General features: G+C 46.9%; 1 protein-coding gene across 2 annotated transcripts; it reads left to right on the top strand.

Moving 5' to 3' along the window:
* The first annotated feature begins 64,572 nt into the window (after positions 1-64,572).
* On the top strand, positions 64,573-136,012 carry ZBTB40 (zinc finger and BTB domain containing 40). 2 transcript variants are annotated; one of them, XM_080802655.1, is made up of 19 exons: positions 64,573-64,712; positions 87,649-87,732; positions 101,248-102,004; positions 102,816-102,949; positions 111,071-111,263; positions 111,895-112,037; positions 115,871-116,063; positions 117,811-117,947; positions 118,569-118,770; positions 119,110-119,243; positions 120,829-120,997; positions 121,312-121,779; positions 122,528-122,734; positions 126,489-126,653; positions 129,223-129,437; positions 130,599-130,761; positions 131,473-131,559; positions 132,933-133,159; positions 134,864-136,012. In XM_080802655.1, exons 3-19 carry the CDS (start codon positions 101,308-101,310, stop codon positions 135,056-135,058), a joined length of 3,729 nt encoding a protein of 1,242 aa, XP_080658781.1. In that variant the 5' UTR covers positions 64,573-64,712; positions 87,649-87,732; positions 101,248-101,307; the 3' UTR covers positions 135,059-136,012. The 2 variants fall into 2 exon arrangements, with proteins under 2 accessions (XP_080658781.1, XP_080658782.1); XM_080802656.1 differs by having other exon boundaries at positions 132,933-133,114; positions 134,864-136,011.
* Positions 136,013-143,581: the final 7,569 nt, after the last annotated feature.

Genomic DNA, 143,581 nt, shown 5'->3' with positions numbered 1-143,581 from the left:
ACTTTTTTTTTTTTTTTAAGTAGGCTCCACGCCCAGCGTGGAGCCCATGTTGACTTTTAATTGAGAATTTCCGTGTGTTTTTCTCCTCCCTCCCGCCTCCCCTCCCTCTTGTCCTTCTTTCGACAAATGCTCAAGGCATTCCGAATACCCACCAGGACCATCCCGCGTGTTGGGGATACAGCAGTGAACGGAACAAACCCAGGCTCCTGTCCCCGTGGGGTTGACAATCCAGAAGGAGGAGGCAGACAATAAATGCAACAAGGAAAACATAGAGTTTGCCAGATGGGGGCAACTGCAGAGGAGGACAAGAAAGGGGTCCAGGATGGGAGTGCTGGAGTAGTGGGGTGGTTTGCAATTTTAAGTGTGGGAGTGAGGGAACCCTCACTGAGTCATTGAGAAGGGGACATTTGATCTGAGACCTGTGGGGGGAGAGGAAGTCCATCATGCAGAGAGCGTTTCAGGCAGACGGAACAGCACATGCTAAGACCCTGAGGCCCAAGCATGCCCAGTAGGATCCAGGAGCAGCAGGGAGACCATCAACCCCTGCCCGCCCCCACCACAGGACACATTTTCACATCTGCCAAAACAGTTTGAGAAACTGGTGTATTCAGGTAAGAACAAGGGTCTAGTCAGAAAGTCCTAGGTTTTTATCCCAGCTTCACCTCTCCCACAAGTCTCTGCAAATTTAGCTGAGGGATGTCACCTCTCAGAGCCTCCAGGTTCCTGTCAGACAGGGATCTGGTTGGTCCTCATGTCCTCACTGATTTTTTTTTTAATTAATTAATTAATTTATTTATTTAAGATAGAGGGAGATGGAGCAAGAAAGAGAGACCAAAAGCAGGGGGAGCAGCAGAGGGAGAGGGAGAAGCAGACTTCCCACGGGGCAGGGAACCCGACGCGGGACTCGATCCCAGGACTCTGGGATCATGACCTGAGCCAAAGGCAGACACTTCACCAACTGAGCGCCCCGGGCACCCTGCCATATTCTTATAGCTGTTTGAGGAATCCGCTCACTCCTGATGGAACCATCCCGGCTGGATCCTCCGTAAAGCCCGTAAAGCAGGGCACATACCTCACCGTAATCCTGCCACCTGCTGCTCCCGCAGCAAATAACCCCTCAAGGACAGGGAGAAATGGATCAGAGAGAACTCCAGTAGAAGTCCCAGATGGATGGCCAAGACCGAAGGCCGTCTAGGTCAAAGCCAAAGGGCCCGTGAACTTGCAGTGGCTCCTGAAGCCCCGTTCGGCACCTCTATCCCGCTCCTGGCAGTGAGGACTCCTAAAACAGCAGGGCCATTTGGAATTTAAAGTACTCTCTCTCACTCCTCCCCAAACCCAGAAATTTCACTCTTTCCCCACCAGATGCCTTTTCATTGTAAACCCCCAGGAGTGGTCTCTTCACTGCTGAGATTTAAAAACGGTTTCTTCAACGGACATTTATAAGAGCCCACTAACGTGCAGCCAGTGTTACAGGCACTAAGGACACAAGACAGACAATCTCCCCACCCCTTACGGAACTCTCGGACCACTGGTTCTCAAAGTGCTGCTCCCACCTGGGAGCTTGTGAGAAATGGAAATTCTCAGTCACACCCAGGCCTAATGAATCAGGAACCCTGGAGTAGGACCCCGTAATCTGTGCAGAATCTGGGTGATTCTGGTGTGTGCTTAAGTGTGAGACTAATTGTCTAGAATAGTGGTTCTCAATCAGGCATTCGCGTACACACACACACACACACACACACACACACACCCCTGCCCCAGGACACTTGACAATGTCTAAAGTTATTTTGATGATCACAGTGTGCAGGAGATGCTGTTGGCCTCTGGCACATAGAAACCAGGGATGCTCCTAAACATTCCATAATGCCCAGGATTCACCTCTCTCCAAAAACAACAAAGAATTATCCAGCCCCAGGTGTCAGTAGTGCCAAGGCTGAGAAACCCCGGTCTAGAGGGAGGGAGACAGGAAAACAGATAACGAACACTTACATAATGAAATGAAGAAGACCATCCTAGATGGTGAGAAGTACTCAGAAGCAAATAATTCAAGGTAATAAGAGAATGGCGAGTGTTGGTGATGACGTTGGGTGACCAGAGGGCACCTCTCCGGGCTTTTTGAACTGACCTGGACAAGATAGACTCAGCCATTAACAAGTTTGGGGAGAAGAAGATTCCAGACGCAGGCAACAGCCAGTGCAAAGGCCTAAAGTAGGAAAGAGTTTGATGGGTTGGAGGGGGAGAAAGCTAGGTGATGGGTTCTACACACTCCCTGTCGTCCTCCCTTCTCTCCTCCCTCTCCCACCATCCTTCTGCAAATATTTAGTAAGCCCCTACTAGAAGCCAGGCACAGTACTAGACATTAGTGCCCTGCAAAACACCTGGAAGAGCTGGACGGAATCTCTGGTCCACAGAACACAAAGTGAGGAGCAGAGAGTCCTTGAAGCTAGGATTGGAGAGTCTGGTGGGGTGTCTGGAGCAAGAGCGCAGCAGGTGGTCTCCAGAAACAAACTGCCTCTCCCAGGGTTCGCACCCTGCGCAGTCCCCTCCCCAACAGGCTGGGTTGACCTGTGACTCGTTTTTGCCCCACAGAGGGCTACAGAAGTCACGCCTGCCACACCCAAGGCCACTTTTCCGCGGACGCCAACTGGGTGTCGATTCTGACACTAACTTCCCAGCGTTAGCTCAGACCCCACGGGTGAAGGGCTCAGCCCCTAGAGACTGCCCCCACTTCCAAAGCGGGCTGCGAGTCACAGGGGCTCACTTTGCTTCTGACCAGCCGGCTACAGAGCAGAGCTCCCCACAACCGCCTCCCAGCTTCAATCATTTGCTCTAACAGCTCCCAAAACTCAGGGAAACATCGACTTGGGTTTATCGGCTTATTGTAAAGGATGTTACGAAGGCTGCAGAAGACCAGCCAGATGAGGGGGTACAAGGTCTGAGGAAGGGGCACCGAGCTCGCAGGGCCCCTCCTTGTATGCCAGCCTCCCAGCACCTCACTGCTCGTCAACCTGGAAACTCCCCGAAGCTTCCCTTAGGGTTTTTAGGGAGGCTTCATTACGTAGACTTGATTGGTTAAACCATTGGCCATTCGTGATTGACACAACCCCCAGCCTGTTTCCTTCTGAGGGGGGCGGGGCCAAAAGGTCCAACCCTCTAATCGTGAAGGTTGGTTTCCCTGACAATCAGCTGCGGACCCCCCCCCTCCCACAAGCCTTAGGGACTTCCCCAAACTTACCTTATTAACATAAACTCAGACCTGGTTGAAAAGGGATTGTTCCAAATAACGAAAGATATTTCAGGAGCTAGGGACAAAAACCAAATACAACAAAAGATGCTCCTACACTCTTACCATTTAGGAAATTATATGGGTTTCAGGAGCCCTGGCAAAGGGCCAGGAACAAAGACAAAATATGTATTTGTTATTATTTGAAATATCACAGAACCCAACAGCCATGCTGTTTTCTCACATGGGGGGGATGTCGGGAGGGGGGCACAGGTCTGCTCCGGGTTCCACAGTTTCAGCTAAGCCCCGGCCTACCACCAACACCAACCATCAGCTGTGCTAGGGTGCCATCTTGGCTATTTCAGCCCAGCTGAGCCCCCAGAAGACTGCAGCCCCAGCTAGCACCATGTGGAGCAGAAGCCCAGTCAACCCTCAAGCCAAGGAAACCCATAAAACTGTTGTTTCAAGCCACTGAGTTTGGGGAGGGTTTGTCAAGAAGCAATAGAGAGGAGAGACAAGCAGGATTCCCACACCTGTGGGTCCTGCCTTGGGAAAGTACCATAAATGAAAATTCAAACACAACAGGGCCCTGTGTGAGAAAAGCTTGGGGCAGCAGGAAAAGAAGTCAGGAGATGAGATACTTGGGTCCTGACCCTGCTTTTCCCACCAAGGTGCTGTGTGGCTTTGGGCCTAGATCTCTCTGGGTGTCAGAGTTCTCCTGACATAGAAGGACTTGGGTCCCTTGGCCTCAGAGTGCTGCTCGAGCTGTGTCATCCTCGGCTGGTTGGCCTCCTTGATGATCTTGAATCAACCTGCATATTCCTGCCTCCAAACATTTGCTCATGTTGACCCACCACTGGGATGATCCAATGGGATATTCCAGCTTCTTCTGTCTGTGCCTCCTCCTTGATGGTGCCAACCAATGTCCCACTTCTAGTAATCCTTGTGGAGCAGGGGCTCTCTGGGTCCAGAACAATTGGGTACAAATTCCAGCTCTATTACCAACTAGGTACGAGCTTGGATGAATCTCTTTGCCTCTCCGTGCCTTAGTTTCCTCATCAGTAAAATAAGAATACCTCTCTCATGGGACGTATTTGTGCAAACCTCCTGGGTGAATCAGGTGAAACGTTGACCCTTGGGCCTGACCTAAGGCAGTTACTGCTCTTACTCCCCTCCTTGTTCTGTCTCATACACTTGGGCTCCACTGAGCGTACTTAATTTGAGTCTTGTCTCCTGACCCTATCCTCTTTCTCCCGATAGGCTTTAGGCTTCTGGAAAGCGTCACTCAGGCTGAAACCCAAACCACAAGACTTAGCACCAACCTGCACAGCAGACAAGGTCCTGGGAGCCAGATGCCTGCTGTCTTTTCCCTGGCCAGGATGCTGGGCTCTTCTGGGCCTCTGCTTCCTCGTGGGCAAAGCAGAGGTGACGGTCCCCTTTCTCTCTCCTCCTGGGGCAAGAGAAAGACTATCTGAGACACTGAGTGCTAACGTGATGTGTACACTGCCCTATGTTTGACATATATATGTAAGGGACACAGTGGCCCATGGTCAGACCCCGGGCCTTGAAGGCGGGAGAGCTGGTTCTCATTCTGGCTGTTTGACATTGGGCACATTACCTGCCCTCTCTGGGCCTCAGTACCCCCAACGGTAAAGCCAGGCAGAGTCACAAAACCTGCATTTGGGTTTAGCCTACGTAGTGTCCTTTACAAAGCCAAGCTTATTTTTTTCAAGACTGGAGGCATGACCACAAACATTGATTTCTAGGTTCTCTCTAAAAATATCAGAAGTTGTAGGAGCATGGGGTCTATACTTCCATATGGCCGTTGCTGCGTGGTGGCCATCCCTCTTAGAGAAGGGTCTGTGTCCCCAGGATGCCCTACCCATACCGGGCCTCATGCCCCTCCAGTTATACTCATGAAAGTCCCTTGCCCAGCCCTGACAGCCCCCTGAGTTTGCCAGGCCTGAAGGCGGTAGCCTCTGGGGGCCCCATGCTGTGCTAACATCCCAAGAATCTCTGCCCACAGCGCGTCCGACAGTTACACTTCCTGGTATCCCGCTCAGCCCAGCACAGTTCCGGGAACACCGTGGATGTTCTGCAAACATGCGGCTCCCACCCCTCCCCGGCTGCCCGGTGACCTCAGTTACCCCACAACCCGGGAGGCTTGAGACGCGTCCTGCAGGGTGGGCCCTGCCTGAGCCCTGTCCCCGTGTGGCCTGCATCGGCATGGCCAAGAGCAACAGACATCGGGACCTTGTTCAGTCGGGGTGGGTCTCGGAAAACCTCAGGAACTGTGGATACTTCTTTCTCCCGGGTTCTGAATGGGCCACTCTGCCTGCTCCCCATTCTCTCACCCCAAACAGAACCAAACGTCACCTGTGGGCAGGAGTTCACCTTCACTACAGAGAGGCAGACAGCCTGGACTCACATCACACACACATCACACACACTGGGACTGGAACCCAAGCTCCACAATTCAGTAGCTGTTGCTGGAGCTGCACTAGTCAGGGTTCTCCGAAGAAGCAGGACCAGCTGGTTATACAGAGATCGGTAAGAGGAGATTTATTATAGGAACTGGCTCACAGCATTATGGCAGCAGAGAAGTCCTGCCATCTGCCCTCTGCAGGTTGGAGACCCGGGGAAGGCAGAGGTGGTGATATGATTCAGTCCGAGTCTGCAGGCCTGAAATCAGCGAAGCCAGAGGTGTAGACGCAGCTCTGAGTCCGAAAGACCAAGGAGCAGGAGCACTGATGTTCAAGGGCAGGAGAAGACGGAGGTTCCAGCTCAGGAGGAGAGAGCCAATTCGCCCTACCTCCCACTTTTTGTCCTGTTCAGTCCGTCAGAGGCTTTGATGGAGCCCACCCACGTTGGCAAGGGGCGGGGGGGGGGGGTCTTCTTTATCCAGCCTACTGATTCAAATGTTAATCTCTTTCAGAAACCCCCTCACAGACACACTGGGAAATAATGTTTTACCAGGGGTGCCTGGGTGGCTCAGTTGCTTAAGTGTCTGCCTTCGGCTCAGGTCATGAGCCCAAGATCCTGGGATCAAGTTCCATATCGGGCTCTCTGCTCAGTGGGGTGCCTGCTTCTCCCTCTCCCTCTGCCTGCTGCTCTGCCTACTTGTGGTCTCTCTTGATCTCTCTGTAAAATAAATAAATAAAATCTTAAATATATACATATATATACACACACATAATATATATATGTATATATATACAATGTGTATATATATAATGTATATATATAATATATATAAAATATATTATATATTAAAACATTTATATATATAATATATATTAATGTTTTAATATATAATATATTTTAATGTTTATATTTTAATGTTTTACCAGCCATCTGGACATCCCTTAGCCCAGTCAAATTGATGAATAAAATTAGCTATCCCAATAGATAAAGTCCCTCATTGTTCTGACCTTCAGGTTTCCCAAGTGTGAAAGGAGCACCCCCCCCCCACTTCAGCCACCTTGGAGGGATTGGAGGGAGGGCTGCTGATGGGATGGGGCCAGCCAGGTAGTGATTAAAAGGTAACATCGAGGTCCGTGTCATCATCTCAGCCACAGAAGGACATCTGTGGCATTTCCAAACCAGAAGGAGCTGTTTCCCCCAACTCCATCATGAAACCAAGAAGAAATTGGTGGATGTGCCTAGTGTCAAATTGGAACTGGATGGGAGAAGCCCTGTACAATGCGACCCTTTCACCCCTAAGTAGAGGACACCTCCTGATTTTTGCCCACCCAGCATCCACTTCCTCTTCTGGCAATAGCATCCCAAGTTCCCTTGGGGAAACCAGCCCTCCTCTGTGCTCAGTCTATGCAATTTGTTGAAGTTGACGCCATCAGCCACCTGGCCAATCAGAACCCTAACTTCTCCAAGCACAGTGATTGGTTCATGGTGGGCATGTGACCCAGGTTGGGCCAATAAGAGACCTCTCTGTGATTTTTGCTGAGCTCTTGGGAAAGAGGCATCTTCTTTCATCTGGAGTGATTTAGGAGGACAGGACATAAGCCTGCAGCTGCTGATGGGCAACTTCACAGGCGGAGAAATAAACAAACAAACAACCTGTCTTGAGAGTGAAGCTGACAGCCAACACAGAGGAGAGCAGAACCAAAGCGGGTAGGGAGAATTCCTGACAATGATGTCCAAGCACCTGGACCCACGCATGACTGAAGCTGTAGATATCTTTGCCTTTGGACATTCCAGGTATAGGTATTAATAAGTTTCTTCTTGTACTTGAGTCAGTTTGAGTTGTATTTCTGCCACGTGTAATGAGAGTCCTAACACAGTCCAGAAATAGTCTGCTACAAAGAGCAAGAGTGATTAAACAAATGAATTAGTAAGTATGAGGATTAATTAATAAAGAAGCAAGAAAACAAATGAAAGAGTGAATGAGGGACTGAATGAATGCGTGCATGAATGAAGCCGTTTGGGGAGCACTCCACTCTTGCTCTCTGAGCCTCAGATGCCTACCCCTTCTGCTCCTGAGAGATCTCCTCTGTAATATGTGCTTGCGGGAGGATCCAGCCTGGGATACTTTGTTAGGGAGGATTTTACAGTCTGTCTCACAGGGGTCCAAGCATCTTGGGGGGGAGGGGGCAAGTCACTTAACCTTTGGATGAACCTGAGTTTCCTCACCATGAGATGGTGATAAGAGGTCTTATGTCGTAGGGCTGTCCCTACGACATAATGTTAAATAATGTAACGTACATGAAAACACTTAGCACAGGGCCTGGTAAAGTCATTTGCTAGGCAATGTCAATGACGATCTTACTATTATCATGTTTTCAGGCGCAGCTTATATCTACCTCCATGATGTCAACCCTGATTGCCTGTGGCCCCATCAGCCTATCCTTTAGAGCAGAATCCGAGTTGGCAAACTTGCTCAAACGCCAGGATAACAGAGTCCCCGGGGGGAGTGTGTTCCAAATGCAGAGTCCCAGGTCCACCTTCTGAGATCCATTGCTGGGGGGGGTCCTATGACGGGGCCCAGGAATCTGCATTTTTACCAAGCCCCCAACCCAAGATGATTCTGAAGCAAGTGGTCCGCAGACTACACTTGCAGAAACATTCACCTACCCACCATCCCATTTTACAGATGGGGAAACTGAGGTCCACAGGGGAACACAGATCAGCCCAAAGTCACATCGTGATTCACCGGCAGAGCCAGTCTTGACCCAGAACTTGCACCTTGTGGACCTGGGCTAGCTCCCCCCTGCCGCAGAGGGCACCTTCTCTGCGGACTGAAGCCTTCCGGGAGCCTCTGGCGTGTGTTTTCCACCACCGGGTCCTCTAATCATCGTCCTTCCTCCTGTCTCCAGAAAATATATCCACTCGGGGTCCTGAATCTAGTTGGTACAATAAGTACCTGCCAGAGGATGGACACGACTACAGTGGGACCAAAATATTTAACAGATGCTTCCGCAAAACAGCCAGAGGATCTGGTGAGGGGAGGGAGAGACTCTCCCAGATAGCACAAGGGAAGAGCCGTTATCCCTTGAGGGACCCCCCCCCCAAATGTAGACCGTTTTCCTTGTATCTCTTTTTCTCTCTTGAGATAGCTGTCATGTTGAAGCCCTGCTGAGTGAGCCTGCTAACCCATCGACGCCAGCAGGATGGGCCTGCCTTTGCCTTGGCCCCCTCTGCTTCCCGGGCTGGCATACAGCAGGTGCTCAGCAAACGAGGAGATGAGGGAAACGAACTGTGGCCCACGCTTCCCATTCTGAGTGGTTCTTGTCCTGTAGATGGTCCATTGGTGAGAATGTTACCAGCCCCTGTCCTCTTCCCCTCTCCCCATCCCCACCTTCCAGCTGTGGGGCAGGGGGGACCTGGAGGCTCAGGAGAGGGTCCCGGTCCCTGCTCGAGGACCACCCTCTTTAGCGTCATGTGTCTGTGCGATGGAGGGTGGGGTGGGGAGGAGAGTTCTGCCGAAATCGCTTCTGCACAGCCGGGGCGTGCCGTCACCCCCAGCTGCCTACCCTTCCTCCATCAGCTCTTTGGCGCCGAGGCCCTGGCTCAGCCAGGACTGGATTTGATTGATTCTTTATGGCCTGCGGATCCGATGCCGGAGCTGTGCACATGTGGAAGACAAGCCAGGGTGGAGGTGGGGGAGAGGAGAAACCAGGGGGAGCAGCATGGGCCGGACCCCAACTCTCACAATACATGGGGCTTCCCCAGGTCTGGCCCGGATCACGACCCACATGCCCGCCACACCCACATGCCGATGACTCTGGTTTCTAGAATTGTCCTGGACCTCATTTCCCAGCAATGTCCGATCGAATGGGAATGTCCAAGGCCAGGCCCTTCAGATGGGACAAGCCTGGGCCAAACGTCCTCCCGAAAAAATGTGATGTGAGCAGTGTTCATCTGTTATTGATTGGGAGGCTGTGAGCTTGGCTTCCAAAATCTCCAATAAAACTGGCTTGGAGGAGAATTTCCTGGATCCCCGGTAAGTGGATAAAGATGTTCCAGAAGTCCAGAGTGGTGCTGGTGGGGAAGCTCGCACACCATGTCCAGTTGGTTTTCCCCTTTGTTACTTAATGAAGAACAGAAAACAATCAGCCCAAACTCTCTGCGTGCAGAGACGGCTCTCTTCTCCCTTTGAGTTAATTTCCGGTTGGAGGTAGGAGCCCGCTCAGCCTGAGGGCCCCAGGGAATCTGCCCTCTTCTTCACTTTTGGGTTGGGGGCTGGGGTGGGCTTATTCCTCTGCACATCCCATGGGCGGGCTCTCGCACCTACAGGTGGTGCTAGGAGGACAGGGGTCCTCTAGGGAGTACGGCAGAGCATTTGGGGGAGCTGGTTCCATTGGAGCAACCTGGGTTACAGAAAGACGGATCCAACTCTGAATGTCCCCCCTCTCGTGGGCCCTACCATTTACCCACTCTGTGACCTTGAGCAAGAGTGTTCACTTTTCAGAGTCTCAGTCTCTTCACCTGTGAAATGGGTGTCATCTCAGCCTCTGTCTCTTGGGGAAGTCAACAAGGGTACATAGGCATTGTACTTTACACGGTGCCTGGTTCAAGGCAAATATTCCATCAGCATGGCTCGTTATTACTATTATCCCCTGACATCAGCAGCTGGGATTCTGCTGACTTCATGGTGAGTCCCAGAGATGCCCAGAGAGATGGAATCACCCCTTTTTGTACTTCTCCTTCCCTTCCTCCACCCCACCCCCCTACATTCTCTGGGGCCGTTGGATGGAAGGATGAGGACAGGCAATCTGAGTCAGAGTGCTTGTCATCTGGGTGGGGGGGTTGGGGGGTGGGCCAGGAGCTGGAAGACCTCAGCTAGAGCCAGGGTGTGGCTGGGGAGGTCAGCCCTTGGCCTCACGTATCCACTGTATGGTGCAAAAATGCTGGGGCAGCCTCCCACCTCCAGCATCGCTGATCTAGGCCTCCCTTGGCCCTCACAGTTGGCGAGGAAGGAGCACCCGACTTTGGCCTTTGCCCCTGTGCACTTACATGACTCTGGGCCCCGAATGCCTCATCTCCCAGACGAGGTTAATTTCTGCCTCGTGCACCTCAAAGGGATGTTATGTAGCTCAGAACAGTCTAGGGCCCGGAGGACTGAGTGGAGATCTGAACAGTGTAGACGATCCAACCAGGAGTTGCAGGAACGCTGGTCAGATCCAAACCCCACTGTGGTCAAGGCTCGGAGAACTCAAGCGAGACCTGAACCACTGTCCGCGGGAGCCAAGCAGAACTTTCAGTCTGAACCCAGCCAGGTTATCTGGGTGTTCAAAGAAAAACCTCAGTGCTCTCTGAAGACAGCAGCAATCGCAATCCAGAATCTATATGGCATAACGTCATGGTGCCCAGAGCGCAATCCAAAATTAGCAACATACTAAGAGCCATGAACATATGAAGGTTCTGAACCTGATAAAGGACATCTCTGAACAATTTGGAGCTAACGGTGTGCTTCATGGTGAAAGACTGAATGCTTTCTCCTGTGAGCTGTATCTTGCACCAAATAAAAATGAAATAAAAATGGACCATACACCTAAATATAACACATAAAAACATGAAAGTTCTAGAAGAAAAGATAGGAGGAAACTTTCGTGATCTTGGAGTAGGGGAGGATTTCTTGGATCCAGCACCAAAAACGCTATCTTTAAAAGAGGAGATGGACGAATTGAACTGTATCAAAATTAAGAACTTATGCTTTTGGAAAGACTCTGTTAAGGCGCAAACTGAGAAAAGCCACTTGCAAATCACGTATCTGTTCAGAGACTTGCATCTGGAAAATATAAAGAATTTTCAAAAATAATAAGAGAACAAGCAACCAATAAAAAGAAAATGGGCAAACGATTTGAACAGACACCTCACCTCCCCTTTTTGCCATAGGGATGGCAAAAAAGCACGTGAATAATGTTCAAAATAATTAATGACCTGAGAACAGGTCATTGAAACTACAGTGAGATACCATTCACATTGGTTAGAATGGCTAAAATTAGGAAGACTGGCCATACCTAGTGTTGGTGAAGACAAACTTCTCATGATCTACCGGCAGGAATGGGAAATAGTATAACCACTTTGGAAAAGAGCATGGCAGTTTTCATTTAATTAAGCATATACCTATCATTTGACCCAGGCTTTCCCTCCCTAGGTACTTGCCCCAGAGAAGGGGAAGTACATGTGTTCACAAAAACCTGGATGTGAATGTTCATAGCAGCTTTATTTGGAATAGCTAAAAACCAAGACCAGCCCAAATTGTCTATCGACAGATGAATGGACAAACAATGGTATGAGGGACAGCAGCTCACAATGGAATGGAAGACATTAGTGATACACACAACGAGGGAGAGAAAGAAGTTGGTCAAGAAAGGACACCTGCCATGTGACTCCATATAAAACTCTAGGACGTGCAAACAATTTCTAGTGACCAAAGCAGATCCGTGGTGTCGGGATAAGAAGGAAATGTGTCTTATCCCCATTACAGTGATGGTTTCATGATGCTCTGCATATGTCGAAACAGACCAAAATAGGACACTTGAGATAAGTGTAGGTTACAGCACTTCAAACTTAATGAAGTTGGGGAATAAAATTCCTAGAGTACCCGAGTGGTCTCCTGAGCCACCCAGGCCTCTCATGCCTCTCATTCTGGGATGTACTTCTTTAAGTCGCATGTTCAACGCGTGTGCCCTGCGGCCTCCCACAGTTGGCGAGTCGGAGGAAGGGGATGTAAAGCGCTGGCGGTAATGCTACTGTGAATTTAATTTGGACTGTAGGAGAAGTAAAAGCCAAGAGTTATGGGAGCACTGAGGAGGAAAAAATCCTCTCCTCACCCAGCCCCATTCCCACACCCGAAAGCAGAGCCTGAAGTAGAGAGCTCACGTGTTATCACTTTGTTGGGGGATAGAATCCCAGCGAGATGGCTCACTTTATACGCCAATTTAACTGGGTCATGGGATGCCCAGACAGCTAGCTGGTTAAATGCTTCTGGGGGTGTCTGTGAGGATGTTTCCAGAAGATATGAACGTTTGGGTTGGCGGACTAAGTAAAGGAGACGGCCTTCCCCAGTGTGAGCAGGCATCATCCAATCCACCGAGGTCCTCAACAGAACAAAAAGGCAAAGGGAGTTGAATTTTCTCCCTCTCTGCCAGCCTGCCTGAGCTAACAGGTTGGCCTTCTGCTCTCAGTCTCGGGCTCGCATCATCAGCCTTCCTGGTTCTCAGACCTTCGGACCCGGGCTGAAATGATACCACCAATGGAGGGACTTCTCAGCCTCCGTGATCGTGGAGGTTTCTGTATCCAAATCCTTATACTAAATCTCATCCCAGAGGGGCACCTGGGCGGCTCAGTCGGTTAAGCATCTGACTCTTGATTTTTGCTCTGGTCATCATCTCAGGGTTGTGAGACCAAGCCCACGCTGGGCATGGAGCCTACTTAAGATTCTCTCTCCCTCTCCTTCTGCCCCCCCTACCACTTGCACACATGCACTGACTCTCAAAAATAATAATAATAATAATGATAATCAAAATAAATAAGGAAGTCTCATCCTAGATGTGTAAATGTCTATGAATACCAGTTGCGATGTAGATATCCTCTCTTCCTGATTCTGTTTCCCTGGAGAACGAATGCTGACTCAGATCCCTGGGGTTAGAAGCAGGGGACAAGAGGAGGAAGGGAACAAACAGGGAGGGAAGGGTCACAGATTTCAGGCTCTGCAACCTATACTTGGAGAAGCTGTAGAAACCCCATCTTGGGACACCCCTCGGGGTTGAGTGGCTGGGGGGGGAAACAGAAAATGAATCCACTGGCTCTTCTCTACCCCTGGTCAAAGGTACACCCACGGAGCAAGGGATCGGCACCCTCCCCAACGCCCGCCCCAACGCCCGCACTCTGGGGTTGTGTGCACCTGGGGACAGGCACACATGTGCCCGGTGAAAGGCAGAGTTACAGGAAGTTGCAGGGTGGGCAGGAAGCTGTACCTGGGAGAAGCCTGTTGGGCCCAGGGAAAGCTGGAAGGACATACTGTCTGCAGGTGGTGGGGACAAGAGGAACCAAAGTGGCATACAAGAGGGAGCCATCTGATTAAAAAAAAAAAAACAAAAAACTCTGGGGTCACCAGGAAAAGCAGTGGAAGGGGCAGGTGTGCTGAATAAAGCCAGGCCTTGGAGGATGAGTAGGAGGGTGTGTAAGCCGGGAAGGCTGTCCCGAATGAGGGAAAAGAGTGGCCAAAGCCTGATATTAGTAACGTATTCATGACTCCTGAATCCGTATCTCAAATTCATACTGCCGTCTGAGCTCCAGGCCACTAGACAGCTCTGCTCCACGGGACCTAGACTGGCGTGTCCACCATCCCACCTCAAACCTCATCCCTGCTCAGCATCGTCCAAAACTACGGTCAAAGCCCCACTTCCCCCCAGCTGCTTATGCCAGAAACCAGGAAATCTGCCTGGAACCCCCGGATCTCCTCCACATCCGGGCCTCATCAAGTCCTGCTGATTCTAGCTCCTCAGTCTGATCTCCAGATCCTTGCTGCTTCAAGTGTGGGTGCAGGGACCAGCAGCATGGGCATCAGACTCTCAGCCCCGACCCAGACCTACAGACGAAAATCTGCTTTTTAACAGCTTCGCCGGGTGAATTCGTATGAATGTCCAAGGGTGAGAAACCCTACTCTCAAAATTCAAACTTTCGCAGCTTTGGGGGCACATGAACGTCATATGAGGGTCTTTAAAAAATACAGACGCCTGGGTTGCACCTCCAGGGATTCTGACTGAATTAGACCAGGCTGTGGCCTGAGTATCAGGATACTTAAAACCTCCTGGGCAGTTCTGCCATCGAGGTTGAGACCCACGGCTCTCGCCCCGGGCCCCCCACAGCCTCTCATTGACCTGCACCCTGGGCTGGGCCTCCTACAAGGACCGCGTTGACAGCCTAGCTTCCAGGCTAGTCCCAGAGTCCACTCCCCACACCACAGCCAGAGTGGCCTTTCACAGCAGGAAAAAACTGGCACCCGCTACAAAGACATGTACCAAACAAGTATAGAAATAAAGGTTGCTTTTTTTTCTAGGCGACCCTAACTTCTTGATAGGTCTTATCGTCCTGCTGAAGAAAGGAAAACAAGAGAACTCGATTTTACCAATGAAAGGAGACTCTCTTGGACTCTCTTTGAGGTTAATGTGGTCTCCCTTCAGGAGATGCTCTTTTCAGGGTTCTTTCCACCTGCCAGCCCGTTTTCCCCTTCTGGAGGGAAGCGCATGTCCTCAGGGTGACGCTGGAGTTGCTGCTGTCCACGTGTGTCCTCTGACCTGCTTCACTGGCCTCCGGTGTCCCAACTCACTCATCTCTGAGCTCCAGACTCTGCCTTCATGTCACCGCTGGTGCTGTCCTTGGTCCCTCTGGCCAACAGGTGTGTGCTTCTGAGGAACATCTCCTTGATGTCGCCTCTCTGGGGTCTCTTTATCCTGATCCTCTCAGCTCCTCCAATGCCGCCTGCTTTGGGAGGCAAATGGAGACTTTGGGGACTCACGTCCAACACCCATGGGCCACAGGGAACCAGCAGGGCTCTCACCGTCTTCCTGGCTGGACGTGTCCCAAGGTGTCCGCCTGAGCCGGGAAGGCCAGCGGGGGCAGGACACTCCCCTCCACGCCCCTGAAGAGAGCTTCTGTCCTCTTCCTCCCCTCAACCAACCCAGCAGGGCTTCTGCCCCAGACCGGCCCCTCCCCATCTCCTCCCTTCCCATAGGAAGGATTCCCAGGCGTACCCTCTCTAAGGTAGACATTTCTCTCCCATCCCATATGCGCCCCCTCCATCTAAGACCCTCAGTTAGGTTCTCTGGTCTGAATCGATCAGGCCTGGCTTAGGAAAACAAGGAGAACCGAACATTATTTTAAAAACCCGTTTCTCTTTCTACAAGGCTGACTTTCAAGACTATTACCTCAATGCAAACTTAAGAAAGCCAGTCTGGCCCCTTTGTTCTAAGGAGTTCTTGCTCTCTGTTTCCCCAGGCAACAAGCCCCTTGGACTGTCCCTCGCGGTGGGGAGGCTGCAAAGCAGCATGCTTTAGGGGGGGATTAAAAGCAGCCTTCTTGCAACCTCACTGTCCGTCAATGATGAAAAAGTAGCCACACGGTAAAACCATGCAGAGGAATATTACTGTGTAGTGACAGGGAACCGGCCTTGATGCACAGCCGGGGAAATCTCCAAAGCACTGTGCCAAGCGAAAAAAACCAGACACAGAGGGTTACGTACTGTGTAATTCAATTTCTAAGAACGTCTAGACAAGCCAAACCTACAGATTTTAGATCAGTGGCTGCCTGGGGCTGGGTGGACAGAGGAGAAACTGCAAAGGGTTGAGTGGGAACTTTGGCGGGAGGGGATGAAAATGTTCTCCATCCTGATTGTGGTAGTTAACGACACACTTGGACGCCTTTGTCAAAAATGATTGACATGTACCCTTAAAATTGGTGAATTTTATTAAAAGTAAATTATTTTTCAGTGCGGTTGATTTAAAAAAAAAACTTGAAAAACACCAGCTTTATATTTTAAAACAGCAACCTCATTTCGTGTCTAAAATTGGCATCCTTTATCTGACTCTCCATTCAAACTTTCCACTGTCCTTGATGTAAAGTTTAAAATCTGCCCCTCTCCCTCTCTCCCCTTCATCCACCAACTCAAATCTATTCTCAGACACTCTGCTCAAACCTAACGCTGGCCCTTGCTGATCCCCAAGACTGGGCTAGGTCTCCATGCCCTGTGTCCCCACAGCAGCCTACCCCTCTCCTTTGCACATTTGTGATCGTTTAATTATTAGTTTGTTTTCCACGTTTCTCCCTCGAGTGTGCGTTTGGTGTTCCTGGGTCCCGAGGCAGTGTCCAGCATAGAGTAGATCCTCAATAAACGTTTGCCGGGGGACTCTGCAGGCTCTCGGTGGATGTCTGCTGGGTGAGTGAACAGAAGAGTAATGAGCAGTGTGGTGGGTCTGGGGTGCTGTGGGCACAGAAGGGAAGCTGTTGAACAAACACTGGGCAGACATCTAGGGCATAGCGATGGGAACCAGGCTGGACCCTGAAGGATGGAGGGAACGTAGGAAAGAGAATGGGGTGAAGATGTTTTGTCTTGGGAGGCCCGCACCAGCAAAGGCTGGGATGGACACATCACAGCATGCCAGGGGCTCAAGACAAGACTGGCTGCTCGAACCCAGGCTCAGACATGGTTCATGAGTCTTTCCTGGGAGCCGGTCACACGTCCAGGACCACGGTCTCTGCACCACATTTCACCACCCCACGCATTAGTCTCTGCCTTGGAAGGATCGATTCTGTATTGACAGTTTCTGTCTGCACCCAAATAGGCAGAAAAAACAACCCCACCAGAGGGACCTGACGGCAGCTGGATTTATGACCGCGCCTCCGAGAACAGAGGTGGCCAAAGTGCACCAGCTCTGCCTGGCTTCCAGTGCCCCGGCCGGAAAAGCAGAGCTGGGTCCAGGAGGACAGGATCCGTCTAGTAAACCTACATTTACTGACATCTATACCCTGCCAGCCTCTGAGGCTACAGAGAATAGTAAAACGTCATCCCTGCCATGTTGCCGGCCTTAGACCAGCCGACAAGCATGACCCAATACCTTCCATGTGCATTCAATAATGTTTGTTGAGTTTTCGTTATTTAGCAAACACTTACATAGTGCTTACTGAGTGCCAGGAAATGTTCTAAGTATTTTACAAAGATCAACTCAGTGAATTCTCATCTCTTCTGATTCCCATTCTGGCGATGAGAAGACTGAGGCAGAGCCACACAGCAGCTTCCAGAGGTCCCAGAGCTCTGGAGTCAGGGTTCACATGCCCCACACCGTGCTGCCTAATCTTTGTCGCTCTGGAGCCTCGTTCATTCATTCCACAGATACTTAATGAGCTCCTACTGTGCGTCAGACCCCAGGTAAGACGTTAGGGATACACACAGTAGCGCCTTCTGGTGACATCTAGGGAGCACCTGCTGTGTGCCTCGAGGACAGGACCGAGTCTCGCTCCCCTCTGCACCAGGCAGAGGGTTTGAGACATAGTCGGGGGCTTGATCATGTTTGTCGAGCGACTGAAAGTGCTGGAAAGAGTGCTGAGCTTGGAGCCTGAGAACTTGGATCCCTCCTGCCGGGAAGGGAAATGTTTTGACAAGCTCATCCATATTCAGGTATGTTATATATCCCCAGGGGCTTATATAGAAAGAATGAAACTGAGATAAGGCAAGAATATCCTCCAAAAGAATGAAGTATTAATGGTGGAATTCCAGGCATCCACAAAGGAGATAATTGGGCGGGTGGGTGGCCCCCATCACACCCGGTCATTGATCGCCTCCTCTAAAGGTCTGGGAATGGGACAAACATCGTCCGCTGGAAGGTGCCAAGTGCTCCACGTGGGGCTGTGAGTCACTGGCTGGTCGCACTGGATCCTGGCAGAGAGGGGAGAGCACATCCACCCTGCAGACAGCTCTGTCCTCAGGGACGAGGCAGGGTCTGTGGGAGCAGAGCAGGGGCCTGGCCCTCCAAACCATCAGAGGAGGAGGCTGCCAGCAGCCCCAGTCTTGCGCCTGGGCTGGAACTGGCATAGCTTCTCGGAGCCGGGGGAGGGGCTCATGGAGGACCTGTGACAGGAGCTGGAGTCTGCTTCCCCTGAAACACCCCTGGGGGCTACTCCAGCCCCACTGGCAGCCAGCAGGTGTGGGAGCTTCCCACGTTGAGTTGGCTCAGCTGGGGCTGGGCAGAGCCTGCTAAATGGGCCTCTCGTCCTTAAGAAAACCACACCCACTGATCGAGAGAGGTGCCCAGTTATCCCTGACCCATGGCGTCTCCTCTGACTTAATCCCAGCCCCAGCTCTATGAGGGGGGCTGTTCCTCTCCCCTTTCACAGAGGGGGCAGTGAGACCCGGAGAAGCCAAGGCAGTTGCCCAGGGCAGCTCAGGAGCAGTTAGGCTGCTTACAAACTTGCTGCTCCTGAGTCTGGAGCCGGGCACAGAACCACAGTGCCACGCTACCACCTGCTGGGGAGGGAGGCCAGCCCTCCCCTCCTCGCTGCCCATCCGTGCCCTGGGCACCTGACTCTGGCATTCGAGGTGGCATCCACACTGATCCAGGGTGCAGCCATCATCTCTGACACGAAAACCTGCTAAAAGCCCTTCTTGGATCAGAACCTTTAAGTGCAGCCCATAACAGACGTCAGTGAACGGGTACCCCTGATGTGCTCGGGGTCCATCCTGCCTTCTCTGGGGTCTCCCCAGCTTCGCCCATGCCAGGTGCCCTTCCGTCTACCCTGACCTGCCTTCTCACTCCCCTGCAAGCTGGCCTCACCTCCCCCAAGCTAGGACATGTGGTGCTTGTGGCGCAGACGTTTGCCATTGGTGGTTCCGATACTTAGAGTTGAGTGTTGTCCCTTCTCGAAATATCCGCCACATTGTTTTCCTGCATGCGCCTGGTGATAGCGTCAGGAACAACCTCGGGGACAGCTTCTGCTCCCCAAGGTCAAGCGGGTCCTAGACAGTGGCCACGAGGGAGCCCCTGAGAGGCTGTGGAGACCAAGTCTCTCATGAACAGATGAGGAGATGAAGCCCAGAGAGGGTCAGGGATTCGCCCCTAGTCACACAGCGACATCTACCTTGAATCCAGCTCTGTCCAACCCGCAGCCTAGTGGCCATATCTTAAAGTCAAGTTCCCAGAAGTACCGAGAGACCTCTGGCGACCTTCAGCGCGGATGCCCATCCCTAGGACGCCCAGGGTGAGGGCAGCTCCTGACAGCTGCTCCTGTCCTGTCCATTCCCGTTCCTGTTCCTGGAAGCCTGCCCCCTCCCCACTCCTCTCCTCCCAGCCCTGTAACCAAAGCAAACACTTTCCCATACTTCATTTCATCACCAGACAATAGAAGCAGACCTTTTCCCCCTTAATGGGAGCGTTAATTTATTCTCTATCATGCAACCCAGCCACATGGGGGTGGTGCCGCCAAGCTGAGCGCGGAAGGCCAGGTGGGCAGCGGCGTTCCCGAGAGTCCAAGGTGTCTCTGCCTTCACGGGGCGGGCCGCGCTCCGTCTGCCAAGCGGGCAAGAGAAGCAGCTCAAACCACTTCCCCTGCTGGGCCAAAGCCAGCCGGGCCCCTGTCCTGACAGCCCTCTGGCTGGGAGGCTCGGCTTCTCTGTGGGGCTGGGGTGGAGGGCCTGTCCCAAGGCACCAAATTAAGACTGATAAAAAGTTCAAGGTCAGAAAAAAAAAAAAAAAAACCTAGAGTACGCCTGGCTGGGCCAGCTGATCTACATCCAGCGGTCCAGGGGTTGGCTGTCTGTCTTGGGGTTCCAACGTACGTGGGCATGTCACGGAAGCATGGATCCCAGCAGAGAACGCTCTTGGCTCCGAGAGCCCCCTTTTCAATTTGCCATTTCAATTGCTCTTCGTCTCACCCCTGTCCAGCATGCAATCCAACAGCACCACACCCTGGCCCCGGCTCTACCTTTAAAATACTGACCACTCTTCCCCATTGATACCATCACCTCCCTGGTCTGACCCACCATCACCTCCCACCTGCATTATGACCACAGCCCCTTCCTGGCCTCTCCACTTGGCACTGTTGCTTCCAGTGTCTACCTTCCATATAACAGCCAGAAGGGTCCCTTAAGACAGGCATCAGATTTCTTTCCTACCCTACTTAAACCCTTCAGTGAAGTACAAGTTCAGGTCCTCAGTGTGGCCTACAAGGTCTTACTCAATCTGGCCACTGCCTGTCACTTGAACCTCATCTCCTATGGGTCTCCCCCTTGCTCATGTCACACCAGCCTCTTTGCCACTCTTCACTCCTGCCCAACACACTCCTGCCTCAGGGCCTTTGCACTTGCCAAGCCCTCAGATATTCCAGGGTTCATTCACTCTCTTAATTTAAAATAGTCCCTCCTCTGAAAGCCCATCTCTGATTCTTTTACCTGAGATAATACTCCTCACCCTCTCACTCTCAGTCCTGATACTTTTATTTCAAGCACTAATCACTTTCTAACATTGCATTTTATCATTTATGGGACAGTGTCCCCCTCTAGAATGTCAGTTCTATGAGCACAGAAGCTCTCTCTGTTCTTTTTATATTTTTATTTTTTTAAAGATTTTATTTATTTATTTGACAGAGAAAGACACAGCAAGAGAGGGAACACAAGCAGGAGGAGTTGGAGAGGGAGAAGCAGACTTCCTGCTGAGCAGAGAGCCTGATGTGGGGCTCAATCCCGGGACGCTGGGATCATGACCTGAGCCGAAGGCAGACACTTAACGACTGAGCCACCCAGGAGCCCCTCTCTCTGTTCTTTTTCATCCCTGCATCCTCAGTGCCTAGAACAGTACCTAGTGCAGAACAGAGGCTCAGTAAATATTTGTCGAATGAGCCAGTATTCTGTTTTGCATAGGGCTGTATTTGCACACTCAGCAACACCTCCCACCTAGGTGATACTCTTAAGGAGGGGAGGCATTCTATACCCCAAAAGCGATTTCCAAAGTGGCATCCAACCTGTCTTGGAGAACAGTTTCTGTTGGCATAACAGGGGAGGCAAGTCACAGCATCCTTGCTTCAATTCTGCCCTCCCACTCCCATAACAGACATTATTTATGGATCAGGGTTCACCAGGCTTTTCCCAAACACAGGTTTGAAATCTTGGACAGGTGGTGTTATGGACTGCAAGTCTGCATCCCACCCAAGTTAATCCTAACCCGAGTGGGATGGTGTTGAGAGGTGGGGCGTATGGAAGGCAATTAAGTTTAGACGAGGTCCTGAGAGTAGAGCCCCGTTGATGGGATTAGTGCCCTTGTAAGAGGAGAAAGAGATTAGATCTGTCTCTGTCCAGCAAGTGAGGACACAGCCAGGAGGCAGCTGTCTGCAAACCAGGAAGAGGGCCCTTACCAGACACTGGATCTGTTGGCACCTTGATCGTGGACTTCCCAGCCTCCAGAACAGTAAGAAATCAATGTTGTTTAAGGCACCCAGTCTATGGCAATTTGTTAGAGCAGCCTGGGCTGACCAAGACAGGTGAGACACTGCTGTGGTCCCCTCATCACAGAAAGCACCCTGACCTTGAAAGTCTGGATGTTTTCTTTGACGCCACTCACAGCTGGGGGAGACCACAATCGTGGCAGAGGACAGAATGCCCAGAGGGGCTAGACTACCCGTTTGAAATTGACATAATGAAAGTCAAGCGAGGTCAATGTTGTCCTTCATTTAGTTCCCGAAAATCAAGCATTGCAATGTCTCTTAAGGGGATAATGTAGAACATAGATATTTATGTGTCCGAGTGTTTATCATGACCTTTTTTGTCTTGGTGAAAAATGGGAAGCAACTCCATTTCCAACAAGAGGGGGGATTGGATGAGTCAAATCTCGTGGATCTGCATGAAGGACTACTAGACGGCAGGGCTCTCAGCCTTGATGACATCTTCAGCTCTTGGAGCCGGAGAATTCTTTATCGCAGGGGCTGGCCTGTGCATGATCCGCTTGCGTGTTAGCCGCCACTAGCAATGCCCACCTCTCCCGCCAGCTGCGGGAGTCTCGAGACATTGCCAAGTGCCTTGTAGGGGGCAAAACTATCCTCACCTGAGAACCACTGCTGTACAGTCAAGAAAAACAACAGTTCTTGATACCATGGGAAATGCTCATGTTATGATGCTGGCTTAAGAAGAAAAAGACGCGGGGCACCTAGGTGGCTCAGTGGGTTAAAGCCTCTGCCTTCGGCTCAGGTCATGATCCCAGGGTCTTGGGATCAAGCCCCGCATTGGGCTCTCTGCTCAGCAGGGAGCCTGCTTCCTCCTCTACCTCTGCCTGCCTTTCTGCCTACTTGTGATCTCTGTCCAATAAATAAATAAAATCTTTAAAAAAAGAAGAAGAAGAAGAAGACGACGACGACGCAGTATGTGTTTTCAGCTATATTCATACATAAAATAGAAAGCAGTTCGGAAAGAAACCTACCAAGTTGCTAGCAATAATCTCTGAATTATAAAAGCTTTTCTTTAACTCTTTAAACATTCATTCATTCAGTTAATACTTCTTGAGTGCCTACCATACACCACATATCGTTTGAGGCTCTAGGAGCAGGCTGTGTACAAGAGAGACGTATGTATACAGAGAGCTCTGCCTTCACGAAGGTGAAGTTCTAAGGCGGGGGGTCTGACATCCAACCCAGAACCTATAAAGAACGATTATCCGAGATAGTGAAGGGAGTGGTGAGATCTGATAGGAACAAGAGAGAACTGGCCTGGTGCTGTTGTGTTCGATGAATAGTTTTTGAATGAATAAAGAACACTTACAGGATTTTCAGAAGGGGAGATAAATTATCTGATTTCCATTTAAAAATTAGATAAGTTAGTTTCGAAAGGTTAACACCTGTTTGTTCTTAGGAAAATTCAAACAGCTATATGGAGAAAATTCAAAAAGCTGTATGGAGAAAATAAAGATCCCGTGGAGGGCAGCCGCAGAGAACAGACCCCGCAGACGTGTACATGGCCAACTTTTCAAGCATCCTTCCCGTTCCCTCTCTCTCTATTCCTGTCTATCTCTGCCTCGCTTTATAAATATATAAAAGCGTTTTTATGCAAGTGGATTCAAACCATTCATGCTGATTTGTAACCTGCTCTTTTCCTGCCCTTTGTAATTTTATGCTCATTGTAAACTTTCCACAGTGGGCATATATTACTTTTATAATCCGGAACATAAAAAAAGCAAAAGACCACAAAAAATAAAGTAAAGCCACAAACACAGGATGAGGGATTGCTGGCTGAGCAATACAGCTGTGAAGAAAGGCTCTGGGGTTTCGCTGACCACAAACTCAGCATGAGTTGACGGCATCATGTGGTTTCTAATTTCAGCTCAGTCCATTTTATCAGACAATCCCCCAGCTCCTAGTATGGGAAACGCCAAGGGCAGTATGAACAGGCTTCTTTGGGCTCAGCTCAGGGTAACTCAGTTCCGTTCAATCCCCTGCCTTATAGGTTTTGAAACACCTACTATGTGTGAAATTGGGATGTTAATAACAGCTCCTGTTTACTGAGCACTGACTCTGTGCCAGACGTCGTCCTAAGACCTTTCCACATATTAACGCACTTAATCCTCGCAATAGCCCTATGACATGGGCCTAATTATTGTTCTCACGTTATAGATGAAGAAACTGAAGCCCAGAGAGGTTACCTAAAACTTGCCTGAGGTCACACAGCTCAGGAAAGTATCATGAGAAACACCAAGAGGACCATGTTATGGGTCTGCCTGCAAGGAGCTGATGGCCAAAAAGACAACTACAATACCCTCACGTTAATTCATTCAGCAAACATTCACAGTGCCAGGGGTCCCACAAACCTAGTCTCTCAGCCTAGCCTTGGTGGGTATTCATTATTCAAGAATCCAACAGTTTTACTGAGCACCAACTGTGTCCCAGGCACAGCGCTAGGCACTAAGGAAAGAGGGGTGAACAAGACAAAACCCCCACAGTTCAGCTTACAACTGATTGAGAGAGAGAGACAAACGAGTAAGGGCCTGGTCTAATTTAATCCTGTAAGGAAGCAAGTCTGATGAAGAAAAAGAAGGCTAGGGCAGGGGCTGGAACAAACGGATGTGGGCATCTGAGCGGAGAGCCAATGTAGGTCATTTAAAGAAGATCATCAGGGACAGTCTCTTAGATAAGGTAGCTTTGGAAAAGTGATCTGAGCAAAGAGAGGTAGCACACTTGTGAACCTGTGGTCCAGCACTCTCTGGGCATGAAGAGTGGCATGTGCAAAGGCCCTGTGGCATGAACAAACTTAGAAAGGCCAAGAACATCAAGAAGGCTGATGTGTCTGGATCAGAGCAAGTGAGAGAGAATTATAGGAAACTGAGAGGCAGTTAGGAGTCAACAACACACAAGTGGAGTTTGGCTGCCAGGTAGGATGGTATTACATCCAGGCCAGGAAGCCCCTGAGAATTTCTAGCAGGGAAGCACCGAGATCTGATGTCCACTTTTGAAAGGTCACTGGACCAGAGGGCAGCGAAGAGGGGAAGCAAGGCTAGTTTGGCAACAGGGACACAAACAGATGGAATAGACCAGGGTACCTATTGGAGTCAAGATTCCTTATTAAATTAGCACTGACCGCCCCACTGTCTAGATTGAATACAGGATGTGAGGGAAATGGAGGAGGCAGGATGACTGCAGGAGTCTGGGCTGAAGCAACCAGGGATGTCTTTGACCTAGGAGCAGGAGACGGAAGGGAGAGTGGGTTATGGGACCTCGATTTGGTTGTAGATGTGGTGGGCCTCCTCCAAATGGGAAGCTGGATAGAAGAGTCTGGAGATCAAGGGAAAGGCCTGGCCTGGAGCTAGATATCGGGGAGAAGTCAGGGTGTAGAGATTCCATCTACACTGTCAGACTGGATGAGCCTACCCAGGGAGGGGGGAGGGGACAGAGAGCCCTGGGGTTCTTCAACATGTACACATTTGGAAGAACAGATAATCCCAGAAAGGAGCCTGAGAAAGAGTGTTGAGGGAAGGAGGAAGAAAACTAAGAAAGTGTGGTGTCCTGGGAGCCAAGTGCTTAAGGCAAGAGACAGAGATTAGCATCCAGAAACCCAGACTTCTTGATTCCCAGCTCCAGCCACGCACCCACCCACAGCCCAGTGACTTCTCCTCAGCCCACACAGGTGTCTGGCAGAGGATTCCAGAAAACCCCAGCTAGTGTGCTGGTATGGCCCTCCAGACCCCAGCAACACTGACCATCCTCCCCAGAACAGCAGAAGGGCACAGGGTGCAATTTCCCAGAGACCAGGAGCTCCCTCTTCCCGATGACTGTGAGGGTCACAGAACCTGGAGGGAACCCTCGTCAACTCAAACACAAGGTAATGTATCTTCCATAACAAGTTCTGATCATGGTCATCAGAAACTAACTCGTCCTCCAATGCCATCCCCTTCTTCCCACTCCTCCCAGAGGCAACTCACCATCCCCAGGGTTCCCCTACCCCTCTAAGTTAGCCATCTCTTTCAGGGGTCTCTTTGGGCATGCAACTCGGAAGGATAGTAGCAAAAGTGGAGATGCTGATGATGCTGCTGCTGCTGAAGTCTGACGGCCCAACCACCACCTCCCCGCCCCCCCCCCCCCGCCGTTTCTCAATGCTGACCCAGTGTGACTTCTCATCTCCTGTCCCTGAAGCCTCCGAGGGATGTGCTCTCCAAGTGACAGAGCTGTCCCTGGCACCAGCAGGACAAGGGCAGTGCCTACTCTTCATTAGCCAATTCCCACATGCCAGTGTGGGACAGATACCCTCTGCTCACTCCTTCCTTCTGGTCTAACATCAATGGTAGGGGACAAACACTTAACCTTGGCAGGCTGAGTTGTTAAGTAAAAGAATTAATCTTGGATTCGAATTCAAAACTCATAGCAGGGGCTGAGAGTCCCCAGAAACAACTCTTAAACATTGTATCAGCCTAAGTGCCCAGAGATATGCAAGAGTGGGGTGTTTTGTGTGTCAGAAAGGGGAGCAGGGAAATGCACAGCCCTGCTCCCCTGGGGGTCCTGCCCAGAGGAAGGGACCCCTGAGTCTGTAGCGAGTGAGAAGCACGGGCACCAGAGACGCCAGTGACTCGAGTGTGTCCCATGGGGGATTGTGGCAGTCTTTGCATTTTTGTGGCATGAGGTGGAAATTTGAAACAATAAAGAAAGGGGAGGGAAGAGACAGAAAGGAGAAAGAAAGAAAAAGCAAGGAAACAATAAAATGTTACCATCTTGCAGGGCGCCAGCCCGGGCGATGAAACCGCTAATGAGCCCAAGGTTCTGCAGAGCCCAGCGTCTAATTCAAACCAGACAGATAACGGCCCCAGACGCCCCTGTCCAAGTGCTGAGATTGTGCCCTCGAAGCAAGGCTGGGTGGGTGTCCCCGCCCCCGAACATGCTGCCCATCCATCCAGCAGGCTGACCAGCTGTGGCCAGTCAGGGTGGAGGAGAGGGGACGAAATGTAGCTGGAAACAAGGTGAGAATACACCCACCTGCCAGGAGCTGTCCTGTTGTCTCCTTGCCAAGAAGCATTCTGGAGCATCACCCAAGGCCAGCTTGCCCGCAGCTCTTCCCGCTCCCCATTTCAATCAGCGTTTCATGTTGGGAATGTACATCTTGCTAAACTTCTAGGGAGACTTTCCCCCGATTGTCTACCTTTGAGCATTGTAATGATTTTTATGTTACGGCACTTTTTCTCCTTCTCCTTCTCTTTCTTCTGCTCCTTCTTCCTCTTCCTCTTCCTTCTTCTTCAAGAGGGGAAGGACAACAGAGGAGAAAGAATCTTAAGCAGGCTCCATGCTGGGCTTGGAGCCCGATGCAGGGCTCAGTCTCATGACCCTGAGATCATGACCTGAGCTGAAATCAAGAGTCGGACCATTAACCGGCTGAGCCACCCAGGCGCCCTTACCTCAGTTTTTCTAAAAGCACTTGCTTATTTGAATAAGCAACTATACTTGTATCTTGATCGCTATACTGGGAGTTTACTCTTTTCCAAGACTCGTGACTACCTTTTAGGTATCTTAGAAGCACAATAGTGCAGGGATGCTGGAATAGGGCTACCTGGGTTTGAGTCACAGCATCACCAGTACTAGCTGTGTGATGTTGGGCAAAGAATTAACCTCTCTGTGCCTCAGTTTCCCATCTTTAAAATGGAGATAGGGAGAGTCTCTACCTGCCACGGTGGTTGTCCAAACCTTAAATGAGAACATTCAATGAAATGGTATCCATGTAAAACACTTGTTGCCGAGTACACATTGAGTGAACTGAGCTGTTTTGTCTACTCTGACACATTTTATTTGTTTAAGATTCAGTATTGACTGAGCATTTCCTGGAGCCAGGTGCTGGTCTGGGAACTAGGGAGACAATAGTGAACATGACAAACAGGCCCCTGCCTTCACGGTGCTCCCTGTGCAGTAGGAAAGATGGACCAGCAAAGAGATGATTATAACACAGCGTATTAGGGGGGACGGGGCAGAGGTCTATGGCAAAACACAACAAAGGCTCCCAGCCAGCCAAGCAATCAGAGAGGGCTTCCTGGAAGAAGTGACATCCCGGTTAAGACTTAAAGAACATGCAGGCATCAGACAGCATAGAGGGGCTGGGCATCCCGGGTGGTGGGAACAGGGTTTGCAAAGGCTCAGAAGCATACCACACCGGGATGCTCTTGGAGAACAGCAAACAGCGCTGGAAAGTCCAGTAGGTAGGCAAGGGAGCTGACCAGGTCATGGAGGGAGGCAGGAGCCAGACCCCAAGGGGCCTCCTAAGCTTCAAATGGTGGGCTAAGGAGCTTAAACACTATTCTGAGGTTGGTTTGAACCTTATTTTTGAGGTCCTCCTTCCTTTTCTATAAAACTGGGGTGTCTCACAAGCATTTGGGTGACATGACGCAAGCACCGTGCCTTGAACAGGCCCGCCATGTAACCCCAGCATGACCTAGTCTAGACCTGCTAGTCTAGCAGAATTATCAGGAGGCCAAGTGAGATAATGTAGGCAAGATCTCAGCCATAGTGTAAGAGAGTATGGTGGGGAAGAGTCCGAGCTCACAACCAGGCTGCTTGGGCTCCCATCCTGGACCCTCCACCTAAGAGGGGGCAAGTTACCTCACCTCTCCGAGCCTCGCCTGCCTGGTCCGTTACACTGGGGCATTTACCCCCTCGTGATGTGCAGATGAAGAATGCGGCAGGGCCTGAAGTGTTTCTGGCAGATGACAAGGGCTTGACGAAATTAACAAGCTGGCAATTACAAGCCTTAACTCATCACCACCAGGATCTCCCATCTTCCTCCCCATTACACACCAACTCTTCGACTTCCGATTGCACACAAGACCCTTTGAACGAATAGCTATTAGCCGCCGGCTGTTTTGTTTTGTTTTGTTTTAAGATGGTAGGAATAACTCCAACTCTAATTTCACCGCTTTTCCAATTTGGTGAGCCTCGCAAACCCCTTAGGTCTTCGCAGAGTTGGCAGGTAACTGAGTACTAGTAATTGGTAGGTAGCTACAGGTTCCCTACTAAATGCTGAGCCCTAGACATTCACATAAATGGTCCATGTTATTAACAAGGAGCACCCGCCTGGTGCCGTACTTTTAACAAAGGACTTTCATATCCCGCACACTTTGAGGTAGGGCAGCATCCCCACTTTGCTTTAAGGAGATGGAGAATCAGAGAGATCCCTTGGCAACCAGCACTTGGAACCCAAGCCTGTGCCCTGAGTCAGGCTAGGATCTCTCCTCGGATAGGAGTGGGTGAGGTCTTAACCTCCTTTACCAGCCTCCCTATCTCCCTGTCCATTATGAAGCTTATCCAAGGCCCAGAATGGAGGACACCTGTCCAAATCACATCGAAGAAAACAGCTGTCCAGAAGTGTAGCCAGAGCCTTCTGGCTCTGAAGGAGAAGGGCAGAGAACAGATGGGGGGATGGAGGGTAAGGCGAGCTCTCGAAGCTGGGAGACAAGAGGAAGAGGGAGGCTGGGGAGAGGAAGGAGGCTGGAATTGAAAGGATAGAGGCCGGGGGGAAAGGAGGGAGGCTGGGGAGGGGGAGGACTAGGAGGAGGAGGAGGAGGACTCTTTCCCCTCTGCCCAAGGCAACGCTCCTGTTCACTGATGTGTCTCCAGCACCTAGAAGAAGGCCTGGCACATGGACGGTATTTAATAAATATTTGTTTCAGGCCCCGAGGCAAAGGAAAGCCATCTGTTGACCCTTCTGCCCTCGAGCGGAGCAGACCACTGGCTGGCCTTGGGGCTCAGGCACGCTGGGGCTGAGGTTAGAGCTGGGAGCGGATTCAGGCCTGGTTAGGGTTGAGTGTTTGGACGGAGCTGCAATGCATCTGAGGTTAGCCCCGGAGTTGGCTGAACTTGAGCTGAGCTTGAGATAGAGTTGACGTCAGGTTGAACTGTGGACAGGGCTGGGGTGAGGGCAGCCACAGCGGTGCTCAGCATTGGGTCCCTGATGAGGACAGTGCAGGGTTTTGAAGTGGGTGCTCATGTCCTGTCTGAATTCAGGATGGTCTGGGAATGGCCCTGGGATTTGGGCAAAGGCCAGTTTTGAGGGGTCTAGGAACAGGATCCCTCCCTCCACTGGGCTGGCCCCATGCCTCTCCCCACCAAGCCTGTCCCATGGGTCCTTCCTGGAGTCCTACCTGCAGGCCACTAGGGCCCAAGAAAACACCATGTCTTGACCTATGGCTTCTGATACAGACACAGACATACCCCCCCAGTGGTGTCAGTCTGGGTCCCAGCTCCATGAGGACAGAACATCCTTATAGCACCGTCGGACTGGCCCGAGGCAACGGGGCCTGGGACATGTACTGCTTTTTCACAAATAAAATACACCAAGAGAACCTTTTTTAAGGCAACAGGAAATACATACCAGTGTGTGGCTTCCTTGGCCCCTGATTTATGGGGGACCTGGGCTGTGGGGCAGGGTTCCTAGCAGGGGACGGCCCCAACCCTGAAGCTCATGTGTTAATGGCTTGAGTCCAGTTTCTACACCTCAGGGCTGGGCAAGGCGGTGCTGATGGGGCCAAGAGCAGCTCAGAACTCTGCCAGCTGGGAAGAGGGAGACCCGCCATCCGAGTCACAGCTCCCACCTCTGCATATTAGCACAGGCTTTGCAGTCAAGCAAACCTCAGTTTCAGTCTCAGCTCTGGGACCTCTAAATCAGCTACCTCATCTCCCTGAGCCTCAGTTTTCATATCTCTAAAATAGGGGTAATGTCTCCCTCATCGAGCTGTTCAGAGGATATGCCCAGCTGTGTCTGGTCTATGACAAAGGTTTGCTGTCCCTTCTTTCTTACAGAGGTTGGGAGATTAGGCTCGAGACTCAGACAGACCTGGGTTTAAATCTTGGCTTTGCCACTCATTATCTGGGGCCCCCGAGCCTTTTACCTTTCTGAGCCTCAGTTTCCTCATCTGTAAAATGGGCAAAATAATAGCATCTATCTCATAGGGATACATTGGTCAGAGCAAATAGTTGCAAGCAACAGAACCCGACTCTGTCTCTCATGAGTGCACAAGGGAATTTACTGGAAGCATAGACCTCTAGCTGACAAACACCACACACAGAAAGTGGGTAAGAAGCAAGGAACGGTGAAGGGCAGGGCAATAGAGACCAGAGCGAGTGGGAGCAGCCCAGATGCAGGCCACTGTAGCTACGGGGATGACCAGGACTAGTGGTCCCTGGGCCGTCCCCTCACTTGCTCAATGTTCATAGCCTAACCTGTGTTATACATCGATACCCCATTTCTGTGGTTTCCATAGAGGACAGCATGACCTCCCAGCCATCCCCCAGGAATTATCTGGGTGCTCATGAGAGGGGGACTTGGAGGTAACCACAAAGGATCGTAACAGGCAGGGGGTCTGTGACAATGAAATAAACACACGTGGTCCCCCCATTTCCAGCACCGAGTAATGCTTCTTGAACAGCGGCCATCAGCGGTCGCTGCAGCCTTTCCCAGCACGGCCGCTGCCTCCAGAGACTCCTGTATTTAAGAGGCAAGTGCAGACAGAGTGGGGAGTTTGGCTCATGTCTACTCCTCAGGCAACGTGATGTGAAGGAAAGAGCACTTGACCAGGAGTCCCACTCGGTTTCTCATCATCCCTCTGCCTCGTATCAGCAGTGCGGTCTTGACAGGCCCCTCGCCCTCCCTGAGCTCCCAGTTTCTCGGCTGAAACACAGCATGACTGCCCCCTGCCCTAGTGGCTAGGGCACTGGAAGTCAGGGGGAGCGTGTGTGATAGCCCATGGGAATTTTGTTTCATGTTTTCAAATAACTTTTACATATTTTTAAGTTAATAAATTAACTCATATACCATAAATTCCCCCCTGTTAAAGCATATGCTGCTTGGCACGTTATTATATTCACAAGGTTGTGCAGCCATCACTACTAATTCCAGAAAATTTCATCACCCCCAAAGAAACAGCACCTGGTGATGGCTACTCTACTTGGTTCCTTTTCATGGCAGAATACTGTTCATTGAATGGATATACCACATTCTGTTTACCCATTCATGTAGGGTATTCTTATTCACACTGGCCCACCAATGGGGACTTAGGTGTTCCAGGGGCAGCGGTGGGGTGGGGGTGGGGAGATCAACACAGAATGAGGGGAAGGGGCCACATCCGCATGGGGAGGTGTGTGCAGCCTGAGGAGCTCAGTCTCTGGCCTTATCTGTTCTCAAAGTGCCTCAAGGCATTCCAAAAATTCCCTGGAGCCCAAGCATGGAGAATTATTGCCACCTAGAATCTGGGCTTGCTATCACACTTGCCTCAAGCTCCAGGTTGTTGTGAACACCAGCAAGGATTTCCTGGGGAAGGGGAGATAGGTGACACAGGGCCAAACCAGGCACATGGAAAGTGCTCAGCAAATACCTGGATGGATAAATGGATTGATAGAGATATATGGATGGGTGGTTGGATAGATGGGTGGTTGGATGGATGGGTAGATGGATGGATGGTTGGGTGGGCGGGCGGGCAGTTGGATGGGTGGATGGATGGGTGGATGGATAGATGGATGGATGGATTGGTGGATGGATTGGTGGATGGAGCTTGCTCTATATCTTGCTAACACCTATTTTATGCAGAGGAGAGAGAGAAACTTTCTACCTAGAAAGAAATCCTAGCCCAAGGCATTCTTGAACCAAAGGACCTATCATTTATGTACTAACTCCTATTCAGGAGTAGGAAGGATTGAATCTCAAGCCTTTGGAATTTCAAATTAAAATTATTTAGGGGAGCCTGTGTGGCTCAGTCAGTTGAATATCTGACTCTTGATCTTAGTTTGGGTCTTGATCTCAGGGTCATGGGTTCAGGCCCCATGCTGGGCATGGAGCCTACCTAAAAATCATTTTTAAAAAAAGATCTATGGGGTGCCTGGGTGGCTCAGTGGGTTAAAGCCTCTGCCTTAGGCTCAGGTCATGATCCCAGGGTCCTGGGATCAAACCCCACATCAGGCTCTCTGCCCAGCGGGGAGCCTGCTTCCTCCTCTCTCTCCTTCTGCCTCTCTGCCTACTTGTGATCTCTGTCTGTCAAATAAATAAATAAAATCTTAAAAAAAAAAAAAGATCTAACTGTGCTCTGCTTGGTACAGAGTAGGTACTTCATATACCGTGAGTGAATGATCGACTTAAACAATGGAACAAACCTTATTTCCCAACCATTTTATAAATTAGGAAAGTGACACTCATTTATGAATGAGGAAAGGAGCATCTAAGGTCACCTGGAGACCAGAGGCAGAATGTTGTATGGAATCCAGGCCAACTGGAAGCCCACCATTCTTTCCCCCAAACCAGGCAGTTTTGTGGTTCCTGATCTCAGTGGGGACATGTACAAACAGAGGAGTCATTTCCAGACCTTGAATTTTGTGTTCTCCTACCTGCAACAAGGAGATCACTGAGCTGACTATACGTCTGCTTGATGTTTGCTTGAGCGTCGAGAGAGGGTGTGTGTGTGTGCGTGCGTGTGTGTGTGCACATGCACATGTACACTCAAAAATGGGAAGGAAAATATCTCTTGTCGGCAGCTTCTACCTTTCCATGGCCCAGCTGCGGCATGTCAGGTGTATGGGACACTTGAGATAAGCTGGTTTTGACACACTGCAGATGCCTCCCTACCTCCCAGGGAGGTTGTGACAGCCACATGTGACAGCTACAATGACATTCAACATCTGGGTAGCAGGTTCTATGAGCTAACGACTGCCTGGCACGTGGTAAGTGCTCGGTGGATGGTGGCAGCTTTCGTTAAATAATCACAGTCCCTCTGGCCCACACAGTCTTATCAGGCTTCATGCTTCTCAGTGCCACTGGACGGGGGATCAGGAGGTCTGGTTCTAATTCCAGCTCTGCCATGCACTTCTTGCGGGACCATGGATCTCTAACCTTCCTGGACCCCCAGTCTTCTCATCTGCAGAATGGAAATAACCATATCCTCCTCACAGGGCTGCTGGGGAGACAATAAGAGAGGCGGGTTATGAGGGTTCTTTGCACGCTGTAGGCTAGGCAAGGGGCAGCAGACTACTATAGGCCAAATCTGGCCCACTACTTGTTTTTGTAAATAAAGTTTTATTGGAACACCGTCACGATCATTCACATGTAAATTGGCTGTGGCTCCTTTTACACTACAACCACAGAGTTGAATAGTTGCCAAGGAGACTGTAAGACCTGCAAGGTCTCAAATATTCATTATCTATTCATTGGCAGATAGAGTTGGCCGACTCCTGCTATTGGGCAATTATTTCCGGGTCTTAGCAGCACAGACCTCCTCTCCTCCCTGGTTGTGTGTTGAAAGTACCACTCCCAGGCTCACCCCAAGGTTCTAATTGAGTAGATCTAGGGTGAGGCTTGGGAATCTCCTTTTTGACAGGTGTTCCTGGGGGTTCTGATAAAGAGAGGTCTCTAACCCTGATCTTGAAACACGCCATATGATAGGCAGCCTGAACCAAATCCCCTCCCCCACTCAACTCTCCTCTCTGAGTCTTGGCCTCTCATCTAGAAAGTGAGGACAACAACGCCTGTCCCTTAGAGCTGCTGCGGACGTTAAGTGAGAATCTCTATAAAGTGCTCAGGAAGGCCTGGGGACTCAGTACTCGACAGCTCTCTTTCCTTCCTGCATCCCGGGACATGCATTCTCCCGTAAGCCCTGGGCAGGCCGCGTCTCCCAGTTCTCTCCGAACCATCCCAGCTGCCCCCTCAGCCTCACGGCAGCTGGCAGGTCCTGCTTCCCCAGCGTGTGGTTGGAGGCAGCATCGGGGGGCTGGTCCGTTAGAACCTGGAGTCCTCAGCCTGTTTCTGACACCGAAACTGCCACCAGCTCTGTGTTGACACATTTACTCTCATAATATTTGCTTCCCGTGGCCATTATTTGTCCAGGGGCTGACGTCAGATGGAGACAATCAACTCCCCACTAGAGCTTTCAAAGAGCAAGGTCAGCACGTCCCTGTCCCTGTCCACAGTCCCATCCCCTTTCCTTGTCTGTGTTTCCTAAACTGAACGCATTCTGGACGACAAGTGACTTGGCAAAATGTGTGGGTGTAAGACCAGGAGGATAGGCAGCTTCTGGTTCCAGCCTGTCACTGACCTTGGGACTACCTTGGGCAGGTCTGGACATCTCCCTGGGCCTCCGCTGCCTCATCTCAGCCATGAGAGCTCTGGCTAGCCAGCACCACGATTCCATGACTCTGGGGCTCCAAGAACTCCCCAGCTTGGAAGATTCCGGAGTTCACCTTGCTGTCACTCCCTATCTTCACCCCTCCACCCTTCTCAAGTACAGGAAAAGTAAGGAGACAGAGATCAGAAATTGTGTAAAGCTAAGCCAGACTTCCATTTATGTACAACTATGCAAATAGCACCATCTTTTTCTCATTAAGCTAGAAAATAAGAGCCAAGAGCTATAAGCCCTTTGATCGGACCATCTTCTGGAGTTGTGTCCCTCTACCAGCACAGTTACCGTGCAAGCCTGGCCCATTGTGGGGGAAATACTCTGTCTCCCAGGAAGGACCAAGAATTCTGCCCAAGTCCGGGGGAAGAGAAGAAGGCTATCTGAATTCAGAGTCCCCTACCCTACTGAAAGGTGCTGCCATATCAGGGTCATTGATTTATGGGCAGGACATCGGGAGGGCACCCACACCTCCAAAGGACTCAATAAAGGGCGTTCATCTGAAACCTCAGCCTGAGAGACTTTGGCGAGTTGTACCAAATTCCCATCTGCCTTGGCACAAGGTGGGGTCGTGTCATGGTTGAAGGGAAGTCGGTGGCGTTAGACCGACTGAGGCCGCCCGGTGGCTGGGTGACCCTGGGCAAGCCAGGTCACCTTTCTGGGCCCTGGTGCTGCCAACTGTGAAATGGGCATGATAGTAATTTGCACCTCATGGGGCCATCGTGAGAATTTAAGGTGATCTAAGGAAAGTTACCAGATGTTATTCTCCTCCCCAGCAGTGGTTATGGAATGATTTTTTGAGGGTAATACTTGAACAAGAAATACTTAGTTTGGCAGAGACAACATCCAAGTCCTTGCAAGCACTCCCAGGTGATCTGCCCTGGATAGCATTTCTCGCGACGAGCCCACAGACATCACTGTCCCCATTTTACAGCTGCTGAAACAGCCTCAAGGAGGTGAAGCAATTTGCCCAAAGCTCACCATGCATGAGTCAGAGGCAGACTGAAGCCCAGGGCTTCGTCCCCTGGTCAAAGCTCATTGATCTTCCTTCCACAGGGTCACGTCCTACTGGCCCCGCATGGCCTGCGTGCACCCAGCTGTGTCCAGAGGCCCCCGCAGATACCCGCCCCAAGCCTCCCAAATTCTCTCCTGGCACAAGCGGACAGCCAGGGCCGGGGGAGGAAAGTTCACAGGGAACTGTGGGGACACAGCGCCCTCCAGTGGCTTCTTGCTGCAATGAGGGACACTGGAGTCAGGGGAAAGAAACCTCAATTTCCCAAGGGCGGCAACCCAAAAGAGAGGGGCACAAACCAGATGCACATTCCAGCTCCTACCCTCCAGTCCACTAAGAGCCAGGGTCACTGGCTCCTTTACACCCCAAATAGTGCCTCTGTCCAGGGCTCTTAGAATCACACCATTTTAATCTGGAAAGAAACTGCAACACCTCCTAAGCAAACAGTCTATTTGTGCAAAGATTATGGAACCCAGGGTGGAGACAGCATGTCCAAGGTCACATAGGGAGTCAGGCAGAGTAGAGACCAGAGCCCGAATTGCTTGCCTCCCCCTCCAGCTCCAGCAGGAAGCTCAGGGAGGATGGATCCAATGCCTCTGCCCCTGCCCCTTCCCAGCTTTCCCTCTGCCCCCTCCCCCTCACTGGCTGCCAGACACACCGGGTAGAGTGGGACAGGCTAAGGAGTAAGAGTGACACTCAAACTGTTGATGGCTGTGTCACAGGATTGCTGTGAGGACCAAAAAAGCTGCAAAGTAAGGAAGGTCGGGAGATAACAACCAACGCCCAAACATGGTAACCCTTGCTACAGTGATTATTATTTGTGTAGTATCTTTAATTCACTGGTTCACAAACCCTCTCAAGCACAGCTTCCCTCCCCTTCTTGCATGCCATTTCCTCTCACCAAACCTCAAAGTGGCAAGTGAATCCCCAGCACCTACATGTGTGCCATGTCTATCCTGTCAGAGGACAGGGACTGGAGGGTCGACACCATAGGCAGAGCCCCCCTTGTGGTTCAGCAAGACCTCTCTGGCCCAGGGTGCGCTTGGCCAAGTTTGAGTCTTAGAGAAGGGCTGAAACCCTAGTGGGCTTCTCTGGGACCAAGAGAAGAACAGGACGAAAGATGCCGTCAATACCTTCCTGGGCTTCTGGAATGATCCTGAGGGATGATCCTGAGGGTCTGGCTCTAACAATTGGACATCACCAGGCTCAGGTCTCACGATGGAAACTTTGAAAATCCCTCCATGATTTTTTCTTTCCTACCAGGTTTGGAGCCCGGCAGATGTGGGTTTAAATCCTGGCTCTGCCTCTCCTGAGCTGTGGGATCCCGGGTAAAGATCGGATGTCTCTGAACCTTAGTTTCCTCGTCTGTGAAGTAGGGATGATGATGGGATTGTACAGAGCTGTTTCCTGGGTTTGCAATGACGTGCACAAAGCAGTGCCTGGAGTGTGGCATTTTGGGCTGCTTATTCATCAGCAGCTCAAAATAAATTCACCATCCTTCTTCCCAAATTCTGCTCTTTCTCCTGGATTCCCTGTCCCAGTAGATGGCAGCATCTGCCCAGCCATCCATGGAGGAGCGGGCCCCTGTTCTCCCTCCTGTGTCACCTCAGGAAGTGAGGAGGTCCATCCATCACACCTGCTCCTCCCCACCCTCCTTCACCCCTGCTCTCGGTCCAGGACTGGGTTGCGGCAAATCTACAGCAGTTTCCTCCTTCCGCCGTCCACACGGCTGCTGTGGTGGTCACACCACCCTCTCAACATTCACACACCTCCCTCCAAAACCACCCACTCCGCTGCAGTGTGGAGTCCAAACTGCTCAGCCAAACCAGGAAAAGCCGAGGCCCTCCGGGCTCTGGGCCCCATCTCCACCCACCTCCCCCACATCATCTAGTCCCACCCCTGCATTCTGGCTCTGACCTGTTCCTGTGCTCTGGCCCCCCGACAGCATCCTGCTACCTCGTGCCTCCAAGCTTCTGCCCCGTGGCCACAGGCATCCAGAGCATCTCCCTCTGAGACCAAATCTGTGAGCCCACTGGCTGCCCTGCCGCCACCACCACACCCCCGTCTTCCCTTATGGAGCTGAGCACCCCTCCTCTGGGGCCCCCGGTCTCTCTCAGACCACCGTGGGGGCCCTCCTCGCCTGCATTTGGCACACATACCTGACCAATGGGTCCCAGAAGACCTGAGACAGCCCCAGTGGAGCCCAAGGCCTCTGGGGTCGTGTCACTGGCTTGGTTTCCAGTCCTGGGTTTTTGTGATGATTTGCTGAGAGGACATGTATAAAGCCCTCTACCACTGTACCTGTGGCCTAGTAGGTGCTCAGTAAATGGAAATCATTCTTTTTAGTACAATTCCCCCACAAGACGATAAATTCCCGGAGGGCAAGAGTCAGACCTTATTCATTTCTGCATCCCCAGCAGCTAGCATGGGATCTGACCCACAGGATAAGTTGGATAGATGGAGGAAAGGGTGTGACTCGGAGGAAGAAGAAAAATGTAAGAGTGGCAGTTTGGCGATGAGGCAGGGACAGAAACATGCGGAGCACTTTACAAAGCAGTGTCACTTAATCTTCACTCCACCACGGAGATAAAATCTATTTCCATCCCCATTTCAAGGCAGAGAAACTGGTTCAGGGAGGTGAAGTCACCTGCCAGAGCCCCAGAGTGAGGATGTGGGTGGCAGAGCAGATCGTCAAAGTCACTTCTCTCCGGCTGCAAAACACGCCCCAATTCTGTTTTTCTGCACTGCTTCCTTAAGGGGGGTAGTTGGCACCCTAGCCAGCATCTGAAGGAAATAATCATCAGCATTTATTGAGAGTTTGCTAAAATTTGCTAAAAAGTATTTCCTACTTACATCATTTAATCCCCACAAGAAGCCAGGCTTTGCTCATCTCCATTATACAGATGAGGAAATCAAGGCATAGGGAGTGGGTGACTTGCTGACAGACGCTCTTTGCTACCGTGTGAGCCCTTCTGCTTCCCAGATGCTGGTGGTGCCTAATGCAGCAGGGAAGGCAGAAGCTGGCGGGGTGCATCCCAGGTCTGAAAGTCAGAGACAAACAGAGGTGAGGAGGCAGAGGTGTCTGCAGACGTTCAGGGCTTGGTATCAGGGTGTCCAGGAAATGTCACTGTCGTTACCGTTACTGATAACATACTCTATGATTATAGATGCTATATAAGACTATACTATTAAATCACTTACATTGTCAAGGCAATTGACAATTTTCAGAGCACTTTTGCATGCACCGCTAATTCTTCCTCATCAAAGTCCTTCGAGAGATGTGAGACAGGGTTTTTTTTTTTTTTTTATCATAAACTTACATAGCAAATAGCTTAGAGGAGTTATGCGAGTCCTTCCAAGGCCCTAAAGCTAGCACGTGGTTCTCCCGGCGTCCCAATCTGGGCTTTTCCGACTCCTGATCTGTGCTTTCAGGCAGCTGCAGTCTCTCCAAGGACCTGGACGGTAGAGGGCGGGTGGCGGTCAGCAGGTTAGTGTGAGCGTTGATGGAGAGAGAGAGAGAGACAGCAGAGATGGAGAAGAGAGGAAGCGGGGTCATTAGGAACTAAGAAGGGAGACTCTGCAGGGACAGGGAACAACTCTGATGGGACAGAGACAACCCAGGCCTCTCCTGGCATCTCCCTGGCACCCAGCCTCTGCTCAGAGCCACATGCCAGGCTGGTCACCCAGATGCTGGCACAAGATGGCGCCCTTGGCTGGAGAACCGGCAGGGGAGGCGGAGCCTGTCAGGGCTGCTGGGGAGGTGGCACTGGTTTCCACCTTGCCTCTGGTGACCAGGGGCATCTCAGCCTCTCCCCTTGTCTCAGAAGAACCCTTTTAGGCCTCCTCTACTGAAATCCTACATCTGTACTCAAATCCACAGCCAGCCAAGCCACCTGGTTTTTACCAGGTGGTGTTTTTACCAGGCAGGTGCATCGGAACATGGGTAAATGCAGATTTTAACCACAGTCCAGGCCTCCAAAGTATGTCCCTGGGAAATGCAAAGTTGGGGGGGGGCGGGCTTAGGCAGAGATCTTTCTAAAGTTGGCTGAGTCCTTCTGATGGAACAGGCACTCTGCTAATTGCTTCCTCTGCATGTAAGGCTATCAGATAAAATACAGGACACCCAGTTAACTTTGAATTCCAGACACACACGGAATAATTTTTTAGTATAAGTATGTCCCAGATATCACTTGGGACATACTTATACTAAAAAATTTATTCCTTGCTTATCTGGAATTCAAACTTAACTGAGCGTATGGCATTTCTACTTGCTAAATCTGGCAACCTTCCCTGTACTGGATCATCCTTACAGTCACGGAGAAGGATTTTGAAATTCTGCATCTTAACAGGCATCATAAGTGAGGTTCCAAGAGGTGAAGGAACTTGCCGATGTTCAGATGTTCACAGCAGGTAAGCGGGGCGGGGGGCGGGGGCTGCCTTACTCCTGAATCCACATCCTCACCAGCCTCCTCCCTACCCAGCACGAGGGACTTAGAAAAGAGGCTGAATACCTCTGTTTTCTCAGGGAAGAGCCAGTTAAAACTGGACTGAAGCCATCTCATGTAAATATCCTCTACGTGAGAGTCATAGGGGTCCCACCAAAAAATAGGAACGATCTTACCAGTCATCCAGCCGGGAGGCAGCTCGGCTTTGGGGTTCAAATGTGGGCTCTGGAAACAGGTTGTTGGATAAAAGCCCCAGCTCCATTTGTCACTAGCTGTGAGACTGGGCAGATTTTGTGTAACCTTCTTGTGCCTCAGTTTCCCCATTGAGACTATGAGGAAAATGCGACCCATGTTGCAGGGTTGTTGTGAAGGTTAAATGAGGTGATACATGCGTGGTACTCAGAACAGCACCTGGCACTTGTAAGGACCCCAAATTACATATATTAGCATCATCTGTGCAGCCGGACCCCTACTTCACGAAGGCGATACCGAAGCCCAGAGGGGAAACTGCCTGGCTCGAGGCCGCATAGCACATGAGTGGCTGAGCAGAGTCTCAATCCCAAGTCTCTGAGGTGAAGTTTGGGATGTCAGCTTGAAAAGAAAAAGAGAAAGGAATCAGTGTGTCATTGGCAGGCCAAAGCCTGGTTCCTGATCTTCTGATCCCGACTTCTCCCACGTCAGTTGGTGCAAAGGAATCCTACTGCTTCCGAGGTCATTTATAGAATTTAGATCTTCTGGTTCCTTTTCAGCGGCACAATACTGTAAATTTATTTCTTCTTTCCCTCCACAAACATCTCCTGGGGGGCTGTCTCATGCCAGGCACTGTACTAGGCACATGGAATGAAAAAGCCAGTAGGTATCAAGAGACAACGGTGTGACCGGCGCCAGGAGTGGAGAGACGGGAGCCCCTGGGAGCCAGAAGAGGGACACCTGGCAAGGTGGCGGGAGTGACAGAGCAGTGATAGTTGATCTGAGCTCTTTGGGACGAGGGTGGTTGGCCCGGTTAAGAAGGGGCAGAAAAGGTCTTCCAGGCTGAAGGAACAGTGTGTGTCAAACCCTAGAGGCCAAACAAGAAAATAGACCATCTAACACAGGGCTCATGATGAAGAAATGAGGGTTGTATCTGGGTGAACCAAATGTTCCCCCCAACACCCCCAACCTGTGCAGGGTAGCCAGCCCACTCCAGCGGGATGGCTGCCCCTTGGTCAAGAAGTAGCCAAACCAAAGAGGTGCTCGTGTCATAAAGAAACCACTGCTCGCAGAAACTGCCAAGCAGCAGCCCCATCAATGGCATTTACGGAGAGGCTGTCTTGGGTTTGGCCTTCGTCCTGCTGTGAATATGAATTCATCCACCACTGGGTAACCGAACCTGGAATGGAGGCCAGGTGTTACTGCACCCCAAGGGTCCCCAGCGTAAAAGCTGGGGTGTCCGCTAAAGGCAGACTTCAGCAACTCTCCATCTGTTTAATCTTGGCGCCCTCAAGGCAGAAGATGAATTCTAATTGGTACCAGGCCAGCAAGGAGGGCAGCCACGCACTCTGGAGTCAGGGTGGCTCCAGCCCTGAACTGGAGAGTGTCCTCCAACTGGCTTTGTGCTCGCTTGGATCTTCCTCTGAAGGTCATTACCACTGAGGTCATTGGCAGCACCGCATCTCTGGGAGGCCAGAGGTATTTGCTAGCTATTGGATGATATTTCTTCCAGGGTCCTAAGGGAGCCTCGGTTGTGTGAACGCCAGGAAGTCTGAAATGCCTGCGTTGCTGAAACTGTTGACATCATCTATGCCCAGCTGCTCCCTCCGATGCAGGTGCTCTCCCCTCTTCTCCTGGGAGTTATTCCCCACCCCCACCCCCACCCCCTAGAGAAGATGGAAGCAGATTTAAAGGGGGCATGAGTTGTTGAGTCGGTGTCTTCTGGAATCACCAGAGCCTCCCCAATATCATTCTCATGGGCTTGAGGTCTCACTTCTGGCTACAGGCAGGTGATAGCCACAGCTGTAAATGGCACCACAACCAGCCAGCTGGTGAAGTCTAAGCTATGGAGACCATCTTTGCCTCCTGTCCATCCTTCAACACCCCTGGGCTCAAGTCTTAGAGCTTTTCTGCTCCCAAGCCCCTCTGCCCACTCTCTCCACCACCTCTCCCTCCCACCCTGGTCAAAGCCATGTCATCTCAAGCTTGGACACTGTGTTAGCATACCTAACAGTAGGTCCGCCAGCCTACGATCTTATCCTATGTGCTCTGTTTGCAGTTCTACAACTAGAGTGATCTTTCTAAAGTTAGAATATGATCTTCCTGCCCCAAACCCTCCTGTTCATTCATGCATTTAATCAGTGAGTCATTCACTTTATACCATTAGTAAAACAAAGCCCCTGCCCTCATAGCGTTTACCTTCTCATGCATGTGCATCAGGCAATATACAACACAGGGGCACCTGGCTGGCTAGTTGGGTACAACATCCAGCTCTTGATTTTGGCTCAGGTCACGATCTCAGGGTCCTGGGATCGAGGCCCACGTTGGGCTCCAAACTCAGCATGGACTCTGCTTGTCCCTCTCTCCCTGCTCCCACTCACTCTCTCTCTCTCCCTCTCAAATAAATAAATGAATAAAATCTTTTTAAATAAAAACATTGAGGAAAAAAAAGAAACCTACATCTCAACATGTGATAGGAACAACAATAAAGTGGAGGAGATAGAGAATGACGGAGAGGATGGCCATTTTCTAAGTGTGGTAGGGGAAGGGCTCTCAGAGGACCATGAGAGTGGATACCTGAATGTAGTAGGGACCTGGCTGGGCAAAGCTCTGGAATCTTGGAGAACGTGTGAAAACGCTTGCTCTATGGTACATCAAAACTTGTTATAAAGCTCTAGAAACAGAGAGAGTCAAGTGTGGGCACAAAGACGGACAAAGAGAAATCTAGGATAGACTAGAGAAGCCAGAAACACGCTCTCACCTGTCTGGAGATTAGATTCTTGGGGAAAATTGAGTATCTCTATAGAACCTCCCTCCCCCCCAAAATCCAAGTGGATCGTAGAGCTTAATGTGACAGACAAGATAATAAAACTTCCAGAAGACGGTATAGGAATATTTATTCTCATGACTTAATGATAGGAAAAGATCAAATTGTATCCCCTCCGCTTGGGGACATTCTATCCCTCTCTGAGGCCGGGTTTCCTCTTTAACGGGGAAGGGGGAATATTACCACCCCTGGTTCTTGTGAAGCTTAAAAAAATAGCAAATACTGTGCTTCAGACAGAACTTGAGGCAGAGCTGGAGAACATTACCTCACTCACTTCCTGGTAGTCTTACTCTACCTTTCAGAGAGCCGCACCCTCTCTACAAAGGCTTCCCCTACGGAGGGAAGTCAGGTGGTGGGATTTCATTACCAGAACCTTCCAACCGCCCTATACCCTCTTTGGTTTAAAAAAAAAAAAAAAAGCATACATGCACCAGAGTCCCTGGTTCAGATCAGAGGAGATCTGTAGCTTTCCATGTGATTCCAAGGTGAGGTGTCCAGACCAAATTTTGAAAAACACTGTCTTGGAGCTGGAGGGGGCCTCAACACCCAGGCAGAGATCAAACTGGATAGCCCAGGAGAAACAAGAACTCTGTAAGATGCGTTCTAAGCAAAGCCTAGGTAAAAAGCACAACAATTTGAGTGCAAAATATCATAGTTAGTGAAACACAATATCCTGTAGGAGACAGTATCAAGTTTTCTGAGTATATAAAACTTAGCAAAAGAGCATAGGCTGCTGACTCGGAGAAAAAGCTAGGTATTTAGAAAAACATGTATTAGCTGTACATCCCTGAGCGACTGACTTAACCACTCTGTTCCTCTGTTTTTTCATCTGTGAAATGGACAGCCTACCATTAATACCTGTTCATCAGGTCGTTGTAAGGACAAAATGAGTTAAGGCATATAAAGTGCTTTAGCGTGGCTCCTGGTACATGTCAGCTATGACTGGGATCACCAGCAGCACCTTTTAATGGGACTCATGGACCCCTTTGGGATGGATGAAAAACGTGCACATGTACACACACAAATCAGCACACAACTTCGGAGGTTCACAGATTCCCTGAAACCCCTCCCCAGTGTGGGGGAGGGGCACATGGGCAGAGCTCAGAAGCCTCCAGCTCCAGATTCAACTAGAGAAGCTCGATGTTCACCTGCGTTATGTACCCGCACGTCGTAATTCTGTGTGTGACTTCATTTGAAGAAGAGTTCTTTTTCAAATACGAGAAATATGAATTTGACAAAAATATGAAAAATGAAAAATGCTCGTCTTTCCCTTCTCGCTTTGCAGATGAGGCCGCAGCAGGTCAGAGAGGGGGAAGATACACAGCCCAAGGTCACATAGTAAATTAGAGACAGGCAGGACTAGGGTCTGAATCTCTTGTCTCCCAGGTTCACCACTTCACCCTCAGAGGGAAATATAAAAAAGAAATTGGTAGAGACCTCAATGGGTGTAAATGGTCCCACTGGAGTGGGCAGAGCTCAGTGGATGAGAACATAGCTCTGGCAGACAGGTCTGGGTATAAATCCTGAATCAGCCACTCACTCAAATTTCTTAACCTCTCCGACCATCAATTTCCTTGTCTCTAAAATGATGTAAAAAAGGCTAAGGTGTATCAAAAGTCCTTTCTTGTGAAGGGGCAATGTTGAGGGTCGAACGGAAGAGGGGACTGTGGTATAAACAGTTTGGCATCGCTTTCAAATAGGCCTTAAAGCCCTCGTGACCCTGCATGTCTGTGTTCCTTCTGGATAAAAGCCTCGAGTGATAAGACAGTTGCTAAACAAAACTGTGAAGTTGAAGGCAAAGGTGTGCTTGATGGGAAAAGAGCATTGGGAGCCCCTGGGGAACAGGTGGGGGGGGGAGAGCGGGGAGGCTCTGCAGGGGCTCTGCACCTGTTTCACGTAGTTGTGCCCTGGATGCCACTCTCTGCAAGCCTCCATCTGGCTTTGACAAGATAATTCTGTTGTTTTATTTATTGCTCGTAAACCGCATGCTTCTGGGAAAGAAATTTTGAAACACTCTAATAATATCGACTTCGTAGGATCGTGGAGGGTGTAGAGAATTCATTCTGTGCTTAGCATGGAGTAAACTTTTAACATGCGTCTACCAATTTTAGAAAGGCGAGGTCGCTGTCATCGTGAAAGCAGAGAGAAGAATTTGGAGGCTTGGTCTGTGTCATTTGCTTCAGCACCTCCAGCACTGAGCACAGAACCTGGTGCACAGTGGGAGCTCAATAAACCTCGGGTGAATAAAGACAAGAGCAGAAAGATTAACAGCAAAAGGGAGACATGCTTTTTGGGTTAATTATAAGAAATGCACTGAAACAAACAGCGTAATGGGGACGTTTTGACAAAAACTTCAGAAAATTCCTCGTTCATGCAGTCCATGCACATTGAGTGTGTTCTCTGTTCCAGGCACTTTCCCCAATATGGGGGCAGAGCAACTGAATGACAGAGACAAGGTGTCCGATCTCCTGGGGCTCACATTCTTGGGGGTGGGGGTGAGGACAGATAATAAATGAATGAACTTGAATAACCTATGAATAAACAAGAGATACAATAAGTACCATGAAGAAAAAATAAAGCAGAGTCAAAAACTAAGGCGTAAGGGAAATGCTATTATAAACAGTAAAAGCCTCTTGGAGAAAATGACATTTGAGCAGACCTATGCGTGAGGCAGGCGGGTATATGAGGGGAGAGATGGCCACCCTTGGAAACAGTTGAAAAGAGAGCAAATGCATTTCACCAGTACTTAGGCCTCCTTTTCAATCGACTGAAACAAAATAGACTCTTTGTAGTGCCTCGCCTGAAAGTTGAACAGAAATATACTCAGCATGAAAGGCAAACCTTTAGTTAATCTGTTTTTGTTGTTATTGAAATCTTAAGTACCTCCTTTATCGCAGATGGCTCGAAACCTGCAGGGAAAGAGATACTTTCGAAACACAATTCCAAATGAAAAACAAAAAAACCCAGCGATGATAATGGCCTCCCAAGAAATAACTTGAAATTGTGAGTGCACGGCTTGATGAGATTAAACAGTTGGAGGCAAATGATGCAAGCCCCAAAGAGGAAAATATTCTTATGAATCATTACACCAATCCCATGTTGTAGCACATCAGACTCAGCGATTTTATGCTTGGGGAAAAGTCATCCATTCATTCAAGAAACATGGTGGGACACCCGATTATTTGTAAAACTGGGTGTTTCGTGGCTTAAAAGATGAATCGAGCCCAGATCTACACTTAAGGAGCTTTCAGCTTATAAATGCATTTACGTTTTAAATGCATATATGTCTATTTATACAATATATGGTATTGTTACATGTGTATATTTCATGTACATAAGTGATATTGTCATATATCTCATTCTGCTTCTTGGAGATCTATTCATGCTGATTAACGGAAATCTAGTCCACTTCTTTTGACTGTTGCATTATATTCCGTTATCTCCATGTATTATATTTCGTTAGTAATTCCTTATTGAAGATATTTAAGCTATTTCCTATTCTGTTATTATAAACTAATGCCGCAACAAACACCCTTGAACATATCGCTTTGTGTATTTCAGCAAGAATTTCTCTGGGGTTTATACATTAGACAGGATTTGCAGTATAAATTGATGAGCATTTTGTCATTATCACTAAATACCTCCAAATGCAAAATGCTCCAATCTTCCCTCCCCGCAGCAGTGCACGAAAGTTGCATTTCCCCCCACATCTTTGACAGCTTGATATTATCACATGGTTTATCTTCGGATGCAAAGCAATATCTATTTCTCACTTTATTTTGCCTTTCTGTGATTATTAATAAGGTTAAACATCACTTTATCTGTTTGGTAGCCATTTAGATCTCTGAGTTCCTCTTCTGTGAATTGCTTGCTTTTCTTTCCACATTTGTATATAGAAATCTTGTTTTTTCCCCCTGCTTTGCTGGTTTCAGATACTAATGACAGTCATATAATTTGGAAATATATTCACCCACTTTGTTATTTGCCAGTTAACTCTACGGTGTTTTTCCATTTTCATGTTTTTTGCTTTTTTTATTGTATAGCTACTAGTTATCTCCAGTAACTGCTCTTTTTTTCTTTGTTAATTAAAACAGACTAATTTTTAACTGGATACAAGGCTTTCTGGCATTAAGACTGTATTTCCCAGCATACCTTGCAGGGTATGACCATGTGACTAAGTTCAGCTAATAGGACATAAGAAAAGATATTATGGGAAATTTGCAGGACATATTCTTTAAAAAAAAAAAAAAGATTTTATTTATTTGTTTGGCAGAGAGAGACACAGTGAGAGAGGGAACACAAGCAGGAGGAGTGAGAGGGAGAAGCAGGCTTCCCGCCGAGCAGGGAGCCTAATGTGGGGGCTTGATCCCAGGACCCTGGGATCATGACCTGAGCTGAAGGCAGACGCTTAACGACTGAGCCACCCGGGCATCCCTGCAGGAAATATTCCCAAGGAGAAACAGCTCCCTTGTTTTCCCCTTTTCTCCTCACTGGCTAGTCTACTGGGTCATGAGTTGGGAGCCAAGTGTTAAGGATAGGGAAACCACCATAGAAAGACTGGGTGCCTGATGCCAGGCATGGACCACTTATTTCCAGACTGCTTGTGTCTCTCAGAGCCCAACCTAAATCTAACTGATGGGAACAAAAGTCTTTCATTTTGAAATAGTCTAATCCTTTTGTTTTCCTCTACAAAAAAATTCTTAACCAATTGCAAAGTCACAATGACATTTGCCGACATTTTTCTTCTAATAATTTTTATAGTTTTGCTTTGGGTCTTTCATCCATCTGGAGGTATTTTGGCCTATTGTGTGTGTGTGTGTGTTTTAACAGCATATGAGAAGAGGCTATGTTCAGTTTTTCTACATGGTGAGTCAATTCTCCCACCACTCCTTATTAAATAATTCATTCTTTCCTCACTGAGTTGTGATGCCATCTCTATCATATGCCAGTTCCCAGTATAGGGACATAGGACAGCAGTGGTATTGGGAAGTATACTTGTCTGGTTTCCATAATAACTAGAAGTCCACTTTTTTTTTTTCATCAAATACGAGGTGTGTTGTAAGTTTTTAATAGAGAATTGTTATCAGGCTAAGAATGCTACTTTAATCACAAATAGATCTTTTTCTCATATCTATTGAAATATTGTATTTTTTTCTTTAATCTGAAACACCTTGCTAGATTTATCTGATGCTAAATCATCCTTACATTTCTAAACTAAATCCCACTTGGGGTTGTTTGAATTAGGAATCTTGCATCTATAATTACAAATAAACCAGGCCTGAAATTATCTTTCCTCATACTGTCCCTATATCTACTATAATATCAAGGTTTAACTAGATTCACAAATTGCTTGGGTAAACTTTCCCTCCCCTCTTCTCTGGGAAAACTTGAATAATATAGGAACTAGCTGTCCTCTAAAAGTTTGGTAGAATTTACCTGCAAAACGATGCTGGTCTGGTGACTTTTTTTAATTGGCAGGGTGAGGGAGGTAGGGAGGGGAGGTATAGGAGAGTCAGGAGGGGTGAGAGAGAGGGAGTGGTGGTGTTTATTAATCAAGTTTTTCCAGGGTGCCTAGCACTTAATAAGTACTTAATAATTATTTGCGGAATGAACAGAGGAATGGATAATTTATACAAATATTTTTCTTCTTGTGCCAATTTAGACGTTTCGTATTTTTCCAAGCACTTATTGGATTTTGCTTAAGTTTTCCAAATTTTTTGGCATCAGGCTTTTCATTGCAATAGCAGATGTGCTGACCACAGTCATCTCCCTACACCTCCATTTTTCTCTGCTCGGTCACATACTTCAGGGGACTGTAGCCCCCTGCAGCCTCAGAGAGCCATTTGGACGGTGACCCAGATCTGGCCAATGCCAAACGCAGTGGTTCCCTGTTCCTTGTCAGGGATTAGCTTAGCTGTGAGTAAATGACGCCGTGAGGCAGAAGAGTACGGTTGACCCTTGACCAACACAGGTCTGAGCTGCACAGATCCACTGACAGGATTTTTCACAATACGGTACTCTAACTGTATTTTCTCTTCCTTAGAATTTTCCTAATGATATTTTCTTTTCCGTAGCTTACTTTACTGTATAATGTATAGACATACAAAATATGTATTGATCGACGATTTATGTTATCAGTAAGGCTTCCTGTCAACAGTGGGTGATTAGTAGTTTACATTTTGGGGGGAGTCAAAGTTACACACAGATTTCTGGGAGGCCTGGGGGGCTCAGTTGGTTAGGCGGCCAACTCCTGATTTTGGCTCAGGTCATGATCTCAGGGTTGCGAGGTGGACTCCTGCGTCAGGCTCCACGCTCCACAAGGAGTCTGCTTGACATTCTCTGTCTCCCTCTGCCTGTCTCCCCCACCTCGTATGCACTCTCTCTCTCTCTCTAAAATAAACAAATCTTTTTTTTTTTTTAAGATTTTATTTGTTTATTTGACAGAGAGAGAGATCACAAGTAGGCAGAGAGGCAGGCACAGAGAGAGGGGGAAGCAGGTTCCCTGTTTAGCAGAGAGCCAGATGCGGGGCTTGATCCCAGGACCCTGGGATCATGACCTGAGCCGTAAGCAGAAGCTTTAACCCACTGAGCCACCCAGGTGCCCCTAAAATAAACAAATCTTAAAAAAAAAAAAAGTATACACAGATTTCTGACTGCACGGGGCAGGTGTCCTTAATGTCCTCATTGTTGAAGGGACAGGCTTTAACCCACTGAACCACCCAGGTGCCCCTAAAATAAACAAATCTTTAAAAAAAAGGGAGGGGGGCTCCTGGGTGGCTCAGTGGGTTAAGCCTCTGCCTTCGGCTCAGGTCATGGGCTCAGGGTCCTGGGATCAAGCCCCACATTGGGGGTCTCTGCTCAGCAGGGAGCCTGCTTCCCCTCTCTCTCTGCCTGTCTCTCTGCTTACTTGTGATCTCTCTCTCTCTCTGTCAAATAAATAAATAAAATCTTTTAAAAAATAAATTAAAAAAATTTTAAAAAGTATACACAGATTTCTGACTGCACGGGGCTGGTGTCCTTAATGTCCTCATTGTTGAAGGGTCAACTGTATATGGTAGAGGATGAGGAGCTTGGGGGAATGATTTTTTTTCTCTGACAAAATGGGAAGCCTGGAGCCACTAAGCTATCTTGTGTCTAGGAGGGGAGCTGCTCTGTGGCTGAGTCTGCTGCCAGGATGGAAAAGTAGAAGGATGAAAAGAAACTTGACTTTGATGTCTCGATGAAGGTACAGCTAACCAGTCCCTGAATTATCCTACCTGTGCACTTCCTGTTCTATAAGATAATAAATCTCTTATTCTGAAAATCAGGTTAGATCGATTTCTTTTTCATTATTTGCAGCCCAAAGCATCCTGATACAGCAAAACTCTGTTTTTGTGTATTTTTTTAGTTTTATTTTATTTTATGTATTTTTTTAGTTTTATTTTAATAGCATCAAATTTAAATGAAAATTTCCATTTCTGCAGTAGCTACACTTATTTGTTCACTTTTATTATGCATTTTGTTCATTTGTTCTGTCTTTGCCAAGAGTTTGTGTATCTTAGTTTTAGGGATTTTTTCCCCCTTTTTCCCCTTTTGTTCATTGTCCCCCCCCCCCATTTCATTGGTAGTTGCCCTTTATTATCTACTACTCCCTTTCTTCTTTGGGGAGATTTACTCTGTTATTTATTTTTTATTTTTTAGCTTCTTTAAGATTAACTTCACTTTAGTTGTACTTTCTTTTGTTTTTTTCTAAGAAATGTATTCAAAGCTATAATTTTCCCTACAAGAAATGCTTTAGCAACATCTCGCTGATTTTTTTAGATACCTTTGACCTTAATGGTAAGGATTTCTTAATCTCCCTTATTATCTTTACCCCATGCATTATGAAGAAGTATGACTTGAAATTTTCTGACATATGGAGTTTTTTCAGCTCTCCTGTTTGTTACTGATTTCTACTTCTATTGAATTGGATTTAAGCAACTGACCAGAATGGTACTGATTCTTAGGAATTTATTAATAATTATGTTGCAGCTTAGCATATGATCCATATTTACGTGTTTCATGTGATTTTGAGAATAGTTTATATTTGGGGTTTGAGGATGTATTCATCTATATTAGCTTATACTCATTCATTGTTCAGATGTTCTTTATCCTTGGGGTGCCTCGGTGGCTCAGTGGGTTAAAGCCTCTGCCTTCAGCTCGGGTCATGGTCCCAGGGTCCTGGGATCGAGTCCCGCATCAGGCTCTCTGCTCAGCGGGAAGCCTGCTTCCTCCTCTCTCTGCCTGCTTGTGGTCTCTGTCAAATAAATAAATTAAATCTTTTTTAAAAAGTTCTATTTCTATATCCTTGCCCTTTTTTCCTGCTTTATTTATTTCTGAGAGGGGTGTGCTAATATTTCCAACCACCCGGTAAATTCAGCTACTTGGCCTTATAATTCTATCAGTAGTTTAATGTATTTTTAAATTGTATTATTAGATGTTTATATGTTTATAATTATCATGTCTCCTTGGTATAACATTCTTTTTTTTTAAAGAATTTATTTACTTATTTGACAGACAGAGATCACAAGTAGGCAGAGAGGCAGGCAGAGAGAGAGAGAGGAGGAAGCAGGCTCCCTGCTGAGCAGAGAGCCCGATGGGGGACTCAATCCCAGGACCCTGAGATCATGACCTGAGCCAAAGGCAGAGGCTTAACCACTGAGCCACCCAGGCTCCCAGTATAACATTCTTTTTACTGATATATGTGGTCTTTTTGGTCCGTATGGGTGCTTTGGTATCCTAGTTTTCTTCTGATTTGTATCTGTTTTGTATCTATTTTTCAACTTCTTGTCTTTTTTTTTTTTAAGACTTTATTTATTTATTTGAGAGAGAGAAAGAGACCACAAGCAGGGGGAGGAGCAGAGAGGGAGGGTTGGTGACCAGCAGACACTGTGCTGAGCACAGAGCTGGATTCAGGGCTCAATCCTGGGCCCCAAGATCATGACTTGGCTAAAACCACGAGTTGGACGGTTAACCCACTGAGCCACCCAAGCGCCCCTTAGCTTCTTGAGCTTCTTGAATTTGTTGAGTAAATCCCATGTTTCCATGATTCAAACTCAGAATAATATTTAAAGGTACACAGCGAAAAGTTCTGCTCTTACCCAGTTTCCATCCACCCGGTGCCAGCTCTCATTTCTTTGCCTCTACACGCTAGACTGACTCTACTTCATGTTGCTTTGTGATACTGGAACTAGAGCCTGTAAACATTTGTCCTTTGGCAGATGGCATAATGCTGCCTTATCAGCAGAGGGTGCAGAGGGAAACTGCAAGAGGGAGTGAGGTTTGTCTTCCAGTTCTGGAGCTTTGCTTTCTGGCTTCTAGAGTGTGGCAGTTTCCATATTAGCAGGTGCTTCTCTGTCAAGGGTATGCAGGAAACTGAGTGGTACATGCACACCAGCATCCCATGGGCTACAGTTGCACCGTCTCCAGTGCCGTGCAGCTCTCAGTCTGGGGAGGGGGGAAGGGTCTCTTCCAAGTTTGTTCCTGCTTGGGTACGCTCCCTCCACCTTCAAGCTGGCAGATTACACGACCCACACCTCTGCCCCTGCGGTAGCCACTAGCCAAGTGTGGCTGCTTGAATTTAAATATAAATTAAAGTAAGATCAAATAGAAAAATTCAGTTCCTCAGTCACAGTAGTTACATTTCAATTGTTTAATAGCCAACGTGGGGCACCCGGGTGGCTTAGTCGATTAAGGGTCTGCCTTCGGCTCAGGTCATGATCCCGGAGTCCTGGGATCAAGTCCCACATCGGGTTCCCTGCTCAGTGGGGAACCTGCTTCTCTCTCTCCCACTCCCCCACTCATGCTCTCTCTTTCTCTCTCACTCTCTCTCACTTAAATTAATAAATAAAATCTTTGAAAAAAAAAAAAAGCCAGTGTGGCTCATGACTACTACACTGGGCAGTGAAGACACAGGACATATCCAATGTTGCAGAACATTCTGTTGGACTCACTGTTTCAGAGGTCTCTCTACTGCTCTCAGGAGTTAATCTCTTATCAGCTAATAATTCTTTACATTCTACCAGTTAATATTACACTAGTTATATTACTAGCTAATAATTCTTTTTTTTTTTTTAATAAGTAGTTTCCATGCCCAGCACGGAGCCCAATGAGGGGCTTGAGTTCAAGGCCCCGAGATCAAGACCTGAGCTGAGACCAAGAATCGGATACTTAACCGACTGAGCCACCCAGGCACCCCACTAGCTAATCATTCTTTATATTAAAGTTTCTCTATTCAGATTTCTCTGGTTTCCTGTCTCCTCATTGGCCATTAACAGATACACACCCCATTTGTCATATGTATCTTTTCAATGTTTTTTGAGCAAATATAAGCAAATACAAATATATATTCTTATCTACACACACACACACACACACACACACTCATTGACACAAAAGTAACAAACTATACATACAGTGCAGTGGTCTGACGAACTGCCAGCCGGCCAAATCCAGCCCAATCCGGATTGCTTTCCAGCGACAACGGCAAGTCCGCAAGTAGAGCAGATCCAGCAGAGATGACACGGCCTGCAAAGCTGAAAATACTTAGTGTCTGGCCATTCACAAAAAAAAAAAAAAAAAAAAAAAGCCTTGTTGAACCCTGTTCTAGTTCTTGCTTTTTCAGTTTAGCAGTATATACTGGAATTCTTTCCCTATCAGGATTTTAGAGCTTCCTCACCCTTTTTTTTTAATCATAATACTCCATCGGATAAATGCATCACAATATACTTAAGCAAGTTTTTTTGGTTTAAATTCCATTTTGTTCTTATTTCATGAATTATTTCAGTAAATAAGCTTGTATATGCATCATTTTGTACACACACAGGCACATATATAAAATAAATATTTAGAAGCAAAATTATGGGGTCAAAGGGAAAATGCATTTTTAAATGGTGATAAATATTGTTAATCTATTTTTTTATTTTTTTTTAAAGATTTTGTTTATTTATTTGACAGAGAGAGAGGGAGATCACAAGTAGGCAGAGAAGCAGGCAGAGAGAGAGGGGGAGGCAGGTTCCCCACTGAGCAGAGAGCCCGATGCTGGGCTCGATCCCAGGACCCTGAGATCATGACCTGAGACAAAGACAGAGGCTTAACCCACTGAGCCACCCAGGTGCCCCAAATATTGTTAATCTACATAGGAACTGTACTAATTTCTATTCCAACCTACAGTGTATGAGAGTGTCGTCTGTTTACCATCATACTATCAAATGCCAGAATTTTTCCCAATTTTATGTGTTAAAAAAAGATATTTCAGGGCGGTTTTAATTTGCACTGCTCATAGTATGAATGGGTTGAGCATCTTTTTGTATATTTATGGCTCATGTGTGTGTGATAGGTCTTTTCATGTCTTTGCCCATTTTTCTAAGATTTTGAAGGGAGTTTTATTCTTGTTCTTATGAAGTTCTAGAAGTTCTTCATGTATTAGGGAAATTAATCCTCTTAATATGAGTTGCAAATATATTTTCCCAGGATGTCATTTGTATTTAGACTTTGTTCATGATTTCTCTCTCTCTCTTTTTTTTTTTAAATTTTATTTATTTATTTATTTGACAGAGCGCGCACGAGAGAGCCATAGAGCATAAGCAGGTGAGGCATGCATAAGCATGCCTCAGCCAAGGCAGCAGGAGAAGCAGGCTCCCCACTGAGACAGGAGCCTAATGCAGGGCTGGATTCCAGGACCCTGAGATTATGACCCGAGCCCAAGGCAGACGCTTAACTGACTGAGCCACCCAGTCACTCCTGTTCATGAGTTTTCTTAAAAATGTTAAATTGATCAGTCTTTTCTTATTTGGGCTTTGGATTTTGAGTCAATTAGAAAGAACTTCACCACCTCAAAGTTATAAAGAAATCTGCCCACCATTCCATAGCACTTTAATGTGTACAATTTTTTAGCTTTAAATCTTTGATCTATTTTTAGTTACTCTAACATAAGATGTGGGATATAGAAAAAATCTTTTTCAAATGATTACCCAGTTATCCCCAAACCATTAATTATAAAATTTACTTTTTCTCTCTTATACTTTTAGCATATACTAAATTTCTATGTGTAATTTTGGTCTATGCTTGGACTTTGTATTTTGTTCCATTGCTTTGTTTGTCTTTTCTTGTGCTAGTTGGCCACTATTTTAATTGCTGAGGCTTTAGAATATAGTTTAATATCTGGTAGGGCTGGTTCTCCATATTCTTTGTTGTCTATTTTTCCATTTAAACTTTATAATCAGCTTCTTTGCAGAAGAAAAAAAAAAAAACCCTGTTGGTGTGTTTGCTGAGAATTAACATTTTTATGATGTTTAGTTTAGTCTTCTTGCTATTTAAGAAATGGTATGTCTCTCCCCCGCCTTTTTTTTTAGAGAGCAGAGAGAGAGAGACACAGAATCTCAAGTAGGCTCCATGCCCAGCATGGAGTCTGGCACGGGGCTCAGTCTCACCACCCTGAGATGATGGCCAGAGCCAAAATCAAGAGCCAGACCCTTAACCAACTGCACCACCCAGGTGCCCTGGTATATCTTTCTGTTCAGGTTTTCTGTTGTATCCTTCACTGACATTTTAAATCGATACATTGGTATTTTTTTTCTTTTGTTGCTATTGTAAATACAGTCTTTTCTTCCATTAACTCTTCTAACTGGGTTCTGTGTAAAGTTTACACATTGTTGCATCAGTCGTGGTTCTCCAGAGAAAAGGAGCCAATAGCATAGAGATCGAGATTGAGATAGAAATATATAAAAGGAGATGTACTTTGGGAATTGGCTCTCACAATTACAGAGGCTGAGATATGTACTGATAAGCCATCTGTAAGCTGAAGAACCAGGCAAGCTGGTGGTGTAATTCAGTCCAAGGCCAAAGGCCTGAGAACTGGAGGAGCTGATGGTGAGATTCCAAGTCCAAGGCAAGGGCCTTTGTCTTCTAGTTGGTTTCTGTATGTTTGTCTGATACATTACCACCTTACTTTCCTATCTTCTCCTTCCTCTCCCTTCCCACATCCCCTCCAGCTTTATCTCCCTTCTCCCTCATTCTTTTTTTTTTTTTTTAAGATTTATTTATTTATTTGACAGAGAAAGAGAGAGTGTATGTATGTGTGCAAGGAGGGGGAGGGACAAAGGGAGAGAAAGAATCTCTAGCCGACTCTGCACTGAACGTGGAGCTGGACACGCAGGGCTGGATCTCACACCCTGAGATCACGACCTGAGCCAAAGTCAGGAGTCGGCCACTCAACCCACTGAGTCCCCCAAGCACCCCTCTCCTTCTTTTTCTTATCATTGGTTATTCAAGAGATCCTTTAGGGTTTTCCAGGTATATAATCCTATTATCTCTCTTTTCTCTTATCTGATCGTGTTGAGTAATACAACCTACATAATGTTAAAAAAAAAATAGGGGTGATGGCGACCCTACTTGTGTTGTTCCTAACTTTTAGAGAGGAATGTACCAGGGTTTCCCCATTAAGCAAATGCACTGTGCTAATAGCTTTCCTCTTTTTTTTTTTTTTTAAGATTTTATTTATCTATTTGACAGACAGAGAGAGAGATCACAAGTAGGCAGAGAGGCAGGCAGAGAGAGAGGGGGAAGGAGCCTCCCCACTGAGCAGAGAGCCCAACGTGGGGCTCAATCCCAGGACCTTGAGATCATGAACTGAGTCGAAGGCAGAGGCTTAACCCACTGAGCCACCAGGCACCCCTAGTTTTCCCCTTGAAAGGAAAAATTGGATTTCATAAAAATTCAAAGCTTCTGCTCTTCGAATGACACCATAAAAAAAAAATGAAAAGGCAAGGCAAGACTGAAATATTCATAAAGCATAGATCTGATAAAGACTTGTATCCCTGTATCCAAAATATGCAAGGAATTTCTATAACTCAATAATGAGAAAAACAACATGCAAAAGGAAATGAAAATGAAAACCAAAAGCAGATACCCACCTCACACCCATTACAATGACTACATTTAAAATAACTGACAATACCAAATGTTGACAAGGAAGTGGATTAACTGCAACTCTCAGCATTGATGTTGGGAATATAAACGTCACCAGTGCTTTGGAGAACTCTTTGGTTGTTTCTCATAAAGGTAAATGAATAGCTACTGTATAACCAAGCCATTCCATTCCTAGGCGCATTACCCAGAAGAAATGAAAAACACACATCTGCACGAAGACTTGCACACAAATATTCATAGCAGCATTTTTCATAACACCCTAAAGCTGGAAACACCAAAGTTAACAGGCAGATGAACAGACGCATGGTAGTCTATCAATACCAAAGGGCCCAGGAATTAGAAAGAATAAAGTACTGATAAACTTAGCAATGTGGGGGTGCCTGGGTGGCTCAGTGGGTTAAGCCTCTGCCTTCGGCTCAGGTCATGATCCCAGGGTCCTGGGATTGAGCCCTGCATCAGGCTCTCCGCTCGGCAGGGAGCCTGCTTCCTCATCTCTCTCTGCCTGCCTCTGCCAACTTGTGATCTCTCTCTGTCAAATAAATAAATAAAATCTTTAAAAAAACAAAAACAAAAAAACCTTAGCAATGTGGATGAAGCTCAGTGAATCTATGCTGAGTGAAAGAAGCCAGACACAACATACTCCATGCTACATAATTTTAATACATGTAATTCTAGGATAGACCAGAGTCACTATACTGACAGCAAGTAGATCAGTTGTTGCGCTGGGCTGGGGCTGCAGAAGGGCAGTCGAACAGGAAAGGGGCACAGGGGAACCGTGCACGTTTTCAGGTGATGGACATGTCTTAGGACTCTGGTTTCTAGTCTAGCATGAAAGAAACTTGGAAATATCCACTCTGTTCCCAACAAGTAAAAATCTGAATAAACTGAAAATCAGGGGTGCCTGGGTGGCTCAGTGGGGTAAGCCTTTGCCTTCGGCTCAGGCCATGATCTCAGGGTCCTGGGATCGAGCCCTGCATTGGGCTCTCTGCTCCCCACGACCGCCGCCTGCCTCTCTGCCTACTTGTGATCTCTGTCAAATAAAAATAAATAAATAAACTGAAAATCAACTCCTCTTAGATCCATCTGAGAAGTGAGGTCAAGGGCAAACAGGTCCCCCCCACCCCAAATTGAGAGACAGACAAGTGGACACAGAGAATCACAACTTACTTGAGCAGAAACCCGTGAGCAGAAACCTTGGTAGGGACCAGTGCAGGCGGGGGCCTGGGTGGGTTAAGCCTCTGCCTTAGCTCAGGTCGTGATCTCAGGGGCCTGGGATCGAGCCCTACATCGGGCTCTCTGCTCAACAGGGAGCCTGCTTCCTCCTCTCTCTCTGCCCGCCACTCTGCCTACTTGTGATCTCTCTCTGTCAAATAAATAAATAAAATCTTAAAAAAAAAAAAAAAGAACCAGTGTAGGGACAGGGAAACCTGAACTGTGGTTGACAAAATGTTGGAGGCTCAGTGTGGACAAGTCTGAGAGTTAAAAACTCCAGAGGGGAGGCTAGTCTTGTTAGTTCTTGTTAGTTGTACCTCCTGGAGCTCCATTAATGAGTATCAAGAAAAATCCCTTGCTTTTGTCAGGGGTCGAGGAAAGGAACAATTTTGAAATACACCAGAGCGTTCTATTCTTTTTAAGAATAAGGTCTGCCCTCCTTAAGAAACCATTTAACCAGATTCTAATCTGTTGAGGTTTTATCTGAGCCTAACTGACCTGGGGGAAGGGAAATGCCCAATTGTAACCCACTCTAGATACCCTATATCACTTAAGGGGTCAAAGTGATTCCAGAGTTTATATGGAAAGGCGAAAGACCCAGATTAGTCAACTGAATATTGAAGGAGGAAAACAAAGTTGGAGGACTGACAGGACTCGACTTCAGGACTTACTATAAAGCTACAGTAATCAAGTATGTGGTATTGGCAAAAGAATAGATCAATAGAACAGAATAGCCCAGAAAAAAAAAACCTATATGAAGTTAACTCATGTTTGAAAAAAGCAGAGGCGATACAATAGAACAAAGATAGCTTCAACAAATGGTGCTGGGAAAACGGAACATCCTCATGCAAAAAAAAAAAAAGAATGTAGACACAGACCTTATTCTTTATAAAACTAGCTTAAAGTGGATCACAGATCTAAATGTAAAATGCAGAACTATAAAATTCCTAGAAAATAACAGTGGAGAAAAATCTAGATGACCTTGAGTATGGTAATGATTTTTTAGATACAACACCAAAGGCATGATCTGTGAAAGAAAGAATCGACGAGCTGGGCTCATTAAAATTAAACTTTCTGCTCTGCAAAGACACTATCAAGAGACCGAGAAGATAAGATACAGACTGCGAGAAACTATTTGCAAAAGACACACCTGCAAAAGGACTTTTATCTGACATACACAAAGAACTCTTCAATCTCAACAAAAAGAAAACAAACAACTTGTTTAAGAAATGGGTCAAAGGCCTTAACAGACACCTCACCAAAGGAGACAGAGAGCAAGTCAGCGTTTCAAGAGATGCTCCACATCACGTGTCATCAGAGAAACACAAATTAAAACAACAATGAGATATCACTATAGTCCTATTAAAACGGCCCAAATCCAAAGCAATGGCAACACCAAATGCTAATGAGGGTATGGAGCAGCAAGAAATCTCATTCATTGCCGGTGGGAATACAAAATGGTACAGCCACTTTGGAAGACAATTTGGTGGTTTCTTATAAAACTACACATCCTCTTACAGAACGCTCCAGCAACTGTGCTCCTTGGTATTTACGCAAATACAGAACTTAGGTCCTCACAAAGGTCTGCACACAGTTGTTTATTACAGCTCTGTTCATAGTTGCCCAAACTTGGAAGCAACCACGATATCCTTCAATAGGTGAATGGGTAAATATACTAAGGTCCATACTGATGATAGAATATTATTCAGTGCTAAAAAGAGAGAAGAAATGAGCTGTCAAGCCATGGAAAGGCATGGTGGAAACTCCGAAGCATATTACTAAGTGAAAGAAGCCAATCTGGAAAAAAACCACATACTGTATGATTTCCATTATATGACATCTTGGAAAAGACAAAACTATAGAGACAGTCAAAAAGTCAATGGTTACCAGGGGTTGGAGGGAGGGAGGACAAGTAGGTGGAGCCCAGAAGATCTCGAAAGCAGGGACACTCTTCTGTATGACATTACAGTGGTGGATCTATGCCATTCTACATTCGGCCAAACCCATAGAACGCACAGTGAGAAGAGCAAATCCTTACATGAACCGTGGACCTTGAGGGATAATGATGTGTCCACACAGACACATCAATTGCAGGAAATGTATCACTCTGGTGGAGATATTGATGGTAGGGGAGGCTATGCATGTGTGTATAGGCAGGGGGAATATTGGAAACCTACGTATCTGTTTCTCAATTTTGCTGTGAATCTAAAGCTGCTCTAAAAAATAAAAATGTTCTGTATCTTGGTATAGTGGTGGTTACACAGGTGTATGTATTTGCTAAAACTCCACTTTAAATGAGTACAGTTTCTTGTACGTAAATTATGCTTGATAAAGTTGATTCTAAGTGATGTGAAGAGCCATGCCGGCTTGCATCTGCAGAACAAAGTAAAGGATAGCGAAAGAGGCTGGAGAATGAGGGCTGTATAGTCCATGAGAGATAAAAGTCAATTGGACTTACATACTCTGCGGAAACGCAGAGTATATATTTAGAGGTAAAATCAGTCAGATTAGGGGACTGACTGCGGGCGAGCCACAGAAATGTCAAGGGCAACTTCCAGGTGTCCGACCTGAGCAACTGGGCAGAGAAGGGCGGGGTGGGTTGTCCTTTCTGGGCTAAGTTGCTGAGGAGGAGAAGCAGGTTTGGCTGGAAAACCTGAGTTCTGTGGATCTCCATTTCCATGGAGATGTCAATTTCATTTCATCATTCTAAATGCAAAGCGTCTTTTGTTCAGGGGAAACCAAGGCAAGGGATTCATTCACAGTTTATGATATGGGTAGGACCAGACCCACAGAAGGGCTCCAGATTCCACTGGCTGGGCAGCCCCTTTTGCGGGGCAGCAGTCTCCCTCCTCCGCGTCTTTTGTCATGCCGGATGGACGCGCAGGCGGCTGACCTTTCTGAGTCATTCGGCAAATTCCAACAGCTTTCTCATCTGAGACTCGCTGGTCTCCACTGGGCAAGATCTGAAGACCAAGCTTCATTTGGATTTGAGAAAAGGGTAGTGAAATTTGAACACTTAAAAAGCCAGGAAAAAAGAATGCCAAGGCCCAGATACCTACGCTAACAAAAAAAAAGCGTTATGTGGAGCATCCAGCAAACTTCCCGTCTACAAATACCGCCACCGCCTGAGGGAACAGCAGAGACTTTGACCAGGTAGCAGCTGCGGAGAGGGTGCTATTTAAAGACTCAGCTTTTGCAGCCCAAGAACTCTGGGCTTGGGATTTGATTAGAAGGCGGAGAGGAGACAGCAAAGACTGAGAAAAGAACCAGATTTGGGGAAAAACATCACTGGGTGGTTGGCTCCTGATGTGAACCCCAAATATGTGAAATGAGTTCATTTTAATAAAATTATGTCTCTCCGTCTCTCTCTGAGTAAATTAAATGTAATTCATGGAAAGCGCTTGGAGCAGTGTCCGGCACATAGTGCAATACTGGAGGGAAACTCATTATTATCATTATTATCCCTCCATCTACCCACCCACATACATATGCCCGGGGATGGAGAAATGCTCAGCTATAATGATATGTTACTGCTAAGTGCTAGGATTTATAGTGATTCTGTTTTAAAATCTCTCGTTCTTTTTTTTTTTTCTTTCTGTAATCCTTGAACTCTTTGTAATGGACACATATATTTTGTAAAACCCTCAAGTCATTATTCTGAGAGGAAAAAGTGAAGACTCTGGAGTCAGATTTCCCAGGTTTAAACCCCAACTCCACTTCTTAGGAGCTGTGTCACCCTCTCTGAACCAGTTTTCTCTTTCATAAAAGAGGGTAATAACATCATCTACCTCTTCAGAGGGTGATGAGAATCCAATGAGATAATCTACGTAGAGCTTGTCAGAGAATAAGGGCGAGGTAAATGATGTCTGGCTGTTACTAGCACTAGAAGTGGAGGCGTGCTGTGCGATTACTTATGGCAGGAACCATGCTCTACTCACCTCAATGTCCTTGGCATGTAATAGTCACTCTAGAAACAACTGGTAGTTTAGCCGGAGCCCCTTAGGCATCAGCCTGGGAACATTCTCTGTTAAGGTACAAGAAAGGGTGAAAAGTTCTCATGTACCTTCCTCCTTTAGGTGAAGGATTGTGTCCTTCTGGCGATTGGGAAGCACAAGTTATTTCTAGAACAATCCTTGAGGCTCTCTAGAGAGAAGTCCTTAGAGGTCCCCATCCCTGTTTTCTTATTCTCCCATGTGATGGCCAGATGGAAGCTGGAGCCATTATTTCCATGACCCCATGCTGTTCTTCATGAACTATAGGCGAGGCAGTCCCATGGGAATTTCTAATAATGCAAAACTTCAAGTAAACAGTGATGGAGAAATTGCAGCCATTGCCCTATGACTGTGTATGAGTGTGTGTTGAGGGATGGCATTCTTTGTTACAGCTAAAACAGTCCTTCAGAAAGGAAGAGTCCTTCCTATATTTTATAAACATACATTCCTTTTAAAATAAGAAATGCAAAATTCAGAAATCCTATTCTTTGTAGCTGTGGTCCCAGGAATTCATGTACGTGGTAGCCACATTTCTTGTCTTTTCTCCTAGTCCCTGTAGGACGCATAACCTTGTTAAATGGAACACGGAGGACAGATCATGGCTGCAGACTTATTCCTATTGTTTGAGATGTTTGAACCACAAGCCATTCACATTTACGTATAGTACATCAGCAATAATACTGTTTTGCAAAAAAAAAAAAAAAAAACACTAATTTGAGAAATATTTTTTGAGCACCTACTATGTGCCTTGTACCATTCTAGGTATTTGTGACTTGCTTGCCAAATCTGGCAACCCTGTATGTTGGGGGCTCCTATTAAAGAAGAATGCAGAGATGGTGGAAATGAATTAGGGGGGACAACAGCTGTGGTGTGGCTCTAGTGGCTACAAAAGTGACTGGATGTCAGCTGTAGTAAATCTGACCCCGAATGTGACAGTGACATGAGAGTATAATAGTGAAAGTGACTAACTGGGCAGTAACGAGGACAGCTGTGTACCCAGTAGGAGCCTGCTAAATATTGGCTTGACTATGGGGCAGTGAAAGTAGCTGAATGACAATGACGGTGAAAACAACCGAAAGGGTGACAGCTGGGCACAGAGTCCAATTGCTACTACACTGTACAGAACTGCTTGAAGTTTGTGGTCATTGACAGTGGTCGCCTACTGGACAGTGACAGTAAACAATAATGAACCCAATGACAGCAACAATGCAAGTGACAGTTTCTGCCCAGCAGATTGAATTTGTGATTAAAAACGGTGATGGAGTGGGAGTCAGTCTGACAATGACAGCTCTCAGAACGACCGAATATTGACATTGTGGATGTAACAGCTGTAACCACAGAGGGAACTCGGCATTGTACTGAGAGCGCTAGATTTGGGCGGCATGACTGGCAGTGACAGAAAAATTGGCTGTGCGTCAGTGACAGAGTGACAGTGTGAGGTTCAGTGGGCCAGCACTGATGTGACTTAATTTGTCTGATACTGTCTGGATCTGACTTAATCTGTTTGGCTGTATGAGGGTGGCAAGAGCATCTCCAACGAGGACGGCTCACTGTGCAACAAAGCGTGTTTAAGAGAAACTAAGCAAAAAAGCTATGATCACCGCCCCCCCCCCCAACAACCCCCTCTATATTCCTGAGGGGATGAGGGAGAGGCGGGATCAAGATGTCTTCAAGACACCACGATTGGCTGGCATGAACCTGTTAGCCTATCACCGCCGAGCAGTGCCATGCCTGTCCACCAATGAGGATGCGTCTGGGGACGCGGCTCAGGTCACGTCTCCGCCTTGCACGTGAACATGTTTTGGAAAGATGTAGAGAAACCTTCCGTGTCTACTTCTGTGCCATTCTTGAAATAAGATCCTAAGCCTAGCAGTGCCCCAGCAAGAGTCCGTGGAACCCCACTCAAACTTTCAAAAGAGAGAGTGGGGAGGGGAGAGAATGGCTAAGGGTCATGGGTCAGGGAACGAGCCTGCAACCCGCCAGCCCCAGCGTCCTAGCATTGGTGGAGGTAGCGCGCGACGCAGGCCCCGCCCCTTGAGGCCCGCCCCTGGCACGTGACTGTGGCGCGCGGGGCAGGCCGGGCGGCCCCCTCACCGCCCGTACTCCTTACGCGCCGGCCTCAAAATGGCCGCCTTCTGGCGTCTCTGGCGCTGTTGAATGAAGAAATCTTTATTGTTCCCTTCGGGCAGGAGTGTTCGTGTCCTCTATGGCGCTGTCAATAAAGAACGGCAGTTTGAATCGGTGCTGAACAGGTAACCATAGAAACGGGGCTGGGACTCAGCGTGGAGACCCCTTTAGCAGCTGAGGCCCGAGAGGCGCCCCAAATTAGGGGCGCGCTGAGACCCTTCGGCGTGCGAACTCCGCGGGGCCCTCGGCCAAGTCCCAAACACCTCCTCTCGCTCGCGATGCGGACCCCCGGGGGTGGCTCCCACCCCGAGCGCAGGCTCGGCTGTAAGTCTGCGGTGGGGAGAGGCCGCGGGGCCCCGTCGGGGCGCACTCGGCTTGGCCCCAGCCTGGGGCCTGCCCTCGCCCCTTTCCGTCTGCCACTTGGCGCGATCTGAGGCCTCCTCGCTGCTGCTTCTCGAGTCTCCCCCACTCTCTTCTGCCAAGTGCACCAGGCGTCGGGAAACCCCGGCCTTGGGCCAGTCCCCACCCCACCCCGTTTTTGTCTATCGGGAACAAATAGTGGTTTTTACATTTTTAAATGGCGGGGGTGGGGGGGGGGGACGGGGAGAAGACTTTCGGGTAATTTGTGAGCTGTATATGAAATCAAATACCAGGGTCCGCAAGTGAAGTTTTATTGGAGCACAGCCGTGTTCATTGTTCTGTATCATCTGTGGCTCCTTTCTTGCTGCAAGGGCTGAGCTGAGTAGTTGCGACAGATACGGCATAGCCCACAAAACCGAAAATGCTTAGGCCTTACCCTTCGCAGAAGTCTGCCAGCCCCAGCCCTAGAGACAAGCAGACTGGTCAGTGTTGTCCAGCGGTTCTTCTGATCACTTCTCACGGAATGGGAAACTCCAGTTAAAACTACCCCATACACCTAAAGCTCTAGCCTTACTGATCTGTTTGCTATTCAACATGGGAATTGTTTCCCCTATTTTTGATAACAAAAATACACCTACAGTAAGTCAGGTGTTTTATTTGTGTTCATGTCCAGAGGGTTTTTTTTGTTTGTTAACAACACTTCATAAGTAAGTGCCCATGTTTCCACCTAAGAGATTCTGAGGTTAAGCTTCCTTAGGGTGCAGTATGGGTCTGGCAAATGGAGCTCACCCCAGCGAGCCCTCTGCTTGGTAACCCACCTCCTACGGCTTCAACTTCTTTCAAGTCTCAACCTGGGGCTCCTTGGTTCTGGCTTGAAATTGGATCCGAGTCTGTGTTTGGCTTGTGGAGATATAATTACAACCTCAAAATGAAGTTTTTCTTTACTTAGCTAAATCGTCAAACTTCTGCCATACCCTGCTTTCTAATTTAGATGCCTTTCTTCTCTGGCAGTAGTTCCCAAACCTAGCTATTCATCACTAGTTTAACTAACAAATGATTTCAGAACACCCCATGCCTGCATGCATACTTTGATGAATCATTCAGTATTTATTGAGCACCTGCTATGTACTAGAAATGATTCAAATCCCTGGAAATACAGTGGTGAACAACGTGATCTTTAGCCTTTCACAGAATTTAAATTCAGTAGGGTCTTGGACAGATGGTATATAGGTAAACAAAGGTAATTTCAACTACAGCTGTCATAGCATCATAGTAAAATTAGTAGTTAATATTTATTAGATGTTTTCTGCATGCTAGTGCACTATGTGCTTTATTGAATTATCATTCAGTCTTCTCGCCAACACTATGACAAAGGTAGTATTAATATTTCCATTTTAAAGATGAGGACACTGAGACTCAGGAGAGATGTCTAGGGTTACATAGCTAATATTCAAGGGAGCTAAGATCTGAACCTTAGCTGGTCCCAGCACCCGGTATTATCCCATGTGTTTACTATCTTTTCTACTGTCTTGAGATGCCCTTAAGGGCAGGACCACCCCTTCCCTGTTTTTGTATCAGCTGCTAGCCAGTGCCCACAGCCTGTAGTCTCCGAAGTATTAAATAAACAAATTCAGGCCATTGTTGAGCAAATATTTGAGTTCCTGCTATGTGCCAGATACCACTGTGCTAGGCCTTGTGATTACCATGAGCGAGATGGACCTAACACCTCATATCTAAGACAAATAGTGGCATCTGTGATGAAGGTAGTCAAACAACGCTAACCTGGGATAACTTGGGAAACCCCTTTTACCAGGATGGCCCAGCAAGCCACTAGAGAAAGGTAGTTTAAGCTGAATCTGAATCGCTCTGAGCGACAAGGATCCAGTCCAGCAAGAAGGGAGAGGGGAGACAACTGGGAAGGAAGAACTTTTTAATAGGATCAGAGATGGTGAGGTGGTAAGAATTTGGGGTGTCGGAGGACTGGAAGAAGTGAGTAGTGGTGCTGTGATTCAGTCCCATGCTCTGAGTCTCTGGCCCTGAAGCCAGCTTTACTGCTGGGTGGCCTGCCCATGGGCCAGTTACAGATTAATGCTGAAAGGCAGATGGTGGTACCTCCTCAAAGGGTTGTGTGGGTTAAATAAGAGAAAATGTAATAACAGGTTGGGTGTTTTCTTTTTGTTGTTGTTATACATGTTGCTCAATTCCAGTTTGAGAAAACAAACCACAATTTGGCCCCAAACGAAAATTTATTTGGAGTGCTAAATAATAACAAAAATCCAGGATTATGTTACCAACAGAACTGAGGGTGTATATGTATGTTTCTATCTTTGATGGGGTGGGGGGACAGGAACAGATCTTCTTTTTTCTTAATGTTTCTGTTGAGAGAGGAACTCTTCCAAATGGCTTTTAATTTTTTTTTTCAACCAAATTATACAACAGTCAATTCAGAGCACTTTTCATTATTTTAGTGTGTTCCTCCATCGAAGGCATGTGCATTTTCTTAAAGCAATCTAAGAAAATGATAGGTTTCTTCTAGTTGGTGGTCATTTCAAAGTTTGCTCATAAATGATTTTGGGTTTCCCCTGAAAGTTTTCAAAATAATGTTGCATACTTTATGCAAGGCATCAGATGCTTTAAAGCAAGTAGCAGACTTTTTGAATTGGTAAAAATCAGAAGGTGTCTGGGTTCATGAATGTGAAAATTGCAGAGGCAGTGAGAAATCCAGCGAACTGTATAAGAAGATCAGCAATGTCAAGTTTTGCTTTAAACTGTGATGTAATCCGGTCCAGCACATGGAACAAAGAACTGGACAGGAGAGTGGCATGTTAATGCGATGTTAACAATAAGCCCTGCATGAAATTGCTATTTTAGGTTTGGGCGGGACCTTCACATTTCAAGTATTCCACTTTTACTCTGTGATTTGGGTCTGGTGGGTTCCAGTAAAGAGAAAGTGCTAACACTAGTTTTGAAGGATAATATAAAGCTGCAGGAGGAGCGAGGGCATACGAATTGGTTTTTCAATCTATTTTATTTCAGTTCAAAGCATCATTGCAGACAGGCACTGCAGGAAAACGAGCCACACTTTGGCAATACTCAGCTGCTTTTGGAGATTGAAGGAGACTGAGTAGAACCAAAGTGTGGTTTGTTTTCTTGGGCTCTCTGTCTGCAAAGAAGCTTTGAACTGAAATAAAATAGATTGAAAAACAAATTGGTATGCCCTGTTGCCTCATGCTGGGTGTTTACGTTACCCTTCTGGAGTACCGCGTGTACCAGCACCCAGAGGAAGGCAGTGACCCCTCAGCCGCTTTCAACTCTTCAAGAGAGTGAGCTCTTTGATTTTCACAAGGAAATTGAATTGGGATTTATGGTTTTCCGGATCTCCAATAGGCTGCCTTCTAAAGCCATCCTCCTGATAATGCGAAGAAAGCAAGCTGTAACCATGTAGAGGAAAAGAATTAAATATTAAGGGCACTTAAATTCAGAGATGAGATTGTCACTGTCTTCAAGTCGTGGAGGGGGTGCGGTGTGTCATTTGCCGCGACCGTTGCAGTTTTGAGGCTTCTGCAGGCCTCAGCGGAAAGAAGGGTAAGGAAAGAGCGCTGGCTTTCCTTATACTTCCCCAGGGGTGGTGTTTAACCCCAAATCCTCAAACTCATGACACCCAAGTATTTCATTGCCTTAGATGAAGTAAATACATTGTAGCTGATCCTGGCTTGTTAATCTGGGGTAAGTGATTGAGTTGCAGGGGACCCACAAATCTTTAAAATTTGCCTGCATATTTGCCTGGATGTCATTTTTCTGGGGAGTGAGCCCATTTCTCTAATCAGGTCTCAGAGGGATCCTTGACCTTCAAGGTGCAGAGCCGACAATGAAATGTCACATGTGATACCACTGGCCCAAAATAGTGTTGAGCAACCCCATGAAACCAGTTACTGCTTACTGCTGCATGGTCTTGACTGCAATTTTTTTTTTAAATTTTTTTTTTAAATTTATTTATTTGTTAGAGAGAGAGAGCAAGCACAGGCAGACAGAGTGGTAGGCAGAGGCAGAGGGAGAAGCAGGCTCCCCGCCGAGCAAGGAGCCCGATGTGGGACTCGATCCCAGGACGCTGGGATCATGACCTGAGCCGAAGGCAGCCGCTTAACCAACTGAGCCACCCAGGCGTCCCTTGACTGCAATTTTGAGAGTATCTTTTTGGGCCTTGTTTCCTCTCAAAAGTGGCCAACCATATGAGTGAGCATGTCTGGTAGAGGTTATTTACCCAACGAGGTACTTTGGAAATGCCTCAGAGGTCATTGTCATGATTTTACAGGAGACTGCCACACTGGAGATGTGTTGCCTTGGCAACCTTGGTAGCAGTTGCCGTATTAGTCTCTTCTGACAGGTGAAAGGAAGAGTGGTTAGCAGCCTAAGACGTTGGCTCTAGGCTTCAGCTTCTTGCAGATGGACTCGGTCCTCAGAACTGCAGGAAAGTAGGGTTAGGAGGGAGAGAGGAGGAGAGGGGTGGATTGAAGGAGGCAGAGACAGAGGAGTGAAGGAGGGGAGACACTGCCCCTCCTTTGTCTTGGCATCCCTATGTTGTCTGAGAAGGGAAAGCTCTTTATTTTTTTTATTTATTTTTTTTAAGATTTTATTTATTTATTTGATAGAGATTACAAGTAGGCAGAGAGGCAGGCAGAGAGAGAGGAGGAAGCAGGCTTCCTGCTGAGCAGAGAGCCTGATTCGGGGCTCGATCCCAGGATCATGACCTGAGCCGAAGGCAGAGGTTTAACCCACTGAGACACCCAGGCGCCCCCAAGGGAAAGCTCTTTCTTACACCAAACTTACCTCACTTACCTTAAAAAAAAAAAAAAAAAAGTCCAAGATGCAGTTTCTGGTTTATTAATACTCAAATGGAAAGAAAAGGAACTGTCTTTAGGTCTTTATCTTGTAATGTTTGCAAACATGGGACCTCAGTAGAAAACTGCTGTGGGCCACGGTTGGTTTGGCCCAGACGGTGTTTATCAATGAGTGCTTACATTTACAGAGAGAGATTTTACATCTCTCTGACCCCCTGGGGGTATTGGCATGAGTGACTTCTGCTTTTAGCAGAGAGTCTAATTTTGGGGCTCTCAATGTTTGATGAAGTAAATTTTTAAGAAGGAAAGGGCCCAAGAAGGATGAGGGCGATTAGAAACAAAGGATTACTAGCTTTTGAGGCTCTAAATATTGGTTACTTGAAATTTATTAAAATATAAAAACAAAGTGAACGGTATGTGGCTCTGTTTCTGATTTTGAGAAAATATTGCAAGAGGTCCTCTAACCTGCTACTTTCATCTGTTTCTCAGCTTTCTAAGACTGCAGCCTGACTGTTGGATTTTTGTCCTTGACTCGTTTAGCTCCTTGTCCCCACCGGCTCTGAAGGATGGTGTCAGGGGCTCTGGCAGCAGTGAACTTGCCATTTTTCTTCCATCTGGTACTTATCTTTGATTCCTAGTCTCAGTGGATGGCACCAGAGAGTTGCAAAAGGCAGAAAGTACCCCCATGTTCTTCCCCTTCTGTCAACTCCCCACCCTCCTTCCACTCCCTACCCACAAATAGCGCACATTTATTTAGGCTACAAGCCTATTGATGTCCCCTTTCTCTTTTGGTTAAAGCTACTATAATCTCTTGTCCTGAATTACTACAATAGCCTCAGAGCTGGCCAGCTGGCTTCTTCCTTTGTTCCTTTCTAATCTATTTTGTACACTGTTGCCAGTGATCTTTATAAAGCGCAGATCACATGTGATTGTTTCCCCCTTGCTTCAAACTCTCAAATGGCTTGCCTGCCCTCAGGATAATGCAGTTCCTTGGGTTGGCCTGTGCTGCCCTCAGACTGTCTCAAGTCTCATCTTAACTCTTCCCTCCCTCCTCTCTCATCCTTCTACTTGAGCACCAGTTCATCATGCTCAATGGGCCCGAACTTCATCTTTCTCAGGACAAGTAGGCTGCACTCTGGGGCTTTGGAGTTTCCTGGCCATATTACTTACCAGGCCGGTAGCAGTGCCACTAGCTGCACTGACCATTAGATCACTGAATGTTGTTTGAGCTTTTTATGTGGTTCCTTTGTCCCGGGACCATGTGCCGCTACAAATATGTAGTCAAATACTGTCCTGAGGTCAGTATTTCCCGAGTATTTTCTCTGGTGCTCATGCCACCAACTTGATAAGCTTTATCAACAGGCTCATTTGTTTTAAACTTTAAGATTTGCTTTTAAAAATCTCATTTTGTTTTTTTAACTATGTAAACCATTTATGTGTTTCCAAAATCAAAACTATGTAACAAGGTGCATTCACAGAAGATTTTCTTTCATACCTGATTCTCCTCCTCTGTTTCTCTTGAGTCTTCTGTCAAAATTTTGGGGGTTTTGCCCGTCTGTTAGGTAAGAAATAATTTCAGTATAGTTTAAATTTGTTTTCTGCTTTAATGAGATACAGATACAGAATATCTGCCCAATGTCTGTGATATCAGTTGCAAAAATATTTTTTCCAGTTCGTCATATGCCTAACTTTGCATATGTTGTTTTATTGCTGTACAAAAGTTTTTCATCTTTACATATTATATTTACGGCTTGTACAGTGTATTGCTTTAGATTTTGAGTCACAGGAATTTGCCCTGCTCTTAATTTATGGGGAATTCATTAATGTTTTCTTTCAGTACATGTATGGTTTCACTTTTTATGTTTTAAACATCTAAGGTTCTTATCTTTTTGGAATTTTTCTTGACTTCAGTTTGAGGAAGGATCCAACTTTATCTTTTCCCCAATAGCCAGCCAGGTATTCCAGCATCTCTTATGAAAAATTCTTATCAGGGTACCTCGATGGCTCAGACAGTTAAGCATCCGGCTCCTGATTTCAACTCAGGTCATGATCTTGGGGTCATGAGGTTGGGCTCCACCTAGGCGTGAAGCCCACTTAAGACTCTCTTTCTCCCTCTCCCTCCCACCTGCCCTGTTCTCTCTCTCTGAAAAGAAAGGAAGAAAGAAAGAAAAGTTCTTATTTTTTGCCTATTGATTTGAGATGCTGTTTTATTTGGATACTAAACTGTTGTATACATTTGGATTTCTTACTGGATTTTCTATTTTGTTCCATTGGTTTGATTGTCAATTCATATGCTCTTATCTTAACCATCTTAATTTTAGAGGCTTTATAATTTTTTTTAACATCTGGAAGGGCCAGTTTTTCCATATTCTTTTTTTAATTGTTTTTCTGGCTGCTTTTGCTTGTTTATTCTGCCATATAAACTTTATAACCAATTTGTTTAGTTTCAGGCAGCAACAAACGGATGGTATTTCTGTTGAGATTATGTTAAATTTATTATTTAGCTTAGAACTGACATCTTTATGATGTTGAGGAGTCTCATCCAAGATCTTGGCCCATCTTTCCATTTGCTCTGGGCTACTTTTGTGACCTTTCAAGAATGTTTTATGTTTTTTCCTATAAATTTTGTATGCTTCTTGTTAAGTTTGTTACATTTTCAGTCTTAACTTTTTTTTTTTAAATAAATAATTCCTTTTGGAATCCCTCCAGAACTTCTCAGAGGGGTGTTACACACCCATGTACTCAAAACTTTTTGTGTATCATTTCAGATGGTTCATAGATGTACCCCCAGCCCATCCTGTTATATTGTCCCCTCAAAACCCGTTCTCTTGTCTGTCCTCCTCCCTTCTCAGTACGTAGCTCTGTGTCCTACATACAGTAGGCAGTCTGTGCATATTTGTTGAATGGATGAATAAAGCAGGAAGGGAAAGATGAAAGTAGATAAAAGAGCGAGCCTGTAAGACCCATACATGGAAAGATTGTCCTTGTATAGACATCCAGATACTCCTAAGTGTACAGTCTGCAGCTGTTAATTCACTGGTTTCTAGTATGTTGTTCTCCTTGACCTCATCCCAGAACTTTAAAAAATAGCTGTTGATAATGATAGTTACCATTTATTGAACACTACAAAGTGCCAGGTGCTGGCTAGGTATTTTCCATAATTATTTCTGGTAATCCTTACAGCCACTAAGCAATAGATATTAATATCTCCATGAAAATATGGACGTTTCAAACACACAAAAGTGTGACTAGCATTGAACTCCCATATACATGTTACCTCCCTTTTACAGAGGAAGCAGGTTTTGAAAAATTAAGTAGCTCAAGGTTACAAAGTTAAAGTCAGGTTGGGAACCCAACTCTTTTTAGCTCTTTATTAAGGTTATTTTTTAAATTTTAAACTCCCAACTGGCCAGGGAAAAACGGAAACAAGGGAGAGGGTCATGAGCCACTCCATTCTAAATTCCAGCTCACAGTATCACTTTAGTCTTCCTTTCTAATTCGCATCACAAAGATTCCCCTCGCTTCTCTTTGCAAATACTAAGCCCTCCCATCACCCCTCCCTCCTGCTTCCCTTATGGTCTGCTCTCACTTTATCAGTGGAGTCCCCTATTAGTTGACTTGTAAAGGCCTGCCAGTGTTTTGAGACCCGGCTCTCAGCATGATATTGGGAACATAGTAGGAACTTATGAATTTAAATAACAGTGAAATTTGCTGCTCTTATTCATTTAGCCCATAGGTTTAGTGTGGTACTGTAACTCGTGAATGATGCTCTGACGGCCTGGCAGTCATTAGATCTGACCCTGCTAGATACTGGCTGCTCATATAGCCAGTGCTCTGCTGTCAGCGGCCCTCAGTTCCAGGCAGGTTCGAACCTTTCTAAGGTCAAAGTCCGAGACAGCAGAATAATTGGCCCCTGGAGTTCTGGGATTTTTTTCTCGGGCAGTGAAGTGTTGAGGATGAAATTTTCCATGTCTTCCTTTGAACATTTTTGAGCAAATGCTATGGAATCCCATAGGTTCTTTCCCAAAGTTAGAAGCCATAGAGAAGTGTTATCCTCTTTTGCATTTTGTTGTTGTTGTTGTTGTTGGCTCCCCAAGTTAACCCCTTGTTAGCCTCAAGCTAACTCCCTCGTGATAGACAAGAGAAAGCTAGAGATGAAAATTATTCCTGCTTCTTCCAAGACAAAAGACTTTCAGAACTCAAAGGAGAGGAGGATGGAGCTCATCCGCCCAGTGTGCACAGAGGTCTAGCGAAGGTTGGGTGAGCTGCATGGTGTCACAGGGCAGTAATGTGGGCAGTGGGAGCTCTGTAGTCTCTTGCTGCTGGTACGCAGCTGCTGAGGTGTAAGAAGAGTAGGATTCCAAGCTGAAGGTGATCTGTTCTTACCTGGGCCACGTGTTCTCTGAGAGCAGGGTTATGCTGAATTTCTTCTCTCTATAAGGATAGCTTTAGTTAAGGGTGTTTGGCCGGGCTCAGTAAAGATTTGCTGGTTGGACAGGGACACACTGTCCCCCGACTAAGGAAATGGGGTCTTAGAGCCCTAGCTCTGCTCATGCTGCATGGGCTCTACCTTCCCCAGCAGCACCATCATGTGCCTGGTGGCCTTGACAAGTGTGTGTGGCACCTTATATAGCACAGAATAAGTAGCCTCTAAATTAATGGCATCTCTTCTTACTTTAAAAACACCTTATTTATGTACACTCTCAATGATGAGCACTGGGTAATGTACAGAATTGTTGAATCTCTATATTGTGCACCTGAAACTGACATAATGTTGTATGTTACTATATTGGAATTAGAAACAAACAAACAGCATCAACAACAGAAACCCTGCTTTCTTTACTATGTATCTCTGCACTGCCTCTGAACAGAGAAGTGACCAAAAAAGTAGGAGAAAGAGGGAGAGATCAAGAGCTTCACTGCTTTTTCAGTTCCCACGCTTGGGCAGTATCCAGCGGGGAGGGTTCCGGCTCTGGAGTCAGACAGCGTGGGCTCACTTACCGACCCTAGTGCTCACCAGCTTTGTGATTTGGGGCAAGCCATTTACTTTTGATAGGACTCTACTTTCTCGGTTGAAAGTGGAATTAATAATAGTAACTACCTCACAGGTTTTGCAAAAATTATGTAAGGCTACCATGCAAAGTGCTTGGCATAGTGCCTGGGTTATAATAAACGTTTGCAAATGTTAGCTCCTATTGTTAGATCCCTACCTTAACCCTTCCGAACTGTGTCTTTTTCCCTTTCCAAAATGTGTTTTTCATTGCTGTCCACTTGAAATAGGTACCAAAAATATAGGTAACAGGAAGGGTCTCATTTCTGACCTGGAAGATCTTAAGACACTCATCAGCGTCTCCATTTCCTCATCTACACAATGTGGGAATTGGACCAGGTGATTTCAGAAGTTCCTGTTATCCCCTGCTAACTTTCAACGAATTTAAGGCTTTCAGTTCTTTCAGATTATAGCCCAGTACTAGGCCTCTATGAGAGACCTAACCCACCCCATTTTCTCTCCCTTTCCTTACTGACTGCCATCTCAGACCAGCTGTTTGAAACTAGCAGTGTGGTTGTCTATAAAGTCTGTTCTTTAAAAAAAAATGCAGTATTTGACATATAGAAGATACATACATAACTTATGTAAGTGATAAAGCAGAGTGATTTTAAAAAAGTACATCTGTGAACTAGTTATCTAGCCTGAGAACTATAAAATCAAATAGTTTGGCAGGTGGATTTTTATGTTTCCTTTTGACATTTAATGAATGTTCACAATGTTACAGGAGATGTCCTTTAAGTATATGGACTCATATACATGCAGGCTTATTAGTGCTTATAAGCCACCCCACCAAAAAGTGCTAATATCCCCATTTTACCTACAAGGAAAGTGAGGCCTAGAGAGTTAGGTCTCTTGCCTAAAGTCACACAGCTGTTGAAAGGGACAGAGCCGTGATTTGCCCCGTGGGCACGCGGGTGGGCTCTAGAGCCTCTGACCCTTCGAGCTGGGCATCAGTCTCTCCAGTCACCAGGGCTGGTTTGGTACTATGTAGTTGCCTGAGCTTTTCTACATTTCTACATTTCTACATTAAATGGGTATCTTTGAATTTGAACTTTGGTATGGTGTTACCGTGTGTCTGGATTGATTATCCCCAGCTGAGCAAAAGCCTATTCTCATAAACGAGTTGGTGAAACCTCAGAACTTACCCCCATCTTCAGATCACTGCAAGGTGCTTGTAAGTACCAGTGACAAAGCCAAGAGCCTTTTTTTTTTTTTTTTTTTAAAGCACCTAAAAGGTTGGATATAAAAGCATTGGAGTGATGATTGCTTGTTGAGACTCTTGACTGCGGGATGGAGGAGTCGCAGTAGGTGGGAGACAGTCGCAGCCCCCAGTCCCTTGCTGGACGACGGTGTTGCTCTAGAGATTTTGCAGTTTGGCCTGTGAAGAGGCATCGTGGGTGAGTGGCTGAATTGGAGCAGCACAGCCGGAAAGGCAGGCAAAAGACAGATAAGCCTCTCAAAGCCTCCTTCCATTAGGATAGCCTTGAAAAATCACTTATTTCTAGGAGTTCGAAGATAAGAGGCCACAAGCAGTTTGTTATGCTGACCGTTTTGATGTTTTGTCTCATTGGGTTTTATAGAATGTCTCCAAAGAAGAGTTTCATTAGAAATTGAGAGAATCTGGAAAAAGAAATGAGTTTAATATAATGGTTATTATAGGCTTATCAAGAATCAGATGCTGTCAGTTTTGAGATGTGGAAAACCACCTTTCTAGTGGGCTTTAGTCCGTTCTGTCTCCACCTCCTTGAAAATATAGCGGTGGGGTGGTGGCAGCGGTGGTGAGGCTAGCAGCTGATGCATTTATTGAGCACTTACTGTGTCCTCAGTGCATACCGCCGGTGCTTTAGGTGTATTAACTCATTTAATCTTCTAACCACCCAGTGAGAGAAGTACCAGTATTTCCCCTATTTTGTAGATGAGGCACCTACACCCCTCAAGCACACACTTTGTGATTGGACGTTCAAGCTCTACACCAGGTAGCCTGGCTCCAGCTCCGTCCTTTACCACTAAGCTACACTGCCACTCAGGACAGCTGTGGACCCTCTGCCCCTGGTAGTGTGCAGTTGGACAGCATTGCCTTTAATTTGGAGAACCTGTGGACTCTTCTTTGCTTTCCCAGTCCATGGACTCAGGTTTAAACCCCATGCTAGACACGTGTAAATTCCCTGCAGGCAGAGATTCTATCTTACTTAATTTTGCTTGGTACATAGTAGGAACTAAATAAATGTTTAATGAATGACTAGGTTGTTGGAAATGACACTGGCTTTGAAGCCAGCCAGACCTACCTGGGTTTCTGTTTTTAAATTTCCTTGTTATAAAAATAATACATGTTTACTCTAAAAAAATTCTGTAATGTATGAAGAAGAAAATAAATCCTCCATTATGACACTACTTAGGAACCCACTGGTAGCATTTTGATATATTTTCTGTCTTTAAATGCAAATGTGTACATGCATGTACATACATTTTCTCTCTCTTTTTAAAAAACATTTTATTTATTTATTTATTTATTTGACAGAGATCACAAGTAGGCAGAGAGGCAGGCAGAGGGAGAGGGGGAAGCAGGCTCCCTGCTGAGCAGAGAGTCCGATGCAGGACTCGATCCCAGGACCCTGAGATCCTGACCTGAGCCTAAGGCTGAGGCTTAACCCACTGAACCACCCAGGCGTCCCAGCATTTTTATTTTTTTATTTTATTTTATTTTTTTTATTTTTTTTTAAAGATTTTATTTATTTATTTGACAGAGAGAGATCACAAGTAGGCAGAGAGGCAGGCAGAGAGAGAGAGAGGGAAGCAGGATCCCCGCTGAGCAGAGAGCCCGATGCGGGACTCGATCCCAGGACCCTGAGATCATGACCTGAGCCGAAGGCAGCGGCTTAACCCACTGAGCCACCCAGGCGCCCCGTCCCAGCATTTTTAAACCAAATGGGAATTATATATACAATTGCATGCTGTTTTTTTTTTTCCTTTTAGTATATTGAGAGCATTCCTCATGTTATTAAAAATCTTTAAGAGCCTTATTTAAAAAATTTATTTAGATATAATTCGCATACCATACAGTTCATTGTTTTAACATATACAACTTAAAAGTCTGTGTAAACATCACTACTTTATAATTCTAGAACATTTTCATCACTCCAGAAGAAAACCCCATACCCATTAGCATTCACTCCCCAACTCCCCCTCCTGCCAGCCCCTGGCAACCACTAGTCCACTTCTATCTCTATGGATGTGCCTGTTCTAGACAGTTCATATAAATGAACCCTCCAGTATGTAGCCTTTCGTGACTGGCTTCTTTCACAGAGCATAGTGTTTCTAAATTTCACCCCTGTTGTACGTTTTCTGTGTTCTATTCCTTTGTATGGCTGAAGAATATTCCATTGTATGGATATACAACATTTTGTTGGTTCGTTACTTAGTTGGTGGACTTTTGGGTTGTTTCCAGGTTTTGGCTGTTGTGTATAATGCTCCTTGTGTGGATATACGTTTTCATTTCATTTGGGTTGGACCTAGGATTGGAATTGCTGGCTCATATAGTATCTGTTTCTTCCACAGTGGCTGTACATTTTACATTCCCGCCAACTATGTGTGAGGCTTCGAATTTCTCCACATCGTCGTGACACTTGTACTTTCTGCCTGTGTGTGTGTGTTTTGTTAAGCATCCTACTGGGTGTGGGGTGGTAGCTCTTGGCAGTTTTGATGTCCATTTCCCTAACGACAACTGATACTGAACATCTTTTCATGTGTTTATTGGCCATTTTGTATATCCTCTTTGGAGAGAAATTTATTCCAATTCTTTGCCTGATTTTAACGGGCTTGTCATTTTGCTGGTGAGTTGTAAGAGTTCTGGATACTATATTCTGATATGCTATATTTATATATTCTGGATACTAGATTTTTATCAGGTAAATGAGTTGAGAGTGGGGTTCTCTTTTTGCTTTCATAACAGTATCCTTTAATACACAAAAGTTTTTGAAGATGATAAAGCCCAATTTATTTATATATTTATTTATTTTTGGTTGCTTGCGCTATAGGTATTCTATAGAGGACCTAATTTTTACTGACTGCATATTTCATAATATGTCCGTATACCATATTTACTTAAAATCTTCATATTGTACAACTCAGTTTCCAGTTTTTTACCAGTGGTGCTATTCTTCTGAATTCAGTATACATAAATAATTCATTATATCTCTAATTAATTATTTTCATGTAGATGGGAGTCCTAGAAGTGGGTCTAAAGGTATAAATATTTTTTTTTTTTTTTTTTTTTTTTTTTTTAAAGATTTTATTTATTTATTTGTCAGAGAGAGAGAGGGAGAGAGAGCGAACGAGCACAGGCAGGCAGAGTGGCAGGCAGAGGCAGAGGGAGAAGCAGGCTCCCTGCTGAGCAAGGAGCCCGATGCGGGACTCGATCCCAGGACGCTGGGATCATGACCTGAGCCGAAGGCAGCTGCTTAACCAACTGAGCCACCCAGGCGTCCCGAGGTATAAATATTTTTAAAAATTTTCTTCTATTATGGACTTATCATTCTTTTTCATTTATCTATAATTATAAAACTGATATGTAAACATTCTGGTAAAACATTCAGACAGTGCATATAGAATATATCCTTCCCAACCCCCCCAAATTCTCATGTCTCCCTCCAAAGACACTTTTTATAGCTCTAGATGAGCAGATTACTTACTGTATTACTTGAAGGATTTTTACCAGTTTATACTTTCATCGGCATTGTGTAGCACCTGACTCAGTGCTCCCTCCCTTGTGTTATCAATACAAGTATTATTTTTATAATAATAGCAGCTAACACTGAGCATTTACTGTTGACAGGAACTTTGCTAAAACAATTCAGATGCATTATCCCGTTTCTTCTTCACACACACACACACACACACACACACACTGTAAAGACGTTAAGGTCACAGTGATTAAGGTGACTTGCCCAAGGTCACTAAGTGTTTGAGTTAGGCTTTAAACTGAAGTCTGCCAAATCAGAGTGCGCGGTCTAAAACTACTGCTTATCAATTAAATATTATCATTGCAAAATTTTTCCAATTTGATCGCTTCAAAATAGCATCAGTGTTTTAATTTGCATTTCTTTAATTATTCATAAGGGTGAACTTTTTAAATCAGTTGGACTTTTTTATTTCATTTATGAGTTTTCTTTGTCCATTTAAAAAAATTTAAATATTAATTTGTTTTCTTTATTGATTTATATGAGCTTTCTATTCTTATATTAGCCACTCATTTTTCACTTCCTATGACACGCTTATCATTTATCTTTTAGTTTTGTTGATACTGTTTTTTGGAGTTTTATGTTTTTATGTTATCACATCTATTGGTTATTTGTGATTTATGTGTAAAAAAGCCTTTTCCATCATGACCTCAGTTACATATTCATTAAATATGTTATCTTTTAAATATCTTAGTCACTTTAAAAATGTGGCTTTTCTTTCTATTATTTTTGTTAAGTCACAAATCTACCTTATAGTTCTACGAATAACAATGGATTGGGGAATTTGCAATCATAGATTCTCTGAGACACTTTTGGGCAGTTTTCTGGCTTGAGGATAATTATTTTCTCATTGAAAGAGCTATCAGTGATTGATATTTAATCAACATTCAAAGAAAAAAATAGTAAATGTGCAGTCTCCCACACCTAGTGCTAAGGGCTGCCAGTCTGTGAGATATGTGGGAAGCCCTCCCTGCTTGGCCCCTCCCCTGTTTTGTATATTTAGGAGTTTGGTATTTTAGCTCAAGTGCTGTCTTGAAAACCCAGAAATCTGGGTCCTAGGTTTGGCCATTATCTAGGTACATGACTTGGCAGGTCACTTAATTTCTATATATCTTTTCATAGTCTGAATTACATAGTCTCTAAGGATAATTTTAGTTGCAAAATTCCCTGACTTTTATTATCCTTCTGATGAAGAGTCATTTCCCCTGTTTGGTATTGATAAATACTTTTTAAAAAGTTGTCATTAGTGATGTGTGGCCGAGTGGCTGAAGAGAGGCAGAGCGAGAGGTGACAGAAGTGCATGGAGCGGGGGTGGGAGCGGGGGGGAAAGGGAGTGAGGACTGAATCTGGTAATAGCCGGGGAGAAGTTAGAGGGTGGCAGAGTTTGAAGTGAGCTGAGGGCTTCAGTGGGTGAAGCTGCTTGCAGGGAGAGTGGTTCGGATCCCATAGATGCTCAGAGCACTGAGTGGAAGCCCTGGGGCCGTGGCAACAGGGACGCATTGCCTGCGTCTGGAGAGGGAGCGAAAACTCAGCACGTGGTCCGAGCTACTAAATACATGCACAGGGTTACCTCAGAGACAAAGCTGAGTCCTGCTTTTTCAAAAGAGAGATGGGAACTACCGAAGAGTACAGGTGACAGAAGGGACACGGCAGAGCACCTTGTGGGGCCGGGGTAGTATAGGCTGACGCTCAGGCTGTACCTGCCCGGGCCAAGGCAGGTGCCCCCAGTTCCCACTGAATGTTGGTAGCACACAGTCTCTTCTGATGACACTTGACTTTGCCGCTGGAATTTTGTCATGTGTAACTGTAAAGAGTAGGCCTATTTCATTAATAAATGAACTAATAAATTCACTTTCTAATTTATACTTCTTTTAGGAGTGAGACTGTGTTATCGAACCTCCAAAGTCCAATTAGCTGTGAGACTTATATAGGACAGTGTTTTGTATCTGGAAGGTTGACAATCAGACTAGACCTTTTGGTAAATTAAGTTCAGGCCATCAAGGGAAGTCTCTTGGCAGCCAGCCAGCCTGGCTGTTGCAAGGGCACTCTTTCCAGATACACCTCTCCATCCATCTTTCAGCAGAGACCAGCAGAAGAAATAAGGCATCTCAAATGCAGGTGCTCCTGTCAGGCCAGCCAGCAGCGCATCTCTGCCTGTGGAGAGGGGTTGAGGAATGCTAACACCCAGCCCAGAAATTCTGTCAAGACTAAGGTAGTAATTAAGAACAGGGAGCCAGCAGATCTGCATTTGAACGGTGCTCAGACTTTTTAGCTGTATGGTCTTGGGCATAACCTGTTAGACATTAGTTTCCCCATCTGTACATTAGGGGTAATAATGGTATCTACCTCATAGGGATGTTAGGAAAACAAATGGAAAAGTATTTGGACAGTGCTTAGGACAAGGCTGGACGTTATTACCATCATGGAGCAGTTGGTGACCTTGCTAAGGGCCTTCAAGAGATCGAAACATATGGAAAAGAGCAGAGACTGGGGGATTGGGCAGAAAGGGTGTTTTAATCACCTCTTACTCACCCTGTTGCTGAGGGAGGAATTCCTACCCTAGGGTTATGGGGATGGCTAACACATGACACTGGACACGGGCAGATGAGACTGGCCACAGCTTTTATTAGTCACATAGACTCACAGCCCCAGAGGAGGACATGGTCTGCTGCTCAGGGCCACACAGGCTTGCCCTCAGGAGCAGAGTGAACCATCAGGGGCTGTGGGAGGCGGGCTTTGCAGTATCTAAAAGGTGGGGTGCCTCCTGGTTTCTGCCAGGGTATGTGATTGGCTTGCTAGAATAATCTTGGGGGCTGATAAGGAACTGAAACCCATTACTCAGGGGTAGACAGGAGCTGGACCTTAGTCCCTTTGATAAGGAGGGTTGTTTGGCTCAGGACCTTGTCTACCAGAGTGGGTAGGAGAATTTGTAGTTAGGTCCTTTGAGGGCTTCCTGATTTTACCAATTGACAGGGCAGCACGTAAGATTGAGCCTTGATTTTAGACTTTGTGCCACAAGAGAGAATGCAGGTCTTGAAACGCTGTTCAATACAGCTGTTGGGGAACCCCGGTAGAAGGCTATGGAAGGTAAGTAGAGTTGCCTGATTCTGGGGAAGACAAATGGCATAATGGCTGGAAAGGAAATACACAGGGGTTCATATGTAGTGTCATAAGCAGAGATGTGTTCATTGTTGGCAGTTAAGCATACATTCGTGGATTGACTGTACCATCCTAGGCCCTTCCAAGACCGAACCAGGTTCGGCTGGCCACGTTAGATCAGGAGCAGTTTGACTTCTGGTTACTTTGGCAGCAGCCAGGGAAGCCAGACTAACCGTGGAAGGCCAGACTACTGAAATGTATTCTGCAGGAGTTGGGGTTGGGGCCAGGCCATAGAGCTGTTCGCCTCAGGCATGGTTATTGGAGTCCTCCATATCTTGTAGGTTTTATTCCCAGAGCTGTTATGGAGTTTGCTTTTCTGACTGGAGCCAAAGACAGGTGCAAAAGGGAAGGATTTGAAGATGACTTGAGATTTTTTTAGAGGTACTTATGACATAATAATTTGATATGAAAAAAGTGATTGGAGAATAGGCAGGGCTGTACAGCGCTTTGTTCCTCAGAGAGGGTTCCTGGACCGACAGTATCCGTATCACCTGGAGCTTATGAGAAATGCAGAATTCAGGCCCCACCCCAGCACTTCTGGGTCAGTTCTTTGACAGGATCCCAGGTAAGAAACCTTTCTAGTGGATAGAAGGGCGAGAGCTTTAGGTCAGGCCGACTGGACTAAGATCTCAGTTCCTCTACCGATTTGCTCCATGATCTTGGGCCTGTTCCTTAACCTTACCACTATTAGGATTTATTGTGAATTGGGTTTACCTGTGTTGCTGGATTGTTAGTATTAAAGGAGGGAACATAAGAAGTGCTTAGAAACATAGTAAGGTACCTAATTATTAGTAGCTCTTACTAGTAGTTATTTGGTAATATATATAATTTGCAGAATATGAAAAGAAAGAGCAGGGATATCATTAAGGCTAACTCTGTCATGAGACAGGAGTTGATAATTGTGAAAAATACGGTCTCCTAAGCTGATGGGGCAGTGGATGTGGTTGGCTCGCTAACCAGTTCCCTCAGGCTGAGACCGTAAGTGTACTTGTTTAGTGACCAAGTCTCGACAACTGTGTTTCCTGATGGCCGCTGAGCTCTAGGAAGGGAACATTATCTGCAGAAGCGGTAGCCAAGTCTTGGCATCCAGCAAGGCCTTCGCTTTATAGAGGACAGAACCGTGGCGTGAGAACTGAGACCCGGGCTCACTTCTGCCCCTTGGTAACTCATGACCCTTAATGCATTTACTATCTCTGAGCCTTAGTCTTCGTCTGTAAAACGAAGATTAATGGGATGAGGTGTAAATCCCAGCACACAAGCAGGTATCATCCCTGTGTCAACCTTGCTTGGTTTCTACCATTATTGCTCACTAGACAGCATCCAGAGCCCCAGAGGAGAATTTTATCCTTGATGCCGCCAGCCGCTTGAGAATCTTCACTCCTAGGCTTCTTCAGAGCTGTTCAGGTTACTTGAATTTCCCAGTGACCAGAATATACGATAGGAAAGCACATAGGCCATTCAGGTATTGCTGTAAGTCTCAAAGACTGGAACTGTAGGAGACCAGACTTTGGAATGGAATGATGAGGATGATCATGATAATACTGTTAGAAACAACAATGGCAATACACAGGACAGGATACTACCACGAGCCCAAGGGTGCCAAATACGGAGACCTCACCCCTTACACTACATGTTGGTGCCTTTCAGGCCCTTCCGTGTAAGACAGGACCAAATGACAGCTGTTTTTGAACTTGAGAAATCTGGGCCCACTAAAAGCTGCAGTCACCCTTTTCTGACCTCACCCATCTACCTTGTATTCTCAGAAATAATTGCTAGTGGTTCTCTTTTAACTTAGCTGATTCCTTAGATACCTTACATTTTAAATCATCTTTTTGTGTGTAGCAAATGCCCCATTTCTTGTCTCTGAATGTGTGATCTTTGCTCTAATTATGTGGAGCGTGCCTGTTACTTCACCTGACTCTGGTTGTTTGTGAGATACTAAATAGCCATGGGGTTAAAGCCGACTCGGATCAAAGAGCAACTCAGCCTCCCAGGACCTCAGTTTCCTCCCTTAAAAAGGGAAGAGATTGGACTAAGGTCATTTGGTCATGCGACAAGAGTACGTGATAGATAAAGTAATGAACTTCTGTTTGCTGAAAGCAATGAATAGGGCTTTCCAAGGTCTCTTCCAACTCTCTGGTTCCAGCAGAGCCCAGGCATCAAGGTAGAAGTAAAGATTTTATTCAGGAGAAAGGGATTATCAACAGCAACAGAACAAAACAAAACAATAAAGAAACAAACAAAAAAAACCCCTTTAAGCTGATAAGGTTGCATTGAGCCAGACTGTAAGAGATGTCTCGGACTGTGAGATAGATGGGCCCAAAGGAGAGGGCAGAATTGTTAGGGCAACCAGAATCGAAGACCCTTGATTAAGTGATAGAATGGCTTTTCTCTCGTGTGTGTTGGAACACACAAATCCAGGCAGAGGTGGGCCCAGCTTCTCCATGGAACTCCATACTACAGGATGTCTGAGGCTACAGCCTGTATGGACAACATAATAGAAGAAGCCTGTTTTTCCTTTCCATTGCCTGGCACTTTCCTTCTTAGTCCAGCCGTCCTGTCACTGGGAAAGCTCTGCTTTCATTGTGCTATTTCTGTTTCAGAAGCTCCTCTCTCAAAGCAGGTGGAGGTTCCTCTGCTCATTTTCTGCCCCTCCCCAACCTCCGTAGCCTTGTGTTCCCCCCATCCTCTTCCACCAGTGGTTTTGGGACCCACCCTGGCTGGCCCGGTGTCCATAATAATGATGGCAGGTAGTTACTGCACGTCCTTCCAGAGCCGGTGCAGTGCCAGTGTCCTGGACACATACACGATTTCCAGCACACGGTCCAGATGTGCCTCTTCTGGAACGGGGTTCCTCTTCGTGGCTCTTCCTCTGCCTGGAGCTCTCTACCTTTCACCCTGGCCTGTTGGAGTTGGACCTCACTTGCATTTACCAGCTGCGGCTCTTGCCTTTTCGTTGCCACTCACTGGGATCAGTCTCTTTGTTGTCTCTCCTTCCTGTCCTCCTTGTCTCGTACGGACTGAGTCCTTTTAAGAGATCTGTTTTCAATCATTCTAGCCTTGGATCAGCTTTATTACCAACTCCCTGTGGACAAAGATCTTGTTTTATATTTCCTTTGAATCCTTCACAGAACTTAGCAACGTGCTAAGTAAATAACAGGCAAATGACCCACAATGAGGAATTGGATGACCTGTGTGTACAGTATAATGATTAGTGAACGGTAGGTCCAGCTCCTGAGGTACAGAAAAGAGCCTCCTACGCTCTCCAATAGTGTCAGCAAAGGCCTTTGAGTGCTTTGCTAAGGACATCACCAGCACTTGTGGATTTCAGAACAGCGATTGTATTTAAGTGAGCGGTGCACATCAAGAGTAAGACTTCAGTGTTGTATCCCCCTTGTTCATTAAAGGGGTTCCATGTTTCCGACCAACTATGACTTAGTTCTCACTTTTGCCTTTTCTGGTTTTTCTCTTGTTTCTTTTTAACTTAAACAATCCTTAAACTTTCAGATCTTTTTTGGAGGTAGACAGAATACAAATGTAAATGAATAAATAAATAAATATTCTTTGTGCTCCTTTTAGAAAGCTGGCCTAGTTTCCACTTTGTGTTGAATCCCCATTTGTGTTTTGGGTCATTATGCAGCACTTGGTTCAGCCAATTAAGTTTTTTCTTTCTAAGTATCTTTAGTCTATATCAGTATAGTCTTTTCTTGAGGCTTTAATATTGTTCCTTTGAGGAACATCCATCTTTCTGGTGCTCTTTTGTTGCTTAAATGTTCTTCCCTTGGGACCTTTGACAATTTTCCCAAGCCTAGCAATTTCAGTAAGTGCTTAATAACATAATTTAGGTTGCCTCTATACAAGCATCTATAGGACTTCACTTAGAGATTCCAACACACAGTGTTCTAGCTCTGAAAGCTACACTTTCACAACATTATATCAAGTGCTAAGTTCTCTGTCCTCAGTTTAACTGCCCTACAAAGGGAATTGGGGGAAACCATAAAATATGTTAGAGCCTCTAACATTTCAGTTGTGAAATCGGCAAAATATAGTTTAGCCTCTATAGTACATTTCAGTAGCCCCCAAATCACCAGTGTATCCCTCATGATTATATATTAGATTTATTTAATAACTGTTGTATACCTGAAAGTGGTCTACAAAAATTATATAGTTTAATTGTTTATTTACAGATAGATACTTCAGCTGTCAAGTCAGATGGCTAGTTGCAAAACTATTTAACGAGGATGATTCACAGTCTCTAGTAATAACTGTCACATGTAGTAGTTTCTATGTGCTGGGTACCGCTTTAAGTGTAAACTTGCCCACTCACTAATTCTCTTGTAAGTAACATATAGCTGACTTTTAAAAAACCCAATCAGAGAACCTCTCTGCCTTTTAAAGATTTGTTTATTTATTTGAGAGAGGGAGAGAGCATGTGTGTGCATGTGTATGCGAGCTGAACACAAAGCCTGACACAGGGCTTGATCATGATCATGACTCTGAGATCCTGCGACCTGAGCTGAAACTAAGAGTCAGACACTTAACTGACTGTGCCACCCAGGGGTCCCATCTCTCTCTGTCTTTTAACAAGAAAGTCCAATCTGTTTATTGTGACTGTAAATACATTTGGACTTATTTCTGCCTTCTTCAGTTGCTTTCTATTTAATGCAATTTTCTTTCACCTTTCTTTTTTCCTTTTCTCACTTGCTTTTGGATTAACCACATTTTCTTTCTTTTCTTTTGTATCCCCATTTGCAATACTTATCTTGCTTCTATTCCCCTACATCCTTACCTGTTAATATACACACTTCATTTAGGCTAAAGGCTAAAGTCAGTCATTGTTTTTGTTATCCTCTCGACACTTGGGACACCCTGACTCTGGTCTCCTTTCATCTTCGATCTTGTTGATTGTTAATTTCAGAGAGGCATTTCTACAAATACAGACTTTAGAGCCTGGCTGCCGGAGTTTGGACCCCAGCTCTGCCACACATTCGTGTTACCCTAGGTAAGTTATGTTACCTTTTTGTATGACAGTTTTTTTAATCTGTAAAATGTGGATAATAAGAGTACCTACTCTATGGAGTTGTTGAAAGGATTAAGTGAGTTAATATATGCAGAGCATTTAGAACAGTGCTTGGCCCATAGTAAGCTTTCAGTAAGCGCTAGCTGCTATAGTTATCATTATTCTGTATTGTTTTTAACCTCTCCTTCCAGTACCCATTTTTAAACAGCCAGTGCATTTTGAGTATACCAACACATTTCTTAATTTCTTTTTTTATTGAGATACAATTAACAACTGAGCTTACATATTATATTTGAAGAGTTTTGACAAATATCTACTCTTTAGGGGCACCTGGGTGGTTCAGTGGGTTAAGTCTTTGCCTTTGGCTCAGATCATGATCTTAGGGTCCTGGGATCAAGCCCCGCATGGGTCTCTCTGCTCAGCAGGGAGCCTGCTTCTCCCTCTCTCTCTGTCTGCCTCTCTGTCTACTTGTGATCTCTATCTCTCAAATAAATAAAATCTTAAAAAAAAAAAGTCTACATTTTAAACACCCCCCCCAAAATGTAGAACATGTCCATTCCCCAGAAAGATCTTTTGTGTCTCTTTCCATTCATTTCCCTTCCCTACAGCATCCCAACAACCTCCACACTACTATCTGATTTTTTCAGATTAGTTTTACCTGTATTTCCTTTTCCTGTAAGTTGAGTCCTATGTGTGTACTTTTTCTGCCTGGTTTCTTTGACTTAACATAATAGCTTTTAGGTTTTCCATGTTGTTGCATTTATTAGCAGTTTATTCCATGTTAAAAGAAACCTCCACCCAGATCTCCTGTGTAGTTGCACTGTTTTACACATCTGCTAGCAGTGTATAAGAGTTCGAGTCATTCCACATCCTCACCAGCATTGGTGTTATCGATCTTTCTGATTTTAACTTTTCCAGTGGATTTTTTTAGCAGTTTCTTTGCTTTCCACTTGCTATTAGAATCTTCTTATGTTCTATCTTTATTTTCCCCCCCCCGGTTCAGTTTCCTTCTTGAAGTAATTCTTCCTGTGACAGTCTGTGTCTGTTTGTTTGAAGATAATTTTGTTTCAGCCTGGGTATTGATTCTTTATTGTTATTTTCCTTAATATTCAACAATTGATACTGCATTTTCCTCTGGCATCTATTGTTATTAAATAGAAGGTCTGTGTCAGTCTAGTTGTCATCCTTTTGTAAGTGAAGTCTTTTCTCTTGGTTTCCTTACAACTTCTTTTTCTCCATGTTGTTGATATTTTGAAGTTTTCTTCTGAAGACTCGTGTTTGCCTTTAATTCTAGATCATTCTCAGTAATTATATCTTCAAATTGCTTCTCATACACGTTTTCCATTATTCCATCTGGAACACCTTCTCATTCTGTCTTCTGTGTCCTTTAACTTCCCTTTCATATTTCTGTTTTTATGAAGTCTGCTACTTTCTGAGTAATTTCCTCAGACTTTTCTCCTTAATCATGATTTTTTTCTTTAGCTGTATCTCATCTATTTAATTTATCAATGGGCGAATGTCAGTGACTTAATTTTTTATAACCAGAAGTTCTTTTTCACATCTGACTATATCCTTTTTCCATATTTTCTTGTTTTTTGATTTTGACTTCCTTCATTTTGCCTGTTTATTAAAGTGAAATACAATTAATTTACAGCATTTTAAATTACATTTTATTGCTTTTATGGTTTTCAAATCTTGGGGGTGCTGTTTGTGCTCCTGCATTTAATGGCTTTCCTTCTTGTGGTTCTCATCTCCTCATGTGACTTTTCAGTTGTACTTTTTGCCTTCTGGGGGTGGTGCGGGGAGCCTCCTCATCTGTGACACTAGCAGTTCTCTGTCTGAGCAAGTCTCCCCTTGTGTGATTCTGTTTTTCTTTCTCACCTCCAGTACCTATTCTCATTCCCTTCCCACACTGTAGGCACCCACTCTAATATATTTGATAAAATATCTTTGGCTACACATGTGGCTTTATCAAGTATATGGTATGTTTTTAACTTGTAGAAATGCTGTTTTTAACTTGTAGAAATGCTGTTACGCTCTAGAGCTGACTGTGGTTGTTACTTTTTCCCTCAATACTGGGCATCTATCCGTGTTTCTGTCCTGGTAGCTAGTTAGTTGTTCCTTCTTTCTAATGCACTATTTTCCATAGTATACCTCCTGAACCTTTACTTACATTCTTTTAGTGAGGGACATCTAAATTGCCTCTGATCTTCGTGCTACCAAAAACAGTGCCCCAGTGATCTTTCTGTCCATGCTTCCTTATGGACCCATGTAAGAATTTTTCTAGGATAGGTGTGGAGGAATATGATCACTGGGTCGTAAGACACATATATACACAGAAATTTTCACTAAATGTTAGCAGAATGTTTTTCAGAACAGCTGTACAATTTGTATACCCACCAATGGTGCCCTAGATTCAAACTCAAGTTCTGCTGTGTTACTGTGAGATCTTGGAGAAATTACTCAACCTCCTGGGCCTTAGTCTCTTCATCAGTAAAAGGGAATAATTACAACATCTGCCTCGTCAGGTTGTGGAGAGGACAAAATGAATTAGTACATATAAAGCATATTCCTGAATATAATAAACATTTCCTGAATACAATAATCATCAGATAATTGCTAGCGGCTATTAATTTTTTTTAAGATTTTATTTATTTGGGAGAGGGAGAACATGAGCTAGGCAGAGGGAGAGAAGGTGAAGCAGATTCCCCACTGAACAGGGAGCTTGATACGGGCTTGATCATAGGACCCAGGGATCATGACCTGAGCCAAAGCAGACGCTTAATCCACTGGGTCACCCAGGTGCCCGGATTACTGCTATTCTAACAACTACTCTTACTACTTGTTGATTAATTAAAAATAAGCTTTTCCTTCTCTGAATTGCCTGGTTACATCATTTGCTCCTTTTCCCCCTTGGATTTTAATTTTTTTCTCTAGATTTGTAGGAATTTCTTAAATCTTCTAGGTATTAATTCCGCATTGTCTTTAGACTTTACATAATTATCTCCTGATAATTACATATTATCTCCTGAATTTACCCTTTGTCCATTGTCTGTTACTCATGTCTTTGATAGAAACCTTTACTATCATTGCAGTCAGATTCATCATCCCCCCCACTTTTTTTTGGCATTTGGGGCATTGTTTAAGAAGTTTCCCTTCCCTGCTTCAAAGACACCTTCTGACATTTTCTACTGTTAGCCTGTATAGGTTTACTTTTCATGTTTGTGTCTTCCTCAAATGGTTTGTAATAGTGAGCTCTGTTCTATGTTTTTCTTCTTCACTATGTGAGTCCCTATGCCTTGGGTTGTGGAAGTACTCTGGTTTTTTTCTGCTGCATGTCAAAGATCAGTTTTTATATTAATTTCTCAGCTCAGGATTCCTGTATGATACGAATTTGCATACCTACACATGCCTCTGTATGTCATAGACCTGCATTTTAGATTTCCTGTGGGTGCTTTCCTGAGCCAGTGAGCGGGGTTTTTCAGACTGCATATCAAGGAAGGATAGGTATTTGAGGCTCTGGGCTTTGTGCAAGGGTCTCAGTTTCAACTTGCCCACCTTCTATACCTGCCTGAAGTTGTATTTCTAGTATCCATGTGAGGATTAATGCTTTTTCCTCCAAACCTAGGGACTGTATTGGAGTTTGAAACCCCTGTGGGCCACCATGGTCTCAACACCCACTTACTGTTCCAGTTTTGATTTTGATGTCTCTTTCATTTTAGGTGCCTGAGGATTTCCTTTTTTTTTAAAAGCTTGACTATATATTTTAAAAGCATTTTTAAAATGTTTTATCCAGCATTTCTGTGTGAAGTGGGAGGAAAGGTCCATTTACATCAGCTTGGCATGCCATTTTGCCAAAAGTTTGCTTTTCAATTAGTATTCCTATTAATCTTAGTAAAATTTCAACTTTCAGCATTGCCAACTTACATTCATAACTAGCCCTTGATTACCCTTGAACATCTTCTGCCTTACCTGTATCTCTGTTTTCCCTTTATTGCAAGTTTATAACCATGTTTTTAATATCTGTGTTTTGGTAAGCCACATATAATTTAGTTCAGTTTTTTTGAACCTTGCTCAGTTGCGTATCCTGCTATAGTTATTCAATTATTTTCCCATCTAATTTATTTTTCTTAAAGATTGTATATATTTCAGAGAGAGAGAGAGTGCCCGCAAGTGTGAGCCAGGGGAGGGGCCAAGGGAGCAGCAGACTCCTTGCTGAGCAGGGGGCTCAGCTCAATCCCTGGCTTGATGTGGGGCTCCATCCCAGGACCTGGGAAGGCAGCCGAAGGCAGCCTCTTAACTGACTGAGCCACTCAGGTGCCCCCCCACCATCTAATTTATTTATTAACAAAAATATGAAATAGTTCTGACCACAAGTTTCTATAGTTAATGCCCGAAATACTTACTCTGGTTCATTGCTAGATCTTTTTTTTTTTTTAATGTGATGAAAGACATAGATACCTTCCCCAGAAAAATGACCAAAAAACATCTTAAGCTCGTCCTGAGAATAAAATCCCAATCATTTGTTTCATTTCATATTATAAAAATATTTTAAAAGATCTAATGTATGTCCAGAGAAGTGTTTTGCTTTATTGAATTCATAAGGCCTATGGCTTCTTTTTGGGGAAAAAAAAATCACATTCTGCTGATAAAATTCATTCTTTAGAAAAACCTCAGCGCCTGTTGAGAAGTTTATAGTTTGTGTTATTTGCACATTGAATTCTTACTCTTCTGGTTTTTTTCCTCAGTTATTAAATTAAGTTAATTTACAAATTTTAAGAATTATCTTTTTTTAAAAAAAGATAGTCCCTACTGTTGCCTGTTTTAAATCTTACAGAATCTGTTTTGTTTTGTTTTGTTTTCCACCAGTACCAGGAGATAGGCATTCCGGTCCTGCCCCTGCCCCTTCTACTAGTAGAGCCAGTTGGCTAGCTCCTGGACTGCAGTTTATTTGTTTTTAAAAAGTATGCGTTGTTATAATGCAGGTATTAAGACAAATTGTACTCAAACAGTAGGGCTAGATGTTCTTAAAGATATTCTGAGTAAACTAAAAATATTACATGAATTCATGAATGTTCCATAATAATAAATATCATGGTACAGATAGGGCTTTGGGTGATTAGAACTGAAAATTTTACATTCACTTTATGAAGTTTTATAAATAACTATTTTTTAGAGCAGTTTTAGGTTTACAAAAAATTGGGAGTACAGAGTACAGTAGAGGGTTTTCCACACCCACCCCACTGTCCCACACCTCAGTGATACGTTTGTTACAGTTAGTGAGCCTACGTTGACATACCATTATCATTCGAAGTCCATTGTTTTCATTAGGGTACACTTTTGGTATTGTACATTCTGTGGATTTTGACAAACGTATAACACGTGAATCTACCATTGTGGTGTCATAAAGAATAATTTCACTGCCCTAAAAATCCTCTGTTCCTCACCTGTTTATCCCTGCCTTTAGCCACTGACAACCACTGATCTTTTGACTGTCTCCATAGTTTTGCCTTTTCTAGAATGTCATATAGTTGGATTCATTTTATAGCCTTTTCAGATTGGCTTCTTTCACTGAACAATATGCATTTATGTTTCCTCCATGTCATTCTATGGCTTGTTAGCTCATTTCTTTCTAGTGTAGAATAATATTCTATTATCTGAATGGACCACAGTTTATTTATCCATTTACCTACTGAAAGACATTTTGATTGCTTCCAAGTTTTGGCAATTATTAGTAGAGCTGCTCTAAATATCTGCATGTTTTTGTGTAGACAGTTCATTTAGGCAAATATCAAGAGCACAATTGTTGGAGCATATGGTAAGGATATGTTTAGTTTTATAAGAAACTGCTAATCTGTCTTCCAAAGCAGCTGTACCGTTTTACATTCTCATTAGCAGTATATAGGAGATCCTGTTACTATAAATCCTCACCGCATTTGGTATTGTCAGTGTTGTGGATTTTGGCCATTGTAATAGGTTGCTTTAATTTGCAATTCTCTTATGACATGTGTTGCACATTTTTTATTCTTGCTTTTTATACTTGCTATCTGTATCTCTTCTTTGGTGAGATGTCTGGTAAGGTTTGGCACATTTTTTAATCAGATTGTTTGTTTTCTTATTGTTGAGTTTTCAGAGTTCTCTGTATATTTTGGATAGTAGTCCTTTAATAGCTTTGTCTTTTGCAAATATTTTATCCCAGTCTGTGGCTTGTTTTCTCATTTTGTTGACATGACCTTTCACAGAACGAAAGTTTTTTTAAATTTTAATGGAATCTAGCTTATCAGTTATTTCATTTAAGGATCATGCCTTTGGTGTTATATTGAAAAAAACTCATTACTGTACTCAAGTTCATTTGGGCTTTCTCCTATGTTATTTTCTAGTTTTATAATCTAATGTTTCACATTTAGGTCTGTGATCCATTTTGAGTTAAATTTGTGAAAGTTGTGAGGTCTGTGTCTAGATTCATACTTTTTACACGTGGATGTCCAGTTGTTCCAGCGCCATTTCTTGAAGTATTGTCTTTGCTGCTTTGTATTGTCTTTGCTTCTTTGTCAAAGATTAGTTGACTGTTTTTTTGAGCTAATTTTTATCTATTTTTTCACCAATACCACGTTGTCTTGGCTATTACAGCTTTGTCGTAAATCTTGAAGTTGAATTGTGTTAGTCCTCCAGCTTTGTTCCTCTCCTTCCATACTGAGCTGGCTGCCCTGCCTCTCCATATACACTTTAGAAACAGTTTCTCCATATCCACACAATAATTGCTGGGATTTTGATGAGGATTGTGTTAAATCTATAGATCAAGTTGGGAAAAGTTGAAATTTTGACAGTACTGAATCTTCCTATCCATGAATAGGATAGGAACGTCTCACCATTTACTTGGTTTTTCTGTGATATCGCTCATCAGAGTTTGGCAGTTTTCCTCATATAACTCTTGTACATATTTTGTTAGACTTACCCATACATATTTTTTGTATTTCAATTTTAGGCACTAATTAAATGCTAATTTTTAAAAGATTTATTTATTAGAGAGAGAGCGAGAGCATGCAAGTGTGAGGTGTGGTGGGGAGGAGTAGAGGGAGAGGGAGAGAAAAATCTTAAGCAGACTTCACTTCACGCTCAGCACAGAGCCCAGTGTGGGGCTCAATCTCATGACCCTGAGATCATGACCTGAGCTGAAACCAAGAGTCGGATGTTTAATGATACCACCCAGACTCCCCTTAAATGGTAATGTTTTAATTTCAAGTTCTAGTTCATTGCTGATATGTAGGAAAGTGATTAATGTTTGTATATTTATCTTGTATCCTGCATTCTTGCTGTAATTGCATATTAGGGGTTTTTTGGTTGTTGATTCTTTTGGATTTTCTACAGAGACAAACATATCATCTGTGAACAAAGACTGTCTTATTCTTTTCTTCCCAACCTATATACCTTTTATTTCCTTTTCTTGTTTCATTAATTAGCTAGAACTTCCAGTATAATATTGCAAAGCAGTGGTAAGAAGGGACATCCTTACATTATTCCTGATTTTAGCAAGAAAGCTTCAGTCTTTTCTCTATTAACTATAACATTAACTATTGGGTTTTTTGTAGCTGTTCTTTATCAAATTGAAGAAGTTTCTCTCTATTCCTAGTTTGCTGAGAGGTTTTTCTTTTTTTTTAATCATAAATGCCTTTTAGATTTTGTCTAGTGTTTTTTTCTGCATCTGTTGATAAGATACTGTGATTTTTCTTTGGCCTGTTGATGTAGTGGATTACATTTATTGATTTTCAAATGTTGAGCCAGCCTTGGGTACCTGGGGTAAATCCCACTTGTTCATGGTATATCATTCTTTGTATACATAGTTGGATTTGATTTGCTAATATTTTGTTCAGGATCTCTTTATCTTGGTTGATGAGAGATGTTGGACTGTAGTTTTTTTTATTTTTTTCTTCTTATGTCTGTTTGGTTTTGCTGGTGGTGGTGTAATTTGGTTTCATAGAACGAGTTAGAAGTATTCTCTCTGCTTCTGTCTTCTGGAAGAGAGTGTAGATACTTGGTGTAATTTCTTCCTTAAATGTTTGGAAGAATTCACCAGAGAACCATCCAGCCCTGGTGCTTCCACTATTGGAAAGTTATTAATTGTTGAAATTTCTTTGATAGATTTAGGTCTTTTCAGATTGGTCTATTCTTTTGTGAGTTTTGGCAGATCGTGTCTTTCAGAGAATTGATCCATTTCATCAGAGTTATCAAATTTGTAGGCATAAAGCTGCTCATAGTATTTCTTTATTATCCTTTTATTGTGTGTGAAATCTACAGTAATGTCTCACTTTTTATCTGTTATGAATAGTTTGTGTTCTCTTCTTCTTCTTTTTTTTTTTTTTTGTAGTTAGCCTGGCTAGAGGCATATTGATTTTATTGATCTTTTCAAAGAACCAGCTTTTGGTTTCATTGATTTTTCTTTATCCATTTACTCTTCTCAATTTCATTTATTTCTTTGGCTAATTACTGTTTTCTACTGTTTAATTGAATTTATTTTGTTCTTCTTGTTCTAATGTCCCATGTTGAAGCTTAGGTTATTGGTTTTAGATCTTTCTTCTTTTCTAATACATGCATTCAGTACTATAGATGTCCCTCAAAATACTGCTTTTGCTGCATCCCACAAATTTTGATTAGTTGTATTTACATTTTCATTTAGTTTAGAACATACATTTTTAAATTTCTACACCCAACATGGGGCTCAAACTCATAACCCTGAAATCAAGAGTCTCATACTCCACTGACTGAACCAGCCAGGCGTCCCCTAGTTTTGAATATTTTAAAATTCCTCTTGAGATTTCTTCCTTGACCTATGTATTATTTAGAAAAATGTGTGTTTAAGCTCCACATATTTGGGATTTTCCAGCTATCTTGTCATTTTTTTTTTTAAGATTTTATTTACTTGAAAGAGAGAGAGCATGAGCAGGGGTAGGAGCAGAGGGAGAGGAATAAGCAGATTCCTTGCTGAGTGGGGAGCCTGACACAGAGCTCAATGCCAGGACCCTGAAGTTATGACCTGAGCCGAAGTCAGATGCTTAACCAACTGAGCCACCCAGGCACCCTGTCATTGATTTTGAGTTTAAGTCCATGCTTGTCTGAGAGCAGAGATTGCATGGTTTCTGTTTGTTTGTTTTTTTTAATTTGTTAAGGGTATTTTTGGTTAATTTTGCAAGGTACAGAATTCTAGGTTGGTTGGACTTCTTCTTTTTTTTTTTCTTCTCAACACTTCAGTTATTTTATTCTACCCTCTTCCTACTTGCGTGGTTTCTGTGGAGAAATCAGATGTGATTCTTTACTTTGCTCCTCTATAGGTAAAGTGTTTTGTTTTTGTTTTTTTCCTCTGACTTCTGAGATTTTTTTTAAGCTTTCATTTTTTGTAGTTTGAATATGATATGCCTGAGTGTAATGCTTTGGAATTTGTTGTGCTTGGTGTTCTTTGAGCATCCAAGACCTGTGGTTTGGTGTCTGACATTAATTTGGGGGAAATGCTCAGTCATTATTACTTCAAATACTGCTTCTGTTTCTTTCTCTTCCATCTCCATCAGATATCCCATTTGCGTGGATATTTTACCTTTTGTAGTTGTCCCACAGTTCTTGGATATTCTCTTCTGATTATATCCTCAAACTCAGAGATTCTTTCCTCAGCTTTTCCCAGTCTACTAATGAGCACATCAAAGGCATTCATAATTTCTGTTACGTTTTTGACTTAGAGCATTTCTTTTTCATTTTTAAAATTTCCATCTCTCTTCCATTGTTCATCTGTTCTTGCATGTTGTCTACCTTTTCCATTAATGTCCTTAGCATATTAATCACAGTTCATAAAAATTCCTGGTCTGATAATTCCTGATGTATCTGACTGTGGTTCTGATACTGCCTTCAGTGTCTTCAGACCGTGTTTTTTGCCTTTTAGTATGTCTCATAATTTTTTCTTCAAAGGTAGACACAAAGTACTAGGTAAAAGGAATTGTGGTAAATAAGTGTATAGTGATGGGAAAGTAAGGTGTGGGGAGGAAGTGTTTTATAGACCGATGATTAGGTCTCAGTCTCTTGGTGAGCATGTACTACAGGACTGTGAACTTCACCAATGTTTTTCAGTTCATCCCCTCCCACACCCACCACTTAGGTGGTGCAGGATGGCTCTAAGTGAGCTGAAGGGTATTTTCCTTCTCCCAGTTAGGTTGGAATCTGGTAAAATAGTTTCTCCTGAAGCTAGGCCTTGTTAAGAACAGAGTGCTCTGGCATATTTCAAAATGATTGGTTCTCTCCTCCCCTTTCCAGAAGCAGGAGGGAATTTTCCTCCTATATTCACCCTTTAGAGCTCCTAGAGGTAAACCTTACAAAATTATGACTTGGTCCCTCTGGAGTTTTTAACTTAGACTCTTGCACCCTGAGCCTCCAGCATTTTGTCAGTTTCAGTTTAGTTTTCCTTTTCTGGTACCAGTTCCCATGCATGTATCTGCTGGTGGGTTTCTGCTCTGAGAAGTTAGGATTCTCTGTATCTTCCTTTTTCTCCAGTTTGGGGGACAGCAGTTTTGCCGTGCAACCTCAGTTCTCTGACAGATCTAAGAAGAGTTGTTGATCTTTCCATTGTTTAGCTTTTTACTGTTGTCTGGATGGAATGGTGACTTCCTGAGTTGCTTATGTGCCAGACCAGAAACCAGAACTTGGAAATATTTTTATTTTTTTAAAAGATTTTGTTTGTTTATGTGAGAGAGAAGGAGAGAATGTGAGCATGAGCAGGGGAAGGAGCAGTGGGAGAGGGTCAAGGAGATTCATTGCTGAACAAGGAGCCAGACACGGGGCTCCATCCCATGACCCTGAGATCATGACCCAAGCCAAAATCAAGAATTGGACGCTCAACCGACTGAGCTGGCCAGGCACCCCTATTTTTATTTTTATCTAGCAGCTTCAAATATGGGAAAATGAATAAGTAGTGGTGGGAGGAAAAGGGGACCATCCACAATCTTGCTAATAGAGGCAGCCGGTGTTATTTTGACATTTGGCTTTTTGTCAGTGTATTTTCTTTTCTTTACACAAGTAAGATGATAGAATTTGGCTATCATCATAAGATCCTCAAATCCAAAACTGAACTACATGTCTTCTTCCCAAGACAGTTCTCTTGTGTTATCTGGATCATCTCAGCATCCACTCCCACTCACCAGAGCAGGGCCCGGGAGCTGTCTTTCTCTTCCTTCGCATCCACTCAGACTTTAAATCATGACAGTTACATTTTCTAAATATTTTTGGCCGTCTCCTTCTCTTTCTTCTCTTGCCACTTCTCTGGGTCAAAGTCCTTGTTGATTTATCTCTGAACTCCTACAATAATAGAGCCTGTCTCCTGCATTATCCCCCTCAACTCTATGCCGATGTCACTTAGGTGATCTATTTAAGATGCATCTCTGACCATGTGACTTCCCTGCTTAAAGCCTTTAAAACCCTTCAGTGGCTCCTCCTTGCCTTTTGGATAAATCCAGGCTCCTAAGCGTGGCCCGAGTATCTCTCTGGCCACAACCTCTGCCTGCCAGATTTAGCTCCTGATACTGCCTGTCCTCTGCTTGTGTTCGAGGATCACTGAATTCCTTGCAGTCCCACCCGCACCCCTTCCTCCCCACCACTGGGGATAGTTGTCTGTCTGCCATGCAGGCTCCCGCTCCCAGCGCCTGTTGTCTCACTCCCCTAACCTCACCAGGGGCCTCTGCATTTATTCAGGCACCTCAGCTCCTCCTCCAGACCTTACTCTAACTGCTCCACACCCCTTTTCCCTAAGCTGGGTTTCTGGGCGCAGATCTCTGCCATTGCATCTCCTCCCATTCATTTATTCATTCCACCAACTAATCAGCAACACTTGTGTGAGGGCAGATGATTTTTAAAAGGTCCTTCCCTAATGGAGCTTACATTCCAAGGAAGGGAGATACATGATAATAAGTAAAAATAGATGTCAGTAGGTGATAATGCTGTGAGGATAAATAGAGTAAGAGGGATGGAATGTTCTGAGGTTGGAGAAGAGGCTGCTATTTAAAGGACATGGTCAGGGAAGCCCTCAGTAATGCTGTGACCTTAGAGCAGAGACCTGCTGGAAGGGAGAGTGAGCCATGCACACTACGTGCGGAGACACCGTAGTAAGCATGTACAGACTGTTCTGTGATCGGTATGGAAGGCAGTGTGCGTAGGGCACAGTGGGTGAGGGGAGAAGGCAGCCTAAAGACTTAGTGCCAGCCAGGTCGTGAGGGGAGTGTAGGCCGTTAGAAGAACTTCGGCTTTCACATTTACTCTGAGACCAGAAGCCAAGGAGGTGTCTGTGCAAAGAAGGGACAGGCTCTTGCTATGTGCTAAAAAGATCCCTCTGATTACCGGGCTAAGATAGGGTGGTGTAGGGGTGGTGCTAGAACGGGGCAGGGGTGTGGAGACGAGTTGGAAGAGCTTGCTGCAGTAGGCCACATACATGGTGACGGAGGCTTAGACTGACCAGAGCAGAGCCAGTGGAGGCAGCAGGAAGTGATTGGGCTTTTGGATATATTTAGAAGGTAGAGCCCCCAGGATCTATAAAAGATTTTATAAGGAGTATAAGAAAAAAACAGGACTCAAGGATGACTTCCGGGTTTTGGTCTGAGCAAAACTGCTGTGGAGTAAGAAGATGGCAGGAGAGTTTGGAATATAGGTTTAAGCCACCCATCAGTCTGCCGATCTGAGATGCTGAGCGGGGAGCTGGAGGTGTGCATCTGGACTGCAGAGGAGAGGTCCAAGCTCGAGGTGTCAGCCTGCAAACTGTCAGCATTCGTTGATATTTCAAGGGTGTGGAATCAGATGAGACGGAAGATGAAAGGGGAGATGACTGAGTCCTGGAGCATTCCAGACTGTGGAGGCCAACGTGATGCAGAGAGCCCAGCCAAGGATGCTGGGAAGGCATGGCTAGGGAGGTCATGGGAGAACCAGAGAGAGCAGGAGCTAGGAAACATGCGTTTGAAGCAGGAGGGAGTGAGACCGGTGTGCAGGGTTGCAGATAAGTCACATGGAGATGAGGACATTGTGCTGTAGATCTGTTTATATAGTTGCCTCTTTCCGTTGGCTGAAAATTCACTGGAAGCAGGAATGCCTCCAGCCCTGTATTACCTACCGCTGGGAGGTGGGTGATACACACAAGTCATTTAACGGCTGCTTTGCCTCAGGCCGGTTGTCTCAGTATCTCTAAGCTCCAGTCGCATCTGTGAAATGGGGGAGGGATGGTACCTCTTCCACTGAGTCACCGTGAGGCTCCAGTGAGAATGTCCAGGTGAAGCACGAAGCATGAGCCCCTTGATGGCATTAAGCCGGTGACCACTGTCATCAGCGTCATTGACATAGTGTGCCTAGCGCGGCGCCCCTCCTGGGGAGTAGCAGGGGGCGAGTGTGTGAGTGAGTTGCCTGTTTGTGCAACTCTTTCATTCAGGGTCTCTCCCTGTGTGCTTGTGACGTACTAACATGGCACTTCGGGGGTTTCTCTAGGAGACCGCACTGATCCTCACGGAGTGGGTCCGGAAGAAGTCCTGGGGCAGAGCGCAGGCCATGGAGCTCCCCAACTACAGCCGGCAGCTGCTGCAGCAGCTCTACACTCTGTGCAAGGAGCAGCAGTTCTGCGACTGCACCATTTCCATCGGCACCATTTACTTCCGGGCTCACAAGCTGGTCCTGGCCGCCGCCAGCCTCCTGTTCAAAACGCTGCTAGACAACACAGACACCATCTCCATCGATGCGTCTGTGGTGAGCCCCGAGGAGTTTGCCCTCTTGTTAGAAATGATGTACACTGGCAGACTACCCGTGGGCAAGCACAACTTCTCCAAAATCATCTCTCTGGCCGACAGCCTCCAGATGTTCGATGTGGCGGTTAGCTGTAAAAATCTTCTGACCAGCCTTGTGAACTGCTCTGTTCAGGGTCAGGTGGTGAGGGACGGCTCCGTACCATCCTCAGAGGCATTCAGGAAGGAACCGGAGAAGCCTGACATAGAAGTCCTTGCCTCTGAGGGCGCTGCAGACCCTCGCTCTTCCCTGGAGGCTTCTGCCCCTCCAGGGGGCCGTGTGAAAGCCGAGGCCGAGGACACAGTCGATATAGTTTCCGGAGAGATGAGTGCGGGACCTTCCACTGCCCAGGGGATGCAGGGGAACACAAACACCCCGGGGCAGACTCCTCGTCCATCAGAAGTTTGTTCCCCCTCCCCTGCTGTACAAGCCTTTAGAGAGGCAAAGGAGGCCAGCACAGAGCCAGGTAACCTTCATTTAATAGTTCTTTTGTAATCTGTCCTCCCATTGTCGGTTACTACATCCAGTGTTCTTTATGAATTTTTTTGTTTCAGTGATAAATATACCAAAAACCACTGCTGGATAGGAAACCAGAATCCAGTCCAATCCCACACAGAATCTGAAACAAAACTGCTACTCTGGGGGATGGTTCTTTTTTTTTTTTTTTTTAATGATTTTTTTTTTTAAGTCATCTCTGTACCCAACATGGAGCTCGAACCCATAACCCTGCGATCAAGAGTTGCACGCTCCCCCAGCTGAGCCCGCCAAGCACCCCAGGGGGACATTCTTCTTCTTTTAAAGTGTCTGTATTTTTGAGTGTTGGGAAGTCTGAGGATAAGCTGCAGAGCAGAAGGCAATACTGAAATAACAATGTGCCAGGGTGTTTTTGTTTTGAGAGAGAGAGAAAGAAAAAGAGGAAGTGGGGAGGGGCAGAGGGAGAGAGAGAATCCCAAGAAGTCTCCATACCCATTGCGGAGCCTGCCTCAGAGATCACAACCTGTGCCAAAATCAAGTCGGACGTTTAACCAGCGGAGTCACTTGAGCGCCCCTGAGGGACCAGTTTTGATGCTTACCCATTATTCTAACCAGGAAGAGGACAGCATAGAGGAGGCAGCTGGTTAGGGCCATTGTTTTCTGTTATCCACAACTGATGTGCTAGGTGTCAGGTATAAATGCCGCATATAACCCAAAGGTGGTCAGTTTAAACTTTAAAAAAAATCATCTCAAGTAATGAATCACTGATTTGTGTGTGTGTGTGTGTTTTGTTTTGTACTCAGAGTATGAGAGGAAACAGCATCAGCTGAATTTTCTTCTAGAGAATGAAAGTGTCTTCTCTGATGCACTCTTGGTTACCCAGGATGTTTTAAAAAGACTAGAAGAATGTTCAGAAATTAAAGGTGCACAAGAGGAGGTAAGTACCATGAGTTTTATTTGTTTGCTGATGTAGTGTTCTCTGGATACCAGATCAGTTTCCCATATGGGGCAGAACTATGAAAATACAAAACACTTCAGGGTCTCAGTTTTCTCAAACTTTAATTTTTTAAAAAAGAATTACTTGTCAGAGAAAGAGAGCATGGGGAGTGTCAGGCAGAGGGAGAAGCAGGCTGCCCACTGAGCAAGGAGCAAGGAGCCTGATACGGGACTTGATCCCAGGACCCTGGGATCATGACCTGAGCCGAAGGCAGATGCTTGACCAACTGAGCCACCCAGGTGTCCCTCAAACTTTAATTTTTTTTTTTTTTGACATTTGTTCTCTAAATGGCCATCTTAGAAAAGTACTAGGCAAGATGGTTTCAAAACTAAGTTATATTCTGATCACCAGACTTACAGCCAGTTTTGATCCAGGATACTTAATTAATCAAACCATTTCCACCTGAGTGATCAGGGATAAAATGAGGCAGAAAGTAGTCATGGACAACCCCAAATCCAGACTAAGTGATAAAAACCAAAGTAGAACATTAAGAAATACTTAAAACCTGCTATGAAAAGGACCTAATGTGTATACCTTATGTAGTAAATTGCATCCAATGTTTAGGAATACAGTGGCCATTTTCCAACGTGAAACCACTAATAGTGAAATTTATCGAATACTTACCATGCTGTGCTTGGCACACATGTTATCACATTTAATTCTCACAAAAATCCCCCGGGGTGGATACTGTTTTATTGATTTTTAGCCCCTGTTTTACAGATGAGAAAAGCGGTCTAAGGTATATAACCTGGCCAAGGCCACAGAGCTCGTAGGACTGCTTCAAACCCAAGCATTCTAGCTTTAGAGCGGTGCTCTTGCACACTGGGTTTTACTGCCAGTAGGGGAAAATGCTACACATATGTTACGTATGTTTAAGTGTTTAGGAATGGCCTGACAGAAGACTGCCCAGTGGTTATCACGCTCTTAACTGACCTTTTCTTTCTTTCAATATCTCATCAAGACGCATCCCCACTGGGGGCTTCCTCACTACCTGACTTCTCATCCCTTGAATGTACAGGATTGCCTCCACAGCCACTTTAGAACTCCTCTAGCTTCGCCTTTCCCACAGCCAGGCCTCCTGTGCTGAGCAGTGCTGGCAGAGCCAGTGAGCACTGTCCCCTCAGGCTTGCTCATCTGCGTGGTGGGGAGTGTGTGGGGGAGGCCTCCCGTGTCACTGTAGGCAATTGAGTGTCTGTTAGTTACCTTCATCCAAGCAGTAAACTGCCTTCTACTGTACAAGTATTTCCCAGATTCATAGCAAGTTACTTAAAAAAAAAAAAACAATAATTCAAGGTCAAGTATTTCTTTTAACCTTGGTTAATTGACAGCTGACTGTAAATTACTTTCTTGAGAGAATAGCTTTTTATGACACTGGGTTAACCTCAATGACTCTGTTAGGGAGGTGACACGTTGTAAAACCTTGATATTCTTTGTACTGATTATGCTGAAGGACATTATGGTTTTATATTTTTGCATGTGGATGTTCTGTTCAATCTATCATTTTTGTCACAAGTTTGTTGGTGTGATAGCTTAGAGACACACCTCTTCATTTTCCCTTGCAGGACTTCCTCTCCACTTAATTTTGGTGACGGGGGAGCAGTAGCATTCCTAGATCGGCAATACTCAAATTGTTAGGGTTGCCTGCGTACTTACTTGAGCTGTGTTTTAAGCATTTTTTCCTAACACTGGTACTTAAAAGTGTCTGGCAGATAATGGGTGCTTGAGAAATTTTTGCTGTACATGGTTTCATCCAACATTTTTTTTCCCTCCCAATTCTTGTCCTAATCTTTTGGTGACAATAACAGTAGTAGTACTTAGAAAGAACACTGATTCACTGTTGGGGATCATTATAGGCTTATGTTATTTCTTCCACAGTTTTAGAGGTCAGAGTAAGAGCCCTACAAATCACTTAGTGGCTGTATTTAAAACTGATTCTGTTACATTCCATAGTACCTTTCAGCTGCAGAAAGAAAAAGAGAAAAAAAATACTTGAAGAGCATATGATTCCATTAAATAAAATACAGACTTTGTACTTGGGCCCAGTACTTCTTTTTCTCCTTTAACTTTCTTTTTTTTTTTTTTTTTTTTAAGATTTTTGTTTTATTTTATTTATTTGACACAGAGAGAGACAGATCACAAGTAGGCAGAGAGGCAGGCAGAGAGAGAGGAGGAAGCAGGCTCCCCGCTAAGGGGAGAGCCCGATGTGGGGCTCGATCCCAGGATCCCGGGATCATGACCTGAGCCGAAGGCAGAGGCTTTAACCCACTGAGCCACCCAGGCGCCCCTCCTTTAACTTTCTTATAGACAGGTTTATTAAAGTATGGTTGACATGCAGCAAGCTGTATGTATTTAAAGCGTACAGTTTGATAAGTTTTAAAACCCGAAGCCATCAACACAAGCAAGATACTGAACATACCCATCACCCCTAAGTTTCCTTATGCCCTTACTAATCCCTCCCGCCTGCCCCTTTCAACCCACCCATCTCTAGGTGACCCTGACCTGCTCGCTCTCTGTAGGTGAATGTGTATTTTCTAGGGTATTATGTATAAAGAGAGTCATGTAGTCTATATTCTTTCTCATCTGGCTTCTTCCCGTCAGCATAATTCTCCATGCTTATTTACTCCTTTTTAGGCCTAAGCAGAGTTCCATTGTGTGGATATACAGTTAGCTGTTCAACTCTACCATTTGCTAGTGTTGTGACCTCCAACAACTTAATCTGTGTAAGCCTTAATTTCCTAATTTGTAAACTAGGACTGTTGTCACCTACATCACAGGATCATTGTGAAACTAATACAGATTATTGATGGAAAACTCACACTAAAATACCAGGCACAGAGAAAAAGAGCTCAATTGGTGGCGACTGCTGTTGTTTGTTTATGCGTTAACTTAGTATTTTTAGACTTAGTTGACCTTGAAACCCCTTTTTACTTAATGTCTTATAATATCTTAGCGCCACGGTCGTTTGCTCTGACACATGAGATGGATTGCTGTTACTTTAAGCCTAATTTGCAAGTCATGCTTTCAAATAGGGACTATTATCCACTTGGAAGTACCTTACTAAACTGCAGGTGTAGTACCTGGTTCACAGCCATCCGTCTCTAGAACAGTGGTTCAGTGTATATAAAAATCATCCAGTGCACTCGTGAACATGTACACCTCCAGACCTCATTTCCAGAGAGCCTGATTGTCGTAGAACTTGGGCATCTACATCTTTAATAAGCTGCCGTGTTGCTGTTTTGATATCAGTAAGACACATTTCTGAGAAGCGCTGCTAGAGAAGTTAATGGCTTGCACAGTTCTTAGTGTATGATGGCAGATGTCAGTGTCTATGCTGGCACCTCGGTGTTTTGAAGGGCCACCGTGTACACATTTTTCCCAAGTGTTATTCTTTACTTATGCCTTGATTCAGCAAATATTTACTGAGCAGCTGGTGTGTGCCAAGCATTGAGCTGGTTGCTAGGAAGACACATATAAATAAACTGGATCCCTATCCCTATAGAGTGTCTTGACAGCAGAGAAATCCTGCCACATATGTAATTATTTTTTTGGAGTCACCAAACTATGGAAATCCCCAAAAGGCCTCAGTACTGAAAGCATTTGCAAACTGCTCACTTGAAACACCAGTCTGCATTTCAGCTCCAATTGTAAAGGCTGGGGGTTTGTTTGTTGTTTTTCTGTTTAAAGAGTTTTAGCTCCTAAGGAGCTTTGAAACGCTTTTTTTGTTGTTGTTATTTGGTTAATCGGCATAACATTAAAAAGACAGCTTAACATTAAAAATAATCTGTGCTTAGATGTGAAATCTGGAGGCCTGTGCATGTTCTAGTTGACACGGACTAGCCTGTTTCTTTTCTGAAACACAGACACAAGGTGTGCACCTGGCCTGGACTGAGTTTCAGGAGGACACCATGAACTAGTGTCCTGCTTATTTTGTTTCCTGAGATAAATGATGAAAGGTGGCAAAGCCATTCCCTAAGCAGTGATTGCAAGAACACAGGATGAGGCTGGGTGGCTTGGATTGTGTGAAACCAAAGCCAAAACTGATTAAGGAGAAATCTCTTGGGTGCTGGGATGGGAAAGCGGCTTCTGCCCGTCTTTATCTCGGTGTAATATCCCTGCCCATTAGAGAAAGCAGATACTGACCTAACAGGCTTTCTGGCTGAGCTGAGCAAAACCTATGTTTAAAGGCAAGCTTATAATTTTTTTTAGCTTTTATGCAGGAACTTTTAATTGTCTTCTTTCTTTATTCCTAGCCATGTCCCTGCTTTTAATTAAGTGTGTATATAACAAAGCGAATCTTTGACTAGAATTAGGAGATAACTTCTACTGTTGATTTCCTTGCTGTTTGATCCAGTTTTCACCTGAAGTTCTAGAAAGACTCCCAAAGCTTAAGACCTAGGAGCTTTTTCTTCTCTTTCAACTTTGTTTCAAAGGCAAACAAGCCTACTCTCCTGTATGAATCTGATGTTTCTGACCACGTCACTGCTTTGGAGAGTTGTCACAAAGTGCAGGTCTGTGTTTTGTGGGCTGTGTTCACTGACAGGATAGGGTAACCCTGTTGAGAAGTGAGCTAAAAGGGTTCATTTTATAGGTCTGTGAGAAATGGAAGTAAGTTGTTGTTTTTCCATATCTTCTCTCTGCTAATTATGTCATCTAAGATATGCAGCCATCGATAGAAAGGCTATTGGTTTTATGGCAAGAGAATTTCATTCAGTTAAATATTTATGAAGCACCTACCAGTGTACCTGTCTATGTACAAATCCCCGGGACCAGGAGGAATGGTGTCGATTGTCCAGATAGGACCCAGTGTTCGACGTGACGTTGACTGTAGCAGGTCCGGGAGAGTGCAGTGTAAGTGGATTCGGTTACACTCAAAATCTGGGGTGGCAACTAGTGAAAGGGGTGCTAAGTCAGTGGAGTAAGCTCGGGGTTTCCTCCCAGTTATGCTGTTTACTGGCCACGAGAGCTCAGGCAAGTTCTGTCACCTCTCTGACTCTCACTTAAGTAGTCGTAATGGGTGGCCTGGGTGGCTCAGTTGGTTGGGCATCTGCCTTCGGCTTAGGTCATAATCCAGGCTCCTGGCATGGAGTCCCGCATCGGGCGCCCTGCTCGATGGTGAGTCTGCTTCTCTCTCTGATCATGCCCCTTCTCATGCTCCCTCTGTCTCTCATATTCTCTCTCTCTCAAATGCATAAATAAAATCTTAAAAAAAAAAAAAAAGAATAAAAGTAGTCCTGGTAATAATGCCTCCTAGAACCGATGTGAGGAGTTACATAGATGGCACATACACACAGTGTCTGGGATGGCATTTGGCTCTTCCGGTCTCTGTCATGAGTGCCATTGTCTGGCCCTCGGGGTTCAGGGAAGGTGTGAGCGAATAAGAACACAGCATAACTCAAACAAATCCAAAGGCAGTAGGCAGACAGTTGGGAAAATAAGTAAATTTAAAGACCTTAGTATAAGGCAAAGATTAAATTTTAAAAGGAAAGGAAACTGTCCCATCTTTAAGTATATTGACCTATAGTTCGTTCATAAATCAAAGTACGTTGATCATATGTGGGACCATAATTTGGTAGAATTTATTGAAATACCTTTAACTCTAAGAATCAAAGGAATTCCAAATGTTTGCTTAAAGAGCCAAACTCTGTTTTGGGCTGACGTCTTATGTAGCAGTCAGTGACCCTCAGCCTGCCACAATATGGGACGCCCTCTGTTTAGGCAGATGGGCTATTTCAGAAAAGGGCTCACTGCACGGAGGAGCCCCAGGCAGCTTAGGGGGCTGATGGAATAACAGTTAAAACACTGGCTCTGGTGCCAGGTCCCCAGTAGGTTCTGGAAGAAAGAGCAAAGAGCAGGGCTGTCCAGGCAGCTGACTGCTCCCTCCTGGCCCTTTCATCAGCCCACCCCTGCTCCTCTTCCCAGATGGTCACACCCTGGCGTCACTGCTGAGCAATGAAGTTAACAAATGTTTTAATTTCACTGCTGAGCAGTTCAGCAGAGGAGGAGACAGCAGAGAGGATAATGAGAAGCGTATCAGACGCCTCTGTTGATGAAAGCGTCCCTTCCCCACCGGCTCAAATGATACTGCCAGACAGATTGGATCCTGAGAGACGTGGATTCGCGATACTCAGCTCCAGGAGAAAGCACACTGGCGTAGGGCAGACGAAGACGGCTAAATGCTGTATCAGTTAAGATGCATCGAAGAAAAGGAGGAAGGAAAGGAGAAATAAAGAGAAAAAAACCTGTTTACTGATGGTATTAGCATTGAGAGAGTCTATATTAGGTATCTCTTGCCGCATAACAATTACTCTTAACATTTAGCAGTTTAAAAGCACACACAGTTTTTACCTCACCATCTCTATGGGTCAGGAACCTAGGCGTCCTTCGCTGAGTCCCTGGCTCAGGGTCCCTGGCAGGTCTGTAGTCAGGGTATATTGGCCAAAGCCACAGACAGCTCAGGATATGGTGGGGCAGGGCGGAGGATGGCCCCTTCCCAGTGCACTCGTGTGACTGTTGGCAGGGTTCCGAAGATTCACTTCCAAGCTCACTCACTGAATGTTGGCTGAAGACATCCGTTCCCTGCCACATGGGCCTCTCTGTAGGGCAGCTCACAACGTGGCAGCCTGCTTCCAGAGTGAAGGCAGAGAATGCCCCCGCAGACAAGAGGGAAGTCACGGTGACGGAGCGTCCGAAGTGCCCCCCATTACTCTTGCCATGTTCTTTCCCTTGGAAGCACGACATCAGGTGCAGCCCAAGGGCGTGAATGCCTGGTGGCAGGGTTGTTGCGAAGCATTTAGAGGCTGCCTACCACAGGTCCCTGCTGCTGTCAGGGCAAAGGCATTCCTTAATGAGATTTTAGGCCGACTAACAAGAGCGTGGAAGGTTCAATAAAGGCGACTGAAAGCCATTCAACTGAGCATTCAGCAGAGTTGGTATTTCATTTGTTTATTATTTTCCAAACTTGAGACAAGATGAGTTACTCAGGTTCATGGAAGTTACTTAATATGGATTCCTAAACTGGGCTTTATCTGAATTTATTTTTGTACATGACTAAAAATCATAGGAAGCTTTTTTTTTTTTTTTAAGTTTACCTTGGCTTTATATGTCATGTCCATTCTGCGATCAGGAAGCAAGCTCAGGCAAAGCCAAGAAATACAGTCTAACTCGTTCCTAATTCCTGTTTATTTGGGAGGAGGAGAGAAAGATAAAAATCTCTCTGAACAAAAATTTTAAACTTGTAATTACTACCAGAATTTATAAGAACTGCCTAGCTGAACATTGCAAGTATAGATATTCATGAGATCCTTTCATGTTTTGTGTGTGTGTGTGTGTATGTGCAGAAAACCATAACTTTTTGCTTTCTTGTGAGGAAACTCTTCTTTTACAGTATTGACACTAAAAAACATCAAAGGTAGGTTGTAGTTTTGCCAAGTAGAAATATAAAGGCTGTGCCCATGAAATTAACTTTTGGTTCTAGATTTTTTAAAAATAAATTCGTTATTGCTAAAACAGAAATTTTGACCCTTCCTTCCAGTCGGCCTTTCTCCCACTAATTTTGTTTATTTCACCACTGGAGTGGCTGGTATTTTAGTACTTCCAGGTTGGAAGAGTCCAGATGGAGGCATGTGGTGCCAAGACCTCTGGAGGATAAGGCATTTCTAGTAGAAACTGTGTGGCTCTAGATTTAAATAGAAAGCTGAAGATTAGGGAGCTAGTTTTCAGGGTTATTGGCCTAGAGGTGATATGAAAGCTGCATATGTAAGGGCTTTTCCAAAGGGAGAGCATATGGGAGAACAAATAAAGTTGGGACCAGTTTTCGGGACTGCTTATGGGTAGGGATTTGGAAGGAGAATCAATGAGGAAGGCCGAGCAGGAGGGATCAGAAAGGCAGGTGCTTATCCTTCTCGAATGCTTCAGTGTTCTGAAGTCAGAGGAGCCGTGATACAGAAGCCATCGGGATGCCAAATACCAGGAAAGGCCAAAGAGGGCCTCACTCGCCAGATCCAAGGAGCACAGGGTTCTTGTGGCTGGCTGATCTCTCTTTCCGGTTACTTGTGTCCCCAGACTATAATGGGATGTCTTGAGGGTGAAGAAGGACACTCAGCATTCCAGAGAATCCTGGATAAAGTCAGAGATGAGAGCCTGGACGTTCAGACTGTTGTGTCACTGTTGAGGCTGTACCAAGATTCCAATCCCGCAGTAAAGAGAGCGTTGTTAGACGGAAGGGCAGAAGGTGTTGATGCAGTGCGGCCAAAAGGTAGGAGAAGACCCCGTCCACCTGAGTGGCTTGAGTTTTATTATGGAAAGATGCTGTCAGGTTTGCTCCAGTGATACATTTCCTCAGCGGCTTGGTTATCGTTCAGTGATTTTCACATCAGTTCTACACATAATTCCAGAAGCTGGTGGTGACAAATATATAGCCTGAATTTGAGTCTCCTTTTCAGTCCCCTAGTTAACTAGTCTGACACCTTGAAGTTGGAGAAGACCATCAGTGTTCTCCTGCCCTTCACAAGCCACACATCCCAGTCAGTGTTTTGAGTGCCCAGGGTGGACTGGTTTGCCGGCAGCACCGACGGCTGCAGTTTCTCTCGTTTGGGTTAGGTACAAAGCAGTGGCCTTGCCAAGCAGAAGTTAACCTCTGGCTGGCTCTGCGGCTTTGTGTTTCGACAGATAAATGAAACATTTTTTCCTTTCATAGAGTTTAAACAGAATAATAAAGTATTTTCCTCTCCAAAAAGAGATTCTGCATTCGGGTGCTCAAAATAGGCTGAGAATCACTTTACTATTCTGTTAGATCTCTCTTGACAAACCATGCTGTCATTTTCTTCAAATTGACTAGCTTCTCCTGTGCATCTCTCTCTCCCTCACCCCCCCCACCCCCGCCCCAGGGAGCACAGAGGAGGGAAAGACCTTGTCTGCTCTGTTACTGGAACACAAAGAGGACCTGATCCAGGGTGTCACACAGCTGAGACCTATCCTGGAGTTCCTGGAAACAGCCACGGAGGAATTCCTGCCTGACACTGAGAAAAGGGTAACTGTGGGATCGAGCACCTCTTCCTCCCTCCTGAGTTTATGTAGCCCTTTTTTTAACCTCTTTTGTGGCACATAGCACTTTTTCCCTTGCAGTGTTTTTGTACTTTACTGCATAGTAAGCACCCAGAAATTCACATTCTTGAACATGCCTCTTTGTGCCCCTGGCAGCAGCTGGCTGAGGGTCTCACACACTGTCCCACGATGAAATGTTTGGATACGTGGATGGGTGGATAGTCCTGCTCCCACCTGGTGGGCTGCTAATAGGAAACTGTTGCCCCAAGAGTGAAAACGTTTACACACATTTGTAATTATAATTTTGACTCTTTTCTTCTTTATAGAAACGCTACACTGTTCACCTGTGGGAAAAATTGGGGAAGTGAGCAAAAAGAAAAACAATTAAAATCCCTCACCATCTCACCACTCAGAGATGACCACAGCTAACATTTTGGAGCACATGCTCCCACTTTTTCTCATTTGAGTCATCCTGGGATAAGCTTACACAGAATACCTTTGGGTTTGTTATTTAATGCATTGTGAATACATTTCCATACTATAATATGGATTTTGATAGCTGCATTGTGTTTTATGTAATGAACACACCATAATTTGTTGGTTGTCATTGCACATGTGTTTCCACTTTTTTGCCATGGTAAATGATGTAGAGAACATCCTTGCACACAGATCTTTGCATACTTCTCAAACTCTTTCCTTCGAGTAATTTTCTAAGAAGTAGAATTTTGGAATAGAGAGTATGAAATTTTTCAAGTGTTTGCTATATATTGCCAAATTGCCCTTCAGAAAGGTGGTACCAATTTACTCTCCCACCAGCCAGCTACTAAAATCCTCATAAAACTGCTGGCATGACTTCTCAAGTCAACTAGATAACTGTATTTGTTGGTGTTATTGATTTCAACTTTGTGCTAAAAATATTTTTATATCTGGAAGGAAGGAATAGGGACAGAGAACTTCTGTGGCATCAATTCTTAAAACTGTGGGAAGTGGCTTACATGTCTGGGAAGAGAAAATGTTTAGAAAGCAGTGGAAGGATGGCTGAGCATGGATCAGTAGTGCAGACTGGATTCTGAATTCCTTTTTTTCTTAGTGGTCATAAACTGTAGTTTTGTCATATAAAATGGGAACAATCCTTAATCTTAAAATTGTACTTTATAAATTATGTGTTCCCAAAATTATAACTCCTTTGAATTTCCTTAGGGAAAGATAATATACAAAATAAGATTAAGCCTCTTTTAGCTTAAGACGGGAATTTAATTTTAGGCACTCAGTTTAAGTAAGTTGCTTATAGCTCTAGAAGTACCTGATTCCCTGTTTAGGGATTTCACTCGATTACTCATTCAAACCTTTTCCTTATTAGCTAGATTGAATGTGTCCTTTGAACTGTTTCATTATCTTGGTAAAACAGCATTTATAGGAAGAGCCCAGACTCAGCCTCATTCTCTGCACCAAGACAGACCACACACTGTCATTTTCCTCTGTCACTTTCAGTTTACTTGACAGAAAGGACTAAAGCAGAAGAACGTAAATTAGTTATAAATCACAGAAACACCTCGTGGAATTGGGGTTCTACCAGAGCTTCATTAGCTACTTCTTGTGAAAATTGAAGCCAAACAATAAAGCAGGAATGTAGAAGTGAATGTTGATCGAATGGCCACAGTGTGTGGGCATCATGTGGGCCTTTTATTTATTTTATTTTCATTTTTATTTTTTAAGAGTTTATTTATTTATTTGACAGAGAGAGAGATATAGCAAGAGAGAGAACACAGCAGGGGGAGTGGGAGAGGTAGAAGCAGGCTCCCTCCACAGCGGGGAGCCCACTGTGGGGCTCAATCCCAGGACCCCAGGATTATGACCTGAGCTAAAGACAGACGCTGAACGACTGAGCCCAGGCACCCCGCACTTGGGTCTTTTAGAACTCTCTCCTGTTACAGAATGATGCTTATCAAGGCACCACGGCCCCTGTGTATACATACCTGGGTTCTGTAAGAAATGGTAAATAGATGTGTCTTTACTTCAGGATTGGAAATGTACAACAATAGCAATTACGACAGTCGTCTTTAACTTACTGCTTACCGTGTGCTGAGCAGTGTGCTGAGGACCTTTTAAACGTTATTAATTTCTGCCCTCACATCATCTTGATGAAGGCACAGATAGTACCCTCATTTTAAAGATGAGGATACAGACCCTTAGGAAGGTGGAGCAGCTTACCCAAAGACGCAGCTGCTGGGCGCCCGTGCTGGAGTTCAGACGTGGACACACGGCACGTTCTCTTACCGCTGTGCATACAGCTGCCTAAGGATATCAGTACCCGCTGTCATTTAAAGATCACGAATGTCCTAGACATTATGTCAGGCTCTACAAATAGCAGCTTCACTTTAGAGACTCCTAATAACAAGTGTGCAAGCATTGGTATTGTTCTCTGCTTTCGCAGATGAGGAAGATATGGTTCAAAGAACAGAAGAACTCACCCCAAGGTCACACCGGCTGTACATTTTAGGACTGGATTTCCTACTAGGCCTGTCTGGCTTTAAGGCCCCTACCCACTGTTGACAGTACATGGCTGCCTCATTGTGTATCAGGTCATTGCTTAGGAACAAAGACATAGCACTGAAATCAGAGTGGTGTGGTTTTCAGATACAGGCACTTGAGTTTTAAATTATGATTCATTTAATAGGAATCTAGTTATATTAGACATTAAACAAAGAGAATGACTGTGTTCTGTACTGAGGAATATGACAGCTTAATATATAATGTATGTGTTCCTTTTATATATGTAATATAGATATTCCTTTCATATACATAAAACTAATTTGGTTTTATAGCTAAATTTATTTTTAAATGGGAGTTAATTTGATAATGGCGTCCTCTGGCATGCTACTGGGACTGATCTGCTTGACTGCTCCTAAAAGCGGGTATTTTTCCGAAGGAAAGTTACTAGGAGTCTGTAGATTATGTGTGTTGAAATAATCTCCCATGTTATCGGTGCCGTAAGAGCCAAGTTACACATAGTGAGTTATAGTCCATTAGGAAATAGTTCTATTGTAATAGGAAAATCTCTGTAAAATAAGTCATGGGTTTTATCCTTCACCCTCTTGCTGGAGCCCTGTGCCCTTCTGACTCCAGCACACCAAGGAAGAACGAGGGGCTGGGAGTGGGGGTTGGTGACTGGAGCCGTGTGTGTGGCGCTGATAAGAGAGATCGAAGATACAGAATCTACAAGAAAAATTATCCAGAAATGCACCTTAAATCTGTTATTTTGGTGGCCATGGACTAATGTGTAAATTACCTGGGCATTCAAATTGCTATGAAAAGGTTTGAATGAATAAAAGGAAGTAAAATAATGGGATCGCCCTGCAGTGGTAACCTCTTACCACGATCACGTAGTTATCGAACAGGCTGAAACCGCTGTAGCTGTACTCGTTAGTTGCCTGCCTGTTTCTCAGTCTCCGTGTCTAAACAAACCCAGTCTGAAGACCCGGGTGAGAGGTGGGCTCCCTGCGCTGCCTTGCGGGTTCATGTAGGAATCTTCTTACCGAATACAAACGGTGGGGGTGGGCGGGGGGAACGACAAGGAGTCTACGCAGACCTCCAGTTGAGGAGGAGGGATTTTCACAGAGCTGTTTAGTTTGGAGAAAACTTGGGCCTTTCACTGACACAGCACAAGGAAGTGACTCTGGGAACAGCGGTGCTGGAGACCGCCGAGGAGGCCCCGGGGACAGGCGCCTTGTGCTGCCGTCTTGCTGGGTTCGCCGGCGGTGTGTCACATGCACTTGGAAGTGCCAGTAACTGCTGTCTGCCTGATTGCTGCCGCTGCAGGTGATCCTGAATTGCTGCGGGGATGGAACACCCAAGGAGACGATGGAAAAGCTGCTGCACAGAATGTCTGAAGACAGGACTCTGACTGCAGAGACTTTGGTAAAGCTCCTTCAGGCTGTGAAACCGACGTCCCCGAACTTGGGCCTTCTGTTGGAGAATTTGCAGAGATTAGCCACCTCGCAGGGCACCGCAGGTATCTGTTAATTGTCGGCTCTCTGGACTGGAACCTCTCCCACAGAAAATTAGAGCTTAAACACCCTTTGGGCACCATGCTGGAGAGATGAGGTGATGGTTAGAGATGCCCTAGTGCAGCAGAAACCAGCGATTGTCCGTAGTTCTGGAGTTGAGATCGGAGATCTGAGCACGGCTCTTGCTGGTCAGGCGTCCTCATGATGTTCCTGTGGTTCAAGGTTTGTGAAGGTGTGGCTGTCCCACGGCTGGCCCCCGGCCCCCCAGGAATGCTGGGGGAGCAGGCCGGTTCACAGAGCGCGTGGCTTGGACACGTTGTTAAATCCAAGCAGCAAAGACGCCTATCTTGATTTTCCCACTCCCGTGCGAGTACTGGTTGGTTCCGGCAGGCTCCAGAATTACACACCTCTCGTGTGCATTCAGTCCGGGGCAGTGAGTCCCTGTCCCAGTCCTTAGAAAAATGCGCCAAGTCTAGCCAGTTCTCCCTTAGCCCAGAGCCCTTGAGACCAACGTGGTTTTCAGAAAAGGGGTGGTTGGAAAAGGAAACAACTTTCTTCTAGCTTGTAGAAACAATGAATATCTATACAAACTTGAACAGTTTACAAAATAAAGAAGTAAACAACCTCCAACTTTCCCACTTGATTATGTCCCTACTGGGGCTTTAACATATTTGTCGCATTATTTTTACAATGTTGAGATATTCTACCGTATTTTATAATTTCCTCCATTTAACAGTATAACAAACATTCCGCCCCACATTTCAGAAAACACTCTATAACCCTATATTTTGAAGGCTCTGTAGTTTTCCATCACAAGGGTGCATACTGTGTATGACTCCTGCCCTGTTTAGGGGTACATGTGGTGTAACGCTTAGGCTATCAAGACTACCTGGGTTTGTATCATGATTATTTTGTAGATGTGTGACCCTGAGCCAAGGAGCTAACCCTTCCGAACCTCGTTTTTTCCTACGATGTGGGTGAGAATGGCACCCATCACATTCATTCTTGTGGCTACTGGGAGACAATATATGTACAACAGTTAGCAAATTATAGGTCCTCAGTAAACATTAGGTGTTCTCTCCCTCCTCATCATCACAGGTAGCGCAGTGGCAAATATCTTCACAACAGATTTTTTGCCTCCAGAGCATTTCGTAAGGCCTGATTCCCAGAAGCAGGGTGAACTGGGCCAAAGAGGAGAATACATTTTTAAATATTTGTGAAACTAAAGGAAATGCATGATAGTTTCTATTTCTCTTCCTTTGAAATTAAATATGACCTTTTAAAAGAGAGTCCCTAACAGATAGACTCAAAGGGCATGAAAAATGAGAGGTCAGTCTCACTACTGGAGTCTCGACTGAACGTCTGCTAGTATTTTGGATTGCCACATGGGTCCTTAACCTCAGGCTCGAGGAGTAACACCCCTTGAATCTGTGTGTCTGAGTCTCTTACAAGCACGCCTTCTAATTACCTCCCTGTTGAGCTATCACTGGCTTCTGCTGGGCGCTGGCTTTCAAAGTGTTAGAGGTTTTGCGACCCTGAAGCACCAAGTGATTAAGGGTAGACCAGAGGAGATCTGAACACACATGTATGAGGCCCCAAGCCGGGAGCCGAAGCTGCCTTCCAGAGGAGACAGAGCGCTTGTGTGATAATCCTCTTCCTCTGTCATTTGTAACTCCCCTACTCCTCTGTAGCAGAAGCCTGTAAGGACATTTTGTTGTAGCAAACATTATTGTTTTGCTAATATCCTTGCAGTCCAAGCAAGCCCTGATGATTATGGGACCGAGCTGTTGAGACGGTATCATGAAAACCTCTCGGAGATTTTCACAGACAACCAGATATTACTAAAAATGATCTCACACGTGAAGGGTTTAGCCTGTGGAGAAAGAGAGGTAAGAGAAAAAGGGGATGGGGAGGGAGGTTGGGTAAAATGAGAAAAGGAAAAAAGATGGACATATATACATACTTTAAAACTATACCTAGGGGCGCCTGGGTGGCTCAGTGGGTTAAAGCCTCTGTGTTCGGCTCAGGTCATGATCCCAGGGTCCTGGGATCGAGCCCTGCATCGGGCTCTCTGCTCAGCAGGGAGCCTGCTTCCCTTCCTCTCTCTCTGCCTGTCTCTCTGCCTACCTGTGATCTCTGTCAAATAAATAAATAAAATCTTAAAAAAAAAACAAAACTGTACCTATATTTTACATAAATGTACACATGCAGCCATGTTGAAGAATGCTAAGAAGTCCATAGACAAGGAAAAAACAAGGTGATTTGCTTTTTAGGGCAGAGTCATAAGTCGGAGGTGGTAATTTCTGCAGTAATAAGAAAGGCATTCAAAGAGCAGTGTGAAGAGCTTTGGTGGGTACAAAAGTCCCTCCGGTTGAGAAGTGAAGGGTGCTGAGAACCCCCCCCCCACCCAGAAGTATGTCCACTGTGGCCCAGAACTCAGGCTCACAGCTCTGCAGCTGGGCTGGCGGCTAGAGGGTCCCTTATGTGTATTTTTGTGCCACATCTTGAAGGTCATGGAGAAGCTCGTGAAACGTGACTCTGGCTCGGGTGGTTTCAGTTCTCTGATGTCAGCAGTTCTAGAAAAGCAGACTCTCTCTGCAACGGCCATTTGGCAAGTGCTGCTGGTGGCTCAGGAGACTAAGACCTGCCCGCTGAACCTGCTCATGGAGGAAATACGGAGGGAGCCTGGCGCCGATGCCTTTTTCCGGGCAGGTAAGCCACCCAGTCTCTTGTCAGAGCCTTGTCCCCGCTGGAGAGTAGCACCAGTCTTGCCAGAAAATAGCAGGAGCTCTCATGGTCATTTTCCACGTAAGGGCTGGCAGTTTTGTTCGAGGACATGGGAATTTGTGAACCTCGTAAAATAAAATATGCAATAAATATTCTAAGCTGATATTAATTACATTCTAAGTACAGCACCGTTTGCCGTTTTCCCCACTCCCAGCCCCAGGAAGGATCAGTGAAGTGTATTCTCACTCTTCACAGTCAGAAAAGGTGAAGGAAAAATGCTGCTCGTGGTTTCACTCATGAGTTTTCAATCCCCCTTTCTTTCAGTGGCCAACCCAGAAAGTGCAGCTTTGGAAGCCATCCTGAGGCATCGCAGACTGATCCTAGAGGCCATCCAGCAAGGGACTGGACTCAAGGGCTTTACCGTGGAGGAGGAGCAGCTGGCAGAGGCTGTGATGGAGGTGGGGTGGGGAAAAAGCCTGTTGTTCCGGAGAGTTCTACCAGGCTCATGCCTGGGATGGTCTCGTTCCTGAGGGAGGCACTGGATTCTGCAGAGTGCCTATTGCACGCCGAGCCCCGTGCTGAGCCAACATTTCTTTGTTGTTTAATTCTCTCAGCTCTGCGTGGCAGGGGATATCATCCACAGTTTACAGAATAGGGACTCAGGCTCTAAGGGGTCTGGTAACAGGTCTAGGATGCTCCAGCTGGTCAGAGCGGAAGCCAGGGTTTGAACCCAGGCTCATGTGGCTCAAACCTAGATGTATTTCATTTACCTAAACCTAGGTAAACTCAAAGGGAACCATAATAACTGTTCCCTAACATGTTTTATGGAGCAACTGCTTTCAGAGGAAGAAAAGTAAAATTGGTCCGGCATCTAGGAAGAGCCAAGACAAACATAGCTAGAACAAAGCTTTTGCCCATATGGGGTATCACGTAGTGCCAGCTCATTTTCTGTAAGGCTTCTCAGTATGGCCAGCATCCCAGAAAAACCAGGTGGGGACTTGGGGGGATTCATGGATGTCCAGCCCAGGATCATGGGCATCTCAAGTGGGGAAGAATTATAAGGGGATTAAATTAAATTACAGATTCCCCTGTATGTGGAAGGTGTGCAAAAGGGCGGGTTTCTAGCACGGTCCATACAGGTGACAGCCCCACCGTGGTCTGAATCTCGGATGGGAAAACGGTGGCACGGATTTCTGCGGGCCTTCCGAGCCGGACGTATCTGCGAGACTCTATCCGGCGCGCCTCGCGCTCCAGAGACGGAGCTCTCGCAGTTGATGAGTTTGAGCCTCGCTAATGAGCCTCGGGCCTACCTCCAGGGACATCAGGTTTATTTAGATAGACTTGAAAAGAGCAGAAATAAAATGTCTTCCCGAACGAAACTTCCATTTGGCCATCTGTGGATGGTTTCGCTTTATTTTCTCAGTGTACGGACTCTTTCTGCTGATCGCTCTAACATTCTGAAAGAGGGTGGCTTTGAAATAAAATTCTTGGCCTCTTTAAAGCCCCTATTTGAACCTTCTTTAAAAAGCCGAGGTTTTTTTTCATGAAAGAAAATGTTTAAAAGGGTACATCTAAGTGTCTAAAAATGTGAAGCCACTGATCATGCAGAATTACTTCCAGACACTGTGACAATTACATATTATGAGAAATTATCTTGATCTTCAAGACAGAGCCACCAACTACCAAATCCTATAGCTTTCCAAGCTTTTAATACTGAGATCTAGAAAAGTTCTTTTGGAGACTCCTGGCTTCTGAGAAGATGCTTCTCATAGAAAATGCCCAGCGTTTCCTTGCTCTGGTACCTTTGTTTTTGCACGTTTGTCTTGACATGGGCCTCCCTTTTCTCCTTTTCTTTTCTTAATTTGCCAGTTTCCCTGTTCTCTGGAAATGAGGGTTCTCCCTTACATTCATCACAAGATGTGTAAACCTGTTATAAACGGAGCGGTGCCTTCCTCAAATTAACTTTCTTTCCCCCCTAGTTGAGAACCATGGAGAAAACTGCTGATATTAACCACAAACCTTTGTCTCCTGGTGTTCATTTAGATTCTGAGCATTTCCTCGGAGACGGCGAGCCCTGAAGCTTCCCTGAAAGTAGTGCTGAGCAGAGCCATGGAAAAATCCATCTCGGCCATTGAAATATGTCACCTCCTGTGCACTGTGCACAGATCTTTCCCAGACCTGCAGCCTGTCATGCACGAGTTAGCATACGCTGGTAAGGAACAGAGCGGGGGCTGGGGGTCCCGTCAGGCCCACCCGTTGTGTTTGTCCTGCAGAGAAGAGGCAGCAGTTCGTAGACGGCTTCGTCCATCGCTGCCTCACTACTTTGAAACGCTCTCAGTACCTGCACAGGTCACAGGCCTAGATCTAAGCCGATGCTGTGGGTGTGTATTGGAAAGTGAAGGTGACAGTGGTATCACTCCAGAGTTTTAGAGGGTCCTGCCTAGTCTGCAGCCTTCTTTTGGAAAGGTTAGGAAGCAAAGCAGAAACGCAGAATATCCAGAGCCGTGCGACTTCTCTCGTCTGCAGGCTTCCTTACTCAGGAAAGTGGAGGGAAGGAGAGGTGGAAGGTGAGCGGTAAGTTTCACCGTGAAGCAGACGGCAGAACAGACGAGAAGGTGGCCGAGCCAGTGGAGGAAGGCTGCCAGTCTGGGAAACAGAGCAGTCCAGGAGAGACTGGTTCCTTGCCAGAGAGACAAGAGAAAGACACGTCTGCCTCCTCCGACGCTGCTAAGAAGAGCTTCGTCTGTAAGGCCTGTGACAAAAGCTTCCACTTCTACTGCCGTCTGAAGGTGCACATGAAGCGCTGCCGGGTGGCCAAGAGCAAGCAGGTGCAGTGTAAGGAGTGCAGTGAGACCAAGGATTCTAAGAAGGAGCTAGAGAAGCATCAGCTGGAGGCCCATGGTGCAGGAGGAGAGCCCGATGTGCCAAAGAAGAAGAAGAAGAGGTTGCCGGTGACATGTGACCTCTGTGGGAGAGAGTTTGCCCATGCCTCAGGTACTTCCAAGAAGGCGAAGTGATTTCAGAGGGCGGGAGTGGTGTGGACTCTAGGCCTTGCCTCTGGTTGTGTGCAGTAAGGGCTATGGATGGGCGTGGGAAACAGGGCTCCCACAGAGGCGGGCTGATGTTTTGAGGAAAGCATGAGCTGTGGACTCAGCTCCCCGAGCTTTCCTTTCCCCGTCTGTTAAATAGGCACCCTGACAGCACCCACTTTCTGGAATTATTCTAAAGAGTTAACATAGTTAAACACCTACCTGCAGCGCCTGCAGTAGAGTTAATAAGTGGCGGCTGCTGTTACTCATAGCAATAACCAGCTAGTTAACAGCCGACTCAGGTTTCCACATACCACTTGTTTCTTGGTAATAAATAGATCACAAACTCTGGGATGGATAGTCAGAATTATTTACCCTTGTCCCAGACATTGGCTAAACCTAATGAAACATAAAAGTGAGTTTTGTTTCACTGTCTCTGGGTGGTGGGTCCTATTTAAGAGAGAGGGGGAGGGGAGGGGAAGGATACGTCCAGAACACTCCATGCCTGACACAGACAGGAGAGGGACTGAGGTGACTTTCGGAGTGCGGGGCGGTGGGCGGATGAGCAGCGGGGCTGAGTGCGGGCTGAGTGCGGGTGGCCTGCTGTGCTTCCTCGTGGGGCTTGGCCCCAGGCAGTGCTGTTATGTGTCCTCATACTGGCGTCATCACGTTGATGACGGGTATCCTTCTGGCCCCTGGCGTGGCTTCCCTAGGCATGCAGTACCACAAACTGACAGAGCACTTTGACGAGAAGCCTTTCTCCTGTGAAGAGTGTGGGGCCAAGTTCGCAGCCAATTCTACCCTGAAGAACCACCTTCGCCTTCACACGGGGGACCGCCCGTTCATGTGCAAGCACTGCCTCATGACCTTCACCCAGGCTTCCGCCCTGGCCTATCACACCAAGAAGAAGCACTCGGAAGGTAGGGTCCCGAGAGTTTCTTCATTCTTTCTGCCAACTCTCAGTGGGTGACCTGCCCCAAAACCCATTTGGAACGAGGCATGACATGTATCTCAAGTAGATTAGAAACAAAAAACGGTGCACACTCTGCCTAGAGTAATGACCAGGAGCACACAGGTACACAGGCACGTAAAACGCTTATGGTAAGAGTTCATGAAGAGAGGCTAACTAACGTAGGATTGTGACCTTATAGTTATAGAATTGGCAGAAAGCCAGGAGTTCCTCCGGCTTCAAGGTAGACTTCATGCATGAGACAAACCCTGGCTGAGCACATGCTGTGGGTCAGACTGTGGCCGAGTGACAACGCCGGAGCTGCTTGGCCCCCAGAGCTCATGGGCCAGGGGCTTCTCTGCCGCAGAGACCGAGGCAGTGCAGAGCTGCCGACGCTGGGATAGAGGATAACCCCAGCAAGGTGGAAGGACGGGGAAGGGGTTTCTAGTCTGCTCCGAGCCAGGGAGATGTGTGGTCAGAGAGGGCCTCTCAGAGGACTCCCTGCCTTGTTTGGCACGTTTATGTGTAAGGAAGAATCCCACCATCAGGCGCCTGGGGGAGCTCAGTTGGTGGTGAAACATCTGCCATCAGCTCAGGTCAGGATCCCACAGCCCTGGGATCCTGCTCGGCAGGGAGCCTGCTTCTCCCTCTCCCTCTATGTGCGTGTGTGCTTTCTCTCTCTCTTTCTCTTTCTCTCTCTCTCTCTCTCTCAAGTAAATAACATCTTAAAAAAAAAAAAAAAGTCCCGCCATCATCTCACCTGGATCATGGTAGGAACCACCTAACCCTTGCTCTCATCCTCTCCCTAGATGGTGCTCGGGACCATCAGGACACATCGGGACACGGGACACAGGCCCCAGTGGTCCTTTCGGTGCTAATCTGTATCCTGTCACTTCTCTGCTCAAAACCTTTTTGCAAAAGCTCTTTCACCTCACTCCGTGTAAAATCTGAAGGCCTAACGCTAGCCTGCCAGGCTCCCTGTGACCAGGTCCCCTAAGACCTCCCTCTTACTCCCCTCCCTCGCCCTCACCCCGTTCTCCCCGACTGCAGCCTCCTTGCACGGCTCTGGCCTGGGAGGACACCTGCTGCCGGCCCTGCAGTCTTGCCCTTCCCTCCACTCAAAGGCTTTCTTGTCATCCCTCCTCACCTCCTTCAGGCCTTTGTTCACAGCTCTTCCCCGCGAGTCCTTTCCCGACCACCCCGTGTAAAATCTCAGCCCCAGCTCCAGTTCCCCTGCATTGTTCTAGCCACAGGGCTTGTCACGGGGAATGTTATCTACTTCTAATTTCTCGTGTTACTAGTCAGTCTCCCCCGTTAGAATGCAGGCTCCATGAGGTAGAGCTGTTAGTTCCCCGCACCCCCCCCCCCCAACTGCTGCATCACTGGAATGGTACTTAGCAAGACTCAACCCTCAGTAAACGTTCACCAAGTGAATGAATTTCTACAGCACTATCCCAGGCACCGGGAGTGTGTATACACATCGAGGTCCCGTGGAGTTCACTTCCAATGGTGAGAGAGACCATAAACAAATGTGTAGTGTAAGTTCAGATAATAGTCATTGCTAGGAAGAAAAATAAAGCAGGATCATCAGCAGGGGAATGGCAGGGTTCGCCATCATCAGAGAAGGCCTCAGAGACGTGAGGCTTGTGTAGGCAAGTGACGTGAGAGCTGGAACTGGCGGAAGATCTAGAAGAACATCCCAAGTGCAGAGACCCTTTCCCTGCAACTGGAATGAGCCTGACCTATTTGAGAGACCACAAGAGAACTAGAAGGAGCTGAAGCAGAGCAGACAAGGAAAGAGCGGTGAGAGAGAAGGCCAGAGAGCTCACCAGAGGCCAAGGTCTCGTAGGGCCATAGAGGCCAGGGTCAGGATTTTGTTTTTTGTTATTGTTGTCTTAGTTTGTTCTGTTTTTAGGACTTGGGTTTTTATGCAGAGTGGGCTAGTTTCTGTTGCTGCCGTAATGAATTACCAGACACAGTGGCTAAAATCAAGGCAAATGTATTACCTTGCTACTTCGGAGGTTAAAGAGCCAAAAGAGGTTTTAACAAAGGAAGAGTCAAAGTTTTGGTGAGTGTGTTCCTTCTGGAAGGTCTGGGGGAGAACTTTTCCTCATTTTCCCAGCTTCTGGAGGTTATGTGGCTTCCGCAGCTCATGGCCATGTCCTTGTTTCCCCCATTGGGCCGCCTCCTTTGACCCTCCTTGCTGCCTGTCCAAAAGATGCTATGATGATGTTGGGCCTGCTGGTATAATCCAGGATAGACTTCCCATCTCAAGATCCTTAACTTAATCATATCTGCAGAGCCCCTTTTGTCACATGAGGGAACATGTTCCCAAGTTTCAGGGCATTAGGACATGGGTACCCTCGAGGGCCGTGATTCTACAGCAGGAAGCCGTAGGACAGCTATGAGCAGAGGAGCAACAGGAGGTGACTTTGTTGTTTTGGAGTTTATTCTGGCCACTCTTAGCAGTCCGCTGTAGTAAGAGAAGAGTCATGTTCACAGGGAGGCAGGGCCGGCCAGTTGTCCGGTGTGGAGGTGTTGGGGCTCTCATTTCGGGCGTGCTAAGGGCAGTCATCAAACGTTCAAGTTGGGGGTTGTAGTGTTGAAGCAGAAGTGATAGGACCCATGGTGGGCTGCCTGGAGTTAAGGATGGCTGTGGGGTTTCTGGATGAGCAGCCAAGTACGTGGTCCTGCCCTTCCCTGCAGTGGATGGAACTGGAGTGCGTGGGGGCTGGTGGCGGGTCATGGGGGTGCCAGGGACGGAGCCTCAGGAGCTCTGTCTGAGGGATCGGTGTGAGCTCCACGCAGAGAAGGACAGTAGTAAGAGGTTGGATGTGTAAGTCGCGGTTACAGGGGAAGCTGGGAGCCAGAGCTAGGACTGTGGGTGTTCTCAGGGTCCAGATGGTATCTGAGCTCTGAACTAAGGTCATCTACAAAGGGAGGATAAAGCAGGTGGCCAAGGGCTGAGTCCTGGGCTTCTCAATAATTTCAACTCTTGATTGACAAAACCCTTTTTTTCCTAACAAAATCTTATTTCAAAGCTCAACATGTGAAAAATGCAAATGACGTTGATTGTTCCAGCTGAAGTAGCCCTCGGATTCGAGGGATTTGGATTCTCACCTCATTGATTTCTCCACTTCTCTGCTGGCCCAGAAGGGACCCTGGAGGCACAGCTGGTCTGGTGGTTTCTTACAAATGCCAGTTTTCCAGCCTTGCTCTTTACCTCTGTTTCCCAACAGTCTTTGGCAGTCTGGTCATTGCACCCTCATGATGTGTGTGAGAGAACAGTCAGCAGAGGAAGGCTTCCCTTCTCTGAATCCCCGTCTGTCACCTCTGCGTGCAGTCGCAGTTCCACACGGTGCACATGGCCAGGGATCCAGACCCAGGAGTTTCTGGGCAGGAGGATATGTCTGTTTTCTGGGAGCAGAATGAGCTCTTCCATAACTTAGGGTGGCCTGGTTAACAGATGGGTGGTCTTGTGTGGTGAGAACTCTGTTCTTATCCCGCAGGGGAGGGAGGCCACACTGTCATCGGCTCCGTGCGAGGTGCCATCCGGTAGAAAGGCCCAGACCTCTCTCACCCAGCGTGTTACAAATTGCGTGTGGTTTTGACGCCATCTCCCAGATTGTATTCCCCGACACGTGCCTTACCGTGTGATCTTGTGTTTAGGGATGCCTTCTGTGTTTGGTGCTATTTCTAATAAGGAAACTCGTGCATGTTTCCAGGGAAAATGTACGCCTGCCAGTATTGTGATGCTGTGTTCGCCCAGTCCATTGAGCTGTCCCGCCACGTGAGGACCCACACTGGGGACAAACCGTATGTCTGCAGGGACTGTGGCAAGGGCTTCCGGCAAGCCAACGGCCTGTCCATCCACCTGCACACCTTTCACAGTACGTACTGGGATGGCGGCTGTCAGGCATTCGGCGCCAGGCCTGGCTCTAAGAAGGCGTGTAACGATCATGACAGAAGTTGTCACTCCACCAGAGCCAGGCCCCACTTGCTGTCTTCCCCTCTCCTATTCTCCTGCAAAACCAAGTCCCTCGTTCCTATTTCAAGAAAAATCCCATTTTTAACGTGTCATTGTGTAATGTCCGAGTTGTTTCCTTGTCTCCTTTTTAGCCCACCTGGCACTGCTTGCCTGACAAAGGCAAATTATGCTTGAAGGAGAGCCTCAGTAACAGACAGGCTGCAGAGCTCCAGAATATTCCCATTAGTCCATTGAGCTGCTCTTTGCTCGCTCCCTCCCTCCCCAGCTCATCTTGTAGTCCTACCCGCCTTCCCCCGAGGAGCAGCCGGACGCTGTCTGAGTTAATATCTACTGTCTTGAGTGGTCCCTGCTCTCGCCCCCCTCCCGACCTGGGAAGCCTCCTGCCCGACATTCCCTCCCCTGTGCCCCTGGAGCCACTCAGGTAGTGGGGTCTGCCCCCACCTTTCTCCACTTCTACCGGAACTGATAAAGACAAAACACACTTCTACTCAACACACGCACAGGAAGGCAAAGAAAACTCTGTGCAACCTCATCCCAGCCTCGGGAAGTGGCCAGCGTGGCGTCTGCAGCCATGTCCCGAGACAGTGGGAGTGAGCAGCACGGCGCAGCAGGGCGGGTAGGAGCTTGGGCTCCGACTCCACAAGGGCCTGGAACTGGACCTTGACCCTGCCGTTCACTTCCCTGAGGCCTGAAACAGATTTCTTTACCTTTCCAATCCCCCGTGCCCCTTTTGTCCATGAGGAAAAGTAATAATGCCACCGCCTTGGATTGCTGTGAGAATTAATAAGGTGTCTGTCCCGTGTGAAGCGTGAACCCCTCTGCCTGACACACAGAAGATGCTCAGTAAACACCAGATAGTAGTATTGGTGGGAAAAGCAACCCTCTCAGGTGCCATTTGTCGCCATCAAAGCCTGTCTTTCTGGCGTGCCATGTACCCTGCATATCCTTCTCCCCTTCTTCCTTCCCTACCCCTGTTTTCCACACACCAGTTTCTAGCTCTCTGCAAAAACAGTGCCTCGCAAACATGGCCTTTATGTCAACACATTCAGATATATTATCAGCCAGCCAACAAAGGATGTTGTCAGGACTCCTGTGTCCCTGACGTGGGGCTGGACCCTGGGCGATGCTGGACATATGTACAGTACAGCCCCTTGCCCTGGGGAGTTCACAAGTCCCCGTATCCAGCTGCAGTAGATGCCCAGATGAGAGGTCTGGCTTGGATCTAGTGCCATAATTTCGATGTCCTTTCAACCTTTTCAAAGGACGTTCTGCTCTGGATGCTCTGCTCTGGTCTCCTCTTCCTGGTAGCATTACCTAGGAGCCAGGAGATGGTGGGGCTGATCAGTTGTCAGGACGAAGAGGAGCCCAAAGACCTCCGTGTCCTGGGAAAGGTCATTGGCAGCAGGCCAGCGGCCAAGGCCCTCTCCTAGGCCGCTGCTTGCCTGTGTCCCAGGCCCGCGTCGTCGTAGCATATGGAGAACTGCTTCACCCCGTGTCTTTGGAGACAGTGTAGACTGAGATTTCAGAGCTCATGTCCACAGGGACACCAGTTAATGATACCGAGTGCTGCCATGTGTCCAAATTCTGGAATTAATTGGAGCCCGTGCACGCGTAAGATTGGCTAGTAGGCAAAGGATTTTATTATTAAAATGCGCTGCTTTCTGTTGCTTTCAGAAAAACTGAAATCTCTTGCCACAGGGATGGCAGATGTATCCTTCCTCAGTGCTAGTTCTTACTTCTGAGGCCTCCCGGAAGAGTTGGCGTGTCTAGTTAAGCAGGTGGCTCAGAGCACAGCCTTGGGAGTGAGAGCAGCGACTGTCACCCGGTTGAGTCATTTCCCACTTGTGTCACCGGGCGCTCTCGAAGCCTTGCTTTTCCTAATCTCTAAAATAGGATGATAATAGATCCCACGCGTAGGGTTATTGGAAGGTTAGAGTGAGTTCATATTTGTAAGGCACTTAGAATATGGCTGTCATACGGTACTCATTAAACATTGAGAATGTTTTTATTGTTGAATCCAAGGTGAGGAGCAAGGAAGCATCCTTCCTGTCAGTCAGACGCTGACAACAGAGCAAACAGTGAGGCTCTGGGGAGTGTGTTGGAAATCTCTGCAGAACATGAGAACACTGAGAAATGCCCAGCGCAGGCAGGGGAAGAGCAAGGGCAGTCCTCCCTGCAAAGTAGTTAAATGGAATTGAACTTGTAGGATGTAACGTGAGGAATGGGGATGAACTACTTGGTGCCGCAGAGGGGGTTCGTACAGAAGCCTCAGAGGCATCCCCTCCTCCCCGGACGAAGGTAGGGGTGTGGTCAGGCGATCGCCGCACTCACTGCTGGTCCTCGGAGCGTGCGGCCATGCCTGACCTCCGAACAGTCTCGCACCCGGAACCGCACCCAGCTGCCGCGCCTCCCTGACGGCTGCCCGTGGTGTTTTTCCCTCCCTCTCTCCCCGCGGATGTCCGTGAAACCAGACATCGAGGATCCGTACGACTGCAAGAAATGCAGGATGAGCTTCCCCACGCTGCAGGACCACCGCAGGCACATCCACGAGGTGCACTCCAAGGAGTACCACCCCTGCCCAACGTGCGGGAAGATCTTCAGCGCCCCCTCCATGCTGGAGCGGCACATGGTGACCCACGTCGGCGGGAAGCCCTTCAGCTGCGGGATCTGCAACAAGGCCTACCAGGTGACCGCGCGCTCGGCCCGGAGCGCCTCCCCCGTCCCCGGCCTGCCCTCCCTTGCATCTGCCCGGAGTCCCAGAGCGGACGAGGTGGCTGCCGCTCAGGAAGGATGCAGCTTGTAACCGCTGAGATTCTCTAAGGTGATCTGGTCAGAGTGATGCAGCTGGGAGCTTTAATTGGAGCCGAGAATTCCTACAGCTCTTCTCTTGGATTTCAGCCCTGTCACGAGCTGAATGCTGCTTTTCCCCTTGGACACTCACACTCTGTGCAGCCCGTTGAGCCCGTGTGTCAGGGGATGTGAGAGTGACAATGGGCCGTGTAACACTGCCTACAGTTACCTTGTTTAGCACGATGACTGGGTTGTTGTCGCTGTTTTTAAACTCCTAGGGAAGGGGTCTGCTTTTTCACCGTAGAATTTGGTATGTAATTAAAGGGAAACCCCATATGGAACTAAAAAGAAACCACATATGAGAAACTCAACTCTAAAACTGCAGAGAAAAAATGGTTCTTGTGACGTCTGTAAGATTTGGATGTAGGGAGAGAAGCACCGCGGCTAATGCAGCTCCGCAGACATGGAAAGCTCACTTTGGACCACACCTGGTGCTATGACCTCAGGGTTACAGAGCTGAGTAAGGCATCAGCTTGGTCGCTGGGAAAGCCGGGAACTGTTGGGGGGAGAGTGTCTCCGGGCTGCTCTGGAACCTGGGAAGGAGCAGGGACTGCGCATGCTTCTGCTCCAGCAGGCTTCTCTGCTGCCTCCCTGGGCCTCTGGGAGGCCGTGAGATACAGCTCACATGCTCCGGTGGGAAGGCCAGGGTTTGAATTCTGCCCCTGCTGTTTACTGATAGGACCTTGGGCAAGTCATTTAACCGCTGTGTGCCTCAGCTCACCTCACTAGAAAGATTCTGATGCCTCCCTCATAGGCTTATTGTGAAGGGTGAGAGTTTCTGAAGGACCAGGCTATGCTCTGCCCCCGTAGTGGTCTCTCAGTAAATACACAGGAGCCTGGTCCCCCAGCCACCAGCCTTTCCTCTCACATGAGCACTCAGTGTGATGGGTGAGAGTGTGATTCTAGATCCATAAGCTCATTTGTCTCACGAGGGCCTTGGGACCTCTCCGGCTTGCTGGAACCTTCTAAGACTTAACATTCGCCATATTCCTTGCAGCAATTGTCTGGGTTGTGGTACCACAATCGGACCCACCACCCTGATGTGTTTGCCGCTCAGAACCATCGATCTTCCAAATTCTCATCACTGCAATGCAGCTCCTGTGACAAAACCTTTTCCAACACCATTGAACACAAGAAGCACATCAAGGCAGAGCATGCAGGTGAAGTTGGGGTGCCTGAGACCGCCATTATGAGCTGATGAGTGGGAGTGGCTCGATGACAGCATCCTGGGCTCCAGCCAAAAATCCCAACTTCTGGTGCTGTACTGTGGTGTGTGTGGCAGTGGCCTTTGTTCTGTCCCAGCACACCTGAAGGAGGCCACGCTGGCCCATCAGGAGCAGTGAAGAGTAGCTTGAGTGGCAGTGGTTCTCAAACCTGGGGGCCTCGAGCACTGTGAGCTCCTCCCAGCCCTGAGGGACGCTGGTACACGTGGGACCTGGGACGGGTGGTGGCTGTAGTGGCAGACAGGCTCCGGCAGAAAGCCGGACTCCCACATGGAGCAGCTGCATGACCTTGGCAAGTGACCTCTCTTGCCTGAGCCGGTTTCCTTCTCTTCACAAAGTCAGTTAATACCCACCTTGCCGGTCAGCCTGGGGTAATCACCACAGTCATGAAGCATGTCCTGTGTGCAAGGCGCGTGCTGAGCATTGGTGGCACTCTCCTACTCCATTCTTATAGCAGCCCTCCTTCCATCCAGGCGGCCTGGCTCCGATCTGGTGTCCTTTACACCAGATTGTTCTGCAAGCTCATAGCTGTGAGGTTCCTGGCACTTGGTAGATGCTTGCTAAGTATTGGCCATCACCGCCCTCTGCAGCCTGAGAGATCCGTCCTCTGGTTGGTTCCCACCACTTCTTTCCTTGTGTGCTTCACAGATATGAAGTTCCACGAATGTGACCAGTGTAAGGAGCTCTTCCCCACACCAGCCTTGCTACAAGTTCACATCAAGTGCCAGCATTCAGGTCAGTGCCCCTTGCGAGATGCTCCTGGCCTGGACTGCCCTGGTGTGTCTCGTCTCCACCGTCCATAGCCATGCAGGCCAGACCAAGTAACTGAACGGACTTGCGCCTCCATGTCCTTACCTGTAAAACGGGGACAGTTAGAGTGCTTCCTTCCTTGCAGGGTAACTGCAAATTGAAATGCGTTAGTACCCAGGAAGCATATAAGGCCCGGCACCTGTGAGCATCCCTCCAGCTTGACCTGGGATTGTCTTTGTTGCTGCCGTGTCTCCTTAAATCTAAAATGCTAGTCTTGTATGAACCATTAAGAAAGAAAAACTGGTTCAGTGGGTTAAGCCCCTGCCTTCGGCTCAGGTCATGATCTCAGGGTCCTGGGATCGAGCCCCGCATCGGGCTCTCTGCTCAGCAAGGAGCTTGCTTCCCCCTCTCTCTCTGCCTGCCTCTCTGCCTGCTTGTGCTCTCTCTCTATCAAGTAAATAAATAAAATCTTAAAAAAAAAGAGAGAGAGAGAAACTGCCAATTAAACTACATTGTCACTTAGAATTTGCGGGTGATTCTACATGCTGTTCTGGGCTTAATTTGGCAGAGATTGTACACACTCATGTCTGGGTACATCAGAAGGAAAATAAGAGAAATCAATCATGGTGAGCATCCCGCCTCTCAGAGCAGCTTTCACTTCCGACGGTCGAGGTGCATATGCTCACATGTGGCGTGTGCTCTGCCACCAGCAGCACCGCCGGCGGGGCACAGCAGGCCGTTGGTTTCGGTCCCTCGAGCATGACGTAAAACTGGTCTATTCTTGCTGTTTAGGGATGTAGCTGAACATCCAGCCCTTACTCATCCCTCCTAAACCATTTGGTTCTTGGGAGTTAAAAACGTGCACCACTCCTGTCTCAGGGATGTTCTTCAAAGCCACGGACACACGCTCCGCAGGTCTCGGTGCTGTCACCATAGCCGTCGTGTGTGCGTGGTCATTGGTGATTTTACATCCCACTGCCACATGGCCCATAGCAGTCATAAGATGCCCTTGAGCCCAGGTCAGAGATGTCACAGGGTGCCTCGTGGGCTTGATGAGGTACGGTGTCCTCGGCATCCTGGTCCACAGTTGAGTGAAGACTGGCCTTCAGCTGAGGCAGAGTCAGCCTGAAGCTAATGCTGGCGAAGTGTGGCTGCGGAGCCCCTCACTTACGTGGGACCTGGTCCTGTATTTGTCATGTTGCCTTATCTTTCCTGAAGAGGATCCCCCAGATCGTAGAAGCTTCGGGTCCCACCGACCCCGAATCTGCCTCTGCACCTCGATCCTGGTTGCTCCTTCCTCTCCCCTCTTCCCTCAGGCGTTCTGCCCGCAGCCCATCCTTTCTGTCCCCCTCTTCCAGGGTCCCAGCCATTCCGGTGCTTGTACTGTGCAGCCACCTTCCGTTTCCCGGGAGCACTGCAGCACCACGTCACCACGGAGCACTTCAAGCAGTCCGAGAGCACCTTCCCCTGCGAGCTCTGCGGGGAGCTCTTCACCTCCCAGGCTCAGCTGGATGGTCACTTGGAATCCGAACACCCCAAGGTGATGGGCTCTGAACCCCAAGCAGCAGCTTCCCAGGTGGTACAGGTGATTCTGGGGCCACCCGCCACAAGGGTGCTGACACGGGGATCCCGAGGCTTCTCTGGAGGCAGCTCTGTCACACCACCCAGCCGTTTTCTCAGGGGCTCCCGGAGGATCCCATACGTAATAACGTGACTAAGAGGGCCTTATAGAAGCGTCTCTCTGGGCCCCTTACCAAACAGAACAGAACACTCTAGTCTCCTGGTGAGCCCCTGCAAATGGCCCCTGGGTAGAGGGAGAATTTCCAAAAGCAGAACACCCTTGCTTTGTCCTAATTCACACACTTCCCCACCTTCTGCAAAACACCGTGGGGTGTGACAGGAGTGGCAGGAAATCTCGGAGAAGGCGGGGTGAGCTTTTGGGACCCCCCTGCCACTAAAACACGACGATAGCTCCTCTAGGCTGGGCCCAGCACGCCGGGTATATCAGAGCTCCTCACCTTTACCTGGGGGAGAAGCTCACCTCTTCCTGTCTTCTCCGGAGAGCGTGGGCGGACAAGGAAAAGAAGCACAGTGCTGTGGATCGTCTGTGGACGGACGGGGGCAGCGCAGTTAACTGACCAGACCTTCCCGCTGTCCAGCCCCACAGAGGGGTTCTCGATGAACCGTGTCCTCACGGGCCTCTGCGCGGGCAGAGGGCAGGTCAGGTGGGCGGACTGCGGTGGAATTCCTGCTGCCATGTCACCCAGAATGGCTCTGCTTTGATCTTTTTTTATATATTAGGATTCTTGGTAAGATGTCCTTTGAGGAAAAAGAGAAAAAAAAAAAAAAGGCTCCCATTCCTAAAGAAAAAGAAACCCTGTTTGAAAACTACTGTCCCAGATGATTTTTGATTAAACACCACAATCCATCTTCTCACCCCCCCACGACACAGACATGGGGCTGAGCTTGGCTTCCCCCCTCTGCCCACTCAGGCCTAGCGCTCTGCTCCCCACTCGTGGCTAGTTCTTGAGGGCCAGGGTGGGTATGCCCACAGAGGCTCTCTGGTTTGAAAATATCAGGGGGCACCAAGCTGCCCCAAGTCCCCACAGGTCACAAGCATCAGTTTGGAGGTTGGGACGGGAACGGGGTGAGCTTCACCCCAGACTGGGTCTCCCTGACCCCCCTTGAACAGGTGACAGAGCTGTGGAAGAGGCCTGCGTGGGGCTCCCAGTAGCGGGGCTGGTGGGGGGGCGAATGAGGGAGTTGATAAGAGCCACATTTCTTCGCTCGTTCCTGCTCCTGAGTTCTGGAATGGTGTAGCCACCAAGGAAGGTTCTTCACCTGAGGGCCAGAGACACTACCTTTGGCCAGCCAAGGCTTCTGATAATTCCTTCCATTTCCGGGGTCAAGCCTGAGACTAACCACTTTGAGTAGCATTCCTTTCACATGGCGCTTACCTCCGCAGTGTGATCCTTGAGACAGGAAAACCCAGTGTAGGAAACTGAACCGGTATTCACCGGTGTGTAATCATAGAGTCTGGGCACCCTGAGATGGCGTACTGAGCTAAATTATAGCAATTTAGCACACAGAGTTATTTAAATTGTTTGCCTGCCTTCTCTTTTGCATCGCTGGTGTGTTAGACTTGCCTCTTCCCATTAGGCGCATGTAATTGCTCTCCTCAGGTGAAAACATAAATATCATCATTACAGCGTGAGACAAAAACCATGTAAATTCTGGGGAGCTCCCTGTAGACGCTGCCCAGAGCAGCCTCACCATCTTTCCCTTTCAGGTGATCCAGGCCCCAGAGCCGGCGGCCCCGACAGAGCAGGTGATCACTTTGGAGGAGACCCAGCTTGCTGGGTCACAGGTGTTTGTGACGTTGCCAGATTCGCAGACCTCTCAGACCAGCTCTGAGCTTGTGGCAGTGACCGTGGAGGATTTGCTCGATGGCACTGTGACCCTGATCTGTGGCGAGGCCAAGTGAGTGGCCGCTCATCCCATGGAGGGTCCTGCGTTTGCAGCAGAGAGAACGTTCTGCGGCCTGCCGTTTGCCCTCCGTCCCTGGCTGCCCCGAGTAGCGAGCATCGTAGCCTGCACCAACCAGAGCACGCTCACTCTGTTCTCAGAGAACCAGCGGTGTTGGTGTCCTTGGCTCGGACACTGCCGCCCTCCCCAGGGGACGGGCCTACTTCCCACAGGCCTACCGCTGTGGCCTCTGTGGTGAGCAGTGGGGTGGGAGTGGTGACCAGGCCATCAGAGAGGTGCCGCATGCCGGCCGCCTTCCCTGTGCAGAATGGAAGGCAGCCACGGGCCTACGGTCCACACACTGGGGCTGCCAACGCTGCCGGGGCCTCCTGGCCGTTTAGAAATGAGAGAAAAGCACCAACATACCATACAGAGACCGCCGCCCCCCACCCCTGGCCGGAGCACACTGGGCTCCTTCCTCACTCCGTCATCCTCCCATCCGCTTGGGTGGCCCCGCCCTCTCCTGGTGGCAGGAGAACAGGAAGCAGCACATTAACACAGGCCGAGTCCCACCTGTCAGTACAGTGAGCCCTTCCCCAAACCAGGCCTTGCAGGGTTTCTGCGATACGCTCCGTGTGGGGCCGTCCAGCTGCAGAGACAAGCCCTGCCCTTCCAGGATCTTCTCTGTGGTGTTCTGTACCCGAGGGCTGTCCCTGCAGCCTTCCGTGTTCTCCTCAAAGCCGAGACTGTCAACCGCTTGCTCTGGAGCCTGGAGCATGGCCCATGAACCAGCGCCGGGTGCCGGGTGCCGGGGCGCTCTGGCTCCTCCTCTCGCCATGTTCTCGCTGCCTTGGGAGTGGCCTACCGGCCACCTCTTCCAGGCAGCGGCTTATACTGCAGGCTAGTGATCCTTCAGAGTCTGAATTTCACAAAGCTTTTTTATCTTCAGTTCCTAAAATATAATCTGATAATTAATGGTTTGTGGAATCCATTATGAAGTGCAATTAGATGGATGTAGGTTCCCGCCGTTCAGAGGGAATGACTAGCATTTATCTTCCTTTCCCCAGTGCCAGAAGGTCGCAGTCTGCTCGTGAGTGGCGTGTTTACACACCAAGCAGGGCTGCCTGCCCCCTCGTGCGGCTTCTCCCTCGGCAGGGGTGGTGCACATTTTGTCACTCACCTTCCGGCTGGGGGCTGGCAGAAGACAGGCCCGCGCCGTCTTTCCGAGCACATTTCACATCCCCAGGTACAAGCAGGGACCAGGGGTCAGTTTGGGACACGGTCAGGACTTTGTCAGCCTCCACACACCGCTGGTAGGACCAAAGGCAGAGCCCCGCCACCGCCCGGTGTGGCCGCTGCGGCCGTCTGTCCACCTGTGCGCCGGGGCCAAGTTCCAGCGCGGGCTCGCGCGCCGGGCTGCTCCCTCCTCCCGCCTCCACTTGTGTCCTCATCTTGATCTGCACGTCAACTTGAGCTTGTCAGCTCAGGGATCTTCCCATTCTGGAGTAAATGAAGTTTTCAAAGGCAAGTGCTCAGAAGCCAGAACCTGACCAGAAGATGGTGCTCAAACCTTGAAGACGTGGCCTCCACGCGCAGCCCTCGCTGCTCCTGCCACCGCTGGTTCCTCTTCAGGTGGTGCGGTCCGGAGTCTGTCGGACCTGGAGAGCTCATGACCGGCAAGGGGCAGAGTGGTGCCGGGTCTCCCCCTGGCACCAGAGGAAACCCTCTGGAAGGGACCAGCTTGGCCGGGCCCCGCGGACTAGGTGAGGCTCCACAGCAGTGGGCAGGGACTGCGTCCTCAGAATTGCTTGCAGCCGAAAAGCAAATAAAAACTTAATTGCTAAGGGCCCGTAGGGGAAGGTGATTTTTCTTTTTCGGAAGTCTTGTGATGAAAGAAAGCTGTAAGTTTTTAAACCAAGTTTCAGATCCTTTCAAGACCCGAGAACTCCTTGCTCGGGTGTCCGATGGAGCCCCCGATGGTGGCAGGGCACGCGTTTGCTGCGGAATCGCGGGACCAGCAGCTCCCGAGCTGGGGGCACACAGAGAGGTGGCAGCTGCCGCCTGACACGCCTCACCGACCCCGCGGCCCGCCCGGCAGGAGGCACAGACCCTGTGCTGCTTCCAGGGAGGAAGGAGGAAAGGTGCGTCCTGAATTTGGCCTTTGCTCTGAGTGGACCTCTGCGGGGCACTGCATTGGTGGCGATTTTATAGTGTCACTCCCGAGAGGTGCCCAAGTGCGGGTTGTATTATAGGAAGACTTGTTCTAGCTTCACTTGGCCATTTTGTTCTTTTTCTCCCACTGCTGCCCAAGAGACCTCCGGAATGTCTGCACAGAGGACATTGTCATCATGCTCCCCTTGGTCCCCCTCACTTGCTTTCTCATGGCAGAGGGGTCTCTGCCTCGTTGCCATGGGTGCATCCTGGTGGCCTCCAGGCTGAATCCTGGGGGTATTTGTGGTGGTGTGGAGGAGGCTGTGGACCTCTTGGAACCCCTGCCCGAATATGTCCGTTGGGACCCTGGACTGTCTCTGCTTCCAGAGCTTCTGAGGCAGCTGGCAAGGAGGGGCAAGATGGCCCAGGATGCCCAGCTGGAGTCTGATTCTGTGGGAGTAACGGGGGTCACTTAGGGAACAGGATTTGCCATCCCAGGTAAGTGAGGCGACAGGAGATGGAAGAGCAGGGGTGCCAGAGGAGGATGGCGCTGTCCCAAAGACGTGAGCAGCACCTGGCCACAGGGGCAGCAGAGAGACAGAGGCAAAGGCAAAGCTCTTTACTCGTTTAGGTAAGAGAGCCCGTCTCTTCGGTCTCAGAAGCTTTGTGTTTAGAAAACTTGGAGCCCAGTAAGTAGCAAGGACTGTGCTGTGAGTGCTGGGTTCCCCCCGGTGATCCAGACCTTCTCTGTGGAAGTGCTCTGACTCCCCTCCCACTGACCACCAGCGTCGGCCTCATCCCTCGGGGAGGAGCTCTGCTGGTCGGGTGCAGAGGGACAAAATGGGGTCCAATCTGATAGGTGAATGGGGGAAAAGGTCCCCTTCTCTGTTCGTGGTTTAAATTAGTCAAGGATACTCTCAGAATCAAGAAGAAAGATGAGATGGGCCCTAAGAGTTTCTCACCCCAGGTGATGTCAGTAACCACGTGCTGATGACACAGCAGGGCTGTGCCTTTAAGTCTCATGTGTCTGAGATCTGGGAATTGCCTAAGGGATGGAAGAAACTGCTGACCTCACATAGAAAGGTTCTAGGGGATAAGGAGTGTTTGTATTAAATTGGGGATAGAAAGCAGGACGGTGATGGAGAAGTGGCTGGGACGCTTTAATTATTTCTCCCAAAGAATAGCAGCCTCAGCCCTCCCCACTTGGTGCACTGTTTCCCAGGGACCCTTGGGAGGTAGGGAAAAAACAGGAGTAACAGTAAGATTTGGGGTCGGAGAGGGTATCAGAGGCAAGCTGATGATTGTTTTGTTTCCATGGAAAACCTTGGGGCTGGTAGGACCTGGGCCAGAAGCTCAAAGCACAGCCAGAGCTCAGAAACTTCCTCCGTGTACAGCTGTGCCTCTAAGGACGAGAGAAGCTGCCTGTGCTCTGGGATCACGCTGTTGAGAAAAATTATCCCCTGGGCTCATTCACATTGTGTCCAAATCATGGAAATGTTCATCAGTTGTTTCTTTTTCCAAGGCCAGCCACACCTCGCACCACAGTCGGGACAGCCAGCTAGGACTTGATGCTGTGTAATTTAGATATAAACCATTATTTTCATTTAACTTGCACTATTCTATATAAATAAAATATGTACTTTGAAAAACTTGCGCTGTGTGAGTTTCAAACGGACTATAATGAGACCTGTTTCCTCTCCGGTTCTGGCCAGCTGTCGCGTGGGCATAGGCTTGACAGGGAGTTCTAGGGGTTCTTGTACCTTCGGGCCCTGCCAGCATGGTGGGGGGAGGGGAGACTGTCCTATCAGGTGGAGGCTGTTCCCTAGAGCCCTCTTTGCCGGAGATAGAGCGTGGTGCAGGGTCTTAGAGGAGGGTGTGCACGTGCAGCCGGGGTACATCTGCACTGTGTCACTTGCTCACCGCGTGACCTTGGGGGCGACAACCTCTCAGCCCTCTCCTCGCAGCTCCCATCCGTAAGGGGGGGCAGTGCCGCGCAGAATGGTACAGGGAATTCCAAGGCTTGGCTTTAAAGAACTTAGTGTTGAGACTAATTGTTAGCTAAGTCATGCCTGTGGCGCTCAGCCCAGCCGTTCGCCTGGGTTGCTGGCACTGAGTGGTGTCCATTCCCGCACCTTCGAGGTTCTGTTCTCCCTTCCTCCCCCCTCGCTCCCCCTCCCTCGCTGCCCCTCCTCCCTCCCTCTCTCTGAACCCTCGGGAGACCTTATAACACCCACCACTTTTCATTTATCTCTTGAATCTCAACTGCCCCAAAGCAAAAGTGCTGAGCAGATGAGTATAAAATAAGCAGAAACCTTTTGAGGAAAATAGCTGGAAATGTCACGTTGCTGGCGGCCCGCGAGGACGCAGACAGGCAGCGCGTGGACAGGATGTGCAGCATTTCTGCAGGAAGAAGCCGCGTGAAAGGCAAGGGGAGGCACGCCCCATCTTTTCCATCTGTCCTGTCCTGCTTGCTAGTCCTCTAAGGTCAGGTCAGCCCAGAAGCCGGGGAAAGCAGGGGTGAGGTGGCTCTGTGCTCGCGTCTCCTGGGACAGTCTGGGAGTGGCACGAGCGGATCCTTGTCCAGAGCCCACAGGGCCTTTTTGAAGGCATACCCTTGAATACCAAGTGCCTGCAGGTAGGCTGGAGCTCTCTGTTGTATCCGGAGCAATAATCCTTACAGCGTCCTAGGCAGCCCTGGATAATTGTAACACACCGCGGGGCTCCAGCCATGAAGGTGAGAGTGTGAAGAGGTAGGAAATGGGCCGAGTGATCCCTTGGCAGTCCCATTATCTTAGCGCTGGGCCTGGGAGGCTGCTGTAGGAGGCTAGATGGCACAGCGGGAAGGGCATGAACTAACTAGATGGATGACCTTGGCAAGGCCTTCCTGAACTCCTAACGGCACGTAGATGCTTTGGAAATGATGTCTGTTACAATGTCCAGTACTTCTAAAGAGCCTGGGGGAAGAGGGCAGAGAAGGGCAAGACGGAGTAGGCCCGGCACATCCCGAAGATGGAGGGCATGGGACAGAGTGCCGGGTGCCCGAGACCAAGGTAAGTCTCACCTCTCTGAGCAGTACTGTATAATCCCAGGGCCTCTGTCCCAGACCCAAGTGAACAAGGACAAGAGGGGGACCAGACGCCCTGGCTTGGACCAGCACAGCCGAGGGGTCTTGTCTGAGTACAGGGCCAGTCGCTGAATGTCAGGTCGGGGCACAGCAGTGAGACCCGAGGAGTGGAATCACGGCGTGCAGAATGGTGTCTGGCCTTCCCACCCTGCCTCTGGAGCATTGTCTTCAGTGTCCCACTCAGGGATGTGTCTGGGTGAAAAGAGAAACGTAGCTTCTGGCTGCCTTCACGGGAACTTATCCTAGACCAAGGGGCTGCACGCTTCATTGGTAAATAGCCCAGTACTACGGGCTTCACTGGAAGTGGGGAGTCTAGGTTCATTGCTTCTTGGGAACGTCCTTGAGGCTTTATTCTTGTGCAACTGTCCTGTCTTCTGCCCTGTCACCCGGCGCTACCAGAGCGTAGGTCCCGTGCCCGCCACGACCCTCATGTCTGCTCCACAAGCTCGGCACACTGGGCAGCGTGCTGGGTGCTCAGTAGACGCGGACGCTGCTTGTCTCACTTGTCTTCCCGTCCCCCAGGGAGAAATCGACGTCCCCATCTCACCCCGCTAGCGAGGCGGTCTGGGGCTGGTCTAGCAGAACATCCCCCTTCCTGTGTCCTCCGAGGAGAGATTAGCAAAAGGTGAAGAGCAGCTAGCCAGGCCCAGAGCTCCCCAGCTGCTGATCAAACACCACCCCCGCCGGCTCTTCTTGCACGGGTTCCCCCAGCGCAGGCCAGAAACAGCTGATCAAACACATCAGGACAAGGTCAGTCCAGGGACCCACCGTCCCCTCCAGGGGAGATTTCACAGACCTGCCATCAGGAGGGTCCGATAAAAATGGGCAGGGGGTGGGGAAGGGGGCCTACGGGGCTGGCACAGAACCAAATGGCTTTTCATTCCTTTTAAGATTGGAACCTCTATGATCCGCACTGGGTCCAGAGCAAAACCAGCACGCACAGGGAGGCCAGGCCTAGCGCACCTGTGAGCCCGGGGACCTGGGGTAAAGCAAGGAACAGGGGAGCCCGCACACATGCAGGACAGGGCGAGGGATGTCAGGCAGGAGCCAGTGTCGTTTCAGGAGCATGGGGTTGCTAGATTGTCACAGGGTGACTTAAGATCCTCCCTCACGAAACCGTCACCCCTTCAAGGGCAAGGGCTGTGTGTCCTCCTTTCCGTTAACACACAGTGAGCCAGGCACATCAGGTTCTGATTGCCCAGGTCTGTTCTCCCTGAAAGTCTCGGCGGTCCTGCTGTGGGCCCAGTCCTGTGCCACGTGCTGTAGACGTTGGGTTGTGCGGGACTGAAACAGCGTGTGGTTCCTGTTCCCGGGGACTGATCACCTTTTTGGCCAGACAGAGTTTTTATGAGAAGTAAGAACCGAAAACATCCATGCAGGTCCAGACCAAGACCTAAAGTACCTACAAATGCTGTTTCTCTCTCTCTGTGTCTCTCTCTTTCATTGTCTTTTTCATCAGGATGGTTAATATTTTTTATTTTTTTAAATTTATTTATTTATTGGACAGACAGAGATCACAAGTAGGCAGAGAGGCAGGCAGAGAGAGAGGAGGAAGCAGGCTCCCCACAGAGCAGAGAGCCCGATGCGGGGCTCGATCCCAGGACCCCGGGACCATGACTGGAGCCGAAGGCAGAGGCCCCAACCCACTGAGCCACCCAGGTGCCCCTGGTTAATATTTTTTAGAGAGAGTCTCATAGTAAGTAATGCCTGTCAGGTGCTTGGTGTTTGTTGCACATGGGACGGAGATCTTTGTGTACTTCTGCCGTCACCGGCACTGTGACGACGTAGCTGCTGTTCTCCTGGGTTACAGACGAGGGGACCCACAGCAGGGAAGCCCCGTGACGAGTGACTGCCCGCGAGCTGGGATTCGAACACGGGCAGTCTGACTCCACAGCGTGCTCTTAGTACCCAGTCGGCTAGAAGAGATCTAGTCCATGGTAGTTCTCAGTCCTTAGCAGCCTGGTCTGTCACACCTGGACGGTAGTCACAGGACCCAGCAAGGCTCCCTGACTGCTCTGTCCTTTCCCTTCCCCTGCATCCGTCCTGCCTGAGACAGCCAGTCAGGCCTAAACCTCTGCCGCTTTCTGCTAGAGATGGTGTATCCTGGAGCAACAAATCACGTCTTCTTGCCTTGGCTTCGGGACTAGTGGTTTGTTCACCAGTCCTCAGTCCAGACTCTTCTCCAGAGAGCAGAAGCACAGCTGCCGGAGCTGCTCGAGCCCTCGCAGGGCCGGCTGAGGTCCGCCGCACAGCCTGATGCGAGTGTGCGAGTGTGCAAGTGTGCGAGCGTGGTTCCTCCACACACACGGCTCTGGAAAGCATCCAGAGCTGGATGGCAGCCCTGGGTGGCAGCTGGATGGGCCTCGGACTTGCCCACCTCTCCCATCATCCTGGCCTCCTAAAAGGAAAATGTTTTCAGACAGCAGCCGTGTTACTGGGGAGGATCTGATTAGAGGCGAAGATAAGAGGCGGTAGATCAGAGCCACCCTTTCGAGTTCTTCAGATCCGAATTCAAATCCCTGCCCTGTCCCTTGTTAGATGTGTGACTTTGGGTACATTAAGCTTCTCTTTACCTTGATCCTTCGTCTATAAGCGGAGGTAATAAAAGCTCTCACAGTAATTGTAGAGATTAAAGGTGATGCATGTAAGACCTTGGTACAGGTCATGGCAGGTAGCAAGTGGTTGATGGAAAATACCAGTCATGCCCAAAGGGGGCCCAGAGCTCTGGGGTGGTCCGTGCCCCAGTGCAGAGACGCCATGGGTCCCTCTGAAGCTCAGGTGCGGTGGGCTTCTGGGTGGGGGAGGCCAATGAGAAACAGGCCAAGCTGGAAAGAGTCCCAGAAAGCAGGGCCTCCTCCGCAGCCGCCTCTCTGTGTCCCATATTTCTGGTGTCCGGTGCGTGGCGGGTGCTCAGGGAACACCTGTTGTATGACTCGGAGCCGCAAAACCGGAACAGCGCTGGGGTCCGAGGATGGCCTGGAGCCTCGCTCCTTAGGCTGCGTCCTACTGCTCCGCAGCGCCACCTAGAGGAAGGTCCTGGCCGTGCGGCCCCAGTGGATCTTGTGGCATCCACAGAACAGGCTGTCTTGGTCCGTTTGGTGCCTCCATTTCTGCCCCAACCTGGTGTGCTGGCTCGGAGCAGGAGGACTCTCAGGCAGGCGGAGCACGGACGAGACAAGGTGACAAATGGTTGGCCCAGCTTGGCCTCTCTCTTGTTTGTATGGGCAACAGGGTAATCCCATAATGCCTTACTTACTCTTGAAAAGC

The sequence above is a fragment of the Martes martes genome, assembly GCF_963455335.1.
Source record: "Martes martes genome assembly, chromosome: 4".
Taxonomy (NCBI): domain Eukaryota; kingdom Metazoa; phylum Chordata; class Mammalia; order Carnivora; family Mustelidae; genus Martes; species Martes martes.
The sequence above is the reverse complement of the archived record's forward strand: the minus strand, read 5'-3'. Positions and strand labels throughout refer to the sequence as shown.

Bases quoted from the DNA above. Each gene is read 5' to 3' on its own strand.
- ZBTB40 (XM_080802655.1), top strand. From the start codon at position 101,308: ATGGAGCTCCCCAACTACAGCCGGCAGCTGCTGCAGCAGCTCTACACT. The intron at 118,771-119,109 runs GTAAGCCACCCA...CCTTTCTTTCAG, and splicing joins CGATGCCTTTTTCCGGGCAG to TGGCCAACCCAGAAAGTGCA. The intron at 120,998-121,311 runs GTAAGGAACAGA...TCTCGTCTGCAG, and splicing joins GCACGAGTTAGCATACGCTG to GCTTCCTTACTCAGGAAAGT.